Source organism: Sphaerodactylus townsendi, linkage group LG13, assembly GCF_021028975.2.
Source record: "Sphaerodactylus townsendi isolate TG3544 linkage group LG13, MPM_Stown_v2.3, whole genome shotgun sequence".
NCBI lineage: Eukaryota > Metazoa > Chordata > Lepidosauria > Squamata > Sphaerodactylidae > Sphaerodactylus > Sphaerodactylus townsendi.
Window position 1 is genome coordinate 40,843,088 of NC_059437.1, and position 143,681 is coordinate 40,986,768.

Below are 143,681 nucleotides of genomic sequence, written 5' to 3' on the forward strand. Positions count from 1 at the left end.
CATCCTTTTCTTAGACAGCGAAGTTTATGGACTCATTTCTAATGAAAGATCTTGGGCCAATTGTGGATACCATTCAAAACCATGAAAACTGGAGAATCATCAATAAAAAGTGTTTTTAAAAAACTAGGCAACAGTAAAAACACATTGCATTCCATGGGTGTCTTTGCACCTCAAAGAAAGCTCCAGTAAATCCATTTCAGATCTGCAAAGGGTAGATATAGGCTGAGCAGCAGTGGCGTAGGAGGTTAAGAGCTCGTGTATCTAATCTGGAGGAACCGGGTTTGACTCCCAGCTCTGCCGCCTGAGCTGTGGAGGCTTATCTGGGGAATTCAGATTAGCCTGTACACTCCCACACACACCAGCTGGGTGACCTTGGGCTAGTCACAGCTTTTCGGAACTCTCTCAGCCCCACCCACCCCACAGGGTGTTTGTTGTGAGGGGGGGAAGGGCAAGGAGATTGTAAGCCCCTTTGAGTCTCCTGCAGGAGAGAAAGGGGGGATATAAATCCAAACTCTTCTTCTTCTCTTCTTCCTTTTATATAGCACTTCATATTTGGGTATTTCTGGGGCTGTTCCTGTCTGTCGTTAATGGGGGATCTTTTCTGAAACATGTTTATTAGCTGAAAATATCTTGTGAGGTTGTAAAACAAACAAACATCCAAAGAATGGAGAACAAAATGAGCAGGGAAGAATGGGATAAAGCGCAATTAGAAGTCGGCGTCACTAGATGGTGCCACTGAGAAGCACAAGCTTGGTAGGTGAGCAAGCTTGTAAAACCATCAAGTCCTGCAAAACAGCAAGCATCAAGTTTGGGGTTCCCCAAATTCTTGATCAGACTGAATGTTAAGTACAAGGCTGCAAGGGTGGGGGAGGGGAGATGTTTCATGAAATGTTGGAAGAACTCAGATACAGTTTGTACCTTTCAAAAAGTGATGTTGACTTATTGCAGACTTAATTCGAGTGAGCACTGGCAATTGTCTCAGACGCTCCTGGGATGAAAAAGGCAAAAAGGGAATATCTTATAAACAAAAATAGCCAGAATTCTCCGCAGCCGTATCATAGCCCGGTCCAGAACCCAGAAGTTCTCACAATGCAGAGGACAGCTGGAAAATGTGGTAATCCTTGTCTTCACAAAGATGGAACGAGTCAGTGCAGATCAAACTGGGCAGTATCACCTAGTGGTTGGAGGGCATGCAAACTGGGTAGAGTTACCTAGTGGTTGGAGGGCATGCTGATCCATTAGAAAATCTCATGTGCAGATCTGAAGATACACCAGAAGACATAATAGTGCCTGTTTAACATAACTAGTAGACCAATTGATATGTCATTTGTTTTGTCATACAGCTTTGATGCTTTATTTTTCCTTTGAGGTTTGCAATGGAATATCTCCTGAAGCATTATGCTGTTATTGGTGGTGGTGGTGGCGGCGGTGGTGGCAGCGGCGGCAGCGGCGGCGGCAGTAGTAGTAGTAGTGCCAAGATAATATAGTGGAGAAGTCGATGTATGGCTACCAATCTTGATCCTCCTTGATCTGAGATTTCAAATGCCTTAGCAGACCAGGTGCTCAGGAGCAGGAGCAGCAGCAGTAGAAGGCCATTGCTTTCCCATCCTGCATGTGAGCTCCCAAAGGCACCTGGTGGGCCACTGCGAGTAGCAGAGTGCTGGACTAGATGGACTCTGGTCTGATCCAGCAGGCTAGTTCTTATGTTCTTATGGCTAGTGCATCAGATTACAGGACACAGGTTCAAATCCCCACTAAGTCATAAAGTCCATGTTGTGGTCTCCCTCACACTAACTTGATGAATATGATGAAATGGAGAAGATTATATGCTGAAATACTGAGGTCCCTTCCGCACATGCAGAAGAATGCACTTTCAATTGCTGCTGAATTTTACTCTGCGAAATAGCGAAATCCACTTGCAAACAATTGTGAAAGTGAATTGAAAGTGCATTCTTCTGCATGTGCGGAAGGGGACTGAGTTTCCTTGAGGAAGGGTAAGATAAAATGTGGATAGAGATTTCTTTTAGATTTTTTGGTCCTGTCTTTGACCTGTGCTGTGGAACTTGTTCTAATGTGAAGGCTGATCTTGACAGTCTCCATGGATGAGCTGGTTTTGCAAAACCACACACCTTTTACTTGTTGCCTAGAAAATCAGCCTTGGAGTCTATAAAGTCAGGACAAAGACAGTGCCATGTTTTTCCCATGTCATTTTCCTCTCTCAGAACTGATTGAGCTCCTTTAACCTGCAGCCACGTGTATGGAACAGAGCAAAAAGCCCCTGAAAGCAACATTTGCTGTCTTTTAAAAACAAGACAGAGAACTGGTACAAGAAATGTATGCTTACATACATCAACTGTAAGTCAGAGGTAAGCAATGCTTTGCTTCTTGCACAGGTTGCATATTTGCAGTGAGGGAAACACAGTTCAGAAGAGTTATGATGTTCTTGGGAACAAGTTCAAGATGTAGACTTTGCAAAATGATTGCCCAACCTCGTACAAACCAGCCTATTTCTTAGCTATAGTAATGATCCAGATTCCCTCACTGGAAGAAATCTGATGAGTGATGACCACCAGAGAGAGAGAGAGAGAGAGAGAGAGAGAGAGAAAGCACCCAGTTGTGGAATGTCTTTTCCAAACATATTCACATAGCTCCCACCAAAGTTTCCCTTTGGTGCCTGCTGAAAGCTACCCAGTTATCCCTCCCACTTGGCAAAAGATAATTACAGAATTCTTCATAGCTTTTTCCTGCTATTAATGTTGGTGCTATTTGTATTGTTGATCTTCTCTGGTTATTTCATTTTGTTCACAAGCTGCTTTGGAGACTGTGGTAGACAGACAAGACATAAATCTGGAAGGAAGGAAGGAAGGAAGGAAGGAAGGAAGGAAGGAAGGAAGGAAGGAAGGAAGGAAGGAAGGAAGGAAGGAAGGAAGGAAGGAAGGAAGGAAGGAAGGAAGGAAGGAAGGAAGGAAGGAAGGAAGGAAGGAAGGAAGGAAGGAAGGAAGGAAAAGCTGCTTTGGAGACAGACAAGACAGACATTTTTCAGAAAGAAAGAAAGAAAGAAAGAAAGAAAGAAAGAAAGAAAGAAAGAAAGAAAGAAAGAAAGAAAGAAAGAAAGAAAGAAAGAAAGAAAGAAAGAATTTGATCCTGGTTTGGGAGAGGCAGTCTGTGAGTCTCGCCTTCTTTCCTCCACCTGAAGCCTCCAAACATACCTCACGGTTTTACCCCCTTCCCTTCCGCTTCTTCTGCTAATTAATTTTCTGAAGATGCCGGAGTCTGCCTCAAGTGGTCTTCTAGGGTGACCTCACCTTCATTGAAAGTGGCCCTCTTGTGAGCCCAGCCGCGGAATAATGGGCCTGGCATTCTCCAGCCATTTCCGCCTCACAAATAGTTTCCTCCACATGAGGAAAAGAGAATGAAAACATAACCACAGAAGCTCTTCTTGTTCCTGGGGCCGCGCTTTCCTTTCCTTTGTTGCCTGCGGGTCTCCCGGGCCCCTGGTACTTCTGTTCCCCTCATCTAATTAACTGATGTCTGTTCAAAGGAAGCTGGACTAATTTTAGCCCCACTTCCCTTGCCTGACATTAGCACTAGATTTTCAGTTTATACTGAATATAATTTAGGGTGTGGAGCATGTGAGCAGGCAGCAGGAAGAGATGAAAGGATTGGGCATCAGACGTCTTGTTAAGAGGCCCACAGAGCAGGTGGAAATGTTTGAAATATGTAACCCGAACCAGATTTTCAAACATGCAAATGAAGTGATTTGAGGGAATGGATTGGTCAGTGAGCTGCTGATGTCACAGCAGCCCTCAGTTGTTTGCAGAGATCCTTTCTGCTGTCTTTCTGCTGTCACTGATAAAATGTGAATGTCCCCCCTGTAAATGGATATTTCACAAACACAGGCGATTCCCTCTCAGATTCTTTTGGGGACAGTATTGCTCTAACTTGTTCTGGCAGAGCAGTTTAAAAGGAATAAGGTTCACATACATGCTTGTAAACATTTTACTTATTCCACTTAATTCAATTTTGATCCTGTCCTCCCCTGACTAGGGTCAGGCTTAGAGCAGCTAACATCAGGGATATGGACATTCATTCAATAGATACTTACAATAAAACCATTAAAACTACAACTTAATACATGGAGCCAAAAAAGAAACCCCTCCCCCATTTTGTGGGTGAGTGGTAGGAGGCAAAGGAGAGGAGAGGAGATGCAGATCTTCAAGGGGGTCCAGCCAGGGAGAACAACTGATAAATAACCATTGCTGTCTTCAACTGTAGACCTCCCAGAACATCTCTGGCCCCTTCCGCACATGCAGAATAATGCACTTTCAATCCACTTTCACAATTGTTTGCAGGTGGATTTTCTATTCCGCACAGTAAAACCCAGCTGCAAAGTGCGTTAGAAGTGTATTGAAAGTGCATTATTCTGCATGTGCGGAAGGGCCTCTTGTTTTGCAGGCTGTGCTGAACTGCAGCCAAATCCCTCAGGACCCAGGTCTCTTTTGACAGAGAGTTCCACCAAACCGAGGACAGGACTGAAAAAAGTCTTTGCTGAGGACAGCCAGACATATTTTGGGCCAGGGATCACCAGCAGGTTGGTTCTGGAAGAGCGGAGCATTCTTTGGGAGGTATAATGGAAGAGCCAGTCCCACGGATATGATAGGGCTTTCAAGGTCAATTCCAAAACTTTGAACCTGATCCAGAATTCAATCTGGAGCCAGCAGGACTGGCAGAGCACTGCTTGCATATATGCTGTCCAAGTGGTCTCTGTAAGAACCCACCTCACTGCATTCTGAACTGGTTGCAACTTCCAGAGCAGTCTAAAGGGTAGCCCCAGAGGTGGAGTCCAGCAGGTTCTCACCAGTTCCCGAGAGTGGGTTACTAATTATTTGTGTGTGCCGAGAGGGGGTTACTGATTGGGTCTGCTTTTCCATCTCCACGCCCTCGCTTCCCCGAGAGGCATACTGCCTTTGAACGTGAAGGTTCCATATAGCAATTGTGACTAATAATGTAACTCCCTGAACTGGGTTAATCCCTTTCAGGTACTGCAATTCATTGATTCTCAGCCTTTCGTACTTTTTATCTCACCAGTCTCTATCAAAGAACCTGTGTGTTTCACCATTGCTGTGTTCAGATTTGTGAGTTGGGGCATTTTCTATAATGTGATGATGATTTAGAAATGACCTGGTGCAAAAAAATTTTTTGGGGTCATGGTGGGATGGCTGCCCATGGGGGGGCATCCAACTCAGGTTTTGCCCAGGGCTCAGGTTTGCCTAGGTACGCCTCTGCCCCCTTTGCTGAGGGGGGGGGGCCTGGCGAGGGAACCTGTTACTAAAATTTTTGGATCCCACCACTGGGTATCCCTGTTTAGAGTGAGTTACAGTAGTCTAGTCTGGCTGTACATGGATCACTGTGGCTAGGTCAGGGTAGAACACATATGGCATCAGTTGCTTGGCCTGGCAAAGGTATTAAAATGCCTTCCTGGCAATCTACATGATGTGACTCTCCAAGGAATGGGAGGCGTGTTATAATGGGGAGGGGAAATGATACAGGCGCTCCTGCCATGTGCTCTGATTTTGGATTCTTCTCCATCAAAGTCCCTTGAATATATATCTGCTCAGTTGTATTTAATATATCTGCTCATTTGTATTTATTTTTTTAAAATCCCCCCCTTAATAACTTTACACATAAATTACAGCTCCCCCCAAAAAAGGGGGAGATAACTTCATGATGGCCAATCGGTGCTGTTCACAGCTCTGCTCTGGAAAGAGATCAAAGGATGTAATGATTCGCCAGACCTCACTGTGCAAGTCCGCCATCCGTTGCAAACCAGAAGAACGGGTTTTCCCTGAACTTGATCCAGGGAAGAGATAATACCTGTGCCCAAAATGTGGTAGGTGCACCTCCCCAGCAGAATCCCGAGCTAAACATTATATCTGTGTGGCACTGTGTAAATTCCAGTGATAGCTGCCATGGAGGGGAGAAAACAGGAGAAGGGCGGGAAAGTCGCCTGCCAGCCGGGAGATGGGGGGTGGCAGCAAATAGATGAAGCTTTCACACTGCCCATCTTTCAAGGAGCTTGACAGATGTGCTATTTAGTCTTCCCAGCGCCTCTGTGAAGTAGGTTGGGAGGAGACTTTGCAACTAGTTCAAGGTCACCTGGTGAGCATCGTGACCAAGTTGGAGTTTGAATGCAGAGAGAGAAGAGAGAGAGAAGAGGAGTTGGGGTTTATACCCCCACCTTTCTATTCTGTAAGGAGACTCAAGATGGCTTTCAAACTCCTTTCCCTTCCTCTCCCCACAACAGACACCTTGTGAGGAAGGTGGGGCTGAGAGAGTTCTATGACTAGTCCAGGGTCAGCCAGCAGGAATGCAGGAGTGCGGAAACACACCTGGTTCACCAGGTAAGCCTCTGCCACTCAGGCAGAGGAGTGGGGAATCAAACCCAGTTCTCCAGATTAGAATCCACCTGCTCTTAGCCACTATACCACACTGGCTCTCATGCCTACACCATGTAGGCACCCTGGTTCCAATACTCTGGTGCCCATGTGACAATTGTTCCCCCTCTAGAATGAGGAATGAGGCTCTGTACCTTCCCTTTCCCTTTTGATGTCAAGTCCAAGCTCTTGAGAAGCCCTCTGACCAAGGGTGAAGTGCTGTATAGCGTGACTTTAATGACCCAGGCTAGTGATAGAAATGGTGGCGCGACCAGCGAGTTGAACCACCTTCTTACCTTAGGTGAAGGTGGTAAAAATGTAATGTTTTACTCTTTGCTTTTTCTAAAAACAAGTTGTTCTTCATTGCAAGATTGGATAAGGAAACCAAAGGCTGACGAAGCACTCGACTCTTGCGATTTTACTCTCTGATCCTAAAACATTCCTGAGATAAGAGAAAATGTTTTGTGTTTTGTAAAGTCTGGAGTCAGCTGCTGGCATTAAGAGGGATCAACTTCAGGGGAAACCTGGAGATAGGGTAGGAGCGTTGGGGGTGGACACGGGTCAGAAGAGACTGGCTGCCAGTTCCTGAAGAAAGGTTTTGACAAGCTGGAGCGTGTCTAGAAAAGGGCGACCAAAATGATTAAACGTCTGGATTCCATGCCCTATCAAGAGAGACTTAGGGAGCTGGGGATGTTTAGCCTGTAGAAGAGAAGGTTAGGGGGTGACATGATAGCCATGTTTAAATATTTGAAGGGATGTCATGTTGAAGAGGGATCAAGCTTGTTTTCTGCTGCTCCAGAGTCTGGAACAAAGTAATGGATTCAAGGTGCAGGAAAAAATATTCCACCTGAACATTAGGAAGAACTTCCTGACTGTCAGGGCTGGTTGACAGTGGAATACGCTGCCTTGAAGGGTAGTGAAGTCTCCTTCTTTAGAGGTTTTTAAACAGAGGTTGGATGGCGATCTGTCCGCAGTGCTTTGATTGTGTGTTCCTGCATGGTGGGGGGCTTGGACTTGATGGTCCTTGTGGTCCCTTCCATTTTTATGATTCTATAAGGTGCAACTGCTACCAAAGCAGCCAAATATTGTGTAGTGTAGAAAGCAGAGTGAGGCATTCAGATCACCTTCATTTGGCATTCCACCCTGAGGAAGATCAGACTGCCCATCCACTTAAGGTACCATCCAGATTGCTTTCCCCTCCCCACCATAGATGATTTATGACTCTATCAATAAATCTGAAAGATTGCTCTAGAAACAGGAACCAACTAGGCATGGAAGAAAATTCTAGATCTTCATTTTGCAGTTCCATTTTCTGGTGTGAAACACTGCAGTTGTTCTGGAATTCACCCTTCAATATTGTTAAGTGTCCATTTAGTTTAAAGGCCTTGGGTATTTTGTGCATGCATGGTTTTTTTTGCAGAAGCAGTGCATCATGGGGATTGTCATTGTCAATCTGGATCTCATTAGACAACAGCAAAGCAAAATATGCCAAAACAATTTGCTTGGGCCATGATCCTAATCAGGGCCTGGCATCCTTCATTTATTAAATAAAAGAAACTCACAGCTGGATTGTAGCCAAAATGCAGAATTCTGTCTCTGCTGCTCTTGGGTGTTACAAAAATGTCAGGAATTTTAAGGCCAGTTGCATTATTTTTAGTTTTGAAGGCATATTGGGAGCTGACTTCTGTTCTCCACCCAACTTTCTATGCAAGTATCACTTTGGCTGGAGAGCAACTAAAAATGTCCCCTTTCTTCATTACAGTTTATCCGACTACACAGTGCTATGCTGCATGCGGTCATATTAATAAGGAGGGGATCTGTCTTCTATTTTGCAGTCTTACGCTGTCCTCTGTTTCAAGTTTCAATCCACTTTCAGTGCACTTTGCAGCTGTGCGGAAGAGCAAAATCCACTTGCAAACAATGGTGAAAGTGGATTGAAAGTGCGTTATTCTGCATGTGCGGAAGGGGCCTGAGTGTGTCACACCATTCTAGGTGAGAGGGGGGAAAAAAGAATAAAGTCATCTACACTTCAGATCACACAGGAAGTAATGCAAGGAATGGCCCCGCTCTTCCGAATTCATACCTCCTGTCAATTCAAATCAAAACTCAGAACCCAGCAAACTGTGAGTGGCGAGTTCGATACATCTCAAGCTAATCTCTCGTCTTCCAGCCAAACTGCTGGCCCTCTAGTTGAGTTTCAACCCCCCCCCCCTCAGCTTTATTTGCAAAAGCCTCTTCAAAAGGGATGGGCAAATGCTCCTCTTTAGGCAGCAAGTGTGACCCCCCCACCTCCCTCCCATTGCCACTGTTCTGCCCCCTCCAAAAGAATTAGCAGGCAGCCCTGAGGATTTTAACTCTTTCATCTGACTTGGAGGACCTTTTATGGCTCTGTGAATTCCCCCCTGTATACACAAAGAAAAGAAGAGGGAACTCTACGCAGTGATCCTCCCAAAGGCTGGGAACTGGGGCCTTGTGATCTGAAAATTAGCAGTGTTTTCCTTTGCTGCCCCTCTCCCACTCCCAGCCCCCCTCCCCCACCAAGGGCACCAGTTGCGAGTTTTTAATGAGAGAAAGCCCTTACATAGAAAGAACAATGGCACTGAGGGATGAATAATCAGGAGCACTTAGGAAAAGTAGGACAATTTCTTCTTCTTCTTCTTCTTCTTCTTCTCCTCTCTCTCTCTCCACCCCCTCCTCCTTGTTTTTGGTAGGCCTGTTTTCCATGGAGAAGTTTGGACCTTCCTCCTTGGACAACTTAGCTGACTGTTCCTGTAGGCATTTGAAAAAGTCAGAACTAAAGAAAGTTGGGGAGGAGCTGTGACCCGTTGATGGAACAAGTGGTTGTTTTTTTCTTGCACAAAGTGCCTGGTTCAGACTCTGACACCTTCCGTTTAAAGGCCTGAAGATTTTGAGAGGATCTGGAGTTGCCAATCAAATCAGGCAAGCTCCGTGGGCCAGCGATCTGACTCCGCAGCAGCCAGCCTCATGTGAACTTGAATCTTAATTAATGTTATTTGTTTACACAACACTATTGATAGATATTTACCTGACCAGGATGGCCCAGGGTAGCCCAATCTTGTCAGATCTTGGAAGCTAAGGAGGGTCAGACCTGGCTAGTATATGGCTGGGAGGGCATCAAGGAAGACCAGGATGGCACTGGTCAACCATGTCTGTGTTTAGTCTTTTGCTTTGAAAAGCCTAGCCAGCATGGTTAAGAGCAGGTGGATTCTAATCTGGAGAACTGGGTTCGATTCCCCACTCTTCCACCTGAGTGGCAGAGGCTTATCTGGTGAACCAGATGTGTTTCCACACACCTACATTCCTGCTGGTTGACCCTGGGCTAGTCACAGTTCTTCGGAGTTGCCTGTTTTTTCGATTGCCTGTTGTCGAATACCCCTGACAGTCTGGAAGTTTTCCCCTGATGTTTAGGTGGAATCTCTTTTCCTTCACCTCTTGAAGAACTGGTATCTAGTCTCATATATGTGTACTGGGATAAAAATATATTTGCCACTAAGGTATCACAAAGCTCTTGTGTATTTTTTGCTACAATAGACTGATGCAGCTACTCCTCCAGAATCTTATGGGAAGATCTTTACAAGGGAAGCAGAGCTTGATTATTTACTATTTATAGAGATCTCTGGGGGCTGTGCAAAGCAATAATTATAGTCATTATTATTTTAGTGGTTTTTCTTTATACATTTATTGTAAAAAAAATAAGTGCTGTTCTATGCATATTAAACATGCACTTACATTCTCATTTAAGACAGAAATAAAACTAAGGCTGCAATTCAATGCCGGATTATTTGGAAACAAGTTCCATTGGATAGAATACACTTATTCACAAGTAAACAAGTGAAAAATAGAGCAAGGGTTTAAAGGGTTTAAAATGGTGTAAAAGGGTTTATACCGTTTTCACACCGTTTTCACACCGCTGTTTTTGGCCCATGCAGAATCAGCCTATGATTCTATGATGTTTATCTATTGATAGGAATGTATCAGCCAAAGTTGCAGGTTGCCTGTTACTTTTATTACTTTTATTTTGTTTTGCAAGAAATAACCCTCTTGTACTTTCTGCCAGAATATTTAGGCAGCATGACTATCATGCGTTGGGACGGAAGGAAGGAAGGAAGGAAGGAAGGAAGGAAGGAAGGAAGGAAGGAAGGAAGGAAGGAAGGAAGGAAGGAAGGAAGGAAGGAAGGAAGGAAGGAAGGAAGGAAGGAAGGAAGGAAGGAAGGAAGGAAGGAAGGAAGGAAGGAAGGAAGGAAGGAGGGAGGGAGGGAGGGAGGGAGGGAGGAAGGGAGGAAGGGAGGAAGGGAGGAAGGGAGGAAGGAGGGAGGGAGGGAGGGAGGGAGGGAGGGAGGGAGGGAGGAAGGGAGGAAGGGAGGAAGGAAGGGAGGGAGGGAGGAAGGGAGGAAGGAAGGAAGGAAGGAAGGAAGGAAGGAAGGAAGGAAGGAAGGAAGGAAGGAAGGAAGGAAGGAAGGAAGGAAGGAAGGAAGGAAGGAAGGAAGGAAGGAAGGAATTAATTTATTCCCTTATCAATAAGGTCTGGACAGTACAGGGATCCTCCCCTTGCCTCCAGCATAATGCACTAAATCTATTATGGGCAGCAGACATCTCCAAAAAACAAACACACACCAGGAATAAGTGATGGCATGTGAAAATATGAAGTTGGGGAAAGGTTAGGAAGTAACGTAGAAAACAGTCATAATTATGTGCACAAAGGATACCTTTTGATTGCTGCTGTAAAGATACAGATCAGTGCCAAGGATAAAATGAGGTTCAGCCCCATTTAGTCTGAGCATGTGAAAAGGGCCTTATTAGAAGGATTTATGGCCTCCTCTAAGCCCCTCTGACTTTTGTGGGACTGCCAAGTGATTTTTGTTTTGGTGATCTCAGTCCTCCTTCGTGAAAAGGAATGGAAAAAAGAGAGAATGGAATGGGAAGGAATGGGGAAAAGAAAGAAGGGAGAAAGTATCTGAGAGTGTAGGCATATGTGCAGATCATTTTGCTAAATAAAAGCAAGGTTGTTTAATTTCCTTTTTAAATGATCAAGAATCTCTCTGCAGTAGAACCACTTTGGTCAAAAGACAAGGCACTTTTCCGCCCTAGTTTGTTTTACTTAATGGGGCTGTGGAGCTGGCTTTTGGAGGGGTTCTAATCTTGAATAGGTATTGAAACAATAATTCAAAGGGCTTGATTGTATACCATTCCTCAAGACATATGAAGGCATTAGACCTGTTCTCCCTTACTGTTTATATTACACTGTTGGGAACTCCCCCAAAATACGTTCTGATGAAGTGAATTTCTAAAATTGAGAAGTACTATTGCCAGCACAAAGACTGGCATATTAAAGTTATGTTTGTTTTAGTTATCAAATTATGTGTTAAATTGAAAGCAGCAGCATGGAAAATCGAATCAGGAATCTCCTTCCTATTGACAGATGTTCTGATCGGCTGGACGTGTTCAGAGTTAAGGAAAATGTTCTCTGCAGGTGCTCAGAAACGTTCCACGTCTCCTGTTTTAGATATTCACCTGGACACTACAAGCAGTTTCAAAGGCACACTCTGAGCACATTCCAAGTCAGACTATGTCATAAGAGCATAAGAAGAGTCCTGCTGGTTTCAGTCTGGAGATCCATCTAGTCCAGCACCCTGTCTCACCAAGAGGCCAACCAGATACTGGAGCACAGGTGTCCAACTTGCAGCCCTCCAGATGTTATGGACTACAGTTCCCATCATTCCCTGTCTGGCAGGGGATGATGGGAACTGTAGTCCATAACATCTGGAGGGCCACGAGTTTGACACCTATGCTGTGGAGGGTCAACCTCAGAGCATAGAGGCCAAGGCCTCCCCTTGGTGTTGCTGCCTGGCACTCATATTCAGATGTTTGCTGCCACTGAATGTAGGGATTCCCTTTGGTCACCTGGGCTAGTACCTATCCTCCATGAATATGTCTAGCCCCCTTTTAAAAGCCATCTATGCCTACGGCCATCACTGTGGCCCATGTTTTTGGTTTTTAACCTACATGGAATTAACACAAGGTAAATTTTCTATTAGGATGTTGTTGATCTGTAGAGGCAGTGTAAAACAGCACATTTCAGTCTAAATGGGAATACATTTTGAGAGACAGCGTGGTGTAGTGGTTAGGATCAGGTGGATTCTAATCTGGAGAACTGAGTTTGATTCCCCGCTCCTCCACCTGAGTGGCAGAGGCTTATCTGGTAAACCAGATGCATTTCCGCACTCCTCCATTCCTGCTGGGTGACCCTGGGCTAGTCACAGTTCTCTCAGAACTCTCCCAGCCCCACCTACCTCACCAGGTGTCTGTTGTGGGGAGAGGAAGGGAAAGGAGCTTGTAGGCCACCTTGAGTCTCCTTACAGGAGAGAAAGATGGGATATAAATCCAAACTCCTCGTCCTCGTCCTCTTCTTCTTCTTGTCTTGGGTTCAAGTCCAGTAGCAGAACATAACAAGTTTTTAGGTAATGAGTTTTCCAGAGGCAAAGCTCCTTTCATCAAATAGGAGTAGAAATGGAGATCTGTGAGTCTTTGTATCCCAGTCAAAAGGCAGGAGGGGTATTGAAGAGAAGGAACTCATGACGCAAAAGTACAATGCATTCTAAGGTGGTTGTACCCTGGATCTAGTTTCAATTTCTGACATTTACACCACTTGCCCACCAGATGGCAGGGTAAGTACGTTTTACACATTGAAACACATTTTTTTGTCTCCAGGCTTCAGACCAGTCTACTGTATTTCATTTCCCCGACTCCCTTTTGCGCTGGCTCTCTCCAGGCAAATATACAGATGCATTAACTCAGCGAATGGTGTTCAGATTCCCCCAAACCTTCATTTCTAGAGTTTACTGAGGGCTCTAAGACTCCAGATCCATCATTATGCACGGATATATGGTGCATGAAGACATCCCCCAGGGTTTGGGGCAAAGTTTCGAAAAAGGATTTCACTGGGCCCCTTTCTCGAAAAGAGTTGAAATACATGCATGTAGCGGAAGAGGAATTCATTACAGAACTCTATAACTCATTTCCTGACAACTGCTTTTGGATTTGGATCTGGCTCTCAGTGGCTCGACCTTTGACTTGTAATCTCCTGTGAGTGGAGTGGAGACCTGTGCCTTGCTTCTCTCTGGGCCCTTGCCTCTGATAGTAGCAGAAAGCTTACACCAAATCAGGCGCAAGAAAGCAAAGCAGTAGAACTGACCCCGCCACTTCCAAATCCTGTTTTGAATATTCCGCATTTTAAAAAAACCTCCCTGCAAGTAGAAATGAGAGGTGGTAAAATCCATCTCTCTGCTCTGTTCTTGCATGGAGTCTCCCCCAGTCCACCACCCCACCGCCAAATGCTAAGGATCATACAAAACTGGGATCCTTTCCTTGCAGTTTACATAGGGCCTCATCCTGAGACATGCATGTGAACCAGGTTTATGGCTGTACTCCTATCAAGTAGCAATTTGCCCAGAATGAACCCTATTAATCCCCGCAGAAATTCTCCCTGTTGATCCGTTTGTCTCAAAGCTGCCACCTCGATATCTCTGTGTGCAGGCCTGCCTATGTAACACTTTCCAGCATTCTTTACCTGGAAGATTGCGATGAGGGTGATAAATTCATGCTTAATGAATATACTATTTGGCAAGAGTGAAGCCAAGAAAAAGGAAATAGAGATTGTATATGGAGGAAGGGTGGAGGATAGCCATTGGCTAACAACTAAGTTCCCAGATAATTCATGGAAGCATGCCTGATAGGTTGGTCCTGAATTCTAATCCTGTGAATGTATGATTAGACAATGGGAAAGATTCCCCTCCGCTGGGAGGACAATTCCAGCTCATTCACTGGCTCCTTAGTAAGTGACTCCTTGGTTGGTATTATTCACCCCAGGAAGCAAACTAAGGATAAGGGGGAGGGGCAAAATAAATCTGCCTCTTCTTCCTCCTCCCATTGATAAATCCTACACTATTAATAGTAGAGGGGACCTAATTCTGAGTGGGGAATTATGGAGATGAAAATCAAGGGGACTAGAGCAGTTCATAGAAGAAGAAGAGAAGTGTTTGGATTTATACCCCATCTCTGTCTCCTGGAAGGAATCTCAGGGCGGCTTACAAACTCCTTCCTCTCCCTCTCCGCACAACTGACACCTTGAGAGGTAGGTGAGGCTGACAGAGGTCCAGCTCAGAGGTCCACCTGGTGTCTACCCTTTCCTGGTTTAGACGCCTGGATAAGTCTTTCCTCTTCAGCCAGGCATTTGGTTGGTCTCCCTGGATGCTCCCTTTATAATGCTGCTGGTTGTGGGGTAGGGTTGGGATTTTAGCTTTTGTATGTTGTGGTTTTTTAATGGGGATGTTTTCATAGAATCATGGAATCATAGAGTTGGAAGAGACCCCAAGGGCCATCAAGTCCAACCCCCTGTTGGATGGCCATCCATCCTCTTTAAAAGCCTCCAAAGAAGGAGACTCCACCACACTCCGAGGTAGTGCATTCCACTGTCGAACAGCCCTTACTGTCAGGAAGTTTTTCCTGATGTTTAGGTGGAATCTCTTTTCCCTCACCTTGAACCCATTGCTCCTGGTCCTAGTCTCTGGAGCAGCAGAAAACAAGTTTTCTCCCTCACCAACATGACATCCCTTCAAATATCTAAACAATGACTATCATGTCACCTCTTAACCTTCTCTTCACAAACTCAACATATCCTAGGTCTCTCCTCATAGGGCATGGATTCCAGACCTTTTGCCATTTTGGTTGCCCTCCTCTGGACCCAGTTTAATGGGTATTTTTAAATATTATGCTGTAGTGTTCAATGGGAATGTTTTAATGTGCCACCTAGAGAGCTGGTGTATAGACGGATATAATTTAATAAATGAATGAATGAATGAATGAATGAATGAATGAATGAATGAATGAATGAATGAATGAATGAATGAATAGAATAGAATAGAATAGAATAGAATAGAATAGAATAGAATAGAATAGAATAGAATAGAATAGATATTTAATTTATATGCCGTCCTTCCCCGGAGGGCTCAGGGCAGTGCCCAACACAATAAATAATCAATAATATAACAATATGGTAGGACTAAACATAGTAACAATACCATTTACAATAGCCCTAACAACAAATCGATAGTTCAGCAATTCAATGCATACTAACAATTCTATACCAGGTTAATAAACTTATAACAAATTAATAAACTTATAGCAACAGCATAATATTTCATGACAACAGGGACAGAACATCAATATAACAGCAACAGCATAGCAGCACAGCATTCCATAATAGCATAACAATAATAAAACAACAATTGCAATATAGCATAATAATATCACAACAACAATTAGCAGAATGACCTGAATCCCCTAACATCATTTCATAATAAATAAATGATAATAAATAGCAGGACATCCATTTGAACGTTGCTGTCTCCTGTCTCTTAATATGCCAGATTTGCTCGAACAGATTTTGATCTGATCCCGCAGAGCTTTGTATATTCTGAGGAACGTGTGTGGCCTAGTGGTTAGATTTTTTGAGTAGGATCTGGAAGACTTGGGTTCAAATGCTCATTTCTGCCAGGCGACCTCCAAACTCCTCAGAAGGTTGTTTTGGAGGGGAAATGAGGAAGGGGCGGAAGGGGCGTTATGAAATGTCCATTTGCTGTGCCCTGACCTTCTGTCACCTGCCCTTGAACCTGAAAAAGGGATGTGGAAATCGAAACAAATCGGAGGGGGGAAAATGGTCCCACCAAATTTCAGTCATGACTGGGGAGAGCTTTCCTGTAGTTCAGGCTAGCATTTTGAAAACAGCCCCTGGAATCCTTCCGCCTCCCCCCTCTGGAAAGATGATCCTCCTGTATGGAAATCTCTGAGATCTAGAAGTGCCCCACCCTGACTGGATCCTGCCTGTATTGTGTGAATATATGTAGATATGTTTACCCCTTCCGCACCTGCAGAATAATGCACTTTTAATCCACTTTCAGTGCACTTTGCTGCTGGATTTTACTGTCCAGAATAGCAAAATCCATTTGCAAACAGTTGTGAAAGTGGATTGAAAGTGAATTATTTTGCATGTGCAGAAGGGGCTGTCTGGGAATCTGCATGCTTTAATCCATTTCTCTCCCTCTGCATAGCATACAAGAATATCTTGCCCTTTCTTGTGCCATGGGATAAGAAGGGGGGGGGGATAACCCTGGAGGTTCAGAAAACATTATAAGGGTCTGGAGAGGAAGAAGAAGAGAGTTTGGATTTAGATCCCCCCTTTCTCTCCTGCAGGAGACTCAAAGGGGCTTACAATCTCCTTTCCCTTCCCCCCTCACAACAAACACCCTGTGAGGTAGGTGGGGCTGAGAGAACTCCGAGAAGCTGTGACTAGCCCAAGGTCACCCAGCTGGCGTGTGTGGGAGTGTACAGGCTAATCTGAATTCCCCAGATAAGCCTCCACAGCTCAGGCGGCAGAGCGGAAATCAAACCCGGTTCCTCCAGATTAGATACACGAGCTCTTAACCTCCTACGCCCACCCACCCACCAACCATCCGGTCAGGTTTGACATGTCACGAAACTTCAGCTCGCGGAATTATTTGTATTGGGAAAAGTCGCCTAGTCCGACGCAAACTGCGCAGAACTCGTAGCCCCGTGACAGTTATTTCTGTTTCTCATTCAGTGTTTTTACCCAAGACAGCGAGGGATCGTTTCGGGTTGCAGAGAGGATACCTCCTTCCATTAAAAAAAGTTTGGGGGGCGAGCCTGGGAGAGATATGGTTTGTAAAAGGGGGGGACCGAACCGGAGACAAACCAACACCAAAGGCTCCCCCTGGTCGATCAGAGGCAGGCGAGCGCCTTTGCAGCCAACTCACAAAGTTCTGAAAACTTTTACGACCCACCTAAATCAGGCGGGGAGGTCAGCGGCTCCAAAGGTATCTGCCCGTGCTGCGCCCGACGATGTTTCAAGAACATTAAAAAGTCCGAAAGGTCCATTTGTCTTTGTTGGGTTTTTTTTAAAACCAAGTTCACAAACTTGTCGATTCCAAAAAAAGACTCGCAGCTTCAATCCCCCGATCCTTAACGCCATCGCTCGGACGCACCCCGGGCCCGAGGATTTCATTTCAATTTTGAAACTGGAGGTCAGTCAGGTTCCAACTGCGACCTAAGGGATATGGAACCAGAAGACAACTGGAAATCACTTTTCAGGGGTTTCGATATTTCAGGATGCGGTTCCCTTTTCCGCCTTTCCTCGGGAATAAATGGGATGGGGAAGAGAGCGCCCTTCCGGCAAGGTGGATAAAACCCTCTGCGCCTGCGAAGGGAATGATGTTTAATGTATTGTCGAAGGCTTTCACGCCGGAATCACTGGGGTGCTGTGTGGTTTCCGGGCTGTATGGCCGTGTTCTAGCAGCATTCTCTCCTGACGTTTCGCCTGCATCTGTGGCTGGCATCTTCAGAGGATCGTCTGAAGATGCCAGCCACAGATACAGGCGAAACGTCAGAAACCACAATAACCAAGCTGTTATTGCATGGTCCAGAGCCTGAAGGTTAATACTCCATGTTCCATCCTCGAATACAGTTTTGCTAAGGGGGAGGGGGGTCTTCAATGCAATTCTCTCCCCACTCCCTTGGCCAGGAGTCGAGAGAAAGAGGATTTCTGAACATAATAGCCCAGAGGACTGGAATCGCTTTCTCTGAGTGCTCCTTTTTTATGCCCCGATTAAACCTGTAATCGTTTCTTGTTCCCGGTATTAAAAAATAACAAGAGGGTTCTGTGCGTTTAATTAATCAATTAATTAGCGAAATAACAAGGTGTACATGAAGCCCCCCCCCCCCCGCCGCCTCCCTGGCACACCCATATAATTTGGACAGCTCATCCTCGCCGTGTTTTCACACGCCTTTCAAGACTAAGGAATAGGTTATTAAAACCAACAGAATGGAACGGGAACGTCTTTCCGGGGCTCAACCAGCACAGACTGAAGGATGAGCGATTGGGGCGGGGGGGGCAGTTTTCCTCTTGGAATGGGGCACGATTCTGAATGCGGGACATCCCAGCAGATTGGGGGAGGGGTTGATGACGGGAAGAAAGGGAGATGAGGCTGGCCTGCGACACTACTTTTCTACATGCAGGGAGACTTCTCAGTTCTGTTCTTAAGGCTGCTTATTCGTCTCCCTGGTGACAAAAAAAGGACGCAGAAGATACGCTTGCGTGGGTGGGCTCGTCACTGCGTGTGGACGTAGACACACATTGGCAGACGCTCTTCGCCTTGCAGTCGGAAGTGATGCTGTCCAAGAAGGAACAGGTTTACCTCTAGATTCTGTTGCGCAAGGTGCAGCAGCAGGGCATGTAGTTGGATAGGGATGGGAAAGGCTGAGCGATGGAGAGGTGGGTAAGTGTGTGGGGTGGGGGGGCACATGTGTTGTCAAGGCGGGCAGACTCTGCGCCGGAGACCTGTGTGTTTTTCTCTCCTTCGAACAGCTAAACAAAACCAAAGGAGTGACCTTAATTTTTACCCGATCCCTTTCCAGAACCGGCGATTTGGTTAATGGCGATGCTAGCGGCCAGTCCGGTAGCCAAAGATTGCTTCTTTGGTCTCGGGCGGCAGGTGTGGTGATGGGAAAATACGCCAACTTGGCGGGGGGGGGGGGCATTTCCCGGGTGCCTTGAGGCAGGGAATTGTGCCAGGTTACATCCAAGCGCGTTCATGTAGCTGGCTTCCCTTGCTAGTGAAAACTCTCCCGGCCATTTCCTTCATGTCTAAAGCAGGGCTTCCGGGTGGCAATCCTAGACAGGTCTACTCAGAAGCAACTCAGTTTTATTCTACGTGGCTTACTCCCAGGGAAGTGCTTTTAGGACTGTAGCTACACGTGACGAAGTCAAAGGCGCACCTGAGCACCCCTTGGTTTGGCCGAATGCGTTCCATGATCCTGGGGACGGCGACGCCCCCAAACCTCCACAAAGGCCATAAGTGGCAGCTGCAATGAGATAACCTTTTGCCGAGGCCAAAGACATTCCGCTGCAAGAGCTTCGCATTTCTTATCCGAATGGCTTCCTGGATCCCGCCAATCTTGCGCACCAAAGACGCATTTGAGTCAAGAAAGTGGAAAGGTTTACTAGGCAGAATTTGTTTATGGGCTGGTTTGCTGGTGCCTCCTCCAGTTGTCTACCCTTTACCCTCAACAAATTTTATTGACCTAAGAAGGGTGGAACTGCTGAGTCAGCTACCTGAAACCGACTTCCGTGGGGATCGAACTCAGGTGGTGGTCTGTCCTGCAGATTACCACTCGGAGCCAGGGGGTTCGCCATCCTCGTCACCTCGCGCTTAATTCTTGTGAGGGTATGCGGGGGAGAGATCTAGCATGAATGCCGGGATTAAATTAACCTCCACCCATCACTAAGTCCCTTGAGGACCTTCATAGCCCCCAGAGGAGGAGAAAACAAGGAGTAGATCAGATCAGCAAAGAGAAACACGGAACCACGAGTGCATTCACAGCTAGGCTCATTCCGCAAATGCAGAATAATGCACTTTCAAACTGCTTTCAATGCTCTTTGAAGCTGTGCGGAATGGCAAAATCCACTTGCAAACAGTTGTGAAAGTGGTTTGAAAATGGATTATTTTGCTTGTGCGGAAGGGGCCTTAGTTAGGTTTCTTCTCCATCAGGGAGAATAAATATTCATTCATTCATTCATTCATTCATTCATTCATTCATTCATTCATTCATTCATTCATTCATTCATTCATTCATTCATTCTACTTGTTATACCGCCCACCCCCCAAGGGATCTGGGCGTGTGCAGAAGATTTTTTTAAAAATAAACAATTAAAATCAGAATCTAATCATTAAAACACACTACGATACAAGTACAAGTAAATACAGCTTCAACAAAAACAGTAGATGTTTTCGCTTTGGAAAAGGTGAGCTCGTTGAGGCGGGATATGAGGGCGGGGAACGAAGTAGCAAGCGGCTGGAGCCACGCGTGTGTCCTGGGAAGCAATTCTGGGTATTTGGGAGGCAATTCTGGGTGTTTGAGGAGGGGGCGGGGGTGTAGAAGGGCACAGAGGAGGCCCTTCAGAAACAGCGCAGCTCCTCTTCTCCTTCCTTAGGACATCACTCGTCCTGGGAAACGAGAACTAATCCCAGATAAGTCCGTCCAGGTGCTCGGAGCCAGGCCGCGGAGCCAGGCTGCGTCAGTGGATGACCGCCCGTTGCAGAAGACACAATAGAGAATCTGGCAGCACAGATGCCATGGAAGACGTCGGATCCGGGAGGGTGAAAGTCCGGCCCCGGACAGGTTAGTCTTAAGCCTCCCCAAGATTCTCCGAAGTGGAAGGGGCAACGCATTGTTGTTGCCCAGGGAAATCCACCCTCCGCGTCTACTTGCCTGGGGCAACCGAGCCAATAAAGTCACGTCGAAGGAAAGGTGGACCCCTCGCGTCGTTCCCGGGCGAGGGCGGTAGGTGGCGCTGCTGCCCCGCGGAAGGCAGGAGCTCCGCGCCGCCGAGGCCAGCCCTGCCCAAGCTTGCCGAGCCGTAAAACCATTCGGGATATCAACCAGAGGCGCCAGGTGAGTAATAGACAGGATAATCCTGGGCGATTGCTCGCTCTTTGCCTCCCCCAACAAGCGCCGCGAGAGTTACTCATTAACGTTACTAGAAGTGAGTCCTACGCTTAACATGGTGGTGCATCCTTTGGGGGGGGCGGGGTGTGTGAAATAAATTCCAAGAAGCACTTCCGGAAGATTGTCCAGACTACTGAAAAGGGGGGTGGGTCAGAGAGAGTACTATGCTCATAAAATAGGCAGGACTTCAAACCTGTTGCAATTGCGGAGGGCAGATCGGATCAGTCTATTCCCTTGCGCTCTTTCCTCCACACCTCTCGGGGCTTTTACCTGTTCTTAGTTTCCTTGCATCTAACTTCCTGGGTTTTTTTTAGGGGGGGGGGAATCAGTTCTTCATGCGTTTTGCGCCTTCTAGTGGTCAATTTGAGATGACGCCGATGTTATCAAGCGCAAAAATATGCCGATTTAAATTGCAGGGAGAAACACTGAATTTTAAAGCTGTGTGATGTCCAATCCATCATCAGAGGGGGCAAGAGGCGTGCAGAATCGGAAAATAATCCCGACGAAACTGGAAGGTAAATGCGAGGAAAATGAGAAGGTGTAAAAAAAATCAGATTCATTCTTCCATGTTACTTATGTTCACTTCAGAGACTATTTTAATTCAGTGGGCGGTTTCTAGGAATCTGGTCCTGCTCTCCCTTTTCTCAGAGCGGAAGTCCAGCCTCTTGCCCCATTAAGGCAGATAACGCTGGCTTCCCTACCACTTTTGGCCTGGCTGGGCCACTTTTTAGTGTGGGGGATATGACTGAACGCTCCTGCACGGAAAAATCTAGGGTTGCCAAACTCCAGGCAAAGGCTGGAGGTCTCCTGGAAATTATAGTTCCTCTCCAGATGGCACAGATCAAGGCCCCTCAAGGAAGTGGCTTCACGAGGGATGGACTCTGGGGCATCTCATCCCAATTTAGCTATTTCCCTTTGCCAAATCCCAACGTCCGGAGGCGTCACCCCCACCTCCACCCCAGCCTTCAGATACCCCCCCCCCAAAAAAAAAACAATCCCCAGGACATTTCCAAGCCACTGGTACATAGCTTTCACGGGGAAAATAAACCGGAACTTAGAAATCTGTCAGTCCTGGAGCCTGTTAGAAGTCATCCTTTCTTGTGGCTGAGCTACTGCAGCTTTGCACATAGACTTTGCATTTGAGTAAGTGGGACTCACTTTTGAGTAAAGACTCCGAGGGCTCGTCTTTGCAGCGCGTACCTAAGTGAACCGTCTGTAGAACGGTACCTCGCCCCTATTATCGCAATTGTTTCATATGATTTGGTCATACTTCAAAGTACTCTGTTTCCTGGGACCATGTACGATGAGAAGTTACTTCAGGAGGTCTTTCAGGCAGAACAAGGGACGAGGGGCGGGGGCCGCGAGAAAGCCAAGTGCCCGGAAAAATGGGACTTTCTGAGTAAAAACGGCTGTGGAACTGAAATCCGGGGCACGTTTTCTTGGGAACAAGGCCTGTTCAATTCCTTGGGGCTTCCTTTTGAGCAAACATGCATGGGATATGGGACTTTTGAGCATACACAAATGGCAACCTACGCTTACATCCTTGGAGCAAATCGCACTGCAATCTATTGGGACACATAAACGAGGGAAAGATCGGGCTATCGACCGGGGTGTGTTTTGGCACTTTCCAGATTGCTTTCCTGTTCCGTCTCCGACAGGTGAGACAGCCCAGGAAAGCGCCGCCGTCGATCAAATGCTGTTCGATGTTTTTCCTTTCCTTTCTCGAGGCCCGTATCCGCTTCTTGCGGTCCGTTCCTGGCTTAGATTTCAATCCAGTCCTCCTGATCATATTCGGTTCCCACAAGCACCTGGGGTGTGTGTGCGTGTGTGTGTGTGCGCGCGCGTGTGGGCAATTTTTTAAAAATAAGCCAACCACTATAAACGCTATTATAATGATGATCATTTTATTCGATTTCTACGCCGCTCCTCCCCTATTCGAGCTCGCAGAAGGGAAAGGAGAAGAAAGGGAAATGGCGAAATGTAATGCAATTTAAAACCCCAAGTCCTGGCGAGCTCCCTCGGGATAAAGTCACTGGGCCTCCTCACTCTTAACCCATCCTGCAACTCTGCTTAGCAACCCCGAGGTTCCTGGTTCGAATGGATGGATGGAGTCTGGGCGTGTATGTGGGGTCATGTCTTCTCCCAGGGGTCAGACTAGAGGATCTTTCTACGCGCCTTGGCCCCCAGAACATTCTGGCTGTGCCGATACTGGTTGGCCCGAAGGAGAGAAAGTTTGCTGGCGCCTTTTGCCCTAGGACAGTGATGGCGAAACTTTTTGAGACCGAGTGCCCAAACTGCAACCCAAAACCCACTTATTTATCGCAAAGTGCCAACACGGCAATTTAACCTGAATACTGAGGTTTTAGTTAAGAAAAAATGGTTGGCTCTGAGGCGTGCGTTACTCGGGAATAAGCTTGGTGGTAGTCGGTGGCTTTGCTTTGAAGCAACCTTGCAACTCTTCCAACGGGTGAATCACGACCCTAGGAGGGTTTACTCAGAAGCAAGCCACATTGCCAGCAACCAAAATTACTCCCAGGTAAAGGATCACACTTTAGTTCTTTGCATGAAAATCAGTGGGGTTTAACAGTGCTTAACAGGGTTACCTATACTGCTTCCCCAAAACTAGGTCTTAGGTTTTTAACTTGCCCGCTAATAAATGGTGAAGGTTCCCAGCCACTAGATGGTATTGTTATTGTGGGAATTTCCCCCCCCATGATCAGAAACTCTGTTTGTACGTGCCCACAGATAGGGCTCTGAGTGCCACCTCTGGCACCCGTGCCACATGTTGGCCATCACTGCCCTAGGAGGACTACTAGCTCCTGATGATAATGAATCTTTTCAGAAAAGGCCCCTGAGTCCGAGGCACTAAGCGAGGGTCCTTTCCGTGCAGCCAAGTGGACGAAGCCAACGGACCCCTTCGCGTTAAGATCCGGCACCCGGGCTGGGAGAACGCAGCACCGCTCTGATCTGCTCATTCAGCACTTATTTCACACACTGGGGGGCGGGGGGGGGAGAGGGAGAGAGGGGAATGCTCCCTCGGCCTGTAAAAGCTTTAGCTTGACATCTACCAATCCTCAGACTGTTTACTTGGGAGTAAACGCGCATAGGATCACAGCCATTTTCTTCCCGTTAAGGAATGGCACCCAGGACTGGAATCGAAGGGCTCTTCGCAGCGTGTCCTGCAGGACAAACGAGCTGGTATTTGTTTTTCCTCAGGCTGCGCTGGGTGAGATACATCCCATCTCCCCCCTTTCCTCCTGCAGGGGCGGCAGGTGAGCTCAGATGAGCCAAGAGTTGTGTATAAAGTTCTGAACGGTATTTTGAACGGAGTTGTGCGTAAAGTTTTTGAACAGTAGCCTTCACTGTTCCAAAAAAAAAAAAAAGCAAGGAAAGAACTTTCCTGATTCCCTCAATGGGTGGGAGGGGCGTTCATGGAGATGACGCTGGATAGGTTCGACTTTCCCCAGCCGGGCTCTTGTTTATCTCTGGGTGTCACAATTCAGAGACCTGGAAAAGGGCCTGGGTGTAACAACAACAACAACAACAATAAGGCACAAACCAACTGAGGCCGTCCCAGCGATAATCGGCGCCATCCCGAAAACACGAGGGCAGCCCTTGAAATATCTCCAAATCCGACAAAATTAACATCTGGCAGATTCCGAAGGCAGCCCTGCTGGGATCCGCAGGAATATTTGAACACTACGCCCGATATATTACAACTTCCTAGGCCTCTGGGTGAGGCTCGAACTGTAATGAAAAACCAACAAGCAGCTAAAGACCTGGCAGCTGTGACATTAAAAATAAGAATAATATCTGCAGCTGGCTCCGGTTGAATCGCATCGCCTGGACGCATTAAGAGACCTGGAGCGATTTCTCAAGACGGCTCTGGCGCGGTGACAGAGGGTCTTGAAGACTCTTATCTGTCCTTCCATTCGCAAGCTTGACCTTCAAAGGCCTGGCCGGGCAGCTCCAACGCAACCTGTTACTGAATTAGGAAGTCGAAGGAAGTTTGGCAGGCTAAGGTTTTTACATTTGCTCAACAGACACCCCCCCCCCCCCAATAATAAATATTGCAATTTGCAGAAAGGATAAAGTCGAGAGTTGGGGGTCGATTTTAGTACTTATGCATAACTTGGCATTTTTCAAAACAGCCATGTTGCCCGGATTTTTGCAGAGGAAAGCCAAAAAAAGTTGGGGAAGGAGGCGATTTTTCCTTTTTTTAAAAAAAAAAAGTCATCGAAGATACTTCCGTGAGGTTAAGGCTGCCATCCCCTACACGCTTCCTCGGGAGTAAAACCCATTGAATGCAGCATAGCAGTACAAAAAGTAATATTTAATTCAACTGTGTTCACTAGATTTCTGTGTCTGGTTGGCCATCCAGCTTCAAATAATCCATGTACAGCAAATGTGAGATTTTTATCCCTAGTCTTTGGCCATTTGATATCCCAACTTTGTTAATTCAACTATTATTAATTCAATTATTAGTTGGTGTTGTTACCAAACTTGCATGATAACGATAATAGCCATGGATTAAATCAAGTTCGAGCTTCCTTCTCCCTCCACCCCCACGTGCTCTTCAAAGGGAGGCAAAAATATTTATTTCCCTGTTAAAAGATACCAGCGCCCCCCTTTCACCTTCTATTCTAGCAAAGACTGAAATGTTGAGAACAGAAAGGTCCGGAAATATAATCGCCCACTGAATCACAACAGATTTTCCCCTTCCAGGCATATCAGGTGAGGCCCCAATGATATTTCAATAAAAACTTTTTTTTATTGAAATTTCAGTTATTTAAAAGAGTTTAGGGGGTGGGTGAGTGGGAAGTACAGGGGGAAGAAACCCTTAGAACTTTTCAAACAATTCCATAACACAAAATAGACCTTCATCTTTTTCCCCCCATCAGATCCACGGATACCGACTCATCTACCCCAAGCACAAGGGGATACCTTAGCAATAAAAACCCACTGGGAGAAAGGGTAAGTGGAGGAGAGAAATATATTGGCATACAGAGAATCGTGGGAAAGGGAGATCCTAGCTGCATGGATGCATTTTTCACAAACCCACTTGAGAAGTGTATTGGTGTTTAATCAACATATTTATTCAACCATTTCCACTGGGGGGGGCTACCACTTTCGAATGAGGGTGAGTCCCATAACCACCCTATTGTACAGTCCTGTTTTCCCTTCCACCCAGTAAAAATTGCTGTGTGTGTGTGCTGCATGCGTCCCCTCCCCCATAAAATCACAGTGAATTCAAATCAAACCAATATCAATGTAAACACTCCCCCAAGTCCCGTGATGTATTTTTGCTTCCTTTACAAGTTTGAATTCTTTTCGAGGGATCCAGATTTTGAAATGAACGCGACTTACAAACCAGAAAGAAGACAGCTGAAGTCCTTATTTACAGTCCTATATACAGTCTCAATAAATTAATTCTTTTAATTTCTAGTATTCATAGGCTGCCTATTTACAAGTTATCAGTTAATTACATAAATACTTTTATTAACAGTGCCCACTTTTCTTCTTCTTCGTAGCAATACGTTTTAAACTTTGTTATTGCATATAGGGGGGGGGGGAAAGGGAGGGGATTTCCAAAGTTCTAGAAGGAACCAAGGCCCTTTTAAAATAAAACCACCCAACCCCCTGTTCCCCTCCCTCATCTATATTTTAAATTGTTGCTACGGGAAGGAGTGGAGCATTTGAAAAGGGGAGGGAAATTTTCAAAAGAAAAAAAAATCGTTCCTGGGATTTTAAACAAGCATTTTTAAAAAAAAAACTCCAAAAGAAGACGATTTGGAACAGAGCATGCAAAGTCAGCGTCTGTGATTGACAGATGTCAGGAGATCAAAGGGCAACATCCTCCCCTTACAAGGATTGACAAGAAGGGGCGCTTTGGGGGGTGGTGGGGGTGGTTTTGCTTGTTAACCAACTGATATGCAAAGTCCCCTCTGTTATCCCAGCAAGATGCCAGCCAGCCTTTCTTCGGGCCTCCTGTCCTGTTGTTTTCTCCGCTCCTTATGTACACAGGGCAGGAACAACAGAAGAAACCCAGTCCGAGACCTCAGCTCCAGGCCTGAATCGGTGCCCGCCCCGTCGCTCCCCGCAATCCAAGTGGGACACCCCAGTCCGGTTCAGAATAGCAGCTTGTTCACCGCGACTCCCTCACCCCCCTCCCCTCCCCTCAATGTCACGCAGTCCGGAGTCTTGCAAGAGGGCCAAGAAAGAGATCCGGGCTTCAGAAGTGGGGGAGTTGGGGGTGGCGAGGAGGGGAGGGGGGCATCTAGGGCGACCCGCTCCTGGCTCTGTCCTGCTTGGATTCCAACCCGCTGACCAAGCGCTGGATGTTCTGCAGCTCGCTGGTGGCCTCCTTGTCCGAGCAGAGCTTGGGCGACAGCGACACGGAGCCCGAGGAGAGCGTGGACGAGCGGCTGTTGAGTTCCGAGCCGGAATCCAGGGCCCCCGAGGCCGGGCTGGAGGCGAGGGGGCCGCCTTTGCCTTCCCCTGCGACGCCCCCGCCGCCCACCAGGGAGGGCATGGCCGTGGTGAGCAGGCCGCTGCTGTCCGGCAGGGGGACCGGCATGGAGTAGGGGCTGTAGCGGAGCCGGGGGCGCACGGCGCTCAGGAACGGGTGTCGGTGCACCGAGTTGCTGGCTGCCGTCGAGGCCGCGGCGGCGGCCGCCATGTAGGTGTAGGGGTAAGGGAAGAGGCTTCCGAAGGGAGACATGGCCAAGCCCTGCAGGGAGAAAGGAAGCAGCAAAGGAGCGGTGGTCAGTCGGTGGCCGGGGAAAATCGCAGGCTCGGGGCCAGAATGCAGGCGGGGGTAAAGACCCGCCGGGATTAATACTCCCGCCCCCAACAAGGGAGTCTCAATGAAGATATCACGCCTGCGCACAACCCCCCCCCCTTCCAGGCACGCACACCCTTCCCGCAGATTCCCTGCCGCACGTGCGAAGCAGACCCGGCTCTGAATCCGCGAGCCGCGTTTCTCAGCCAGCCCCGTGTCATTCCCTGGCGCCGGGGCTGCAGAGTGGAGCCAAAACACCCGGCCTGCTTGGAGATTCCCGGCTCAGCCATCCATCTCTCGAGGTGCTGAGCACCGGGGGCTGCCATTCCGACCGCTGGACTCAACAGCTCGAGAGGGGAGGGGAAGCCGGGAAGGAGGGACGCTGTCTTTTCCAAAATAAAACAAATATCCCTCCGCGTTTAAAGCAAAGGAGAGGTTGGCTTGGCTCGGGACGAGAGAGGCTGGTAAGTTACAGGCGGTCAGAACGCAAGAGGAAGAGAATCTCAGCTGGAGGGCAGACGCCGGAGATTTTCCTGCTGGGTTTGCCTCTTCCTAAAATGCCCCTTATTTGGACTGTTGCTTGCCTATTAAACTAAACCAGATCTCCTCCGCGTGGAGTTTTATAGCCCAGGCGGACCTGCATTCCCATCTCTGCTCAGCCAAAGAATAATTTCACGCGTGACCTGCAGCTGAGTCTCCGCCTCTCTCAAGTCAGCCTGGAAGGGTTGTTGTAAGGATAGGCTGGCTTGTCTTGAATTCTGAGCAGGAAAATCCAGGATAAAACCGAGCTACAGAACCAACCATTCCCTGCCTAGGTCATTCTCCAGCTTGCACTGAGAAACTACCAAGCAGCAGGGAAAAAACTCATTTGCAGAATTGGGCTCGTTTCGGGCAAGGGAGGGGAGGTGACCTTCCTAAAATCTGGAATTGCGGAAGAGGCTTCACCGGACTGTTGTCAAAAGCTTTCCCGGCTGGAACCTGTTGAGGGTTTTCCAGGCTGTGTGGCCGCGGTCGGGTATTTTTTCCTCCTACCGTTGTACCAAATGACCAGACCGTGGTCACACACCCCGCAAAACCCAGTCTCTCTCTGGCTAGCCCTTCCCATCGCTGGGGGCTTGAATGGGAGAGCGGCATAATTACTCAGTCGTCGTCCCCCCCTTCCGCCCCTTGGCTCCTGTCTCCCGGGAGGAGGGGAGGGGAGGGGAGGGGCGGGTCAGAGGGCCATAAATACCTGCGAGGCCAGGACGTGCTGCTGCAGGTGAAAGGGCAGCGCCGCCGCTGCAGCCGCGGCCGCAGAAGCGCTGGACAGTCCTTGCGCCGCGGCCGCCGAGGCCATCACGGTGCTGTCCAGGCCGGTCACTCCCGCCGAGGCGCCCGAGACGGTGGCCAGCAGGGGGCCCATCCCGGCCATGCTGGAGAAAGCGCCCCCCATGGCGAACTGGCCGGGGTGCAGCAGCAGCGGGTGCCCGTTGGCCAGCGGGTTGAAGAACTGCTGCCCGGCCAGGCCCGGCGGGAAGGCCAGGCTGGACAAGTGTCCCTGGGCCAGGTGGCCGGCCGCGCTGTCCGTCTGCACCGTCAGGGGCGCGAAGGGCTCCTTGGCCAGGCTGCGGCAGTCCTCCCGCGGCGGCGGGGTCTTGACCTCTTCGGCCCCCAGGCTGCGGGTGCTGGACGAAATGGTGGCCGGACTGTGCCTGGAGTCCGGCCGCCCCCTGGAGCCGGACTCTCTGCTCCGGCCGCCGGCAGAGTCCGGAGGGTACAGCGAAGAAGGCTTCGAGGGGCTGTGCTTCTCCCGGGCCTCTCCCGACCCCCCTCCCGGGCCCGTTGCTGACGCGGCCGGGCTGCTGTTGAGGGTGCTGGCCGTGGTGGTGGTGGTGGTGATCTTGCCGGAGTCGCTGGCCTCGAGGGGGTCTTCTTTGCTTTCCGAGTCGCTCTCGCCGTCGCTGGGACACAAATCTGGCGAGCGAAGGGTGGGGGAGATGGGTGAGGAGCAAACTCGGAGGAGTTGGGAGGGGGGAGAAGCCCAGTTGCTCCTTTAGGACGTTCCCCCCCCCCCCGCTTAATCTGGAAGACCTTTAGAGCTGAACAGAACAGGAAATGACTCGTGCTATTGTGCCCCCCCCCCCTCCCTTCGCTGGCACACGCTTCCCAGCAGCCTCTTGCCTGGCCTGGAATACTCAGCGCTGCCAAATTTATGCAGACTTTAAAGGCTTGCTGGGTTTCTCGAGAGGGGGCCATCTGGAACAGCCAGGAGCTCCCACTGGGTCGGTCCTCCCTGCAGAACCTCTGATCTTCCCCCCTGAGAGAGGAAGCCCACCCTTCTGCTGGAAACCGTGCAGAATTTGGTGAGTTCCCCATCTCCAGCAGAGACGGGTCACCTCGCGAGGAGACACCAGACTGCACCCAAGTGCCTCTTTTCTTCCCTGATAAATCTTCAGTGGGGTAAGAGGAAAGGGAACCTTCACTTTCCAGGGTTTATTTATCGGCTGCTCTTGGAACAATTACTCTTCGTCAAGCGCATGGAAGTTTAGATCGAAGTCTGGCTTCTTTCTAACCTCGGATAGACTCTAAATCCATCATGCCCCCCATTTTTTATCCTCCCCCCCTTTCACATTGAAAGCTTTTGAGCAGCTGTGTCTCTCGAGAGACAGTCTCTCTCATACACACATCTAGAAAGCCAAACTCTTCCTTTTTTAAAAAAAAAAAATCCAAGTGAGTATAAAAATCAAATTAAACTCTGATATTCTGCCAGTATCGGGCGGGCTTCGAGTCATGCAGCCAAATGGCTTCGTTTCCACTGCAGCTCATTCATTCAATCGCAGGAGAACAGCAAGAAGCTCAAAAGCCAGGGCAACAAGCTTGGGCAGTCTTTGCTAGAAAGCCTCTGAGAGTGGGTGTCAGAATTTGTAGTAGGGGATTAGAATTTGAATTCACAACACAACAAAGGACTGCTAACATGTAATGCCGTGAAGCAATAACATAGTTGTTCGCACAGTAGCAAGGTAGTATTCTGAGATGCATCATACCACACAGTGGAACATATAAAGAAATTTCCTCCTGTCGTCTTCTTAATTGTGGAGATAAATGCAGGGTCCCAAGAAAGAAAGAAAGAAAGAAAGAAAGAAAGAAAGAAAGAAAGAAAGAAAGAAAGAAAGAAAGAAAGAAAGAAAGAAAGAAAGAAAGTTCTTTGCACTTTCCTAGAGGTATTGAGGGGGGCAGCGGAGAGAGGAGGAAGAAACTCTTCCTGAATTAGAAAAAAAGATCCCAATATGAATATTAATAGCGTGGTTGCAGTGTTGAACTTTTGCCCCGTGGTCTGTCTTTGCTCCTCTGCCTCAGCCAGCGCTGGCTGACTCTCTTCAAACCACAGAAGAAATATAGATTCAAGGCGGAAAGGCGAAAGTGGGATTTAAAATGTTTGGAGCCTTTTCAGCAAGCTCCTTTTGCAAAAATCACCGTTTTCTTTCTCTCTTTTCTTAAACCGTGTTATTATTTCTGTCCAGCCGAGCTCTTTCCAACCCAAAGGATGTGCCAAAAATGTAATAACCCAGAAGTTTAAAGAGAGAGCAGAGAGAGCAAAGGCGGGGAGGGGAGGTCTCCTGGTGCAAAGAAAACCTAGATCCACAGAGGGAGGCTCACCTTTCAGACTGGACGTGCCCACAGCAGAGATGGCAGGAGAGGTGGACTGGGCGAAGCACCTGAAAGCTGTTTGCTCGCTGGAGGACTCGTCTGAGGTCCCGTTTTCCTTTTTCTGCCTCTCATCATACACCCTCATCGACTGAAGAGTAAGCTGTTTTCTGGGTGCGGGGAGAGATTGGTGGGTTCAAAGGCAAAGCACACAAACTCCAAATGTTCATGGACTGCAATTCCCATCAGACTCCAAATGTTCATGGACTACAGTTTCCATCAGCCCCGGCCATGCTGGCAGGAGTTGATGGGAATTGTAGTCCATGAGCATCTGGTGAGCCACAGGTTGCAGACCCCTGCATTAGGGAAAGTTAGCTCCCTTGTACACCACTGGCTCCTAAGACAGCTGCACATGAGCGGTTGAGGATCAATTAGGGAGTTGAGGTATGAGCATCTGGTTTCTAACCCAAGGTGTACGCCAATCAAGTCCCGCAGATCACTTCTGAATAACAGTTACAAAAGGGTAGGCTGAGATCCACAACCTGTTTACTCAAGATTTGGCCCTTAAAAGTCAAGGGATCGCTACTGTCCGCACCAGGCTGCTGAAGACTGTGTTCATATTTTGTTTGTTGGTGCAAAACAGCATGTTTGCTTAAGAAGGTTCCAGTTTACTGTTTCGAGATGGGCTGGGGTGCTTCTCTTGGCCAAAGGAGGGGAGGCTTGTCCATTAAAACCAGCTGCATCAGACTGGTTTCTCAGTGATGGTGTTTAGGAAGAATGGGAAAGGCAAAACCCTCAGAGTGGGGTTGTGTCCATGTGTAGGACCTACCCAAAATCCACAGATAACTGGCTCTTTGTACACAAAAGACACACAATGCTCCCCCCCCCCATTTTCCCCTGATAATGACACCTGAAACAGATGCTCTTCAAATGGGAACAACTAAAAACTTCCCAAAGTTTGGTAAAGTTGGGGAGGTGGGTGATCGAATGTCAAGGATTAAAGGTGACAGTAAAATGCTATGATGCACCTAAAATATCAAGGTCTTCAATGTTGCAGGTGAATCTTGTTAACATCATAAGCTCACCAACAATTGATAGTGCTGTAAACAGTACCAGAGAAATGAGAAACCATCCTTTGAATCCAAGTTTTATTCTTGTTAAATGGGCCGAAGATTTTTGTCTGTTTCTCTCTGCCCCATCTGTTTCCCCTCTCCTACAAAGCACACGAAGTGCCACTTTGACCAAAGAAAAGCAACTTTTTTCAGCAGAAGTCAAGCTCCTGCCTAAAGCTAACCTGTTCACTCTCATTTGGGCAGAAACCCCCTGTAAAAACAATGAGACTTAGGCCCTTTCTGCACATGCAGAATAATGCACTTTCAATCCACTTTCGATGCACTTTGCAGCTGGATTTTACTGTGAGAAATAGCAAAATCCACTTGCAAACAATTGTGAAAGTGGATTGAAAGTGCTTTATTCTGCATTTGCGAAGGGGCCTTACTTCTAAGTAAGACTCGGCTAGAGGTCTCTTGGAAAGGTGCTTAATATTGTCTGGATGATACCCAGCTACCATGTAGCTGAATATTCTGCAAATGGCTCCCAAGAAGTATTCACACGGAAAGGGTGCCTTACATAATCACTTCCCAGTTCCCAGTGAAGAAGTTGCAAACTGTGTATTCTTATCCCCCCTCCCCTCACTCTGCCTGCTTTAAACTTCCCCCTTTCCTCCTGAAGTCACATTTGAAACCCAACACTTCATGTACAGGCGGCTTAAGATCAGGTTAGTACAACATCTGAGGAGGTCCCTTTACTGCCTCTCTTGCCCCATCTCTCCTCTCTCCCCTTTTCTGCTCCACATTTCTCATTGCAACGGGGTGCCAATTGCAAACACATGTCCGAGCCAATATCCTTGTTTGGAGAGAAGGTTTCTCCCTTGGGTGGCATAGAATACCACATTGGGCACTTGCAAACTACTTTTTCTTTTTTTAAAAAAAAAGACAGTTCCTAATTATGCTGGAACACATTTCTCCCCTCCCCCCACCCACACAACTGGCTGTTAACCAAAACACCTCGAAGGAAGACAGAGATTTTCAAACTGACCTCTGGACTGCTCCAACTGAGCGGCAAACCCCAAACAAACTGTGGGAATACAGCAACTCACCTTTTCTCCCTCCGCCCATTCCCTGTGTCACGAAAGCCTTTAGCAAACGGATTGTGATCGATTTTCAGCTGCGTTATCTATTTTTTAAAAAGAAAGAAAAAGAGGGGGCGGTTGTAAATGAGGGAGGATTATTTCTGTTCTAATCGTTCTACTTTAATTATAGTCAGTTCTAATCAATCTAATCAATTCCAGATAGACCATTTCCAAGTTTCTCTCTTTCCAAACCGAGGGCAGGCAATTCCAGCACTAATCAGTTCTAGTCTAAGGTAGATTGTTTCCAAGTCTCTCTCTTTCCAAATCAAGGGTAGGCAATTCCAGCAGGAAGTTTTCCTGAGTATTTCCAAGGAAATTAATGGCAACTATTTGAGAGAGCCCATTCCTTTCCATGAGGGCTTAGGAGAGATCCTGTGCCTCCAATTGAAAGAAAGAAAGAAAGAAAGAAAGAAAGAAAGAAAGAAAGAAAGAAAGAAAGAAAGAAAGAAAGAAAGAAAGAAAGAAAGAAAGAAAGAAAGAACCATGAGGGCTTAGGAGAGATCCCATGCCACCGAAAGAAAGAAAGAAACCCAGCCAACAGAATGCCTTTGCAAACGACAATCAGTGTTGCCTTCTTAGCATTTACAGCCAAACTTCCAGTTACCTCGGGGGCACCCATAAGCAGCCAAATGGACTAGTCAATTACACCACCGGGGCTGTTTGCTTTTGGCTTTCCTAAACCCCCGCCGAGGAATGAATGGAACGCGGCCCTGCCATCCATTAAAAGTTATGCTGCAGTTTAAACTCTTTACCTGCCATAACTAAACCGCAAAGGAATGGTGGTCACCCGCTCGCTATAATAAAATACTTTATGTAATTACCTTCAACAGTGATCGTGTTTGTGTATATATATGTAGGGCCTGGGTCGGTGGAGTGTGTGCCGCGGGGGCGGGGGCTAACTTAGAATATCCGGTGCAAAACATGCAGGCTTTTGAGCACGATCTAGGGGCCTTTTCAGGCTTTGGAGATCACGCTGAAAATATTCGCACCTCTCTGGTTTCCCGATTGACGTTATTGGGGAGGTGATTTGGGCCAAAGTCGAGCACTTGTAAGTTCCATGCAGATCCTTGCGGGGGGGGGGGGGGCAAGGCACCTGCTTAGTTATGAGATCACTGGAACAAGAAAGCTTTAACTCGCGGCCATGGGGGGGGGCGGGGGAGGGTTTTGCTGGTGGCCAGAAGGTGGGAAATGGATCCGCAAATGGAAATGGAAAAAAAAAAGGGGGGGGGGTGGAAGTTGGACCCAAACGTTGGGAATTTTCTAAGCCAATTTCAAAGCGTTATCCCGGGTTTTGGAGCATGCTGCCTTTCCGGATAGAGTCATTTCATTTTTTTAATTATTATTATTGCTTCTTTTCCTTGTTCTCCAGTCCGTCCGCTTTCGAAAGGGCTGGAGGGTCCGAGAAGCCGGAGTCAGCCTTTCGGTTTGCAGCTAGCGCGAGGCGGCCCGATCAGGGTCAAGCCATTACATGCGAATTGCCCGGCAAAGTACTTAATGAATCCGACTGGGGCCGCCTAGGTGAGGGCCAGGAATGCGGGTTCTGACCTTTGCGAGAGATCGCCGGCGATAATGCGGAGGGCGAGGGCCCTTCGCTTGAATTACAGCGCGCCTTGACGCGTAAATTTCACGGCAATCAGACTGGCGCGTTCTCGTTTGGACTGGGCTAGGCTTGGGGGGGGGGCGTGCCAGAGAAGGGGGTAGCAGTCCATGCACGGGAGGCACACCGCCACTACTCTTCTGGAAAGCTGCAGGGTGTTTGCAAATGCACTTCGGAACAAGCTCAGGCTGCAGGCCCCCAACGGGCCTTGATTTGCTGAAGAAGGGGGAAGCCACCAACCCCCACTCCAAAGCAAGCAACATTTACTTTGCTAAGTCAGCTTTTTCCCTTTCCCACCTTCTGGATTCCGAACACAGAAGTACTTAAAAGTCACTACAACGGAGTGTAGTTCACTACAACTACAACGGAGGGTAGTTTTCTAATCAGCCTGGCTGCAACATAACAAATCCAACTAATCGTAATAATAAACAACACCTTTCAGAGTCCACCCTGCAGCTTCCATTTGACCAGCCTTTACAAATCAGGCGAATGGGGGGGGGGGGATTCATGCCCCAAAGTTCTCTTATTTACAGCAACCGAAAGAGCCAGAGACCACCTTTTGGGAGTCTTGAATTCATTTCCATAAATTCCCCCATTGGCCGGGGTCCCACCATAGTGGCAGCCTCCTATAAACATGATTATGAAAATAATTGGGCGTAGGTTGGTGGGGGGGGGGTGTTAAAAAATTCTTTCCCTTCTCACTCTCTTCAGGGTTAGTCCAGCTTTTCTGGTCAAAGGCTATCAGACTGAGCTCTTGGGTGTATCCCCGCTCCCCAAGACCCCATTAAAGAATCCAAAGCCTATTAATAAAAACACTGTGGAATTGAGGGGGTGGGTGGGTTGAAATATAATAAGAAACAGATTTTTGGTTTGGTTGCCAGCGTAGTATCGATGAAAGACAGAAAATCCGCAGGCAGGGGCCCAAGACTGCAAAATCTAACCTATCTTCACCCTCTCATTACACACACACCCCCTTCTCTTAAACACTAGCCATCAGGAGGATTTTAATGTCTCCTTTTCAGATGATTTTGCAAGCAGTCAAGGGAAAAGTGGAAAAGGGGAGGGGGTTGAGGTTGTGGCCCAAATGTTGGGAATTTTCTAAGCCAATTTCATCCGGGGCTCAAGCATACTCCCCCCCTCCCCCTAAAATTATCCTCTGTCTCTTAATCCAATTACCTTATCGTTCTGGTATGCGGTAACCGCGATGAATTCGTTCTCCGGGAAAACGTAAGTGCGGAAGGTGCTATAAGGCAGTTTCAGAATGTCGTTGGCTCGGACGATGTGGAACCGGGGCTGGTACTTGTGCATGGAGTTCAAGATAGTCTGCAAAGGTGGGGGGGGGGAGAGGGGAGAGAGGAGCAGGGAGACCCGGTCAGAAGCAAACCTTTCCTTTTCCACCTCAACTAGAGCTCCCACTGGCAAGCAGGCCGCCCTTCCCAGCTGCCAGCCATCTTACAAAGCCTTTGCTTGGAAATGTTTGGCGCTGAGAGGAAACGGCTCCCCCTCCTCGAAACAACAAAGCGCCTTCCTGCAGCTCCCGAAAATCGGCCCTAAGCTGATCTTGGGATATGTAAATATCGCCAGATCGCTCCACCAGGACCTGGAAGCTGGCAGGCCTCGCAGGAAGAGACTGAAGTTCGGCAAACGCCTGTTGTTAGTCGGCTACACTCTTCCCCTTTTTCTCCCGAAGAAAACAGTATCGATCTGGCTGCCGTGCTTATGACTGGAGTGTTTGCTTTGCAGCTGCATTTGCTGACAGTAAATAGCCGAGGCGAGGGGATCAGTTAATGGAGCCCACTGGCGGCCTGAGCTCTCGATTCCCTTCAAAAGACTTGCCGGGATTTCAGAGCGGTGAGGGGAGGGAATCGACTGAAACCCAAGCAGTCCCACTTCGTGGAGTTCGCCTAAATTCTTCTTTCCTTGCCCCCACCCCTCTGTTTTTCCCTCCTTTTGCCCCTACTCACAAACAACGTCTATTCCGCTGTTGCAGTTGGCTTATGGCCACTGGAGTACAGTAAATAAAAAATTATCCTCTACCCTGCATTTTAAACCGAATGCGAATTCTGCCAGTTTAGAGAGGAAATTGACCTCTAAGACTTCACTTTCCTAAGTTTGCTAAGGCTATTGAGAGTTTTTGAGAGGAACCTTTCTGGCTACCTAGGAAAAGGCATGCTTACACACACACACACACACTCACACACACAATCACACACACACACAAAGAAACTAACAACGCGCCAGCATGCCATTTTAGTCTGTCCTTCCTTTTTTAAAATCAGAAATTTTTGAAGCTAAAAAAACAGGTCAGGGCCCTGGCTAAACTGGATCACAGGCTCTGGCTGCATGCCTCAACTTCAGGGTATACCTGGTTACTTTCCGAAGTCCCTAAGTCTGTATGTTTCCCCCTCCCCTTGCAAAGAAAAGTAAGGAAATAAGGGAGCAAAACAAAGGGAAACCGCCCGACCCGAGTTGGTTTAAAAAAATGCAAAGCACTCACAAATCCGTGTTTGTCCGAAATGTTATTGGTAAGTTTCAGCTTGTGGAACGTGACCACTTTCGACATCCACTGCTCGCCCGTCGCGGGGCTATCCGGATGGATATACATTCTCTTTGGCATTTCGGGGTCGGCTTTCCCGGCCACCATCCACCGGGAATTGTGGAATTTATATCTACAATCGTCCGCCGCCACAATGTCCATCAGCAAAATGTATTTGGCCTTTTTATCCAGCCCTGTGCACCTCACTTTAAATGGTGGGAACATTCGCCTAGCAGACAGACGAGACAGGCGGAGGAGAAGAGAGAACAACCAAGGCGAAGAGTTTAGTGAAATATAGCAACCGTGACCCCGAGCAATTCAGGTGCAAGTTGCTCTGCAGAAATACATTGTTTTCATGCTTTTATTCCCCTCCCCCCACACACGCTTTTAATAAAGGTTATCTTAATAATCTAGATTGGTTAAATCGTCTAGATTTAATCATCTAGAATTCCAGGTTGATTCTCTGGATTGGAAAAAACAGAAGAAAACATGGCCTTGTTGGAATGAAGGCATCAATATCTATGTATGCCTACGTAGACCCCATAGTCTTTCATGCCACAGTACGCCAAATAAGGTCCCTAATCCACAAATATAGGAGGACCCAGGAACCCGCCCCCAGTTCTTGAAGATAATCTCCAAACTGCAAGGGGTCTTTGTCGAAGCAGACTTTTGCGAGAATCCAACCCTAGGGAGTCCAGAAAACATGCCGCGCTCGCACACAACACACTGGAGTTAACAACTAACATACAAATGAGATCACAAAACAGTATACAATAACATCTGGACTCTTGCTGGGAAACCTAAGGCCACAACCCTCCCCCTTTCTTGACACTTTCTCTACTACTACAGCAATCGCATTAAAGAAATAGAAAGTTCTGCTTTGAATTGCAAGCAGGGCTCGAGAAGCATTTCTGGGGGTGGCTATTTGTTCCCAAATGCGGGCACGAGAGGTAGCAATTGCAATTAACTGCCAGTCAGGTCGTTTCTAATTGCAGAGGTGTGCGAGGGGAAAAATATATATATACCTGGTTTCTTAGCCCCATCTCCCGCCATTGCTCTCTGAAAGAACTGCGAACTTCTTTTTATGGCGGGGCAAAAGCGCTCGGTCCTATTGTCAAATTACGATTAATTGCGTTAAATAGTCACACAATATTGGGGCCTACCTATAGACAAGCGAACTCAACCCGTTGCTAAAACGCTGAGATCCAAAAGGCATTTGTGTCGGTGGGTTGGGGAACCTCCCCCCCTCCCCTAGAAAGTAAAAAGCCTGCGGCCCAACAGTACGATTAACTGTCGGCGGAAATAAATTGAACAGATCCGCTCAAAGCAGAAAATCGTCTGCCAGAGTCCTGGTACACCTACCTCTAGATCTCCCACTCATTTCAAAGGGGCTTACTCTCCGGTAAGCCGCCAGAGGATCACAGCCTGTTGCCCTTCAAGCATTTCGAGCAAAATCTCAACCACGCCGAGGCAGATCTGGATTCAGCGCAAAGATAAATGGAACTTGTGCTCCTACGAGGCAGTGTGCCCGCGTGTACAAGCAAATACGGAAATGCCCGTTTACACGCATGGCAAGCAGGCGTCCTTCGGATATGACCAGTGACTTAGTAGCGCCTTTTGCTAGTACCTTCAGTTCTCAAACTATTCCCACCATTTCAAATGAATCAATGTTATGATTATTCCTTTCCACTCCCCCCGCCTTTCTTTTGGTAACTGCGGACTGTTTGGAAATCTGCTCAAGAACAAGCAGCAGCAGGAGGAGGAAGAGAGAGGGGTACAGATTCCCCCTCCCCCCAAGACCCCCCAAGACCTCTCCTTACCTTCCAGATTTGGTGATCACCATCTCGGTGCCTCGTTTGTGGAACTGCTCCCAAAGCTCCTTGGCTTCCAGGTGGACTTTGGGGTCGTCTTCCACCTCTTCCTCCGGCTCGAGGGTTTTCAAAGGCCTCAGGTGGGCCGCCGCTTGGTGTCCCAAGGAAGAGAAGGGGATGCCGGAGTCCCCCGCCCCGACTAGCTGATCCATAATCGGTTTGGCCAAAGCCCCGGGCAGGGAGAGAGCCCCGTTGGGGGGCAAAGCCAGAGCCGGGAAGAAAGGAGGCTGGTGCCCCAGCACGGCGCTCATGGCGAAGTCCGGTGCCCGGTGAGGTAGAAAGGGGTGGTAAGCCATGCTTGTCCCAGGGATCACGGGCTCTCTCATGGAGATGTTCATCCAACTGCCTCCCTTTGGCGAGGTCTCCGAGCGGCCGGGATCTGTCCTGAGTCTCGGAGCGGCCTTTAACAGCTCATCCTGGGGCTACAGTTCACAGCGGAAGGAAGGAAGGAAGGAAGGACGGGGAAAGGGGGTCGTCAGAAAAGGAGAGGAGCCACCGGAGGGGGTGTGAGCTGCAGGGCGACCCACGCGGCCATCAGGCAGCCCACGGCACCGACTCGAAGCTGGGAAGCATCTTCACCCGGAACTGGGGCGCTTCTTCCTCTCGCTTGGGAGCTCCTTCCAGCTTTGGCAGGGACCGTAGAGACGTGGGCAGGAAAGCCCCCCCCCCCAATTCAGCCGCTAGTTCTGCTAAAAGGCGAGGGCGGAGAGAAGGGGCGACAGGAGGCGAAGGTGGTGCAGGTAGATCTGCTTCGGGCAGGCAGGCAGGCAGGCCGGTCTCCTCCGGTGACCTCTCGCGTGGCAGACGTGGGAATAGACGGGGAACGGGGCGAGCTCCCCTCCCCACCCCCTCCCGCGGCTGTCCCACCTTCCTTTGTATTTCCAACACCAAAGAGGAAAGGTGGAGTGAATGTACACACAGCGCGGGAGAGAGGGAGGGAGGGGGGGAAGGAAGGAAGGAAGAGAAAGGGAGGGAGGGAGGGAGGGAAAGAAACTCTTGATTTTTTTTTCAAAAAAAAAGGGAGAAAGAATCCTGTTTTAATCAGGCTTCTCGCGATTCGCAGCGCCCAGAAAAAGTTGCGGAGGGAAAAAAAATGAGGCTTCCGTTTTCCCCTCCCCCTCCCCCGCGCGCCTCTGCCAAAGTTTGATCCCGACCAGCCTCTTCCCTCGTCTTCTCCTCCGGCGTCTTCTTCGCAGTCCTCCTCTCTTCCCACTCTTCGTTTCTTCTTCGATGCCTGGAGTTTTTTTTCTCTCTTGGAAAAAAATGCGGGTTCCCCCCCCCCCTCGCCCCCCGCTTTATGAACGGCGGCGCTGGGTAGCCGGGCGGCCGGGCGCTGCGTTCCGCTCTGGCTCAGCTCCGGCGCGGGAGAGGCAGAGGCGGAGGCGGCGGAGAGGAAGCGAGCGCGGCAGCAGCCGCGGCGGCGCAGGGGCTCCCGGAGCAGGCAGGCAGCGCTGGCGGCCGAGGTTCCCCGGGGTGAGTGTGTGTGTCTGAGCTTGGCTGCCTCGCTGCACCGGATTGTATGGATGTGTTGTGGGGTTGCAGGGCAGCTGCGGCATACTTGATTGGCTCTTTGACGCTTTCGGACCAATTGTGTGGCTCCATAGGCGTGGTTTTGACAGGTCGAGCGGAGGGGGACAGAGGCGAGTTATAAAAAGAAGGTGTCGGAAACTGTAACGCTGCAGCAAAGCATCCCCACCGCTCGGTGCCGTGCGAAGATGTCAACATGATCAGAGGGGGGGGGGAGGGAGGGAGGGCGGAGAGAGGGGGCGAGGAGCAAACACTGGCGAGGCCAGGCGCCAGCCAGAGAGATTGGGCGGGGGGGGGGCAGGTGCAAGGCCCGGAGCTGCCTCTAGGGGGCTTCGGAGAGGCGCGTTCGCCTGCGACTCGGCTCCCGAGCGTCAGCCCAGCCGCCAAGGAAGGGGATGGGGGTGGGGAATCGATCCTCGTTCTCTCTCGCTGACCCGGCTTGGGACATTTTCAATTTGGACTTCTCCGCAGCCGCTCTGAGCCAGGTTTTCATTTCATCGCCTTCTCTCTCCCCGTTCATTGGCAGGGAAAGATAAAAGGACGCGCGGGGGGGGGGAGGGGGAGGCATGTAGGGTGTGTGGGGGGGGGGCTCGATCGGCTCCCAGCTTCCCCTCCGGGTGCACAACGCACTGCCCTTTCACCCACCCACCCACAGAGAGAGAGAGAGAGAGAGAGAGAGAGAGAGAGAGAGAGAGAGATTTCCAAATTTCTCTCTCCTCCAAATCTCAGGCTTGGAGGCCGTTTCTGTCTGCTCGATCTATTCCAAGCAACGTCTCTCCCCCACCCCCCACCATACCCACGCACTCCTCTCTCCTCTTGCTTTATTCGAGGAGGTTGCAGAAGCGGGGAAGCAGGGGCTGGAGGAGCAAGCACAAGCACGCGTTACTACCGGCTTGCGTGAGTATTTGGGGAGGGGGAAAGGGGGCTCCTACTATCGCTGAAATCAACGATGCGCGGTCGGATGTGCTTATAGACGCGGGCTGCAGGGGTTTTGCGGACGGCCATAAAAAGAAATCCCCCCACCTCGGCAGATTCACAAGGGGATTGAAGTGGGTAGCTAGGCAGGTGAAATGTGGAGTCAGATGACTGGATAAAGGTCTATCCGCGGCTACTATCAGTACGCTGCTGCTGAATCGCTGGGGTCAAAGGTGCCCAGGGAAGATACCCAGCGCAGGTTTCTGGAGGCGCCTGCAAAACCACTGTGGGAAACAGGACGCTGGACAGATGGACCTTTGATCTGGTCCGGACCGGCTGGGAGGCTCTTACTTTTGTATGCAGATGATGGGCAGATAGAGAGGCAGTCGCAGGCACCGTCTGCAGCGACTGCGTAATGATCGCGGAATGCGTGACACCTCGGCTGGGCGTTTGCAAATCATCTGCATCCACAATGAAGTGTAGTTAACGCGTTTAGGAGTAGACAGTTGGACGGATTCGCAGGATCGCTGCACGTCTGTCTTGCTCTCCCAGTGTCTCAGCAACCTCTCCCGACCGTTTCAGTCCACCTCCCCCACGCCCCCATCTGCAAAGCTGACTATCTCTCCCACCCCCGCCCTCACCTTCTCACTTGGTTGGAGAAAGGGCGAAGGGCTGGGGTTGTCGCAACTTGCTGCGGGGGGGGGGGGGGGGGAAGGGGAGGGGCGGGAGGATCCGGGCTATCTCTCTCCAAAATCGCCTTTATGGCCCGCCTGGGGCCTGCAGTCTCCTTCCCTCGCCCTCCTGTATTCTTTCTTCTCGGTTTTTTAATCGGCTCTGGGATCAGAGGTGCCTCCTCGCCGTCTGTTTGTTTGTTGAGAGAGCGTTTGAAAAGCAAACTGTGAAATCCCACTGACTGTCTGAAGGGACCTTGTCTGTGTTTTCAGAGGAAGAAGGGGCTTGAGCAAGGGGAGGGGAGAAAAAACTGAAGGGGGAAATGGGGTTTTTTTGGGGGGGGGGAGGAGGAGACATCGCCCCGTGCTCTGGCGCCTAATGAGTTGCACTCATAATTCACACCTCCACTTTCCTGGGGCGAAGACCCAAGCATTGGGGGAACTGTTTTTTGGGGTTGGGGGGGGGGAGGGAGCTCGAGGCTGGAAGATAGAGACGGGGGGGGGAAGGGCCCCGTTGCCCAAAGGGGCAAAAAGTGAGGAGGAAGCATTTGCCTGTAAGTAGACCTAGTCTCCCCTCTTGGCTCTCCGCCCACCCCCCGTTTTCTCCCCTTCTCCGCTGGGTTATCATAAAGAGCTGGATCCGGTCTGATCTGCCTGGAAGTTAGCAGTACATGGGAGGGCGCAAAGCACATGGGCGAACGTCTCATGTTCAGGGGCGTGTGTGTTTGGTGAGCGGTCCGAAATTGTCCGGGATGTTTTGGTATGAGCGAGTGGGGGGGGGCGGAGCAGCTGAGGGGCGCTAGTCTAAAGAGTTTGTGCCAATATACGCATAATAGCCAGAGGGGGTGATTAATACCGAGGAAGTTGGATTTTTGAAAACTACCCAGAGAAAAGCAGAGAGAGAGAGAGAGAGAGCTTGCCCCTTCCGCACATGCAGAATAATGCACATTCAATTCACTTTCACAATTGTTTGAAAGTGGATTGTGCTGTTCCGCACAGTAAAATCCAGTTTCAAAGTGCATTGAAAGTGGATTGAAAGTGCATTTTTCTGCATGTGTGGAAGAGGCCAGAGAGAGAGAGCGCAGACAGTTTAGATTTCTTCAACAGGTTTTGGTGCGCTACTGGCCACCTCATCAGATAGAACCGTAGAATCATAGAGTTGGAAGAGACCCCAAGGGCCATCAAGTCCAACCCCCTGCAAAGCAGGAACACAGAATCAAAGCACTCCTGGCAGATGAGATGGCCATCCAGCCTCTCTTTAAAAACTTCCAAGGAAGGAGGCTCCACCACACACACTCCGAGCTAGATACACGTATTGCCATCCAAACACACACCAAGTCTGAAGGAGAAAGCACTTGGAGCGCTCTCTCTGCCTCCCGCTGGCGTGGTGGGTGGGGTTAGCTGCCAGGCTTTGTAATTTGAAAATAAATGCAATATGTCATCTGCGCAGGGAAGGTTCATCTCTGGCATCTGATGAAGCGGGACAAAGAGAAGCGGTTGGAGCCCCAAGACAGGCCTCAGACGCTCACTTGAGCAGCGGGAGAGGGGTCGGACAAAAAGTCCCCGGGATGAAGCCGTCCCTAGTTTTTAAGGCGACAGAGCATTGCTGCAGGGTATGCCAAGAAAACTGATTTGCGGGTGTGAGCGTCAGCATGTGCAGATGAATGTACGAACCCGAATGCAAAGAAGGATTACATAGACCATTTTTTTCGTGGAGGGGGGGGGGCGAGCTTCCCCCTCCGTTTGCTCCTCTCCCCTTCCTGCCAGAGATAAAGGGGACTGTGTTGGCAAGGGAGCGAGTGTGTAAGAAGAGGGAGGCCGGCTTGGGGCATCGAAATGCAGGCCAGAGAGAAAGGGGGGGGGAGGGGAATATCTAACGTGATTAGCTTCTCCAACATGGCCTTTTTGACGCACATGGTTAAGAGCGCTTGGCGCCAGGCGGGTGAGATCCGTGTATAAACTAGTGTCTAGGATCACTCTGCATTGACCAAAACAAATACTCTTCCCTCTTGAGCTGGTTCCGGGGTGGGGGGAAGGAGAAGAGGCCTGGCTGACAAGGAGGCTTTTTTTCAAAGACTGTAGAGGGAAGGCAAGGGTCAAAGGATAGACTCCCTCGGCGTTAATCCCAAAGATTTGTAAGGAAGAAGGAAGACCGTGCAGTCTTGTGCAGATGTACTGAATGGTGGACCCCACTGAAGACAGTTGTGACTTAACTTCTGAAAAAAACATGTATAGGCATCACTATGCACTGCTATGTGTACTTACCCAGGAGTAAATCCCATTAAACAGTGATTTTTGCCCTATTAGGTGATGGTAGAGGAAAGTACGGTCAAGCAGCAATCACATATTGTTGGGTTTCCAAGGCAAGAGACATTTAGATGTGGTTTGTCATTGATAACCCAGCCTTGTGACAGTCCCCTTCCGCACACGCAGAATAATGCACTTTCAATTCACTTTCAATATACTTTGCAGTTGGATTTTACTGTGCGGAATAGCAAAATCCCCTTTCAAACAATTGTGAAGGTGGATTGAATGTGCATTATTCGGCATATGTGGAAAGGGCCTCAGACTTTCTTGGTGGTCTCCCATCCAAATGCCAACCAGGGTTGATTTGAGATTTGAGAAGTCTGGCTATCCAAGACCCCTTCCACATGTACAGAATAATGCACTTTCAATTCACATTCACAATGTTTTGAACATGGATTTTGCTATTCTGCACAGTAAAATCCAGCTGCGAAGTGCATTGAAAGTGGATTGGAAGTGCATCATTCTGCATGTGAGGAAGGGGCCCAAGTCAGGCCCGTTAGGGGTAGTCTGAACTTACACCCCTTTCATTCTGGTTTCAGAGATGAGGTGATGCTCCCACAGCTTGGTTTAGAAAACAGACCAAGCTGCTGGGGGGGAGGCGCAACAACACCCCGCTCCCTCAACCGGCTCCACTTGTGATCCCAACTTGGCCCAAGCCTGCTAAATCAACAAGGAAGAGCCTGGAGGCATTTTCATGAGAGCTAAAAATGGTACTGCAGGAGTCCAGGAGGCTCTCTGGTTATCCTGAGCTCCAAAAACAAAGCACTCTTTGTCTACCAGAGAAGCAGTGGTGCGCCTTTGGGAGACACTCGGGCAAGATTCGAACATGTGCCTGCTTTGCTTGGCCTGTTCTAGATGTGCGAGCAAACTCCAGGCATTTTCATTTCACGCAATCCCCTGCGTGTTAACTCAGAAGTCTGCATCAGAGTGGTCTCAGGATTCTACTCTCGGATAACTCTGCCCCAGCTTCATCCTTTAACTGTGGCCTGCACCTACAACTCCTACCCACACTGAACCAAGATTATCTCATTGAAATAGAGCAGGTTTATTCCTGAGTAAATTCAGAAGAGTGCTCTGGGAGCGGGGGTCTTCCATTTGAAAAACAACTTTTGGATACTGGTTCTGGTGGGTTTTCTGGGCTGTGTGGCCGAGGTCTGGTGGATTCCCACCAGTACCAGTTGAATCTGGCTGTGAAAGCCTTCGACAAAACTTTTGGATAATTCAAGAGTTCGGGGACTATATTCAGAAGAAGATGGGTTTGGATTTGTTCCCTACTTTTCTCTCCTGTAAGGTGGCTTACAAACACCTTTTCCTTCCTCTAAAAACAAACAAACTGAACACACCTCCCCCTCCCCCCTCCCACACACAGATGTGAAAGGCTCAGTGGACGGTGACCTGGAGTATGACTCATGTCCACCCCATAGAGTTTTCAAGGCTAGAGACGTTTGGGAGTGGTTAGCCAAAGCCTGCCGTAGTGGCCAGGCCCAAACAGGCTTCATGTGGAGGAGTGAGGAATCGAACCCTCTTTTTCAGATCAGAGCCAGCGGCTTCTCACCACTACAGCAGGCCAGCTTTTGAAAAGTAATATTTACATATGTCCAATTTCAAAGGGGCGTAAAAGGGCGGAAGTAACGTGGGAAACGTGTCTCTGGTCATCTGCCGCCTGCAGCCTGGAAAGGGGGCGGGAAGGTTGTAGAACTTTCTGACTGTGACAGATTTCCTGACGGTGCAGTTCATTGAACTTGGCCGCAACCCGCAGAAATCAGGCCGGAAGCAGCCAAATCCAGCCTCCCCAGAAAAGTCAAAACACTGAACCGTTTCCGACCGAAAGCCTTGTCTGAGCCTTCATAACCCGTCTGGCTCCGCTATTTACAAATGTCCTCCCCTTTTCTTCTCCCGTATCCATGAGTAAATATACCTTACCAGGGTAAGGATACAATTCAGTGTATCCGACAAAGTGGCGTGTGGCCCAGTGAAGCTTAATATCCCAACACAAATGCGGGACTTTTGAAGGTGACGCAACACCGGGTTTGTAACTTTTTTCCCCTGGGTTTTGTTTTTTTGTTTGCTTACAGTTTGACAAGAAGCCGCCGGCCTGCACACATTTCCCGAGCTCTCGGGACCGTCTGAATAAACCAGGGGCTGTGCCCGGCTTTGCGCTTCCTTGGGAGTAAATTCCGCCGGACAAAAGAGGGCTGTGAACTCGCCTCGCGCCCCTGCAAGTTCAAACTCCCCAAGGTTTGGTGGATTCAGTGCTGCGCGTTGGAGCCGCTGCCCTAATGGCAGGCAAACTTCCGCCCCGCTCGGAGTGACCTGCCAGACGAAGCCCCTTGGAGACTCGTATTCTGAATGGAGGCCGCAGTAATCTAGGATCAAAAGCAGGAAGGTGCGAAACTCTCTTTGTGTCTCCGCGGCCGCCTCGCCCCCCCACCCTCCCGCGTGTGATAAATCTACACTGGCGCCGACTGCGCGCTGGATGATTAATTTGCAAGCAAACAGAACCAAACTGAAAAAAAAAAAGAAAAAAGGAAAGGCCCCGATGGCCAGCCATCTGAGTTAAATATTGGCCAGCGCTCCCAGCTACTTGCTGGCCCGTCGCAGGCTGTGGGGGGTGGGGGGTGGGGGAGAGGCGCGGAAGATCCACATCAACATATCTAAAGGAGGGAGCCTGTCTGGGGCCGGGCGGGGTAGCCCGAAAGATAAGCCTGGCCTTTCCCTCCCTATCTCTTTGGAGCCTCCAGCCAAGCCGGCTCGGCTCTTCAAAGGCCCACTCCAAAGCGTCTTTCTCAACCGTCTCTGGCTACAGGGGCTAACCTCTGGGGTGGGGACAGCCATAAAACTGATGCCCCCCCTTTGCTACATGCTTGGAAGTGCCACTGGGGGTGGCGATTCGCCAGCGCCAGCTAGATCCTCCGGATTCTGAACGCCTAGCACCTCGGGTTGCCAACAGACCTGGAGGGTTTTTTAAAAAAAGGAGAGGAGTGTGGAATGGCCCCCTGACGGTTTTGGTAACAGGAAGGAAAATGAGTACAGGGTCAATAACACCCCCTTACGCCTCTATGATAGGGACAGGACATTTTGTTCCCTCTAGGCAAGTTTTCCTAAGGGAGATCCTAAAAAGGGGCTGTTGGGGATACCTTTCCTTTTGGCCAAGAGCTTTCTAAGGGCAGTATTCCCTGGTAATGGAATGGGGATACGGGGAAAACGTTTAATAGATCGGGGATCGGCTAAACCGGTGAGTTCCATTGGACTAAGATTATCAATGGGTCATGCTGAGCACCCTGGCGAACACAGTGGTGCTGCTATTTTATGCTGTTTTACGATGATGCACTGTTTTACATCTTGTAACCCGCCTCGGCCAGAAAGGAGGACTATGTATGAATCAAATAAATAAAAGAAGATGGAGCAATTAATTAAGAGGCACGTTAAGAAAGGATTTCACCACCCCCTTGGTCTTCCAGGACATGGCCGGTTGTTGTATTTTGGTTCAGGAAGAAATGTTCCTCTGGATTTGGCTAGTGCCCTTAAGGAAAAAGTTCCCTCTGCATGACGTGGTTTGGCTCACTTGCAGGAGCCACCTGGAGCGCTGAAGCAGAACGATTTCCTGCACTGTGCGACACTGAGGGGTGTAGATTCTGGGATCTGTGTTTTTCCGGAAGGGCCTGCCGATGTTTGCAGGAAAGGAAATATACTTCTTCTGTCCCTACCGTCTGGTTCTGAGAGTTTCGTTGCCTCCGTTCTTGGAGATTTCATTTGTTTCCCATAGGTTGCTTGCTGGACCATGTTCCTACCTTATTCCCGTGGTGAAGTTCACACACTTTTTAAAAGTTCGCAGCTGGAGAAACTGATCTCCGACCTGTGTTAAGACGCAGCTTCACCTTTCACGCTTGTTCGGCGTAGCTGTAGCCGCTACACCTGACATCTTGTGTATGTATGCCTGGATCCATCTGGTCTTGGGTCAGTTCCGTATGCTCCGCCTCTTCTGCCTCGCAGAGATTCTTACCCCAGTATCGAAGCGTTATGGTCTCTTAGTGGAAGGACTTGTGTGTGGGGGCTAGAAAGAGGATAAAACCCACCTGGCGCCTTCCTGGCGGAGGTGAGCGCGGACTCCTGTCTCCTTGCCAACGCACCGTTTGGGCTATGGCGGTGCGCTGGTCGGTTTTGAGCCGTCCTCCTTCTGCCTTTCACAGGCAGCAAGTATCAACAAAGCCTGGGGAGTTGGCGGGAGGGGGGGGCGGGAGGGGGGGCGGGAGGGGGCGGGAGAGGCCAGCTTGACTTTGGCATCCCCGCCGTAAATATCCCAGGAGGCGCGTGTGAGGTCCGGCCAGCGGCAATTACACGCTCCTTCCAAGTTAAACGCTCACCCCCCGTTTGGAGGGCGGGCAGGCGGCGAGGCGCTCCCCAGAAGCAGCCCCTGTTGACACAGCCGCCGCCTCCTTTCTTCGCCGAAGCCTCATTAGGCCGGTTCCTTGGGGGAGTGAGTTAATCAGCTCTCGGACTACATAAACTTTTACACCTCGGGGGAATGAGGTATCCCAAGAGGGCTGTGTTTCCTCTCCCCTACTGTTTCCAAGGCCACTGTTCCAGTAGTCAGCCGGGACCACGTGTATGCAGTGGGGGGAGGAGAATGGCGTAAACCGCTTTGGATTCCCGTTGGAGAGAAAAGCGGGGTACGAATGCACGCATACGGGAAAAAGTTTGCTTGTCCCAGCCAAGTTGTATGTATTGGCGAAGGCTTTCACGGCCAGAATTACTGGGGTGTTGTGCGGTTTCCCGGCTGTATGGCCGTGTTCCGGTAGCATTTTCTCCTGACGTTTCGCTGCATCCTCTGAAGATGCCAGCCACAGATGCAGGGGAAACGTCAGGAGAATATGCTACTGGAATACGGCCATACAGCCCAGAAACCACACAAAACCCAAACAAAGTTATACTTTTGTTATACTTGGCTTATATAGTATAACAAAGCAAAGCATAACTTTGTTATACTTTGCTGTTGGCAACCCGAGGTTCTAGGCTCTCAGAGTTTGTTATACTTTGCTCATACCAGTTATACTTTGCTTATACCAGCAAAGTTTTATTCTTGGTATAAGCTTTGGTGGTGTTGGTCTTAAAGGTGCCTCTGGACTCAAAACTTTCCCCCTCCTGCTTCAGTTCAACAGGTCTGCCCATCTGAATATACATAGGTTGGTCTGAGATACCCTGTCTGGCAGTGCCCCCTCCCCTCCCTCGAAATCCCAGTGGGTTTGCAACCCAGAATGCGGTGCAGTTTTCTCAACAATAAGAAAACCTCAGTCATGCCATAGAGCCAATTTCTGTATGTTCGAACTCAGGCCCGAAGCAGGATCCAGAACACGGAATCACAGCTCTAGGACTTCATTAGGATGGACTTCCATCTTAGCAGTTCCTCTGTGGAAGCAGCTTCCTTGGGAGGTGAGGGGGGTTCTCCTTCTTTTGCGGGGAGGGTTTACTCAGGAGCTAGATGGCCATCGGACAGATGTCCCTTGAGGTTCCTTCCAGATGTCCCTTGAGGTTCCTTCCAGAGCGATGCTTCCACGGAAAGTTGGAGCTGCTCTTATAGGCTACCTGTTGCGTTTCAGCAGCACCTTGGAGTCCAAACAAGATTTTCAGAGTATGAACTTTCCAGAGTCAAAGCTCACTTCCTGGGGTATCTTGTGGGTCTCGAATCTGGCTGTTCTGATCCACACCAACAGGACTACCCTCCAGCTGTGTGATACTGGAAGGCAGGAGGCAGCACATTCCTGATGGACTTTCCATTCAACCTTTTCCTTGAAGACATTCAGTTCCAGTAGCTTTCCCACCCAGTCAGCAATTCCATTGTTGTCCAACTGCTGGTTGAGGGGATGTGAAGGAGATTCCCTCCTCACTCTCATTAGGAGAAATGTTCAACATCTCTCTCTCTCTCTCTCTCTCTCTCTCTCTCTCTCTCTCTCTCTCCCTCTCTCTCTCCCTCCCTCCCTGGCCTCTTTAAATCCAGCATTTTCTTTTCTCTCTCCTCCCCCCTTCTGTGCATAGAAACCATTTCAGGAATGATTCAAGAGAACTATTCTGTTGATTGCTGAACTGGAATAGACCAGATAATGTTAATGGGCTGGCAGACTGGGCCCAGGGCTTGAGTGGGGAAGTAAACTTTCCTGGGATCTAGAGGTGGGCTGCTGGCCAGGCAACGAAGCCATTATTGTGATTATGACACTTTTTAAAAACAGCATACTTCTTCCACGACTTTTGAGATGGCCTGCAGTAGGGGAGGAAGAGCCCTCCTTTATAGGACCCTGTACAATTATGCTTTGCTGAGTCCAGACCCTCCTGCACTCTTGAACCCATCCTACATATGTAGGGGTCCTGTAGATCTCTCCCACCTTCATAGAATCATAGAATTGGAAGAGACCTCAAGGGCCATTGTCCAACCCCCTGCAATGCAGGAACACATCATCTAAGCACTCCGAACAGATGGCCATTGAGCCTCTCTTTAAAAACTCCAAAGAAGACTTTACCACACTCCAAAGTAGTGCATTCCACTGTCTGTCAGAAATCTCTTTTCCTTTCCCTTGAACCCGTGACTCCTGGTCCTAGTCTCTGGAGCAGCAGAAAACAAGCTGGCTCCCTCACCACCATGACATCCCTTCAAATATCTAACCATGACTATCATGTCAACCTTCTTTTCACCAAACTAAACATACTCAGCTACCTAAGTCTCTCCTCGTAGGGCATGGATTCCAGACCTTTTTTAACCATTTTGGTTGCCCTTCTCTGGACCTGTTCCAGCTTGTCAATATCCTTCTTGAATTGTGGTGCCCAGAACTGTACACAATATTCCAGTTGAGGTCTAACCAATGCAGAACAGAGAGGTACAACTCAGTAGTCTGGGAAACTCAAGGTTTTGTGATTGGTGAATTGTGTGTGTGTGTGTGTGTGTGTGTGTGTGTGTGTGTGTGTGTGTGAGAGAGAGAGAGAGAGAGAGAGAGAGAGAGAGAGACCTGTCAAGTCACAGTGATTTTTGGCAACCCCCTGGGGTTATCAAGGCAAGAGACATTTGGGGGTGGTCTGCTGTTTACTGCCTCCAAGTGTGCTGAGAGAACTGTGACTGACCCAAGGCTACCCAGCAGACTTCGGCTCATTCCACACATGCAGAATAATGCACTTTCAAACTGTTTTCAGTACTCTTTGAAGCTGTGTGGAATGGCAAAATCCACTTGCAAACAGTTGTAAAAATGGTTTGAAAACGCATTATTTTGCATGTGCGGAAGGGGCCTTCATGTGTAGGAGTGGGGAATCAAGCCCTTTCCTTCAGATTAGAGTCCACTGCTCTTAACCTCTACACCACGCTGGCTCCTATAGATCAGGGTGTGTGTTTTTTATGTCTGGTCTATGCAGAGTGCACCAAGCACTGACCATCAATGTATGCTGGGGCGACAACTTTGTGGCAAGACTTCTAACCAAAAGGAGATGGGTGAAATGCTTTGAACACTGTTATGAAGAGATATGGATTTCTAGCTGACTTGAATGCCAATTGAGTATCATTACTCTTTGAGTAACTGCAGCCCGTGACCTCAGATCACAAGGCAAGGTTACAAGGTCAAAGGGAGATCAACTGGAAGTAAACTTGTAGGTCTCACTCATTATAAGACTGAAGAAATGCAGGTTTGAAATGTGTTGAACCACTTCCAGGATGCGTTTGCCTCTGTGTTTTTGCATGTGCTTGGAAGAGGCGGTAGGAGAAATTGTCTGGAGGTGAATCTTGGCACCTAATAGCAGCCTCACTGCCTCCAAAAGCCATTTGATATCTCTACCCTTCTTACACAAAACAATTGTAAAATGCTGCTACTATCTGGCTTTTGTGTAGCGTCTGTTGAAGCCAATATAGAGGCATAATTTTCTTGCAGTGCTGGCAGCCAAGCCAATGTTTCCCCAATGCAGAGACCTGCGTGGAAAAGGTCAGTGGCACCCATTCCTTGCCCCAGGGCCAGCACTGGAGAACTTCCTATGGACATTTGGCCCCAGGCACCAATCCTTTGGTTAAACTGGACCAGGGCAGGAATCACTACAATGTGTTCTCATAAGATTAGACAAAAAGCTATTGCAGCTAAATAAAGCCTCCAAGCTCAGGAGCAGTATATCTAGTATTGAGAATGTGCAAAAGATTGTTGAATCCTGTTCCCTTCTGGGTGTCCAAAAGACCTGTAGTCTCTTGCCTTTGGTTAGAACATTGGCCCCTTCCGCACATGCAGAATAATGCACTTTCAATCCACTTTCACAATTGTTTGCAAGTGGATTTTGCTATTTTGCACATCTTCAAAGTGGATTGAAGGTGCATTATTCTGCATGTGTGCAAGGGGCCATTGTTAGGACAGGAAAGTATTTTTTGAGTCTGATGATTCAGCATGGTCCTTCTCCAAAAGGTTCCTAGAATCAAATTCTCTGGACTCTCGATCAACTCCCTTTTGTTCCCGGCTTTCGATCCCTTTATTGGCCAAGAAGAAAAGGCTCCCCCCTTTTCTAAACTTACACATCCTTTGAGACAATTGAGTGCCCTGATCAAGACTGTTGTCTGTCTCACCCATTACAATTTTTTAGAAGTTCTCTTACTTGAGGGCTGCAATATTTTTAGTCTATAGAGCAGCCTTTGGTGCCAGACTGTTCAGAAATCCTAAGCGTAAAGCATCACATGCAAAAGCACCCATGGTTGTGTAGCCCATGACTGTGCACTCCTCAGTTGTCCCTTGCCCTCTGCCCACAAACACTGTCTTTGCAAATACCACCCCCCACCCCCAGTAAAAGTGAATGAAAAGACCTTCTCCCTTTTCCTTCCAATGCTGGTTATTCAGATTCGGGCGGGTGAATTCAGTTTGATTTACTGCTCTCCCCAAGCTGTGTCTCTGCGATGGTTGATTTCAGGAGGGGATCTTTTAATCAGGCACCCAGGGGCTCCTGCTGAAATCAATGGCACAGGCGCATAAGGCAGCATTCACCTTCGCTCAGGATTTAGTCACCCTGTGTTCAGGAGTGTTGCTTGCAAATAAAGGAGGATAGGATTGCAGCCCCCAAAGCTGAACTTTGCCTGGACGGAGGCCTTTGACATAGCAAAACCCAAGAACAGTGGCCTGTGTCTGTGTAAAAGAAACCTCGGAATGAGAATTATAAATTAGAGGAAGTATTTAGGACTGGAGATACATTAGTTTCAATCTAGTAGTTCTGGCAAGTAGGATGTAATTGGGACTGGATTTAAAGCTGTCCACCTTCGCCTTCTTGAAAGCAATATTATTCGCCTTCTTGAAAGCAAGACCTCAATAACTCAGAGTTTAGGATCGGTGCTTTCATTGACACATTCTAATGAAGGACCCTTGGATAAAATCCAACAAGGATGGTCAAATTAAAATTAAAAATAGCACAACTTCTCCTCCATGTTGGAAAGTTTTTACCAGCTATTGATGAAGCTTCTGTTGGAGTTCTGAATCTGGTGTCGTTGTGTGGTTGATGATAACAGTGGTTTAAAATCTAACCTGAATTACCAAAAGGTTGATTTTTAAAGTGAAATAAGGATTCTGATTTTTTTTAATGGGCTTTTTTTTGGGGGGGGGGTGTCATTTCCTTCCCTCCCTTTTAGAGTACAGATGAGGATTTCGAGCCAAGGATGGAATTCTGCTCTACCTCTTCCACTCTGCATTTCCCAGTTCAAAGACCCTTCTGCACCTGCAGAACAATGCACTTTCAATCCACTTCCACAATTGTTTGCAAGTGGATTTTGCTATTCCGCACAGTAAACTCCAGCTGCAAAGTGCATTGGAAGTGGATTGAAAGTGCATTATTCTGTATATGCAGATGGGGCCTAAAGTGCATGTCACATGCACAAATCCCCCACTTTTAGAGTAGTGGGATAACAATCGACAGATAACAATCGAACCTTGCTGTTGCAGCAGGGAAAAGGGGGCTCCCCTCACCTTATATACAGCATAATCTAGGATATATACAGGAACCGACCATTGAATAAGACTGAGATTCTCGTCTTCCCTTCCCGTGATTTAAAACGGGATTCCTTCTTAAAACGGGCGGGCGTTTCCCTTCCCACACCAACGGCCTTGGGCCCCTCCACGAAGCGGACTTCCAGCCTCAGGCCCTTGACTTAATGCAGCCTCCCCAGAGCTTTCTCTGCAATAAACTGTTTAGGATCTGGAGGTCCGGGAAGAAGGGACGCCTGGCTGGCTGCTGCTGCTGCGACAGCTGCCTTTTTTCTGCAGACGTGTTTTGCTGCAGACCCGGTACGACAAGGCAGACCAGATCCGCCTGGCAGAGAAGCCGAGCGGGCCCTGCTCTCACCCTCCGCGGGTAACCTGAGCAAACAACTTCGCAGGCTCTCGCCCTCCCCTGAGGATGACGAGGCGAGGTCTGAGCCGCGATTCCTAAACTCGGGGCGCCGGAGTAATCGCGCCTCCCTCCCCCTCCCAGCCCGCAGAGTTCTGCCACCCGGGTCGGAAACCCAGAGTCCGGTTGCGCCTCTGGAGCGGCACGAAACAGTCTTTGGGGGATCCAGGTGACCAGATTTTCATGGTCGCTCTTGTTTCGAAGCATTCCGGTTCAGGAGGCCATTGCTCAGCCCCTCCTATAGGGGGAAAGCGCACGCACCTCTCCTGCAGTGTGGGGGAGTGTGGTAGCTGGAGGTTATGGCATATTAGGGTGGGCGAAGAGAGAAAGGGGGTTGCTGTCTGGGGTTGGGGGTGTCGCTGTCTGCTGTCTTAATTTAAGCTTATTATCCGTTACCTTATTGGGTTTCAGTGAAAGAGACTGGAAGCATAGTAGGGAGCAAAGAAAGAAAGAAAGAAAGAAAGAAAGAAAGAAAGAAAGAAAGAAAGAAAGAAAGAAAGAAAGAAAGAAAGAAAGAAAGAAAGAAAGAAAGAAAGAACCCAATGTTTTCAAAGACAACTTGTTTCCTTTATCTAAGACACCAGACTTAATTATGGCAGGTATACACATTACTGCAAGATGGGAAGGGATCCAGTAACTTTGGAGCCAACTCCCTATAACAGTCCTGCAGAATTGTCATCAGCAGCCGATGGAGAACCGCCCAACAGAACCTCCTTAATTATAGCTCAGCAACCACCTAGGAATATTTCACCCAGGGTGAATCCCATTTCTAAACCAAGCCTTTCTCTTCTCTTCTCTGCTCTGCTCTGCTCTGCTCTGCTCTGCTCTGCTCTGCTCTTCTCTTCCCCCAACCCCAAATAAAATGGTAGAAAGCTGCCTGTTTGCCCATCTTTGAAATCTAGGAAGCCCTAACGTTCAAGAAGAACTGGAGTTTTATCTTTCTGTCTTAAACACCTACTTCTTTAAAAGTGTGTGTGTATAAAGATCTGAGATTTACAGTGCAGTCGGCAGAGAAGACGCGGCACTGGGGCTGTCTTTAATTAACCGTATAACTTTCAGAGATACAAAGTTAACATTGTGTATATTGCGTGTGAGCGACTGCGAGCTATCCCTACGCCCATGCGTGTCTGCCCACCAGCGCCAGCACCGACGCACGCAATTAGGCTGCATTTGTACATCTTCCTTTACATGCTGTGTTAATCCGTGTTAAAGAAGATGATAACTGATCGCTATCAGCAGATGGTACAATCGAGAAGTTGTCCATTTTTCCCGGGGGCCCCCCCATTCCACCCCACTCAGGGCCGAAGCATTACCCCCCCCCCCCGTCTGGCACAGACTTGTAAGGCACCCCGCCCTATTCCCTCCCCTGCATAATAACTTCATGAGTCATGGCTGAATTGGGGGTGGGGGTGGAAAGAGAGGGGAGGTGAATCTATTTCTGAAATTACGCAAATAAATAAGATCACGGTTGTACGTTTTGTAACCTGGGCGCCCTCTGCCCAGGTGAGGTACGCCCCTTCCCCACTTGCTGCCCTTGAGCCGCGCCCGCCCGCCCTCTCCAAATTTCTGATTGAAGACGTGGCTTGGGCCATTTGCCTGCCTTTCAAATATGCAATTATTTAAAAAAAAAAAAACCCCAACCGCGTTTTCAGTCTTAATTATATGAGGGGGGGGGGGGAGGGAAGAGAGAGAGAACCGAGCAGAAGGAAGACACGGAACCGAGATGTTGGGAAGGAACCAAAGCTCAAAATATTAGAGTAAGAAAAGCCTGTTCGAGTCAAAGGCATCCGTTTTTTTCCGCGTGTTTACAGGTCAGAAAGCAATTCCATTCGTGGGGTTCTGTCCAAACAGCCTCATTATAATATTCCATTTCCAGGAACCCTGAAGATAAAGAGTTCCTTGAGGGGAGGGAAGTCCCCCAAAGAGCAGGTATTTCGAAACAAGGTGTTTTGCGGGCGTGTGTAATACTTATTTACATTTTGCCCAGGTTGCGCGTGTGGAGTGGGTGGCTAATCTGACTTTCCCCTTTGACTGTGTTCTGTCCTTGTTGAACCACCTTTGACCGGAGTCCTTTCGGAGGGAGTTTCCGCCTCCCTCTCCCCGCTGAAGGCTACGACCCCTTGGACAACGTCAGGGAAATCTGCGGGTGAGGGGGCCTAATTCCCGACTCAGCAGGCAGCAGCCAAACCAGCAGCGCCAAACGCGCAGGAGGGAAGGGCTCGAAGGCTACAGAGGGCGATTCCGACTCTTTCAGCTGGAAGCTGGGAGAGGTGAACCTACTAGTAGGTGAACAGAGGCACCAACCAACCGCGGGCGGAAAAGCCAAACGGAGTCGGCAATGAATAGAGAGTTAGTTGCTGTGGGAGAAATCTAACTTCTGCGTTGGCCTGCGAAGAGTAGCAGACCTGCAGCCAGATCTTCGGAGGGGATTCTACGCCATGAGGCCCCCCCCCCACTTCAGTGGGGTTCATTCCCCCCCAAAAAGCCTGAAGACAGGACTACTGCTCCAATACTTTTCTTCGTCCTGGATTAACAGCAAATCCCAGCATGTTTGAGACCGAGGAAAAGGAAGAAAGAAGGAAAAGGAGGAAACGCGCATTTACACACAAACACATGCACAAAGGAAATCACAGGGAAGTGCTTGTCTGTCTGTTTTTCTGCCCACTTGCCTGTGGATTTATATCTTTAAAAGCACGCGTCTACTTTTCTATCTTTATGTATTTGTGGCAATCCGATAAATAAAGGAAATGTACTTCTGTCTGTTTGGTATATAGGATTGTAGGAAGCTCTGTTGTTTCACTGGAAAAATGCAAAAGCAATAAGAGGATTGTGCAAATAAAAACATAACTATTTGGGGGGTGGACAGGAATCTACGTGGCTGTGCAGAGACAGACAATAGCAAATCATCCCTGTTAGACTCTCGCCTTAGAACCCCAGGAGGGGCCTCCATAAGTCGGCTGGGGGCACAAAAAACAGTTGGTCCTGGTACCTCCGGAGCGAGACAGAGCACGCCATACTATTGGTCAGTGGACTGTTGCCCAAAAGCCAAATATAGGACGACCTTGCTCTGAGTAAATGGCACTGGACTCAGTGTGCAAACTTCAGCCAGAGAGGGAATTTTTCCCATGCAAATTCTGTTCCTGCGAAACCAGAACTTCCACCATCTTGACTTGTGGATTGCTTCCACTGACTCATGAGTTGCAGTTTGGGTCATTCAAGGCTCCTTTGCCTTGAACTGAGAAAACAAGTAAGCAAGCGTTACTTTTCTGCGTCGCTTCGTATCTCCATCTAGAACTCAGTTCGGTGGTGTTACTTGCCTTGAGGTTTTCACACCACTTAGAACAAGCTAAAAGTAAATCCACTGCAGATCACAGCCTAACACTTCTCTCTCTCTCTCTCTCTCTCTCTAGCTAAACGCCTTTTGGTGGAAACAGAAACAAATCCTCTTAATTTCAGTAGCGTTTATGCTTCGGGTCAGCGTCCCGAGAATCTCTGCCATAGGCCCCTAGAAGAGACGGAGTAGGTTATGCGTTGCTCACACTGTAAGCATTAAAGAAACTAGTAATCAACTTTCCAGAATGCAGGCACTTTAAAAAAAAAGAGAAGAAATCCAAGAAGCAATGGCGCCTTTATTATTATTATTTTCCCCTCAGCCGGGGCTGAGTTTATCCCAGAAAGTCAGAGGTGGAAAGAATAAACACAAAATCCCCGCCGAGTTGAAAGTCTCCTTTAATTCAATTTACCAAACGCCTTTCTAATTCCGCCATGTCTCGGGGAGAGGCTGAGATGTGGTTTGCAGCCGGGCCCCGCACTTGCGTCTAGTTGCTGAGCCTGGGAAAGCCAGGGTCGAAGCTCCCGCTTAATGGCCCCCTCCCCTGCCGCCCGCCGCCCCCTCCCCTTTCTCCCCCCCTCCCCTCAGGAGCCCGAGCAAGCCCCAGACCATTAGACCGCCTGCCGTAATTACCGTCAGGCCAGGGTTCAGCGCAACAGGCAGACCCGGTTCGGATTTTTATTTTTTTGGCAGGAGGGGTGTTGTGAACATTTATTAAACCCAGATGAATTTTAGGGTTTGGGGGCCATAAGGAAAAGATTTACTATTAGGCCAATTGGAACCGAGAGACACTCATCTTTGCTTCGCAGGTGTAAATAATGCAGGCTGCGAGGAACGGGGCCATTGACTTGACCCTCGGTTTGAAAGCGCCCTCCCTCCTTTCCTTGGCTGCTCTGATCTGAAGTGGGGGTGTGGGGGGGGGGGGTTTCAGCCTTCGGGACACGGATTGGAGGTCTCCCAGAAGATCCCCGGACCCGGTATAAAATATATGCCGGTTCCACACTCCAGGACTAAAGTTCTGAATCCACACCCAGTCTATCGATTTCGTCGCAGTCTTCCATCGGCCGATGGGGTCTTATCTACTGGGCCCCAAAGACGTGAGGGAATTCAAGGGACTTATTTCCCAGAAATTATGCATAGGTTGGAAGGCTGGAGGGATAGATCAGGACGGTAGATCAGAAATGCCAAAGGGCTTCCAGTTGGTTCCGCACAACAGTCCTGCGGAGTAGATGAGGCCCAAACGTGTTTTTTTCCGGGCTGAAGTGACCCCCCAGATTCCCCACAGCCTGCGTTTTCCTCTGTGTTTTCTCTCCCCACCGGCTACGAGTTCGAATTCTTTCGCTGGATCCTACTTATTCTCAGATAATTCCTGTTCATAGGTGGCACCAGCAGATGATATCAACATTCAGCTTTAACCTCTTGTAAAATGCCCACTAAAAGGTTGCAAATCCGCAAATGGTCAGTCGGAAGAAAGTTCTGGAGAAACTTTATTCTCTTCGCTATTGCATTAGATTTACTGTTCGCACGGAAATGTGAATCTCCCGTGTTTCCGTGCAGCCCAAGGCGACTTGCAATCCATATAACTAAAACGCAACACGACCCACAGAATAGCCATTAAACAAACAAGAATCTCAAAAGGTCCCAAACGCAAATTAGAAGTCAATCAATACACCAATGAAGTCCTTACAATACTTTCACCTCGGAGGAGAGCGGGTTTTTACCTTTCTCTGGATGCCAATTCCAAAAGGGGGGGGGGGCACCAGATGAAAAAGGGCGGGGGAGCTTCTCCGATGGATACCCAGCGGGCACCCTCGGGTGGCAACCGGAAGAACGTTTTTGGAGCCACAAGGACTGGTGGGGAAATATGTAGCTTCGCGAGTTTCAGTCCCCGAAGGGCTTTAAAGGTGACCCACCCGACTTTGCAGCGGGTTTAAGAGTAGGCAGCAGTGATAGTAGCCAGTAGGGGTTGGAAGTGGTCGTGGGAAAAGGTGTGAAGCCACTGCCTTCTTTAACCCCCTTCTATCTTTCACGTTCAGCCGCCCCTCGAACCGTTGTATAAAAGCATTGCTCAATTTTCATGCTAGGATCTGGAGCGATTTGCGTCGGGGAAGCGGTGCAACTCCGGAGCTGCTCGGTGCAACTCCGGACTGGCCGAGAAACTGAAATAGCATTTACAAGAGATATTTCCCCCCACCCAGTCCTGCTGTGTTTCAAGTGATGGGAGTGAAGTTAGAAGGGGGGGGGGGAAGTGGGAGAAATGGGGGGGGGCGGCAGCGGAAGAGCAGTTGATGAGTGAAGACAGGGTAGTGTCCTGGCCTCGATTCACCAGGCATCTTCGCTGCAAGGAAAACAGCAAAATAAAAATCAGTGGAGGCATCCCCGTTTAAACCCGGAGCCCTTCCAGGATAGGGCGGGATGTAAATAAATAAATAAAACCCGTATGGTTTGTCTTAAGCAGGTGACAGGTTGGGATGGAGTTGCGGCAAGATAAAATGATCTTGGAGAAGGGCAGGATATAACACCTTTATTACAATTACCTTCAAAAGGCTAAAAAGGAAAAGCTGAATCGTTCATTGCAGCCTCTCAGGTCCGGCACCCTAAAGCATCAGAGGCAACAGGCCTGGGGTGTGTGGGTGTGTGTGTGTGTGTTAGGGTCGCCTGTGTAACACAACAAAGAGCCGGAGGCATGTAAAATCGTGTACCAATAACACAGTTACTAGCATAGTACAACCTAGCATTTTGAGATATATAAGACTGCACAGTGGAACATATCAAGCGATTTCTTCCTTTCTAATTGTTCTTTTAGTGAAGGAAAATATAATGTCCCAGATGACATACAGACAGACAGACAGACAGACAGACAGATAGATAGGGAAGGAAGGAAGGAAGGAAGGAAGGAAGGAAGGAAGGAAGGAAGGAAGGAAGGAAGGAAGGAAGGAAGGAAGGAAGGAAGGAAGGAAGGAAGGAAGGAAGGAAGGAAGGAAATTCTTCACTGCCTGGTAGTTAAAAAACGTGGTCAAGTTTCGGTGGTGGGCAAGATCCAGCGAAAATTATAGGCCTTTTCTCCGCCTGGCTGATTTCCACGGGAGGGAGCCAAACACGCCCTTAACGTTTCCATCACAAAACAGTGACATTTTAGAGAGCCCAATTTGGGCTGGATCATGCCTGCCTGGTGAGATGCCTGTCGAAATAGGCTGGTCCAGCTGCCTGCCCATCTCCAGCTAAGCAGCAGCATCTTCGGGGCACCATTTCCTCCACCAACAGCATGGGACTTTGTGGCTTCTTGGCTTGCTTGGAGTCCCGGCAGTTTGACTGAGCTACCTGGAGGAGCTACAGACACTTTCACTATTAACAGACGGCTCAGGTAAAGCCTCCGGAGCGGCTGCTTGAGGTTGAGCTTGGAGGCTGCGCCAGGCGAGACTAGCCTTTGGAGCCCTTTGCAGAGAAATCTGCAGATCTTTGCACCCACTGGGGTAGTGGCCCCTCACCCTACTGAGAAAGGGCCCGGGTGAGCCACCGCTCTGATTTTGCAAGGACAGGTGATTATCCTCCAAGCGAAAGCAGATCACAGGTTATTAAGGTGCGCTGAGCAACCACCGCAAATACAAATGCTCCTTCCCCCTTTCCATTTAAGTCAGAGTACATTCAAGGCCTTTCACCCAAACCTCCGCTTCCAGCTTTCACTCCTGGCGTCTACTTAGTTGCCAGAACTGGGTCCAACCTAGTCCAGTCAGCAGGCGGGTTCCTATTGACTTCAGGGCAAGGCGGTTCAAGCGCTCCGCACCCCCAACCCCCAATATTGGCTTGGTGTTTCCGACGCTTATTGAAGCAGGTTTGTTCAGAAGTCAGTCGCCGCTGAGACGAATTGGCTGTTTCTTCTCCCCCCCCGCCACCCCGCCTCCTCCTTTCAATGCACAGCCAAACGGTTTTTTTTTTAAATCACATGCTTCCCACAAGGAACTCAGGTCAGCAGCCAGGTTTCTCCCTGCCTCCATTTGTCCTCACAAGGTTGTTGTAGGCTAGATTGTGAAACTGTGACTTGCCAAAGCTTCATGAAGGATTTGCGCTGCTTCATCCCAATGCGTAACACGACGTCTGGCTGTTCCAGCGCTGCAAATCTCCAGGGTGGCTTGGGCCGAAGGAAGGAAGGAAGGAAGGAAGGAAGGAAGGAAGGAAGGAAGGAAGGAAGGAAGGAAGGAAGGAAGGAAGGAAGGAAGGAAGGAAGGAAGGAAGGAAGGAAGGGGAGTCAGGCTGTCTTTTTCGCAACAGCTACGTCTGTATGCGATGGTTTCCAAGGGCGAAGCGCGTGCCCGCGCGCGCCCATCTGCTCCCCTAGAACTGCTAACATCGCCTGTGTTTTGTTTAAAGCACATTACACGGGGGTGGGAGCATTGCTTCCCCGGCTTGCAGCGGCAGCGGGACGGAACTGAGAGATTAGCTAGCCGGAGACAGCACGTTACAAACATTGGAACAAGACCTGAAACGCTACAAAGCCTCGGAAAATGCGGGAGAGCCACATAAAAGCGGAGCTAAGTAGGAAGTGGTGTAAAAAGCCTTGTCGTAGAGTCGGCCTGGTCGCCCAGATGTTCTGCATCAAAAAAAAGTCTACCCCCGTCTTTAATGAGTGAAGGGGAGAGAGCAGTGAACGCTGCGTGAACCGGGGAGGCGGTGGGTACAGATGTTGCGAGCCAAGGCGCAGGCGCAGGAGCCCCAAGTCTTCGTTGCTTTCTCTCTCTCCTCATCTCACCTGCTTCTGCTCAACCTTCTCCTAACCCACCGCCGCCTAACCCACCACCGCTTGAGGGCGCCCCAGTGGCCGGCAGCTATCCTCACTTTTTAGCGTTTCCCAGACGAAAATCAAACTTTTGGGGACAATTTGTGCAGGGTCTTATTGCCACGAAGAAGAGGAGGAGGAGGAGGAGGAGGAAGAATTTGAATTTATACCCCACCTTTCTCTCCTCTAAGGAAACTCAAGGTGGCTTGAAAGCTCCTTTTCCTTCCTCTCCCCACTACAGACACCTTGTGAGGTAAGTGGGGCGGAGAGAGTTCTGAGAGGACTGTGACTAGCCCAGGTCACCCAGCAGGAATGTAGGAGTGCAGAAACACATCTGGCTCACCAGATAAGCCTCTGCCACTCAGGTGGAGGAGTGGGGAATCAAATCCGGTTCTCCAGATTAGAATTAGAATTAGGAGCAGAAGGACAAAGGGCATGTTCTTTAAAAACGTGACGCAAAAGCGTGGGTGTGGAGACAGAAATGAGCCCAGGTCTCCACTCCAATGATGCTGGAGGCGGGAAGGGGCCTCAAGTCACAGCTGACCTAGGGCGACCCCATAGGGTTTTAAGGCAAGAGACGTTTGGAGGTGCGTCTCCATTGCCTAGTTCCGCCTGAGCGTGGAGAGTTCAGAGAGAGCTGTGACTGGCCTTAGGATACCCAGCAGGGTTCATGTGGGAGAGTGGGGAAGCGAACCTGGATCTCCAGATTACAGAAAACCCCTCTTAACCATCCGATCACCCTGCCTCTCTTCAGTGTCGCAAAAGCTGAAATCAGGTTCTTTTTAAAATTCACAAACCAAACAGTGCTTCAGTAGAAGAGGATTGTGTATTTCCATCCCAATATCTCAGAAGGTCAGTCTCAGGAGCCTTTATCTATCCTTCGAGGATAATTCCCATGTGCTTTATCCTTTGAGCACTTGTGTGTGCGCCATGTAACCCCAGTTGACTTATGGCGAGCCATTCAAGGCAAGTGAAAAGCGGAGGTGGTTTGTCATTGGCTTTCTCTGCGAAGTCTTCCTTAAGGGTCTTCTTTTCAGCTACCAGCCCTGCTTAGCTTCTGAGATCTGGCGTGATCAGGCTATACCTTCCTCCACCTTTCAGCACTTACTTGATACTAATTCTGTTGCATTCAACTGGATTGACTTCCAAATTACGGTACTGATTCGCTTCTCATACCTCAAAGTTCTGCACAGAAGTACAGGGATTAAACTCTCTGCAACTGAAAGGAACGGGTCTTCCAAGAGCTGGCATTGTAGCTGGAAGCAACAATATCCATTGTTGTTCAGTGCCCTGCTCGTTGTTGGAATAATATCTCCTGGTAGTGGAGATTATTCCTGTTCACATTGAGCAGAGTGTACAGCAGAAGCCTTACCTCATGTGCCTGCGTGTGATGGATCCCATGTGCTTGCAAGCTAGCACAAAAGAAAGTCGGAGTCAATTGTAGTTTCTAATCTAATAAAAGGAGTATTTATTAGTGAACTCCATTCTGGATAGAAAGGTAGGTGGATAGGTTCACTAATCTATCCTAATCTAGCTGGATGGTGATGGATGCATGGAGCACCCACCCTCCCTCTAGTCATGGTGAAAGTAAGATGGAGAAGTCTCGAGAAGAAGGCGGAAGGAAGGAAGACCCTGAGAGTATCAGTCTAATATCAAAGGGATAGAACCAGCATGACAGAGTAAAGGTGTCAATCCCTAGGTCCCTATCTAGCCACTGGCTATCTAGTAAAACCCCCTCTGTAGGCTGAGGCAGGAAACAGCTAGAGTCCTTCTCTTTCAACAATTGTTTTGTATCATAAAGCATGGTGTAGTGGTTAAGAGCAGATGGATTCTAATCTGGAGAACCGGGTTTGATTCCCCACTCTTCCTCCTGAGTGGCAGAGGCTTATCTGGTGAACCAGATGTGTTTCTGCACCTCTCCATTCCTGCTGGGTGACCTTGGGCTAGTCACAGTTCTCTCGGAACTCTCTCAACCCCACCTACCTCACAGGGTGTCTGTTGTGGGGAGAGGAAGGGAAGGGAGCTTGTAAGTCACCTTGAGTCTCCTTTCAGGAGATAATATGGTATGCTTCATGAAAAGCCTCTGGCCCCTTCCGCACACACAAAATAATGCGTTTTCAAACCACTTTCACAACTGTTTGCAAGTGGATTTTGCCATTCTGCACAGCTTCAAAGAGCACTGAAAGCAGTTTGAAAGTGCATTATTTTGCATGTGCGGAATGAGCCTCTGCCAGTCAGGTGGGGGAGTGGGGAATCAAACCGGGCTCTCCAGATTAGAATCCTGCTCTCAACCACTACACCACTGGCTCTCAAACTTATGGAACGCTCGTGTCATCCTTAGCATAAGGGAGCTTGTTATGTGCATCATTAAGCATTATATTACTTCAAAGTCTACTCTCAACTAGTCTTTCTAGCTTGGACGAGGTTCAGTCCAGAATAGTAGCCCTGTTCTGTCACACCAAAACAGAGTCGGTCTCCTGTGTGTGAGTATGTAAAGTGCCATCAAGTCGCAGTCGGTTTATAGCAACCCAGCAGGATTTTCAAGGCACTTTTAGAAGTGGTTTGCCATTCCCTTCCTACCCATAATGACCCTGGTGTTCCTTGGTGGTCTCCCATCCAAGGACTAACCACCAAATACTCTGCTTAGTTTCTGAGAGTTGAGGAGACCAGGTTTTAGAAATATGCCCAATCCCAAACATAATGCCCCCAAAGAGACTTGTCACGCCCGAAAACTGGCAATACTAAAGGTAGGCAGGTCTTCGTAAACACGCTTTAATGACTGATATAAGAATGCCTGATGGTTTCTTTGGTCTGCACCATCCAGTTATTATTTATCTGTGCGAATCACAGCAAAACCCACAGACAGGTTCTCATTGCTGGAATTTGCAAGTTTCCACGTGGTGCTGGACTGGACCTGCGAGGCTCAATCAAACGGTGCGGGAATAACATCCTCGTTCGGAATTCTCGGGTATTTAAAACAGTTGAGAATAAAGGAGGACATATTTCTAGGCATAAGCAAGTGCACCTGAAGAAGAAGAAGAAGAGTCTGAATTTCTACCCCCCGCCCCCCCCAGGAGACTCAAAGGGGCATTCAATCTCCTCCCTCCCCCCAACAACAAACACCCTGTAAGGTGGTTGGGGCTGAAAGAGCTCCGAAAAGCTGTGATTAGCCCAAGGTCACCCAGCTGGGGTGTGTCGGAGTGCACAGGCTAATGTAGCTCCTCAGATAAACCTCCGCAGCTCTAGTGGCAGAGCGGGAAACAAACCCTTTCTCCAGATTAAAGTGCACCTGCTCTTAACCACTATGTCACTGTTGCTCCAGGGGACTGGGGACTGGGGGTGGGGGTGGGGGTGGGACCAGCCAGGCACCCACGAACTTTTCTGCCACCCACTGGGTGCCTGCCCTTCTTCGTCTGTGTGGAAGATCCGCAACGCTAGTAAGGAGAGAAACAGCAGGATTTTCATTCTAAGGCAGGGTTCTAAGGAAGACTGCCCTTGGGAAAAGCGAGCCAAGACTCTTCCAAGTCAGGGTGACTTTTGCCAGTGAGGTATATAATGAATGGCTTCCGCCCACACGGTAGGTATTCTGCAAGCGATCCCGTGGTGGCAGCAGCTGCTTAGCCCTCCAGGAAGACAACCAGACCTTCCGGAGAATAGCCCCCTCACTATTCCGCAGCAACAGTCCCTCGTAGCAGCTTCTACTTCTCCGCCCCACCCTCCCACCGGTCGCGATTGGAAACGCCAGGCGGAGGAGAAAGGGGACCCCTCACAACCTGCGCCTGGTCATTTGTTTAATGCTCTTTTAGTCAAATTGACCGGCCGGAGCTGAATTCACCAGCGAGCTGTGCATTCCCAGATTCGATGTGGATGCAATTTTCTCATCTCCTGCCTGGGAGAGATTTTTCATTAGATTTCAATTTGGGCAGCAGATACAGTTAAAAGAGAAAGAAAACATTTGCGTTTCTTTCTTTCTTTCTTTCTTTCTTTCTTTCTTTCTTTCTTTCTTTCTTTCTTTCTTTCTTTCTTTCTTTCTTTCTTTCTTTCTTTCTTTCTTTCTTTCTTTCTTTCTTTCTTTCTCCCTTCCTCACGCACACACGATTTCCTTCAACCCCCTCCCTCCCCAACTTCATTTTGCTTGATCGATGAAAGAGGTCATTTGGTCCGTAATTAGGTCAATAAAATCAATGTTAATTCCTCTGATGGCCCTGAAAGCTAATAAAATTTTCCAGGTTTGCTGGCTTAAAAAGACTCTTTCTCTCTCTCTCTCTCCCTCCCGCCTCGGCCCGTCCAACTCGCCTTGGAACTAATGCAAAAATAACGCTCCGCAGAGGCTGAGCTGTGATTTCTCTTGCAACATTGCTCTGTCTGGCTGGAGAATGGGAAACTGGGGAGATGAACCGCAGCAACCCAAGAGATGTGGAAGGCTTTCCAGGCTGTGGGTTTTCCGAGCTGTGTGGTCTGGTAGTTTTTGCACCTAAGTTTCTCCGGCATCTGGGGGCCCCTTCCGCAAATGCAGAATAATGCATTTTCAATCCACTTTCACCATTGCTTGCAAGTGGATTTTGCTATTCCGCACAGTAAAATCCAGCTGCAAAGTGCATTGAAAGTGGATTGAAAGTGCATTATTCTGCATGTGCGGAAGGTGCCTATGGTTGGGCCAAACGTTGGGAGAAAAAAAACTACCAGACCACGGCCACACAGCCCGGAAAACCCACAACAGCCAGGTCATTGCGGCTGCGAAATCCTTAGAACATGTAGAGGCGGAAGAATCCAACCACGGCGTTTGGAAAGCGACGGAAACCGGGGCTGGACAAACTTGCCCCCATGGAGTCGTTTGTTGCCTTTACTTAAACCAGCGCTCACACAAACACACAAGCAATTGGCAACAATGTCAAGACGCTCAAGGGCTCCTTCCCCCGGCTTCGTCCGCCTTTATAGTCCCCGGTCTCTTTCTAAATTTCTTCCCCTCGCTTAAATCCTGCCTTTTAGGAGATTGTGGGGAGGGGGGGAGAGTTACAAAAACCGCATTAACTTTTTAAAAGGAAAGGTCTGGGAAGGGGAAAGATGTACAGGGGGTTTGGCGCAGCTGAGGGGTTAGAGGGAAAAAAAAACAGCTCCTAATAAGATCAATAAGGGGGAAAGGGGCTGCCAAGGGGAGCAAGAGAATCTTCACAAAGGTCTAGTAGGCTAAAGACCTTTGACATACATTGCGGATTAATTGGGCCCTCGGCCGAGGAGAAAAGGAGGGCTTCCAGTTAATTAGTCCCGAAACGAATCAAGCTAAACATTCGGCAGAATGGGCTCCAGCGCCAGGTTTGTTAGGCAGGATTTAAGGATCAGCTTTTGTGCGGGACAAATTGGAGGCGAGTAGCGTGGTGCTGGCCGACACTGTGGGTTTTGTGAACTGGCGACAGCTCTCCTCCCTGGGAAAGGCGGAGGAGGGGGGACCCCAGGCCGGAGCGGACCTTGGCGCTGCCACCACCCCGCCTCATTAGCTCATGTCTGATTCCTTTGGGAAGAGCCCTTAATCGAGAGTGGCACACACAAGCAGGCGCGCATACAAGTGCGCACGTACGCGCCACAAAACGCACGGCTTGGGGGCTCGGTGGCGGGGGCTGCCCTGGACAGGACTTGGTCTTTCAAGGTCAGGACCGGCCAAGCTCAGACTGGCCAAAGTCTTGCTGGAACGGGTCCAGAGGAGGGCAACCAAAATGGTGAAAGGTCTGGAATCCATGCCCTACGAGGAGAGACCTAGGGAGCTGGGGATGTTTAGTTTGGTGAAGAGAAGGTTAAGAGGTGACATGATAGCCATGTTTAGATATTTGAAGGGATGTCACGTTGGTGAGGGAGCAAGCTGGTTTTCTGTTGCTGCAGAGAATAGGACCAGGAGTCATGGGTTCAAGGTGCAGGAAAAGAGATTCCACCTAAACATTAGGAAAAAATTCCTGACAGTAAGGGCTGTTCGACAGTAGAATGCACTACCTCGGAGTATGGTGAAGTCTCCATCCTTTGGAGATTTTTAGAGAGGCTGGACGGCCATCTGTCAGGAGTGCTTTCATTATGCCTTCCTGCATTGTAGGAGGTTGGACTTGATGGCCCTTGGGATCTCATTCCGCACATGCAGAATAATGCACTTTCAAACTGCTTTCAGTGCTCTTTGAAGCTGTGCGGAATGGCAAAATCCACTTGCAAACAGTTGTGAAAGTGGTTTGAAAATGCATTATTTTGCGTGTGCGGAATGAGCCTATGATTCTACCGGATCCATTTAGCTGGAGATGTGGGCGATTGAACCTGTGATCTTCTACATGGCAAACAAATGCTCTCCCACTGAGTCCCAGCCAAACACTGAAGACCAAACACACACACACACACACACGTGCGCGCGCGCGCGCATGCACAGGCACAGGCACAGGCACACACCACGTATGTTTTGCTCAGGAGTCAGTTCCATTTATTTGTATTCAAGGCACTTGACTGCAGCCTCGAATGAATTAGTAAGAAAACACACCAGGGGATAAGAAGAGCTTTCCTGGTCCATGTAGCTTCGCACCCTGTTTTTCCTAATCTTCTGGGAAACACAAGCAGGATATGGCATCTTCCTCCGCTGTTGCCGGGGTGCATCTGATAGTTCGAGTCGGGCTGACTCCGAAAGTAACAGAGAGCTGTGGTGGCTAGAAGCGCTGACAGACCTCTTCTGCACACATTTGGCTAATACCCTTTTGAAATCCTCCCTGGCTGCTAGTTCCACCACAGTTTTCTATGGCCCCTTCCGCACACACAAAATAATGCATTTTCAAACCACTTTCACAACTGTTTGCAAGTGGATTTTGCTATTCCGCACAGCTTCAAAGAGCACTGAAAGCAGTTTGAAAGTGCATTATTCTGCATGTGCAGAATGAGCCTATGAGTCAATTTTCATTTTCAAAAACCGGGGGGGTGGGGGGGCTACGCTTACTTTTGAAAAAAAATTTTTTAACAGTCGGGCTTTTCAGGATGGGAGATCCAAGACGAATTACATAGCACAAATCAACCAATAGGAGAATTAAGAGTTTAGATTTATACTCCACTTTCTTGAAGGAGTCCCAAAGAGACTTTAAAACTTCCTCTTTTCCTCTCCCCACAACAACACCTTGTGAGGCTGGTGAGGCTGAGAGAGTTTTCAGAGAATTGTGACTAACCCAAGATTAATGGAGGCTTAATGTAGAGGTTTAATGTAGAGGAATCAAACTCGGTTCTCCAGATTAAAGTCCACAGCCCGTAACCAGTACCCGGCACTGACTAGGGGACATTTACTGAACAGTATGATAGGGTTTGGATTACAGAAATCTGAAAACAAAGCAGAAATCTAAAACAGAGCTGAAACAAAGCAGGAGCATATGTCAGATGGTGTGGAATACTACCTAATTTGCTGCATGCTTAGTAACTGGATCATAGAATCATAGGCTGATTCTGCATGGGCCAAAAAAAGCAGTGTGAAAACGGTATGAAAACAGTATAAACCCTTTTACACCGTTTTAAACCCTTTTACACCATTTTCACACTGTTTTCACACTGCTGTTTTTGACCCATGCGGAATCAGCCATAGAGTTGGAAGTAACCACAAGGACCATCCAGTCCAACCCCCTGCAATGCAGGAACACACAATCAAAGCGCTCCGGACACATGTTCACCTAGTCTCTGTTTAAAAACCTCCAAAGAAGGGACTGTAGTACAGTGCCTATCTCTTTACCAATGCAACTTTCTAAACTCAAATCCCACTTTGTTGAGTGAGTGCGCAAAAGAAGGAAAGTCTTCGCTGACTTCTTTGCTGACTTAGAGCAAGGGGATACAACTTAATTGTCAAACTTAATAGTTCAGGTCCACCTTAAAGCGACCATCAAGTTAGTTTTGGCGTTCTTCAGACCGGTCTCTGTCCTCCTCAGCAGTACTCCATGCTGTATCAGTATGTCTATAGCGTGATCAGTCATGAGTCATAGGAGCTCAAAATTCGTAAGATTCCAATTTAATTTCTGACACGAACTTGCTGGGTGGCCTCAGGATCAGCCTTTCCTTTGCTGGATGGGGAGTAACAATAATGTTCTGTTCTGCATGCCCTGTTGGATTACCATATCCTGATTTGGATGGCTCAGGTCAGACTGATCTGGTCAGATCTCAGAAGCCAAGCCGGTCCACTCCTGACTTTGTATTATTTGGAGATCACCCAGGAATGCCAGAGTCATTGTACGGAGGAAGGCAATGACTAACCACCTCTCAAATTGCCTTGAAAACCCAGTTCTTATATGTGTGCCAATTTGCCATCAAGTCTTATGTTCTTATGTTCTCAAGTCACAGCCAACTTATGGCAACCCCACAGGATTTTCAAGGCAAGGGATGTTCAGAGGTTGGTGGCACCACATTGGTTCCCCTATGTTAGGAGCCTTCCACTCAAATCTTGGGAATTATCATCATCAACAACAAAAAGATGGGATGGCCAATGAGCAATACATCAGCATTTGGACTAAGCAAATCTGAGGAGGTTTTCAAGGCAAAAGATGTTTAGAGGTGGTTTGCCATTGCCTGCCTCCCCATGAACGGAGAGAGTTCTGAGGAAACTGTGACGGGTCCCAGCAAGCTTCATGTGGAAGAGTGGGGAATCCAATCCATTCTCCAAATAAGAGTCTGCCTGCTCTTAACCGCACACACACTGTCTCTCCTACTCCTCTGCATAGCGACCCTGGTATTCCTTGATGGTCTTCCATCCCAGTTCTAACCAAGACCGACTCTCCTTAGATTCTGAGATCTGATTAGATCCGGCTGACCTGGCCCATCCAAGTCCCACCCTGTTAATGGGCAAAATTAGGAAGATGCATTGATACAGACCTAGAGATAGCAATTTACACCACTATATTGCTATCCAACACTGCAGGTGTACACCATTTAACTACTGTGTTTAAAAACTCATGCTTGCTTGCAGTCCTGAGTTTGCTGCCTTTCAGATTTCCTTAGTCCAAATGCTATTGAATTGCTCATTGGGCATCCCATCTTTTTGTTGTTGATGATGATGATGATCATTTCCAGGATTTGAGTGGAAGGCTCCTAAGAAGATAGAGGTAAGGTATGGATATCTGCTAGGGCAGTGATGGCGAACCTATGGCACGGGTGCCAGAGGTGGCACTCAGAGCCCTCCCTGTGGGCACGCGCAAACAGAGTCACCTCCCCCCCACACACATCTAGGCTGGCCTGGGCCACCGAGCTCGATTATTAGCATTAAACCTAAGATCTAGTTTTGGGGAAGCAGTGTAGGTAACCCTGTTAAGTGCTGTTAAACCCCACTGATTTTCATGCGAAGAACTAAAGCACAATCCTTTACCTGGGAGTAAGCTTGGTTGCTGGCAATGGGGCTTGCTTCTGAGTAAACCCTCCTAGGGTCATGATTCATCTGTTGGAAGAGTTGCACTGTTGCTTCAAAGCAAAGCCACTGACTACCACCAAGCTTACTCCTGAGTAATGCATGCCTCGGAGCCAACCGTTTTTCTAAACTGAAAGCTCAGTATTCAGGTTAAATTGCCGTGTTGGCACTTTGTGATAAATAAATGGGTTTGGGGTTGCAATTTGGGCACTTGGTCTCGAAAAGGTTCGCCATCCCTGTGCTAGGGCGAAGTCCCTTCAGTCAAATAAACTGATATTGCAAGATGCGAGTTCAGGACATCAGGCGACTCAACCAGCCCCATCCAAAGGCTCCTTCACCGCTGTACATTCGGTGATCTACGTCGTAGCAAACCGCCAAGCCCTGGTTTGCTGTTTCCCTTTGACAAGAGGGAGATAGCAGGTGCATGGAGGGACTCAGATATGTCATATCCAAAAGGACGGGACGTCATCCGGGGCAAGGGCAGTCCGCCTAGACATCTCCAGACCGAGATGTCCCCGTCCTTGTGCCAAGAAAGAATTCAAAAAGAGACTCCAGCACGAAGCTGCTGAGTTTGGAGCTGATCTGCAAATTTTTACCCTGTCCTGCGGGGAGTGGCAATTTTACTGTGGAAAGTAATTATCTCTCCTCGCCACGGTTTATTCATCTTGCTCTGCTGATTCCTGGCTGGGTGGGTGTGATCCACGCCCACTGCGGTTGGTTTTTTCACTCTTTGCCCGGATCGCTTTATCATCGGGCATCTGCAAAGCCATGAGAAAGGGTTTGTCCCGCTTGGCTGCTTTCCCTCCCGATGTAACCCTTGCGAGCTACAGTCCTTTTGCCCCTGAACTGTCGTCTGCAAGAAATACTAGCGGGGGTGGGGGGAGGGAGGGAGATATGTGTTTTCGCACTCCTATATTCCAGCTGGGTGACCTTGAGCTAGTCACAGTTCTTCAGAACTCCCTCAGCCCCACCTACCTCACAAGGTGTCTGTTGTAGGGAGAGGAAGGGGAAGGAGCTTGTAAGCCACCTTGAGTCTCCTTACAGGAGAGAAAGTGGAGTAAAAATCCAAACTTCCTTTTCTTTCTTTCTTTCTTTCTTTCTTTCTTTCTTTCTTTCTTTCTTTCTTTCTTTCTTTCTTTCTTTCTTTCTTTCTTTCTTTCTTTCTTTCTTTCTTTCTTTCTTTCTTTCTTTCTTTCTTTCTTTCTTTCTTCCTAATGCGTAGGATTTCAGCCTTAACTGTGCTCTAAAAATTAAATTAGGCTAGTAGAACCTTCCAATCCAAGAACACTGATTCCAGGCAGCATAAACTTTCTTGAGTCAGAGCTTAATTCCATGGAGTGAATACAGCCAAAGCAGCTATACAGAAAAGGAGGTGGGGTTGGATGAGACACGAGAAGAGGCCCGTGCAAAAATACCAGTAGGTAAAAGACTAATCAGCCCATTCAGAGTGGGTGAGAACCACTCCCAGATTTAATATGGGCTGGGCAGGATTAACCAAAATCGAATTATGTAAAACGTCAAGCAGAGTCAATAGGGTGGCAACAAAAACCTATAAAGATAGTGAAATAATTAACATCTGCAAAGTGTGGATCCTGCTGAGGCATTGGCACCTCCAGTGCGTGCGGAAACCAAGGTCTTTATTCAAGCCTGGGAGGGGAAGGAATAATGATAAACCTCTTGATGAATTTAGTTTTGCACTTTCGCTTTAGACTCTCCCTTTGAAGCTCTTTCCACGGTCTAAAAAAGAGGAGGATACACACCCAAGTCAGGTGGCCAAAAGTAGTCTGGGTGGCTTAAGTCCTCTGATTTTGCACACTGACCTTGATTGCGGTTGTCATTATACGGGGAGGGAAAAGGCTGGGGTTCAAAAGTTCTACACAAAGGAACAAGAACAGCCTTTCCTCGGAACTAAAGCTTTATCTACTTCGACTTCTTTCCCGCAAGGCAGCATTGCAACACTCTTCCTATCATGTTTGTGTGTATCAGTCAGTTGGCCCCGGGTAGACTGCTCTTCAACATGGAGGCTCCATTCTTCATCAACCCTTCTGATAGCTGCTGAACCTGTGCGCCATTTGCCTGTCACTATATTTCATCACAGCTAGATCTCATAGCAATGAATGGCGTTAAGCGAGTTGGGCATTGTGTGAAGAACTTTGGCCTCTTTCGAATCTGGTGCCCAGCAACTTCAACTTTGACCTCGATTTCGGATAGTACTGGACACAAGCATCCTAGCCATCTTTCTTCCTAAACAAACAAAGCCCCCAATTCTTAAGCCTTTTCTCTTAATATGACTTCACACATTCTGCAGCTGAGCCCCAGCCCCCAACAGTCTAACCATCTGTTCTGCCAAAGGAGTAGGCACTGGCAGGGATTGTCTCGAAGCTGTTTCTTGGCCTCTGGTCCTGTGCTGTGGAGAAGGGCAGCAGAACTAGACTCTCCAGGGAACCCCCAGTGCATGCAGAGGAACAGCAGGGTCTATGTTGTTTGCTCTCTGGCACTGCATTCGTAGAACCCCTGAGTCAGGAGGCCAAAGCTATGTTTAATTTGGTAATCATTGTGGAACACAGTGGATTCCATGATATCCACCGTTCCTATCCAATGGTTTCTTTGGAGGGCTGGATTTCTTCTGCTGGTCCCTTTAGTATCGCCCAGGGTAATAGTGACATTTATTTGTTTGTTTGTTTGTTTGTTTGTTTGTTCAATTTCTTAACCGCCCTCCCCCAAAGGGCTCAGGGCGGTGCACAACATAATTATAAAACATTAAAACTATTATACTGGTTCTGGTGGGTTTTCTGGGCTGTGTGGCCGTGATCTGGTGGATCTTGTTCCTAACATTTCGCCTGCATCCCTGTGGCATCTTCAGAGATATATCACAAAGAAAAGTCTGTTTCACACTGTGAAACACATTGATACACCTCTGTGATACACCACTGTGAAACAGACTTTTCTCTGTGATACACCTCTGAAGATGCCAGCCACAGATGCTGGCGAAACGTTAGGAACAAGATCCACCAGACCACGGCCACACAGCCCGGAAAACCAGTTGAATCTGGCCGTGAAAGCCTTCAACAAAACTATTATAATTTAAAACCATTTAAAACACTGACAGAATTTCTAGAGAACTTCTATCCAAAACAAGCATTTGATTTCTCGTGGTGTAGTGGTTAAGAGCACGTGCACTCTAATCTGGAGAACTGGGTTTGATTCCCCGCTCTGCCACTTGAGCTGTGGAGGCTTATCTGGTGAACTAGATTAGCTTGTGCACTCCAACACATGCCAGCTGGGTGACCTTGAGCTAGTCACAGTTCTTTGGAGCTCTCTCAGTCCCACGGTCCCACCCACCTCACAGGGTGTTTGTTGTGAGGGGGGAAGGGAAAAGAGTTTGTAAGCTCCTTTGAGTCTCCTTACAGGAGAGAAAGGGGATATGAATCCATCTCCTCTTCCTTCTCCTTCTTCTCCAAATCGGAAGTTAAACAGAAGGAAAGGATGGGAGGGTGACTTGGCAAAGAGTCCAATAGCATCCTTTCTCCCCCCTCTGCCCTTTTAAAAATGTTGCTTAATGGTTCCCAGCCTAACACGAAGCTCCAGAGCAATAGCCAGAGCAGCAGAAATTTAAGGGGCGCTCAGACACCTTGAAGGCTTTAAAATAAAAAAAAAAAGATACTACAAAAGCATTCCTGGAATAATTGCTCCAGGCATATGTTGCATCTTGGGAAGACTGTTAGTCCAAAACTCTTTTCTGATCTTTATGAGCCTACGTGGTGTGGTAGATAATGGTTGCAGTTTGAGATTTTGATCTGGGAGAAACCGGTTCAGACTCCAGTCTGCCATGGAAGCTTGATGTGTGATCTTGGGACAGGCTCAGGCTAACCCATCTCACAGGGTTGTTGTGAGGAGAACATAAGACTGGTGAGGTACACTGCCCTCAGCTGCTTGGAGGAAGAACTGCATAAAAACATAGTAAATATTGGTAAATGGAATCGCTGGAGCCTGAGGAAGAGGGCCAGATGGAGGGTGTAGTCCAGATGTTCATGGACTACAATTCCCATCAGCCCCTGTCAGCATGGTCCATTGGACTGGCAATCTGCCTGTGCACTGGCAAAGGAGTCAAATGCACCAGCACAACCTTGTGCCAGTGTAACCCCTATGTTAAGAATCGGATGACGCCGAAAGGGGTGGAGACTGAAAGAAACAGAAGGTTGCAGAACTCATGAAGTTGGAGGAAGCGAGGCTGGGATCTTGTCTGATTATTATAAGCTCTTAACACCTTTTTAAAGGAAACCTCAATGTTGTTGGGAACTAGTGGGAAGGGAGATGTTTATTTCTGCTATATTGTAAACGTTAGAATTTATTGTTTCAGGGTTTTGTGTGTGTAATTGGTGAGAGTTCTTTTGGGGACCTTCATCCTCTCAGTTCCAGTACACCAAGTATTCTGGAGTCTTCATGAGCCACCCTCTTGCAGGAAGAAATGGACTTGGCATTATCAGACTGTAATTAGAGAGTCTTGAAATGAAACTTATTCTGGACCTTGAATTGTTATGTTAAGAATACTTGATTACTGTTATATGTTAAGAAAAAGTAAACAATTTTGTTTAAAATTCAGTTGTTGCGAAACTTCTTCCAAGTCCTGCCCCACTGAACCCACAAGCTGAAGTTACACCAGTTCCTATGGCCAATCACTCCCCCAATATGAATTGGGCTGCCCGTCTATATACCCTGGTCATACTCAATGCCTTCCACGTGAGACCCTGTTTCACCCTTTGAAATAGGACCTGTTCAGCTAGATTGGTGTGGGAGCCTTGTGTATCCAACCTAGTGTTCCTCATGAGCAGGTGTATGCTGGGTGGTTGTCACCTTTCCATCACCCCACCTGTGCTAAGGGATGGAATTATATCCTTACAAGATATCAGCAATCTCCTTTTGCCTGTTGAATATTCTAAATAGCTGGCTGAGCAATACAGGACAGAATGTCATTTCTTTATTTAATGCCTCTAATATTTATTGCTTCTCCCCCCCCTTGTCTATCTTTCCATACTTTTGCTGATTCTCAGAATCTGCCTTCAATTTTGCTGAAATTAAATTCTAAGAACACTCCACCCCCATACCTGGCACCCTGAAATCCAATTTCTTGAATTAAAGCTATAAAATCATTTGCTACCCACAGGCAAACTTAAATTCACACCCTTTTATGCCTACATCCTCACTATTAAAACTATCTAGGTGAGGGAGTTTTGCCAGGTGATGCTGTTCAAACCCCAGAACCAGTGCGATCTAAAAAGCTGCCTTTGCTAAGAGATTTCACTTCAACCCCACCCTCTCTGTCTCTCCCACAGAGCCTATCAAAGCAATGCAAAACACACCACAGTCTCCAAGGAAACTATCTGGTGGATCACAATACAGGATTCCAGAGATGGTCCCTCCTTTTTCACCTGGCTCAGGGCCCTGTCTTTCCTTTCTTCTCACCCGCCCTTCATGTTGCTGATCCTGTTGGTCACTTGGATTTAAAAAAAAAACACTTTTCAAGAGAGCAACCTTCCATCAAGTAGAAATCTTCATTTGCTTTTGCCAAGGAGAATGTAAAGCAACTGCGAAACAAGTCCAAACAGTTTTGATCAAAGATGAGTATGACAGCAAAATACTAGAGTTTAGAGAGTCCCGTTGTTCCCAGATGTAGAAATCACTGCCATCCAATGATGTTGGCTGTAAGTCTCCCCAGTCTGGATATTCTAAGAGTTCTGCAAGATTTTTTTTTGCTGATATCATTCATGGTATCAGCAGCCATTTGCATAATTGCTTTTCTTTAGAAGTGTGCTAACACATGAGCCAGAAAAAGCAAGTTTGCCGAAGGTGCAGATAATAGCAGGCTTTTAACACAATACTTCAAAACTACAGATCAGAGTAGCATGTCATGCAATGAAGCAGTAATCAAGAAACACCAAGTCAGCTGTTCAAAAGTTTGCAATTGATGTGCTGTCATCTTTTCTTTTCCTTTTTGCCATCAAGTCACATTTGCCTTATGGTGGCCCCTGGTGAAGTTTTCAAGGCAAAAGATGTTCAGAGGTGGTTTGCCACTACCTGCCTCTGGGCCACGATCCTGGTATTCCATGGAGGTCTCCCATACAAATGCTGGCCAGAGTCAGGGCTGAGAGTGTGTGACCGGACCAAAGTCACCCCACAAGTTTCCCTGGAAGAGTGGGGATTCAAACTTGAGTTTTCAGGTTTTAGCCAAATGTAAGGGAACAGAAGTTAAATATTCAGATTTTCAGAACTTGGTTGAGTATCTACAATGAAGAAGAGGAAGAGGAGGAGGAGTTTGGATTTATACCCCACCTTTCCTGTAAGGAGACTCAAAGTGGCTTACAAGCTCCTTTCCCTTCTTCTCCCCACAACAGACACCTTCTGAGGCAGGTGGGGCTGAGAGAGTTCTGACTGTGACTAGCCCAAGGTCACCCAGCAGGAATGTAGGAGTGCGGAAACACATCTGGTCCATCAGATAAGCCTCTGACCACTCAGGTGGAGAAGTGGGGAATCAAACCTGGTTCTCCAGAGTAGAATCCACCTGCTCTTAACCACTACACCATACTGGCAAAGAAACATCAGTGACAGCCATACCCAGATTCGACAAAGCTGATGAATACATGAAGAGACCTGATGAATCAGCACAAATCAGACTATTGGTCCATCTGCGCCCATATCCCCTGCTCTAGGTGGCAGTGGCTCTCTAGGCAGAGATCTTCCCCATCACCTGACCCTTCTAATTGGAGATGCCACGGGTTCAGGCTGGGGCCTTCTGCATGCAAAGCAGATGCTCTATCACTAAGCCTAATCTCCACCACAAATAAAATAGGCCTTACCACACCCATTTAATCATCCTGTTATATATAAGGCTGTGGTGGTGACGACTCACTTCCAGCCAGAGGCGTAGCACCACCAGGGCAGGGTGGGATGCGACAGTCCGGGTGGAGCTGCCGAGGAGGTGTGGCCAGGCCATGGACGGGGTCTGGCGGGGGCAGGGCATGGGCATTCCGGGGCTGGGGTGGGCGGCACTGCGGCACTGCGGCAGGGACACAGGGTGAGCACACGCCCTGGGTGGTGTTTCCCCTTGCTCCGCCTCTGCTTCCAGCCAATTGCCACATACATACAGCTTGGGGGTGGGGCTTACACAGAATGGGTTAAAAACAATACGGACAAAACAGTGGAATGTGATGGTTACTCACACCCTCCCATGCTCATCCTTCTCTCCCACTGCAGTATAATTACAGTCACTGTACAGTTTGCAGCTGCCAGAGGAGGAGCAGGTGCAAGTGTTGGCCACAATTGCACTGTTAACTGTTGCGTGCCAATGTAGGCATCTGGGAAGAGGAGGAGGAGGAGGAGGCAGATGGTGACACAAGGCCAAGGAGGGAGGAGAGGCAGGAGGGGTTGCTCCCCTCACTGGCTGCCTTTAGCTCTTGCATGCTGATGTAGGTGCCTGGGAAGAGGATGAGAATGAAGGGGGAGCTGGTGATGTGGGGCCAAGGGGGGAAGAAAGGCAGGAATGGTTGGCCCCCTTGGAGGGTACCATTGACCCACCAACAGTATTCTAGAGCCGGTTGTATTTGTTCATACAATGGGCTTTACTGCTAGTATATAACATAAACGTTTTTCTAATTCTTTCAGAGGATGAGCATGTTTCTATTGCCAAACAAGGCATGGTTTTTCTACATGGACATAAACAAGTATCTCACGAGATAAATCTCAGCGCTATGGGTAATGCATCCATTTAGAGCCTTCCAGCTTAGAAGAAACTGAAGAGTTCTAGCAATGGGCGCACAACATTCTTTTTACAATTAGTGGTATTTCTGTCAATTAAAAATGTAATGAAATATGTTTTATTATTTTGAGCTGTTTTTGTCGAACTTTGTCCTCCATTTTGGATTCTGGGCGGGCAACAAAGGACTGCAAGACAGCTATCCAAAATTGGCCCCTTTCCCAGGTTTGGCTCACTGGGAAATTCAGTTTGGCTCACTGGGAAATTCATCCTCACTGGGAATTTCAGTTGTTTTCACCTGTGCAGGTGTGTGTGGTGTAGCACCTATTTGGATCGGAGCTATAAACAAAAATATAAACACAGCCCAGTCCCGTTTCTTCCACAAAATTATGGGCTTACCAAATTGTGCTTCATATGCAGCCCTATGTTTAGAACTCGGGCAAATATCATATGCCACGATGGCCTGGCTGAGAACTGTCAGATACTGGCTACGTATCCACTATTTGCAGGATCACTCCAGTTTGTTACACCTCATGCTTTCCGACTATGCAAATTCTAGGTGGCTGAAACTAGTTGAGGGAAAAATCAACACTCTTGGCTTTTCATTAGAGTCGTTAGTCCCTCTTTCCTATCAGAACATATAGCTGCTTGAAAAAACTAAGCTATTAGAACAAGAGTATCGATATGATAACAGCTATGCAGGGAACGGTTCCCCTGACCCTGCTTATTCCAATTGAACAAGGACACATGGCCAATTATTTACAGTGGATCACCAACCCTAAATTAAGAAGAGCTTTAACACTGGCCAGATTCAATCTAATGCCTTCTATGCTGCTCTCTATGGCAGATATCAACAAATTGATAAACAGAGGAGGCTATGTCCATGCAATATGGGTCAGGAGACACTCGATCATACCCTCTTTCATTGTGTATATTTGCAAAAAAATCAGAATGTCACAATCTGCACTTATCCCATTTCTGTATAACAATCTAACTGATGCTCTTAAGATACCTATGCTTTTGAACAACATGGATCCCACAGTGTGTGAGAATGTAGCAAAATTTCTGCTAACAATAATAGACATAAGTCTAGATGAATACCAACCAATGTCTATGTATTATGACCACATATAGCCAGCAGTAATTTTGCTAGCTTCTGTCAGTATCCGATGACGTTTAAGTGAGTTAACTTAGCTGAAGGAATGTCCTATAGTTACAGAAGGACCATGTATATATTTTAGTATTTAGTATTTTAGTACCAGTGTCTATAATTGTGAGCAATAATGGGCAAATTTTGTATGCTGATTTTGTATGTTTATTTTATGCCAATAAAGGCTTGTGAATACTGAAGGTGTGTGTGGTGGACACCCTAAGGAAGATTTAACGATTCAGTGACTTTTGTTTGGGAGCTGATGGCCCCGTTTTCTGCTCGGTTTCAGTTTCAAAACTTTCTGATTCCCTTCTTTTCTCCCTGTTTCTTTGAGGGCAGTGGGGAGGAATATTTGAAAGCACAAGCATTTAGGTTGGGTTTTCATGTGCTATATGTGACTACTAGAGGATGGAGACAAAGAAAGCTACATCCACTTGTCTTGCCTGCTGTGGCAACTTGACTTTTTTCAATTTCCAGAAGTCAGCAAACGGAAAATCTAATTTTCACTCAAACTTCTTTTCTTTTTGGGATTGCTCTGAGACAATCATGTTTATGTAACTTTAGCCATGATCAATGAATTAATAGAAAAGCAGGGTGTATGTCTGATAAGACATAAGATGAGAACAATGAGAAAATGGATCCAGTGGGATGCAGTCGCTTAACTAAGTAGACCCAGATTCAAATCTCTACCTGGCCAACAACCCACTGGGTGACCAGATACACTCTCAGTCGCCCTAACCTAGTTTGATGTGGTTTGACATGAAGGTAAACTGGTGGAAAGGAGAGCAATCCATGCTGCTCTGAAATCATCAGAGGAAGAGTAGGATGGGCTACTTATATAATTCATTAACATGCAAATTAACAACAACAAACCCTCAACCAATGTCCCAACACTGTCTTGACCATGAACACGGTCTGCACACCCATTGGTTGGGGGTTCATCATGGAACTAAAAAATCATGGCAGGGGAATGCCGCCTTGTGATCCGCTGCCCTGCTGCCCCCAAACAACCTCTCCATTGCTTTGCCTGCCCTCTAACCTCCCCCCCAACCAAGCCTCCATAGCAGGGAAGCAGCACCTTGTGGGTCACTGCCCCACCACACTCCCAACAGCCACCTTGTTGCCCCACCTCTCCCACCAACTGAGACAACCCCTTTCTCCCGCACTCCCTCCCAACAGCCTTCTACACTTAACTGTTTTCCTGGCATTGGGGCCCCCATCTCCCTTCCCAAGACCTGCTGGCCTTGGAAAGCAAGGTGGGGGGAGAAGTAGGCTGGTTATACATTCAGGATTGCCCTTCTCACTCCACCTCTCAAACCTGGGGGCCTTGGAAAGTGGGGGTGAGGGGAAGACAGCACGATCCTGCCTGTGGGATGGAGCTAGCTCTGTCCCACATGCAGGATCACCCTCCCCACCCCACTTCCAAAAGCCTGGAGGCCTTGGCAAACAAGGTGTGGGGGGAAAGACAGTATGGGGGTGCTTATGAAGATGGGGGAGCTCTCTCCATCTTCACAGGCACCCTGGTGGCTCCCCCCATTTCCTAAGTCAGGATCCCAACTTTGCAATGGGTGGCAGTAGGGTACCTGTGAAGATGGGGAGAGTTTCTCCCATCTCCTTAGGCACCCTCCCCCTGTTTGCAAATCTGGATCCCGGCTTTGCAAAGAGGGGGGAGCCAGCAGGGCCAAGTGGGGAGGAAAGGAAGGAGGAGCTGCCCCCTAGAGACATTGTTCCCACCAACAGCTTTCTAGTTTTCAAACCACTTTGAATTAGTTCGTGCAACGAGTTTTACTGCTAGTGTGTTAAATAAGCAAGGCTGAGACTGGGTAGATGCAGATGAAGATAGGGCTCCTGTAGCCCGACTGGTTATGCAGCAGAGTTTACTTCAGCAACTACAGATTTGCAGTTCAGCTTGGTTTAAATTTAACCCAACTTTCTTCCAACTTACTTCACCTTGAACCGGAATTTCTTCATTTTTCTCACCCTTTCAGGATGACTGGTACCAGCTCAGATTCTGTCTTCTACACAAGGACTACAATTTCAGGAAACCATTATATATAATTGCTCTAGACTGAAAGGGGCAAGAGGTGAGATTAACCTGGATTACGTGTTGCAGATTTGGGCTAAAAATATCCCATGTGATACATTAGCTAGAATGTCACCCTAAATTGAACCCCCACCCCAGTTCATTAATAAATCTCACTCTGGGGCCTTGGGCCATTCTCACTCTTAGCCTAATCTACCTCACAGGGCTGATGAGAGGACATAACAAAGAACCCTATGGTGTAGTGGTCAAGAGCAGGTGGATTCTAATCTGGAGAACCGGGTTTGATTCCCCACTCCTCCATCTGAGTGGCAGAGGCTTATCTGGTGAACCAGATGTGTTCCTGCACCCCTACATTTCTGCTGGGTGACCTTGGGCTAGTCACAGTTCTTTGGAACCCTTTCAGCCCCACCTGCCTCACAAGGCATCTGTTATGGGGAGAGGAAGGGAAAGGAGCTTGTAAACTGCACTGAATCTCCTTACAGGAGAGAAAGGTGGGGTATAAATCCAAACTCTTCTCCTTCTTATCCTGCTCTGAACTGTTTTGAAAAAGGATGCAGATAAAAGTCTGCATAGAATATAGATAAAGGCGGGGTTTTAGTCTGATAATAACACAGCAAAACTAAGGCTCATTCCGCACATGCAGAATAATGCTCTTTCAAACTGCTTTCAGTGCTCTTTGAAGCTGTGCAGAATAGCAAAATCCACTTTCAAGAAGTTGTGAAAGTGGTTTGAAAATGCTTTATTTTGCCTGTGCAGAAGGGGCCTACGTAACAGTCTGCTTTTCCTGAAGTTTGTATCAGCGCCATAGCATTGCTTCCGTTGGCAGAATAAAAGTTTTTTTCTTTATGTCTGTTTAAAAAATTAGAATCCCTGTCCACAATATGCCCTTCATAATGATGCAACACACCCTTTGCAGCTGATTTTATTTTCTTGCAGCAATTCAGCATCATCAGAGAGAAGCACAACTGCAGATGGAAAACTCTTTCTTTGCTCCCAGAACTGGACCACCTCCCTCTGATGCTGCACTTCTTTCACGAGTTGAGACCAGCTACTAGAGGAGCACAGCGGAAGAAATACATTTGTGAGAAACAGGATACAAAACATGAAACACAGTGCAATCTTAGAGAAAGACACTCCACTGAAATGAATGGACTTAGGTCAGTGGTGGGATTCAGCAGGTTCACACCTCTTTGGCAGAACCGGTTGTTAAAATGGTAAACAATGCAGTCCAATTTCACTGCACTTTGCAGCTGTGCAGAATAGCAAAATCCACTTGCAAACAATTGTGGCAGTGGACTGAAAATGCATTCTTCTGCATGTGCGGAAGGGGGCTTAGACTGGAGTAACTCTCTTTAGAATTGCTGGATAAATATGCAGCTCTTTGTAGGATGCTGGGAAGTATACAAATGGGGAGTCAAAGTAGCATCTGCACAACCTGGTCACACCACAAAATCTCTCCCATTTGGAATTCAGTGAAATCTGCCCCCCCCCCCCCGCTCCGCCCTGCCCCTTTGGCAAAATTCTGGGTAAGAATCTTTGAAACTAATCGCTAAAAGACAATTCAAGTAGAATAGGAATGATGTGTATTGGATTGATTGATGTGATCGTATATCAGAATTCCCTGTTTCTATTGAGTCTTTAGTCAGACCTAGAGTGAACAAGTTATTTTTAAATAAAAGATTCAGTTAATACATTGACTCTTCATTGGCTGGGTGATACAGTTTTGTGTTGAACCTAGAACAAGCAAATAAACAAACCTCAATATCTCCCTTGGAAATTCAGGGCTGTGCCCTGCAAAAAAAGAGGATGTTTTAATGGAAAACTCAGCACTGCCATTTAGTGGTTACTGCATTGTTTTGATGAAATCAAAATAGTCTTTAATCTCTGGGTAGCTGTTTAAAGTAATGCCTCTTCACATGTGAGTCCAAGCAGCAGTGGCATATTTGCCTAGGGACAGGGGGTACCCTCTGTCCCTGGGCACCAGTGATTCTCCACTCCTCCACATGAAGCCTGCTTGGTGACATTGGGCTAGTCACAGTTCTGGCAGAACTCTCTCAGCCCAACATAGAATGTGGTCCTTCTGCATGGAGCCATGTACCCCACTGCTAAGCTACACATGCATGTGTCAAATGCCGTCAAGTCGCAGCTGACATATGGCAACCCAGTAGGGTTTTTCAAAGCAAGAGACTAACAGAAGTATTTTGTCATTGCCTTGCTGTGCATAGTGACCCTGATATTCCTTGGGGGTCTCCCATAGTGATATTCCTTGATCCCATCCAAGTGCAAGACAGAACCGACTCTGCTTAGCTTCTGAGATTTTAGGGCAAACTACACATAGCTACTTTGATCTTTTTGTGACCTGCTTGCTCAACAATCAAATGACTCCATAATGCATGAATGGTACATATGAAAAAGTACTGGGATCATGTGGATATGAGCCACCTTAGAGCAGCAGTGGCGTAGTGGCTAAGAGCAGTGGCTAAGAGCAGGTGCACTCTGATCTGGAGGAACCGGGTTTGATTCCCAGCTCTGCCGCTTGAGTTGTGGAGGCTTATCTGAAGAATTCAGATTAGCCTGTACACTCCCACACACGCCAGCTGAGTGACCATGGGCTAGACACAGCTTTTCAGAGCTCTCTCAGCCCCACCCACCTCACAGGGTGTTTGTTGTGAGGGGGGAAGGGCAAGGAGATTGTAAGCCCCTTTGAGTCTCCTGCAGGAGAGAAAGGGGGGATATAAATCCAAACTCTTCTTCTTCTTCTTCTTATGCTGAAAATACACTTTCACATATATGATGATGATGATGTTATCCATTCAGTCGTTCTCGACCCTTGGTGACCCAATATGCAAGGTCTTTCTCCATTTTTTGATTAAGTACTGCTTCCTTCAGCTGGTTGATGTTCATGCCTGTATCAGCTTTTATGGTATCTAGCCATTGTATTCTTTGGCATCCAGGTCTTCTCCTGCCACTGACAAGTCCAAGCATTATAGATTTTTCTAGTGAATTTGATCGCATCACATGACCAAAGTATGTAAGTCTGAGCCTGGTTATTTTCCCTTCTAGTGATGTGTCTGGTTTTATGCAGCTCAAGACTTCTGCGTTTGTCACCCTAGCTGTCCATGGTATGCATAGTAGCTTCGAACGCATCTATTCTTCTGTCGGCTTTCTTTGTAGTCCAGCTTTCACACCCATACATGGCTTTTCACACGTATACCTCTTTCTGGGCAATGATGGCTTAATATAATTGTGTGAACAGGATTCTGCCTTACATAAGATTAGCCATGCTGAATCAAACCATGCTGGCAGGGGCTGATGGGAATTGTAGTCCATGAACATCTGGAGAGCCACAGGTTGCAGACCCCTGCAATAGACCACCAAGTTCATGGCTAAGGGAGGGAGCATCTGCTTGGCATGCAGAAGATCCCAGGTTCAATCCCAACATCTGTTGGAATATTCAGCCTTGTTTGCATGCAGTGGCAGGAGAAGCAGCAGGGAATTCTGGGAAGCTGCACGAACATTCTAAAGGTGATAGTTAAAAACCATTGGTAGTGTTCTGTTCCCTCACTGCCTCACTGACTGAGTGACTGACTGACTGACTGGCTGAGTGAAAAGATGTTCTCTGTGCTTTGTAAACCAAATGCAACGTAAAAATGCTCTGACAAAGATATTGTATCGCAACCAAACTGTAATAAACTATGAGCCGTGCATGTAACTATATATGTGTGTTACTTTGTTGATGTGTATATACTGTAAATGTTTTGTCTCTCAGTTAAAGTAAATTTTGAATTGTGTCCAAGTTCCAGGTTAGAGGGACTGAAATCCATTCTAGTTTGGGTACTGTTTGGGTACTACTAGTGGCCACTTCTAAGCATCAAATCGGCCATTTAGACTACCAGTAAAGTCAAACCACCAGTCTAGGGGTTTAGCTATGTGAGTGTAATGTGCCCAAGTTCCTGTATATATTACCTGTGTTTTGTAGCACAACCAGCAATCTGATAGGTTTCCCAGGGTGGCTAAATACTGAAGAGGAGGTTTCAGAGGATGTTCCAAAGGTTGCATTGGGTGGATGGAGAGGCTATACAGAATTAATACCAGTGGGCATATTATGGCCCTCATCTTGGGCTCTGGCTGCAATAACAGGGACTCTTGGGTTGCTGTATAAGCCAAAACCCTTATGTTCATGAACTTCTGAGGTAAAATGGCTGGTCTTTTGAGAGTTAACTAATCTAATTTAATGTGCTGCACAATCCACATTTCTGCTCGTTACTTTGATTGACAGGGTTATATATTCTAAATATACCTGTTGCCCTTCATTTAATAGATAGCAGGCAATCTGAAAGGTCTCAACCTGAGACCTGAAGAGCCACATAGAATTGATAATATTCATGTTGGTTGACCAACAGTTTGTCTCATTACCAAGCAGATACCACAGGGAAGCCCACAAACAGAGCTCACGGGGCTCTGCCCTTACCTACTTATGATTCCACAGCATCTGACAACAAAAAGTATTTAGCCTGTGAACCTGGAGATCCCATCTGGTTATTGTGGCTATTAGCCAACGACAGACCTTCAAACAAAACATCTGGCCAACTCCCTTTTAAACCCACCTAAACCACTGCTGGAGAGTCCAGCAAGTGAAGTATTATATCACACAAGCCATGTGCAATGTAATACTTCCTACATTAAATCAACTATGGGTCTGTATTGATTTGGTCATCCTGAACATCAAGGGGTTTGTTTTGTTATGTTCCCTTACTTAGGTACCTTCATATAACATCTGTCTATATTGGGTCGCAGCTTTCAACTTTCCCAGAATCATAATTAGAATCTCAACAGCATCCTGAAGTGAATGGCGTCAGTCTGCCCTCGTTCCTGAGAGGAAGTGGGTGGAAGATAGAGTTACCAACTGCCTGGAGGGGAAAAAATTATGTTCTTTAATAGATGTTTAATAGGATGTTATTTACCAGATTACATTATTTGCCAAAGGAAAGAGGCAGCTGCCCATTTCCACACAATCAGTCTTTCTTAAACAGACCTGGAGCCATTTCCCTCCAAATCTGTTGGCAACTCTAAATGAGTCAGATTTGTCTTATGTGACTGCTGACAAAAAGAGGTGTTCTGACCTTCCTTTGCAAAAGCAGCATCTAAATGCTTAAAGTAAGCTAAAAGAAAACCAGGGCAGGATCCAGCCAAAGACTTAGGAGCAAGTTCCATTAAACTCAACCGATTTATTTCTTGGTGAATATGGGAGAGTCAAACTGCCTGTCCTTGGTTTCTAGGGGAGAATTAACTGAGATCAGGACAAGTTTTCTCTCCTTTAAATAAATAAGGTAGCACAGTTTTTAATGAATGTTTATTCAGAACTAATTATGGGCTTATTTCTGAGAAAGTGGGCAGAGGACCCAATCTTGGGCATGTTTGAGGGGAAAGAGAAGAGGAGATTGAGGGGGGAAATGATTACTCTCTCGAAATACTTGAATGGCTGTCTCTTAGAGGAGGACAGGGAGCTGCTCCTGTTGGCAGTAGAGAATAGGACTTGCAGTAATAGGTTTAAATTACAGGGAGAAAGGTTCTGACTGGATATTAGGAAAAACTTCTCACAGTAAGGGTTGTGCAGCAGTGAGATCAGAGAGGGAGGTGTTGAGCTCTCCCTCACTGGTGGTCTTTAAGAAGCTGTTGGACAAACACTTCTCTAGATGCTCTAGTCTAGGCTGACTGAGTAGGAGGTTGGACTTGATGGTCGGAAGGTGCCCCTTCCAGCTCTATAATTTTCTTTGGGCACTTTCATACATGCAGAATAACGCACTTCCAATCCACTTTCACAATTGTTTGCAAGTGGATTTTCTATTTCACACTGTAAAATCCATCTGCAAAGTGCACTGAAAGTGGATTGAAAGGGCCTTATTCTGCCTGTGCAAAAGTGCCCTGATAGCCCCCTAGTTCTATAGTTATTGCTAAGTGAGTGGGTATAGGCCTGCAGTTTTAAAAATCCTTTTTCTTTTCTTTTTCTTTTTTGGCTGGATCATGTCCCTACTACTAAGCCAAAGACTGAAGTACTCCCAGCTGGTGATAAACTGGCAAAACTAGATAAACAGTGTATATAAACCTCTAAAGAAGAGCAATTACTGCCAGAAGTTCCAGTTCCTATAAAACCTAAGCCAGGTATGATCAAAAGGCTGTTTCATTGTTTATAAAGTGCCACAAGACTGATTGTGAGGGTGCCAACTCGCTTGGGGGAAAATATCATATCTCTTTATAAAGGCTTGATGTGTAGAAAAGGGTAGTTGAAGCTTTTCAGGGCATGGAGAAAAATGATATCATCTGGTAAATTGCATCCCAGGAAGCTTCTGTTAAAGGGACACGACTTCCTCCCCCCCTCCCCTCCCCTCCCCCGCCCACCAGCAATGATTGCAACAAACATTCTGCTAGTAAAGCTTAAAGCTGTTGGTTGTGGTGGGTTTTCCAGGCTGTGTGGCTGTGGTCTGGTGGATCTTGTTCCTAACGTTTCGCCTGCATCTGTGGCTGGCATCTTCAGAGGTATATCACAGAGGGAAGTCTGTTATACACTGTGCCCAGAGTTCTCTTATAACAGATTCTCTCTGTGATACACCTCTGAAGTTGCCAGCCACAGATGCAGGCGAAACATTAGGAACAAGATCTACCAGACCATGGCCACACAGCCTGGAAAACCCACAACCACCAGTTGAATCCGGCCATGAAAGCCTTCAACAATACACTCAAAGCGGTTGTTGGAGGCAATTTATATTTTATCCCAGCTTCCTTCCAAACAGCTCTATGTGGCATGATACACTCCCTATTTTATTCTTACAACAAGCTAGTGGAGTAGGTCTGGCTGAAACAGTGCCCCCTTGGCCCGCTTCCCCAGTAAGTTTCATGTTCTAGGCCCGTGGTGGCGAACCTTTGGCACTCCAGATGTTATGGACGACAATTCCCATCAGCCCCTGCCAGCATGGCCAATTGGCCATGCTGGCAGGGGCTGATGGGAATTGTAGTCCATAACCTGGAGTGCCAAAGGTTCGCCACCACTGCTCTAGGCAGAAAGCTAAACTCAAGCCTTGCTGCTTCCACTTTATTCTATTTATTTTATTTTATTAAATTTAATATCCCACCCTCCCCAGCCAAGGCCAGGCCCAGGGCAGTTTACATACCTAATTCCAAAACATTGATCATAAATCAGTTTCCAAATTGACATATAGTTAAAACATTAAAAGCATCCAAAAGATGGAATCTCAAGGGACTCTCAGATGGCCCATATTGTAATTATCAATCCCATCCCATTATATGCTCAATCCTTGCTATCAGGGTGGGGAAGTAGGGGGGAAACAAAAACTCAAAAGACCAGCAAGATGTAACAGACCCATAGCAGCCTCAACCAAAGGCCCAACAGAACATTTTAGTCTTGCAGGCCCTATGAAATTGATTGAGATCCCACAGGACCCTAACATCAGATGGTAAAGAGTTCCACTAGGTACGAATCAGGGCTAAAAAAAGCCAACCAAATGTCCTTGAGACCAGGGATCACCAAAAGGTTAGTTTGAAAGAATTCAGTCTCAACTCCCAATTACCAGTCAACCTTAATGATCTCAGCTCAATCCTGTACTTGGAAGGAAGTAACTGAATTCAATGGGGCTTACTTCCAAATTGACATCCTCAGAATCACATTCCTATGATGTGAGCGTTTTCTCATGGGATTCAATGGGATTTACTCTCAAGTGGGCCTTTCTAGGGATCCTTATGAGGAAAGAGTTGTTTCACTTCCTGTATGACTCTGCCCCTTTCCTTTTGCAAGACCCCTCCATACACCAACATCAAAAGAAGGGATTCAAACTCCAGCCTTCACCATCCAGTGAATCAGAAAATCTTGGCTGCAATCCTACAAACCTAGGAGTTGCATGGGAGTAAGTCCAATGGAATAAAATAGGATGTACTTTGCAACAGGCATGGTTGATGATGGTAGTAGAAGTAGAAGAAGGAGTAGTAGTAGTAGTTTGGATTTATACCCCCTTTCTCTCCTGTAAGGAGACTCAAAGGGACTGACGATCTCCTTTCCCTCCCCCCCACAACAAACACCCTGCGAGGTAGGTGGGACTGAGAGAGCTCAGAAGAACTGTGACTAGCCAAGGTCACCCAGTTGGCATGTGTTGGAGTGCACAGGCTAATCTGAATTCCCTAGATAAATCTCCACAGCTCAAGCCCAGGAATCAAACCCGGTTCCTCCAGATTAGAGTGCACCTGCTCTTAACCACTACTCAACTGATTGTCTCCTAAAGCCCTCATAGATGATCTTGTGGTTTTGGATGTTCTGGCAGCAGATCAAGAATTAACAAGGTTTCCACCTGCCTGGAGCACAAAAAATGTCCTGTCTCTTTAACGGAAGCTTAATGGAATGTTATTGACAATATGATGCTATTTAGCTTCACACCATGAAAAGCTTCCGCTGCCGATTTCAATGCACTAAAGCCTACCTTAAAGGGACAGGACCTTAATTTTACTCCAGGCCTGTTGGTAAGCTTACTCGCCCTTGCTCCTGTGCCTTTCTTTCTGACCATTCTAACCCAGAAGGCACACATTTGTGGATTGATTTTTCCTTTTTTAAAGTGATGCTATGACGTTAATGGTTTTAGAGTATCGCTTTAATGGTGCTTTTGGGGTGTGATTTATGCGGTGATGCTTATGAAGAGCATACAACAGATAAATGAAAAGAAGACAGGGCCAGGGGGAACGGGGAAGGGCTGAAAAGGCAAAACACTGGGGGGGAGAGGAAGGGAGAGGGGGGGAGGGGGGAGAGGGGGAGAGGGGGTGGGTGGGGCGTAGATGACTAAATGAGTAAATGCCCCAGCCAGCATTCAGTGCAGGGCCGCAAAGATGCCTCTCTCGCTGATAGGGTTATTTAACATGCCCAATCCAGTTATCTGGTTCAACATTAATGTGTCCATTAAATCACAACTGAGTAGCATCAAGCTGCTCTCTGAGCGCTTCTCCCCTCGGGAAAATGGTTGCTAAACAGGATCAAACATCTGACGCTGACAAGTCGGGCGATAAGCTGAAATTCATTAGGATTCGTTGCGGCTGCGCATTGGTTGCTGTTCTGCTTCGGAGGGGATCGCTCCTGCGCCGGTGTTGTGGACGTCTCGGCTTCGACCTTCGAGTGATTCCTTTCCTTTCGGGACTCGGAAGCTGACAGCCAACTTTGAGACTTCTGGGTTTAGTTTCTGATCACTGATGCCTGCCACAAATGACGGACGAAAGGACTTGCGGAGGAGTCTTATATTATTATGGAGGCCTGGCGACAGCCAGCCAAGTGATTTGTGTTGTTATGAGAGTCAGCGTGATGTAGTGGTTAAGAGCAGGTGCACTCTAATCTGGAGAACCGCATTTGATTCCTCGCTCTGCCACTTGAGCTGTGGAGGTTTATCTGGTGAACTAGATTAGGGTATAAATCCAAACTCCTCCTCCTCCTCCTCTGTAAATCTCTTGTCTAGAAAACCGTGAGGGTGCAACTGGACTGCACTTCACACCTCCCCCCCCCCCCACTCGACTGCACGTCACAGCCGCTCAGGTGCTTTCCTAACCGGTCATTTGACAATCCTGTAAGACCTGCCCATATGGATGCTGAGCCTGGTGCTTTTTAATGAAATACCTCCCCACCCCCACTTTATGACGGGAAGATACTCAGTTCGCATCTAAGCAGCCTGACCCTACTCATAAGACAGATATTCTAGGCTCCTTTGGAAATGCTTTTCCCGAGATTATGTTTAGTCATCTAGAAGTGTGAGCTAGATAGGGTTAAGGGGGGGGGGGGGAGCTCCCAGAATGGCCCCAGGAATAGCTAACAATTGAAGCGGGGGGAGAGGAATTAATCGTAGGTAAAGGACGTTAGACGGCTTCATAGAAGACGGGCCTGCTAGCGATAGCTGAATATAACACCTTCATTTAGACAGGGGAGCTCTCTGAATTCCAGATACTGGGGATATACAGAGGTCCCTTCCGCACATGCAAAATAATGCATCGCCTACAGAATAATGCTTGCAAGTGGATTTTGCTATTCCGCACAGTAAAATCCAACTGCAAAATGCATTGAAAGTGGATTGAAAGTGCATCATTCTGCATGTGCAGAAGGGGCCAGAGGGAGATGGGTCTGTCCTGTTTGAAGCAGCCGGTTGGCCATGAAGGGTTTGGTCCTGATCCAATAGATTCCCCCTCGGGAAAACTTCCTTGCAGTCAAACATGCCTAGGATCAGACTGCGCGCCTGCTTCCATCGCTTATCTGATGCGTTTTCCCCATCGGTTCCGGATTGCCCAAGACGTTTCACGTCCAGTTATCTCTCTTTCTCCCCTCTTCCGCCTGCCTTCTGCTGAGAAACGCGCTGTTTAAAAAAAAGCAGAGGCGACCCGGGCGAAATGGATTTATGTGTGTACTCAAAAGAGACAGGAAGGAGGTTTATTTGCTCGGCTTTAACAAACAGCTGACGGGCGTTGACTTTAAGGTAGGCCATTAAAATGAAAAGGGGAAGAAAAAAAAGCCCTCCAACGGGGAAGAAGCGTCTTTCTCAAGACTAAGAGCCCGCTGGGTTTGTTTCCTCCGAGTAATAAATGAGAGCCCTTCAGGTGAGGAGGTTTCTGGGAGGGTGGAATGTCAGGAGAGATTTACACCTGTCCCTTATAGCTGGAGCTGACAACCCGCATCGCCTACAGAAATGACCACTGGAGACAGGCAGTCTGGGCGAATCCGGCAGGCTGGGGATGCCGGGCGGCTCCGGAGCGAAGGGAGATGGCCCAGCTGATACGGGGCTTCCCTCCTACCCGAAGCGACCCTTTGAAACCAGCCTGGCTCGGCTTGTCGCCCTGATCCTCAACCCAGATGCCCTTCGTGGCGCAGGAGCACACCTGGAGAACCTGCTCCTAGGTTGGCCTCTTACCAACCTCCTCCCCGCCATTCCTAGCCCTCCTCAGAGGACAGCCTTCCCCGCCCTCCCTTTCCGCACCCTGCTGACAGATGTTGTCCAGATGCCCCAGGAATCCAGCCTTCCTCATCTGCAATCGGAGGAACACATTCCTATCTCCTAAGGGTCTGTTGCCACCCCCTCCAGCCTGCTGAAATCCGCCTTTGTGTGGAGGCTTCGGCTCAGATGGCCTTTGGAGACAAGGGACACTCGGCTCCCCCACTGGAAAGTCTGCAGGACTCTCTCCTGACGTTGGCACCCAAGAGAGCCCTTGAGAGTCTGCAAGTGCCAGAGAGCCTTGATGGGACGTGCTGCCGGCATCTGTGAGAATAAGCTGTCATGTAGCTCAAATAACCATTGTGCTGGAGAAAAGGGGGAGGCGGCAACCGGAGGAACCCTTTCTTAAGAGAGCTAGCGTGGTGTAGGGGTGAAGACCGCTGGTTCTAATCAGGAGAACCCAGTTCGATTCCCCATTCCTCCACATGAGCGGAGGACTCTAGTCTGGGGAGCCAGGTTTGTTTTCCCTGCTCCTACATATGAAGTCTGCTTGATAATTTTGGGCCAGACCAGTCACAGTTCTCTCAGAACTCCCTCAGCCCCACCTACCTCACAAGGTGCCTCACAAGGGAGAGGAAGGGAAGTAGTTTGCAAGTGGCTTTGAGACTTCTTAACATTGAGAAAAGTGGGGGTATTTCTTCTTAATAAAATGGTATTTCCTTCTGAGTCGACCTGCTTACCTCAGTTACTGTTAGGCTTCAAATCACAAAATGGCTTTAAAAATCCCACGCACAGTCTGTATTATGGAAATAATAAAATGGATGCCTTTTACAATGTTGTTGGACGATTTTTTAGGCCATGTGGTCTGGAAGTTCTTAAATGATTTGCACATGCCTATTATTTTATCTACTTAAGGCAGAAAATTATTCATATGGCATTGAGTGGAGCCCACTTATATTACTGACTGAGAAAGAAGGTGACTAGAAATACACAACGCTGTGGTATCCCAAAGATTGTGTAACCCATCTTTATTGCCTTGGAGCACTTCTGCACCATGAAGAGCAGAAAGGCAGCTCCACAGATTCAGCAACCATTCCTGCTTCAATGTGTGTGCAATGCATGCTGGGAAATGCTTCTGGTGACAGTCTTCTTCCGCAAAATGAAGAATGTGTGCTTTCTTTGACAATGTTGATAAGTCAAAGTCACTGGAGAATGTTATCATTTATCTACAACCAATTCACAGGCGTCAAACTTGCGGCCCTTCAGATGTTATGGACTACAGTTCCCATCATCCCCTGCCAACTTTCCCTCAGGAAACAGGGGGTTCAGCAAAACACAAACAGGGTAAGAATTGTATCAGAAGCACCTCAGACAGCTTCTATTTTTTTAAAAAAATCACCACAGTAGATTCTGCACAGTGTATTTCTAATGAGTTGCAGTTGTTATAAATGATCTCGTTTTCCCTGAGCAACATCTCATTTGTAAGGAGTTGGGAATTCTGCGCCAAGGGAAAAAGTAAATGAGGTTGGTTCTCAAGGGACCTCCACATACTGCTTGAAAATGTCAGCATGTGTACCACATCCCTGACACAAAGGAATGCCCCCCTCTTAATGCTCATTGAACTATTCATACACGGAAGTTACCTTTTGCAAGCCTATCTAGGATTTCCAACTCTGCGGCCCCTTCCGCACATGCAGAATAATACACTTTCAATCCACTTTCACAGTGGTTTGGAAGTGGATTTTGCTATTCTGCGCAGTAAAATCCAGCTGCAAAGTGCATTGAAAGTGGATTGAAAGTGCATTATTCTGCATATGCAGAAGAGGCCTAAGTTGGGAAATTCCTAGAGATTTAGGGGTGTTATCTGGGGAAGGGAGAAGTTGGGGAGGAGAGGGAGCTCACTGGAGATTTCCACTGAGTCCACCCTCTGAAACTGCCATTTTCTTCAGTCCTACAGAACTGATTTCTGTAATCTGGAGATCAGTCATACTTCGGGGACAAGTCCAGACCCCACTTCTAGGCTGGTAATTGAACTGCTACCCCATGGTAGGATGAAGTATCACATACGCAGAATGGGTGCTGCAGACAAACATCTCTCCAATCTAATAGCTGGAGATACATGTACAGATATTTAGCAAAAAGATCCCAGACAAACATACTGGTCACCAAATATTCAGCAACAGAGACAGTGTGTAAATGCATACACACACAGAATGTATATGCACTATCCCGTGGGGGCGAACCTTTGGCACTCCAGGTGTTATGGACTTCAATTCCCATCAGCCCCTGCCAGCATGGCCAATTGGCCTAGAATTTTAGCCTAGAATTTTAGTCCATAACATCTGGAGTGCCAAAGGTTCGCCACCACTGCATGCAGTATCCATCCAGATTGTTGCTTGGCATTATTGGCAGCTATCCAACTCTGGTCATGCATAAGCATAGCTCCAGCAGCTGTATGCGCATGGATTTGTTATCTGCTGGATTTCAGCCAACAGATAGCACCCATTTGAAGAGGCAGTCTTCTTGTTCTGGGGTGCTTCTGCATGGGGAAGGAAAATGGCTCAGCGCTTTCAACGCAGAAGGTAATCATTGGTGTGGATGATGATGCCGTTCTGTGCCTCGGAATTGGTAGCACTTTATAAAACAAATCCTATATTTATAAATGATTTATGATTTAATTGTCTATGTAAACAGTTGCCTGCCAGATGGAGCCGTTACACAGCAAGGATGGGCGGGGCAGCAGAACTCTTGTCAGACTATGTGAGAATGAACATGTGCAAACATTGCATTTTACTGCATCATTAGGAGGGAATACAATAGAGCCAGCTGGTGTAGTGGTTAAGAGCGGCAGACCCTAATCTGGTGAACTGGATTTGTTTCCTGCAGAAGGCAACTAACCATGGAACATGGCTTACAAGGAATTGTTGGTATATGATTGTATTTACTACATGAGTGCAATATTGTTGGGACCCAGAGCAGAGAATCGCTTTTGTGATCTTTGCAATCGATTATTATTCAGTTTGTTCACCGCCCTTCCCTGGAAGGCCCGGGGTAGCTTACAACAATCAATAAAACGGTGCATAAAACAGCAATAAATGATTAAAAACCACAAATACAAAAATATCATTTAAGTCGAAAATACGTCAGAAAGACCTCTCATTGGCTCTCATGCTAGTTAACACATGGGTCCAGTTTTAATCATTTTAATATAAACAGGTCTCCAACAGAGGAGGGAAACCAAAGGGGGGGGGGGCGAGTCTGTTTTGATGTCATATCATCACTGCCTCAGCCATAGGCCTGGAGGAACAGGCTCTGTCTTGCAGACCTTGTGGAATTGTGTTAAATCCTGCAGGGCCCTGGTTTCCCCAGACCAGGGGTCTACAACCTGTGGCTATGGAGCCGCATGCGGCTCTTTCAGCCTTATAATGTGGCTCCACATGGCCTGGAGGTCGAAGGGTAGCATGGGCATGTCCTTCCAGGAAAGGTGAGTTTAGGGGCAAAACTGGAGGCTCCAGCTTGGTAGATCTTCGGGGCCATGGAAAATGGGTCAAAAAGGCTCTTTGGGTGGTAAAGGTTGCTGACCCCTGGTATAAGGCAAAAGCAGGAGCTCAGGCTTGTTTTAGTGTTACGTTGGCCCCTTCCGCACATGCAGAATAATGCATTTTCAAACCACTTTCACAACTGTTTGCAAGTGGATTTTGCTATTCGCACAGCTTCAAAGGGCATTGAAAGCAGTTTGAAAGTGCATTATTCTGCATGTGTGGAATGAGCCGTTGAGTTGTAGGGCGCAGTCCGAGAATAGGCTATGGTGAGTTTTAAGTTTCCAGTTTTTGTTACAATTTTGGGAACAATTTATGACTGAAAAAAATTAAATAAAAATAATAAGTTAGGGTTAGGGTTCAGACAACAGCAGGGGCTCGGGCTTGCCTTAGCATTACATTGAGTTCTAGAGCACAGTCTGAGAAAAGGGCTATGGTCAGTTTTAGGTTTCACATTTTTATAACAATTTTGGGATCAATTTCTGACTGAAAAAATTAAATAAATATAATAAGTTAGGTTTAGGTTTAAGGCAATAGCAGGGGCTCGGGCTTGCCTTAGTGTTATGTTGAGTTCTAGGGCACAGTCTGAGAAAAGGGCTATGGTCAGTTTTAGGTTTCACATTTTTATAATAATTTTGGGAACAATTTCTGACTGAAAAAATTAAATTAATATAATATGTTAGGGTTAGGTTTAGGGCAGGGATCTGCAACCCGCGGCTCCAGAGCCACATGCGGCTCTTTCATCCTTATACTGCGGCTCTGCGTGGCCTGGAGGTCGGAAGGTAGCATGGGCATGTCCCTCCAGGAAAGGTGAGTGGAGGAGCCAAACTGGAGGTGGCTCTGTGCAGAGCGGCCTCTCCGGCTCGATAGATCTTCAGGGCCATGGAAAACGGGTCCAAATGGCTCATTGGGTGGTAAAGTTTGCTGACTCCTGCCCCAGAGAGAGCATTCCACCAGGCAGGGCCCAGGGCCAAAAAAGCTCTGGCCCTGGTTGAGGCCAGTCAGACTTCCCCTGGGTCTGTTGCTAGGAGAAGAAGGGAAGGGGTTTGCAAGCTGCTTTAAGACTCATTACGGTTGAGAAAAGCAGGGGTTAAATCCAAACTCTTCTTCTAAACAGCCCTGATCAAGTTCACGAAGTGAAAACAGAAATCTTTCTTTGAGGAACCTGTAATGTAGACTTACCTTATCTGAGAAGATCAGACAAAAGGAAATATTTCTGTATTCAGTCAATAATTGACATGGCGGATTTCACTGCCAGTGGGCACAGTGGTGGCCATCACTATAGATGGCTTTAAATGGTGGCTGAACAGTTTCATGGTGGACAAGTCCATCAGTGACTTCTAGGCTTAGTGAATGAAGGGAACCTCCACATTCAGGCCCCTTCCGCACATGCAGAATAATGCACTTTCAATCCACTTTCACAATTGTTTGCAAAAAGGATTTTACTATTACGCACGGTAAAATCCAGCTGTAAAGTGCATTGGAAGTGGATTGAAAATGCATTATTCTGCCCGTGCGGAAGGGGCATCAGAGGCAATACACTTCTGAACATTAGTGCTAGGAGGCAGTAACGGGGCTTGGCCTCTATGCCCGGTTTGTTGGCCCTCCAGGGCAACATTCTTGGCACTATGTGAAACAGTATGCTGGACTAGATGAGCCACTTGCCTGATCCAGTAGGGCTAGTCTAGATGAACCACTTGTTTGATCCAGATTCTTGTGGTTTCCCCATATGTATGAACAGACCAGTTTCTTTCCCACCTTGGATACAGAGACTTCTGGTCCAATTACACCATTACATTGGCCTAATTTGTATGCATTACAGACATGAATAGTTATTCAGAAGGAAAAAGGGAAGTGGACGAGTACATATTGTTACCGGTTTGTAACAGCTCTTGGAATAGAGTGCAGGAAGAGCCTCTTATGCCTTTAATCTTAAGGCATTCCTGGGATACAATATTTAATTGGCAGTATTGGGAGGAAGGAAAAAAATGTTGCCATTTGAGACACTAAAGAAAAGAGAAATCGTAGCTGATGCTATATGTAAATTATTGGACTCACTGGTGATTATCCGTTAAGATGGTTTTCTGTAAGGGAGAACTGGGTAGCAAATTTCAGGTAATTGCTTTGCCCAAGAGCAGGGGTCCCCAAACTTTTTAAACAGGGGGCCAGTTCATTGTCCCTCAGACTGTTGGAGGGCCGGACTAAAAAAAACTATGAACAAATTCCTATGCACAAATGATTGTAAAATGTTTGATTTCACCTTTCAGCCTTTCTGTCATGGTCTATTTTTAGAACAGTGACCAAAGTATGTCAAGTACAGGGTGGGCTCCAAATATTGTTGTGGAGGCTGTGGAATACCTTCCCCTGTAAAAAAAAACAAACCATCTAACCCAGAATCAGGTATCTTCCTGGGTTCTTTCCTCCCTAGCAGCCAGCGAGCGATTCGCCAGCCTGGCTGATGCCAATGGGAGTGAGGCGGAACAGAAAGCCTGAGAGCAACACATGGAGTAGCAGAGAGGGAAGGGCGGAGCAGGTGTTGCCACATGTAAGGTTTCCAACTCTGGGTCAGAAAATGCATGGATATTTTGGGGTGCCATCATGTAACTGCAATCAACGGCCGTTGGGGCCAGTTCCTCCTCTCCCTCGAGCCCCCACTGCACATGAATGGAGCCATCACTGCCATGCCAGGCGGGCTGGATAAATGCCTTCAGGGGGCCACATTTGGCCCCCGGGCCGTAGTTTGGGGACCCCTGCCCAAGAGCAACTGCTGGCCAGAGTGAGCCACACTGAGACCTTTTCTGCACATGCAGAATAATGCGCTTTCAATCCACTTTCACAATTGTGTGCAAGTGGATTTTGCTATTCCGCACAGTAAAATCCAGCTGCAAAGTGCATTGAAAGTGGATTGAAAGTGCCTTATTCTGCATGTGCGGAAGGTGCCTGAGCTAGAGAGGTCTGACTTCATCTAAGGAAGCTCCAGTCCAGTGGTGGTGAACCTATGGCACTCCAGATGTTGGCCATGCTGGCAGGGGCTGATGGGAATTGTAGTCCACGAACATCTGGAGTGTCATAGGTTCGCCACCTAGTCTATTCTATGCAAATTCCTCAGTCAGGATCACATGCATGCCTGAAATGTATGCTTTTGAGAGTCATCTGATATCAGGGAAAGGATTTCTAGGAATGAGGGTATGATTTCTAACTCTGCTTTTAACTCCTGAAACAAGAGGTGCAAAACATTGATGAGCTGCAGAGCAAGTGATAAGAATCTCTTGAGAATGTTTTTTTTATGGCCTGACAGGTTTGTCAGCAATTGCAATCTTGTTTGAATGGAATGGGCCTCCCATAAGGCTGTGGGAAAATGTGTGTGAGAAATAATTCAAATTAACATGGTCATAAATGAAGATTGAACGGTAAGACTTTAAAAAACCCACAGTATTATTTCCTACCATTTGGCTCACTGTTTATGCAGTTAATTTTTATTGAGTAACCACTTTAGATATGCATGTATCTCCTTCTTATATGGTCAGTTACAGATAGAGCTGAGAGTTAAGGCACAGGATTAATTCCAGCATGAATGTTTCATATGTTGATTCTCTGGGTGAGTTAAAAAGAATTAGAGAGGTGTGACCCGCATCATAAAACTTCAAAGTATGTCTGAAACGTAAGCAATTACAAATAGTGGTTGAGACAAGAATCGGAGGATCAAACAAATAAGCAAGGCGATAAGTTTGAATCAAAATTAACCGATAATCGGTGCAAGACTACAAATTCGGTAAAACTACAAACCGGTAAAACTACACTACAAGACTACAAACCGGTAAAACATGCTAAGAGCTGACAAAGAAAACTTCTATAAAGTGGGTTCTGCAGAACTGTTAGCAATAGTAGGGAGTAAGGAAACCTAAGCCCCTGTTTAAGTCAGGATGAAATGTAGTGCTCAGTTTCTGGATGAGTTCTGATTTAGTACTTTCACGTTATATATTCCTTTTGCAGTTTCTAAAAATAGAACAATGCCTTTGGGCCACTAGTTGTAGGTCCAGGGAGATTAAAATGTTCTCCCACTGATTTCTGGATGTTGTAGTTTGTTGTGTCCAATGTGTGCTTGATTTGAATTGACTCATACAATGAGGCAAATTGATGAGTTCGAGCAGTGGTGGGATCCAAAAATTTTAGTAACAGGTTCCCATGGTGGTGGGATTCAAACTGTGGCGTAGCGCCAATGGGACTGGGCGGGGCATGATTGGGGCATGGCCAGGCATTCCGGGGGCGGGGCTGTGGCAAGGACGCAGCCGCTGCGCCGGTCCTTGGGCGGGAAACGAATGCACGCAGGCGCAGGCTACCACGCACACCGGTGCACCTCCTGCTAGACTGCTTCAAGTTCTGTGCTCTACTGCTGAAAGGAGGGGCGTAAACTAAGGCAAAAATCACGTGGCAAAATCACCAATTAGTAACCCCCTCTCGGCACATACAAATAATTAGTAACCTACTCTCGGGAACCTGTGAGAACTTGCTGGATCCCACCTCTGAGTTTGAGCATCCACCAACTAGCATAGAGAAGAACTGCAAACAGAAGTCCACGATCCTGCATTCTGTACATCCAAACTCCAGCCTTTCCCTGTGTCTGCAGCAAACACATGAAACAATCTTATCTTGAATCAGACCACCAATCTGTTTAGCATAGTAGTCACAGTTTTTAATAAGTCAAGGGAAATTTAATAACATCTTTCGTTTGAAATCATTTGGAGAGGCCACACTTGAATTGGCCATGCTGGCAGGGGCTGATGGGAATTGTAGTTCCTGAACATCTGGAGAGCCGCAGGTTCCCTACCCCTGGTCCAGAACAAACTTGGATGTGACAATTTCTAGAACATCATGATCAGAGTCAAATCAGGTTAACAGAAGAAAAAGAACAGTTTGGATGTATATCCCCCCTTTCTCTCCTGTAAGAAGACTCAAGGTGGCTTACAAGCTCCTTCCCCTTCCTCTCCTCACGACAGACACCCTGTGAGGTAGGTGGGGCTGAGAGAGTTCCTAGAGAACTGTGACTAGCCCAAGGTCACCCAGCAGGAATGTAGGAGTGTGGAAACACATCTGGTTCACCGGATAAGCCTCTGCCACTCAGGTGGAGTGGGGAATCAAACCCGGTTCTCCAAATTAGAATCCACCTGCTCTTAACCACTTCACCACGCTGGCTCACATGTGTAAGGGAAGGCAGGGATTTCCATACCTTCCTGTCCACATCCAGCCCCATTTCTCCTCATGCCCTCCATTCCACAAACACACCCCACAACTGGAAGACTTTGGTAGACTTAAACATATGTTAGTAGATATATCAACATAACATTATAGCAATATACTATTTTTTAAAAAATCTAACAAAAAACATCATGTGCCAAAATTGGAGAGGGAGGATCACAAGCAGAAGGCCATGGGGTGGGGAAAAATGCCCTGTGTGAATTCTCCACTGCTGCAGTGAATGGTTTGCACATAGTGTACACAGAGACATGGGGAACACATCAGAGGTGGTGTGGGATCCAGCAGGTTCTCACAGGTTCCTGAGAGTAGGTTACTAATTATTTGTGTGTGCCAAGAGGGGGTTACTAATTGGTGATTTTGCCACATGATTTTTGCCTTAGTTACGCCCCTCCTCTCAGCAGTAGTGCACAGAACTTGAAGCAGTCTAGCAGGAGGTGCACCGGTGTGCGTGGCAGCCTGCGCCTGCGTGCATCCATTTCCCACCCAAGGACTGGCGCAGCGGCTGCGTCCTTGCCACAGCCCCGCCCCGGAATGTCCGGCTACACCCCCGTCATGCCCCGCCCAGTCCCATTGGCGCTACGCCACAGTTTGAATCCCACCACCATGGGAACCTGCTACTAAAATTTTTGGATTCCACCACTGGAACACATATTTGAATGCAATGGCAATACAACTCACTGCACTTACACATCAGATAAACAGTTGTGTCCAAATCTTTTCTCTAACAATTGTGCAGGGATTTGGTCATAGAAAGAACCATTTGAATAATACTAATGTGCAGCTTGAAAAGGTGCAATCTATAAACAGTTCCCAAGTTCCTTCCATTTCATTTTTGTGAACAAGGCATAGAATGAGCAGGCATCTTCTGAACCAGATTGCCTTTGTGGCTCCATATGCCACCCCTTCACTAAAGGTACCTCTCTTGCAGCAGGAGAAAAAATAAAACCAAAGTGTGTACAAGATAAAGCTCTGGAGCACAGTGACACCGAAATCCAGCTGTGAAGGTTGATGTTTTTGTCCTCACAGCAACTGAAAGTTAGCCTGCCTCTGAACTTAGAGGTTCCATTTAATCATAATAATTAATAGCATTGGTGGCTATATCCTCTGTAAATGTCTAATCCGCCCTAAATTAGTGTAATTGTTCATTGCCAGCATTCCAATCAATTCATGCTTTAAATACGAGACTTTTATTTGACAATGTTTGATGAGTAAATTGGCTGAGGTTTTTTACATGCCAAAGGACAACACTACCTAGAAGAATTAATGATTTGCTTCTCCCCATCCCTTTGTATAATGTGTCTTTGAGATCATTTTATTTTATTTACTTCTTCTAGGGGTCCAAAACAGATTGTTTGCCTTTCCTCCATTTTGGCCTCACAAAAGCTCTGTGAGGTAGGTTAGGCTGAAAATGTGTGACTGCCCCAAGGACACCCAGGGAGTTTTCATGACACAGAGGAATTTGAACCTGGATCTCCCCGATTCTGGTCCAGTAGTACACCACAGTGGCTGCTCCACAATAATAAACTAAATAATCATGGAATCAGTGGTGGGATTCAAACATTTTAACAACAGGTTCCAATGGTGGTGGGATTCAAATAATGACTGCTAAAAAGTATTTTTAAAAATATTTTTCATATCACTTTTTTATTTTAAGTATTAAAAATATTAACACTTAATAAAAATATTTTAAGTATTAAAAAAGTGAAAAAGGAAATTTTAACAACAGGTTCTACAGAACCTTCGGAACCCCCTGAATCCCACCTCTGCATGGAATACTGTTTCCTTGCTTTCACTTCAGTGCCTCCCATACTTCCTTGACTTTACACCTATGCCTGTGTTGCAGGTGGCCACTCTTGTTTGTGCCCATGGCAATCACATGCTTTGAGCCTGCCAAATAGCTGCTGAAGTGTCTACTTCAGGGGTCCCAAAATGTTTTGAGCCTGTAGGTACATTCACAGCATATTGGGCACACAACAAAATGGTGCTGCAAAATGGCTGCTGTAGAAGGTGGAGCCAGCTGCAAAACGATTGCCACAGCTTAACCAATTGTAGCAGCTGCTACATTTGAAAAAATGTATAGCCAATCAAATCTCTAATGGTTAATCACATGCCTTACAGGGCAAAAGTCATACCTGGCTTTGTCCCTTCCTAAAAACACTTGGCAGCCCCAGAAAAAGTACTGGTAGGCACTCTGGCTCCCACAAGTACCAGATTGGGGAGTGCCTGGTCTGCCAAGATACACCGTCAGGCCCCAGCTTGCTGTCTGAGATATTTATATCATTGAGGAGGCGTACCTACGGGATTTTTGGACCCCCCAACACTTCCTATCTTGCCTCTGTGTTTGAGCCAGCCACCCTAGGGATCTGCAGTGAGAACAGCTGACACTCCTGTCAGACTTCAGTTCCCTCAGGTCTTTGAAGGAAGTCATTGTGACATCCCAAGAGTGAGACTTTTATGACTTCACCACACCACACAACCACAGATGTGCCATTTTCCCTTCCTCATCTCCCTAGGGTTACCACCAAGAGTGTCATTCTAAGATAAAATTTGGCTGGCGCAGGACAATCACCTCAAGCCTGAGGGTGACAGTTGATGTGTCAGGTAAACTTGACAGAGATAAGAAGAGGGTTGTTTTTTTTAAAAAAAATTAGAGTTTATTTGTACTAACAAACTGAGGTAATTATAGCAGGTAACACAGAGATAAGATTCTCAAGTTTAAAATAAATAAATAAATCCTACCCGGCACTCCTGAATAACTTGTTTCACACTAGTTAAATACGAGAAATAAACATAACAAACCCTGCAGTCACTCAGTAAAATCTTGGCCACTTAGTTCCAGCCCAGTATGAAATGACGATGAAAAATCCATTCCCCAACAAGGTCCTTACTCTTATTCGGACAACTCTTTCAACTAGCCCTCCATTCCAGCTCCCAGCAATCAAAAATCAGCTGTCGGTCATCATCAACTGGCTCTGTTTCTTAGCACTCAGCTCTTATGGTGATTGAAGCTCTGCTTTCATTTGGGGCCTGTGTTGCTGGCCAGTGGTTTTTGACTGGGTTCGCAGAGAGCCAGGATGGTGTGCTGATGAAGAGCAGTGAATTCTAATCTGGACAACTGGGTTTGTTTCCCTACTCCTCCATATGAGAGATGGACTTTAATCTGGTGAGACAGGTTTGTTTTCCCCACTCTTAAACAAGAAGCCAGCTGGGTGACCTTGGGCCAGTCACAGTTTTCTTTGAACTCTCTCAGACTCACCTACCTCACAAGGTATCTGTTGTAGGGAGAGGAAGGGAAGGAGTTTGTAAGCTGCTTTGAGACATCTTATAGTTGAAAAAAACACCTCTTCTTCTTCTTCTTCTTCTTCTTCTTCTTCTTCTTCTTCTTCTTCTTCTTCTTCTTCTTCTTCTTCTTCTTCTTCTTCTTCTTCTTCTTCTTCTTCTTCTTCTTCTTCTTCTTCTTCTTCTTCTTCTTCTTCTTCTATCATAGATTTATGCTATATGAAAAATGACAAATCTCACAAAGAAATCTATTCTGCCTGGCAACTTAATTAATGACTTACCATTATAGTCTAGATAAAAGAGTTTAAATCTGATCAGTTACACTGTAATATGACTATGGTGAAAATTCTGAATATCATGGATTGCATGGCCTGTTAAACACACACACACACACACACACACACACACACACGCACACATACACACACACACACACGTATGTATGTGTATGTATATGTGTGTGTGTTTCTTGTTTTATTATTTTATTCTTCAATAAAGCCATATTTTAATTCTACAACTGCTCATTTGAGAGTTTACACCCAGGACTATCCTGGTATACATAGGTTATCATTGTCAGTTACCCTCTCTCATTCTCTGTCTCCAGCTAATTCCCCTAAACCAAAATGGAAACTGTCTACCTAGGGTAACAAGAGGGGACCCTTCCTCCCATTTTCATCAGTGAAAAAGGTGGTTGGATCCACCCCACTAACTGGAATATTTGAATTCTATACGTTTGCATTTATTTGTAACACCCCATATTTGTAACACCCCATAAAGCCGTGGAGTCCCTCTTTCAGAAGGAAAACTCCATGGAGCAAATTGCTTGTTTGTATCTTTCAAGGCAAGTGTTAGTTTTCCTGAGGGCATGGATGTGAATGAGATACACATGTGTTATTGAGGTCTCCCCCTCTCCCAACCCCTGCCCAATTTCTCTAACCTGAAAGTTCCTGAGAAAATGAATGACAGCTAAATTGCCCAGAAGGCCTGCTCCCCACCCCCACCCCCACCCCCACCCCATACTCTTTCATTGCAAGTTTGCTCCATGAACAGGTGGTTTTCACACATAGCAAATATTTCTCCGGCCTGAGTGTTAACAGGGGGAATCAAACCATTCCCTTTGAGCCTGGAATTTTGATGAGGGGTGTCAGGACTTCCAGCTTTGGAAAGGGGCATTAGGCATCGCTCAGCAGGAACATCCATCATTTCTCAGTCAAGAGAGTTGCCTATAAAGTATGTCTTATGCCTGTTATTACTCAGCCAATTCAAAGGTGTCTGCTGTTCTAATAGGCCCTTAGCAATCATGCATACGTCTCCCCATCTATCATGTTGCCATGACGTCCCCCACCCTTGACAGGAGACAAACTTGGATTGATGTGAATAAATAAGGAGTGGCAAAGACAGGCGGAATCACAAGACGCACTCCCAATTTATGGCCACTTCACACACAAAACATATACACTCATACAATCAGATGTATTAGGAAAATTGTTTCTGGGTCTAACCTTTGCAAGCTGCGTGGCCAAAGTCAGAGACGTATCTAGGGGAAATGTAGCCTGGTGCAAAATCTGAGTTTTCCGCCCTGCCTTCCCCCCTCCCCCCGATGAGGAGCCGCCCTCCCCCAACACAACCAAACAAATTTTTTTTGCACCAGGTCATCTCTTCCAGGAGGAAGGAGGAGGGGGTGTGCGAGGCAATTTTCTGTCCCCCCCTTGTGACTAAATGGCTGCAGCCCAGGGATATTTGACCCCATATGTTCCCCTGGGCGATACACCCCTGACCAAAGTTCACAAGATTGGATAATTCAATAATTCACTATATGACAAAAGCCCAGAGAAATCTAGAGTCCAGACTTCACTCTGATATTTTTATTGTGTATGCAGAAGAATGCTGCTTCTGTTGCAAGGGGTAAGTGTAAGTTCCACTACAAAATGTTGTGGTTTCCTCTAGAAATGTTTATATAATGTTTACATAAGTTGAGTCTTAAGAATCAGCCAGTGATGCTGCTTAATACAGGAATTTTCACATTTTGTCCTTCCTAAGTACAGTGATCGGAAATGGTGTAATGCAGTGGTGGCGAACCTTTTTGAGACCGAGTGCCCAAATTGCAACCCAAACCCCACTTATTTATCAGAAAGTGCCAACCCGGCAATTTAACCTGAATGCTGAGGTTTTCGTTCAGAAAAAAACTGGTTGGCTCCCTCTTCTTCCGCCCCACCCGCTTGAGCAGGGGCCAGCCTGCTCTAGCCCTCAGCAAGTCCTGTACGCACTGGTCTGTGCCTCTCTAGCATCTCTGCCTCCTCTGCCCCCCCCCGCCCCAGGCAGCAGCCACCCGGAGCACAGGCACCAGGCCCTCCAACCGAGTCCTCCCTGCTCACTGCAGTGTGCACACATTGTGCTCAGTGGCCCAGGCCAGCCTAGATGTGTGTATGGGGGTGATTTTCCACCCCCACCCCCACATGATGAATGCTGTGTGTGCGTGCCCACAGAGAGGGCTCCGAGTGCCACCTCTGGCACCCGTGCCATAGGTTCGCCATCACTGGTGTAATGGTTAAGCTGCCGGACATGGGAAATGCAGGTTTTGACACCCACTCATTCCATAGAGCCTTCTGGTTGACCTTGGGACAATCACTCACTGTCAGCCCTGTTATTGGATGGGAGCCTTCCCGGGAATACCACAGTTGTGACGTGGAGGTGTAACCCCCCATGCTCAGAATGGGTTGACCCAGAAAGGGGTGGAGACTCAAAGCAGCAGGAGGCTGCAGAGCTCATGTAGTTTGGAGGAGGCAAGGCTACCAGACTCGGACCTTGATTTGTATAAGCCCTTAACACCTTGTTAAGGTAACTGCAATGTTGTTGGGAACTAGTGGGAAGGTAGTTGTTTATTTTTGCTACGTTGTAAATGTATTATTGTTTCAGGGTTTTTTGTGTTTGTAATGGGTGAGAGTTCTCCTGGAAACCTTCATCATGTTGAATCCTGTTCACCAAGCCCTTGAAGTCTTCAGGAGCCAACCCACTTGCAGGAAGAAATAGACTTGGCATTACAAGACTGTAACTAGAAGGACTTGAAATGAAACCTGAACAGGACCTTGAAGTGTGATGTTAAATGTTGATGTTTGATGTTATATGTTAAGAAAGTAAACCATTTTGTTTTTAAATTTTGTTGTTGCAAACTCATTCCAAGTTCTGCCCCACAGAACCCACAAATAGAGGTTACAGAGGCAGACAATGGCAAACCACCTCCGAATGTCTCTTGGCTTCAGAGGTCGTGGCAGGGGTGTGGCATGGCGGAGTCGTGGCGGGGACATTCTGGGGCAAGGCGGGGGCGTTCCGGGGCGGGATGGGGCAGAGGACGCACCGGAGCACCGGACGCTTCCCCCCCTTGCTACATCTCTGATCTCATGTTCTTTTTCAGTTACCCTGCTGTCACCAGGTATTGCTAGGCTGATTCTGGTCACTTTCTTGTCCTTATTATCACTTTGATATCTGGTGTATTATGCGGCAACACTTTGGATTTGAAAGTCCCACAAGATCTTGACCTTCTCATTTTTGTGACTTTCTCTGGACAATGGGTTGCAAAGATTCTGTGAGTTCTTGCATTGCCAACTAGCAACTGTAGTTAATTAAACAATAGTGTAATGGTTAAGACGAGTAGATTCTAATCTGAAAAACTGGATTGATTCTACACTCCTTCACATGAGCAATGGACTCTTATCTGGTGAAGTGGATTTATTTTCCTGGTTCTCGACATGAAACCTGTGGGATGACCTTGGGCTAGTCCCAGATCTCCCAGAACTCTCTCAGCCCCACCTACCTCACAAGGTGTCTGATATGGGGAGAGGAAGGGAAGGAGTTTGTGTGCTGCTTTCAGACTCCTTACTGGAGAGAAAAACATGGTATGAATCCATACTCTTCTTCTTGTTTGAGCATGAGTTTGGAGCATGTATTGAATGCCATGTGCAAAAGCAGCACATTGACCTGACATATAGCTAACTGAAATGATCCATGACCTGCGCAGGATAATCCAGAGACATAAATGCAGTCCAAGAAGGGGAACTAGAGTAAATTATAAGCATGGATCAACATGCTGCCCAGCAGGCCATGAAGTTGAGTGCTGCCAGCCAAGAGCCATCCTGGTGTAATGGGTAGTATGTTGGACTAGGATCTGGGAGACCCAGATTTGGATCACTTCTCTGCTCTTGAAGCTTTCTCAGAGACCAGGAGCCAGGCACATATTCTTACCCTCTTAACCTACCTCATAGGGACTTTGGGAGGATAAAGTGAAAGGCGCAAAGAGAACAAGGTAAGCCACTCTCTGGAGAGAAAAGCGAAGGCTAAATTAATAAATAATGCACAGATGAAAAACCATGTACAATATTGTTGATTTAAAATTTTGTACATGTTGAGAGCCAGAGTGGTGTAGTGGTTAAGAGCAGGTGGACTCTAATCTGGAGAACCGGGCTTGATTCCCCACTCCTCCACCTGAGTAGCAGAGGCTTATCTGGTGAACCAGATGTGTTTCTCCACTATCATCTATCTATCTATCTATCTATCTATCTATCTATCTATCTATCTATCTATCTATCTATCTATCTATCTATCTATCTATCTATCTATCTATCTATCTATCTATCTATCTATCTATCTATCTATCTATCCTATCTATCTATCTATCTATCTATCTATCTATCTATCTATCTATCTATCTATCTATCTATCTATCTATCTATCTATCTATCTATCTATCTATCTATCTATCTATCTATCTATCTATCTATCTATCTATCTATCTATCTATCTATCTGCCTATCTGCCTATCTGCCTATCTGCCTGCCTGCCTGCCTGCCTGCCTGCCTGCCTGCCTGCCTGCCTGCCTGCCTGTCGTCTATCACCTACCGACCGACCGACCGACCGACCGACCGACCGACCGACCGACCGACCGACCGACCTATATCATCATCACCTTCCTTCCTTCCTTCCTTCCTTCCTTCCTTCCTTCCTTCCTTCCTTCCTTCCTTCCTTCCTTCCTTCCTTCCTTCCTTCCTTCCTTCCTTCCTTCCTTCCTTCCTTCCTTCCTTCCTTCCTTCCTTCCTTCCTTCCTTCCTTCCTTCCTTCCTTCCTTCCTCCCTTCCTTCCTCCCTCCCTCCCTCCCTCCCTCCCTCCCTCCCTCCCTCCCTCCCTCCCTCTTCAATGCAATCATTTGGGGTGCTGGATTTTAGGGGAAAATCAGCACTGCAAGCAAGGTAAAGCAAAACTGATGGATTTTGAACATAGAATAATGATGGATTTCCACCAGCTGAGCTAGTGCACTCACCTGTCTTAGCTACCTACATGCCTTCATGTGCCAGACTACCAATGACTTATGGGCCAGCTGCTTTCTTCCTAGTACTTTGTATTCCCATCTGCAAAATAGACACAATTATATTATCCAAGGCTTTGAACTCCTGAGATGAAAGTTCCAGCATGAGCAGAAACCATTATTATTTCACTTTTATGTATACGTAATGCAGAAGGATGGAGGCACACTTCAAAGGAAGAGCAATACCAGTACGCAATCAATTAATCTCGTGTTTAATTGAGGAATAATTTATTTCATAATTGTCTGGATATTGCCCGAAGATGAGCTTCTATGAGACTTTCGTGCTTTTAAGCTTGTTGGAGGCTTCTTTCCAAAACCACAAAGACCAGCTGCAGTCTAAATGTGTGTGTGTGTGTGTGTTGGGTGTGTGTGCATGTGATGATGAATATATTATAAAATACTCCACATCTGACAAAAATGTGGCATGGTGGAATGGTTTCAGTTAGAGCTGAAAAGAAGCTAATAATCCAACATTAATAATTCCAACATTACACATTTGGATTTTTGAAGATGAAATTGAATGTTTCCCCTTATTTGTTTTATTTATTCATTTTACAAAATTTATATCCCACCTTTCTGCTCTCACATGGGCCCCCAAGACTGCTAACGAGTTAAACGAGTACACAATAAAGTCATTTTGTAAATCAGTGCAAACCTCCCCAAAAACATCATTCAGATGATTACAAGCAGAGCTAAAACATACAAAAATGTTGGGCAGGAATGAAGGATCACTGATGGAATGCCAAGTGAAACAAAATGTCTTCACCTGCTGGTAAAAGATGGGAACAGAAAGAGACAGCCGGAGCTCCATGGGGAGAGTTCCAGAGTTTTGGAGTCACTTTGGAGAAGGCCCTTCCGCACATGCAGAATAATGCACTTTCAGTGCTCTTTGCAGCTGGATTTTACTGTGCGGAATAGCAAAATCCACTTGCAAACAATTGTGAAAGTGGATTGAAAGTGCCTTATTCTGCATGTGTAGAAGGGGCCTTAGTGAGCCAGTCCACCATATTGCCCATTCACCTCTTCATGTTTGCCTGTGTAACCTCCATTCTGGGAGTTTGCTTGCTGCCTTTTTTGGGCTGTGTGGTGGCGGTGGTGTTTAAAAAAACTATCAACAGTTCATTGAAACTACTAGCAAGGGCAATACTGGACAATGAAAGCCTAAAATCTTGCAGAAGGCTTAGGAGGGGAGGGAGGGAGGAAAGAAGGAAATGACAGTTTTGAGGTGCGGGACAGCAATGAGGAGGGTAGGCAAGCCTTGTTGATTTCACCAGGTTCACCGCTCCAGTCTATTGCTCTTGTAATTGTCATCAATTGTGATTATTTTTTAAAAAATCCAGCAGGGGAATCAGACCATCCTGAAATGATGGCTGGTACAGTGGGAGGTAGTGTGGTGTGGTCAGGGCAACATAAGAAGGAATGAGAAAACACAATGAAATGCTAGTGCATATGGATCTCCTTTGCTTTCCCTGTGAAGGGAGGGAAAAAGTCGCATTTAAAGAGCTTTCAGAAACCATGGGGATCGTATGATCTAAGAGAGGGGTAACTGCCGGAGAGGGGAAACATGTGCTTACATCAGAATCAAACCTGAAAAGAATGTGCACTCCAAGCGAAGGAGACCATGCATGCATAGATGTCCTTCAATGTTTGGGTTTGTTATCTGATTAACGAGACATTAGCTGTCATCAGCCCCTTCCGCACAGCAAATGTATAATAGATTGCAGCTGCGATGAAGGAACTAGTTTTCCTGTTTTTGCGTTCACGTGTGTTCCATGCAGGCAGCGATTAGAGCCCATGGAAACAATTCAAGTTTCTGTCATGCCTTCTCACAGAGATGCTTCTCTCTCTTTTAAGTTACTTGAAAATGCGCAGCTATGCAGGCATGCACAAATGAACCCCCACCCCCCAGCCATACTGATGTCCCATGGTACGACCAGCTGCACCTGCATAGCAATGGAGGGCAGCTTCTCCCTGAATGTGGAGAACTGGGTGCCTCCTGCCTGGTCATTCACTCAGGAATGGTTCCAACCTGGGATTTTTGAAAAGGATCTCTTGTTTAATGATTTTCAAAAAACCTGGGTTGGGGGAAATAACTTGGATGTGAAGTCCTCCCAAAAAACAGGTTACATAGCATCCTACACCTGTGTTTCTTGGTCCGTGTGGAAGAGGGTTAGGCCATCCATTCACAAACATTCAAGACTACCACAAGTGCAAACTGGCTGTTGGGTGACTTTGGCAGAGATTCCTGAGCTGTTGACTGGCTGACACCTGATGGTTGCCCAGGCAAAATCTAAGTCTGTCCCGGAAACTTTCATAATGTATCGAAGGCTTTCACAGCCAGAATCACTGGAATGTTGTGGAGTTTTGCCTGCATCTGTGGCTGGCATCTTTAGAGGATCCTCTGAAGATGCCAGCCACAGACGCAGGCGAAACGTCTGGAGAAAATGCTACTGGAACACAGCCGTACAGCCTGGAAACCCCACAACACTCCAGTTTTCATGATGTTGCCATTTTGGGGGAAACCAGGGGGCTGCCTGGGGTGACAGAGACAATCTGCTTCCTGGAACAACATCATAGCCCTGAAAATTGTTTGATCTGCAAATTCCGAGCCACTTGCAACAAATAATAGCAGCACATGCATCTAAAGGTTTTATAGTTTTAAATCAGACGGCGCACATTATCTTGCAACTATAATCCGGGATGGCAGGCTGAATTCACGCTTTTTGCTTTTCTGACAGGTAAATGGATTGCTAATCATCTGCAGAAGATCTTTAGATCTGAATGTTCATATTTGATTTTTTTTCTTTTTTGCAAATTGCTTTTCAATATGTTTATCAAATCAGAGACTTTTTAGGGGATAAGCGTGTCTAAATAAGGAAGAATTTTCTTTTACCATATTGTATATTGAATTGTGGAAGTGTCTTGCAGGCCCACTCATGTGTTCCTAACCTGCCACATGTTATATAAGTGGCCCTCAAAGTGTTTGCAAAGTGAGGACCAAATCTAGGGGGTGATGGGGGACAGATGCCCCAGGTGATGAGCAGAGAGGGGGTGGCGGCAGGAGGTTGGGGTGGTTCAATTGCCTGGAAGAGATGACTTGTTCTGCTGTGGGCAGGCCTCAATTGCTCAGTAAAGATGGCTCTTCTACAGGCCCCTTCCGCATACACAGAATAATGCCCACCCTCCAGTGGTGGGATTCAGCAGGTTCGCACCACTTCAGCAGAACCAGTTTTAAAATGTAAGCAACCAGTTGTTAAATTATTTGAATCCCACCACCGGAACCGGTTACATTATTTGAATCCCACCACTGCCCCCCCCCCCATCCTATGCCTGTCCATCTGTTCAAATTGGAGGGGGTATTTGAGCCAGAATAATTTAAGTCCCAGTCCCTCAGTCCCAGTGGAGTACATTAGACATTTCAAGCACCCATAGTCATTTTATTCCCCCTCTGCCTGTTTTTCAGAGTCAGCGGCAACAGACACCTTGTGAGGTAGGTGGGGCTGAGAGAGTTCCAAAGAACTGTGACTAACCAAAGGTCACCTATCAGGAATGGTGCAAAAACACATCTGGTTCACCTGATAAGCCTCTGCCACTCAGGTGGAGGAGTAGGGAATCAAACCCAGTCTTCTAGAATTGAATCCACCTGCTCTTAACCACTACAGCACAATGGCTCTCAATAGACAGGCTATTATGAACCTGGTCTCCAATTTTTGGTCATGGTAGAGTACCAAGACTAGTTAAAAATGCCGCCCATCTTCTGCTTTGCTTTGGTTGCTCCTTGACTTCTTAGCCCCTTCTCTCCATGATACTCTGTCCAATTTACCATGTCACCAATCTAAGGTTTCCCTCTGCAAGCCTCTTCTGCCTCTTCCATCAGGCTGGTGCGCTGGTCTGCATTGTTCCATGACTGATTCTCCATTTCTATTGTTTTAGTCATTCACAAACATTTAGTGATATTACAGCAACATGGGTAAGGCCTCCAGAAGGAAGAGAGGTTTACAGGGGTGAGTTAGGGGGTCCATTTTTTAGTCTTATCATTAAGGCAAAGGCTTCACAGCTTTGAAACCCAGAGCTATGTGCCAGGGTCCACACTCAGAAATTGTGAATAAACAAAAAAAATGTGAAAATCCGATGAGTCCTGTTGAATCTACCCTAATATCATGTCTGCATATGCTGTCAGAAATCTTGACCACTGAATGAGAAGGTATCAGCTCCCCTGTGCCCAGCAGCTGAAATTTAGAGGGACTTTGCTTTTGAACATGGAGGCTCGTCAAACTCGCGGCCCTCCAGATGTTATGGACTACAGTTCCCATCATCCCTTGCCAGCAGGGGATGATGGGAACTGTAGTCCATAACATCTGGAGGGCCGCAAGTTTGACACCGATGCACAGTATTCCATTGTGCCTTCAAACCACTTACTTTAAACCTTTAACAACAGGTCATGTGGTACTGGGAAGATTTTTGAGCAGTATTCAGCCCCCACACTTACTTAAGAAACGGACTACATAAATGTCTGCAATGCCTTTTTAATGAGGTCATGGATTAAACAAATAGTTGGTATCGGTATCCTCCCTCCAGATCTCTGATGTTCCGCTGGTTGCTATCTGACCATGCTAATCCCCATGTTATGATATACACCCCATGCACTTTCTTTCGGTAGGGATTACTCGCAGGTAGGGGGTTAATGCCTTTGCTTTTCTTGAAAGTGTCCTGCAGATTATCTGCTTATTGAAAGGATCCTCCGCCCCCCCCCAAACAATGGAGCATCACTCCCTGATGGTTTTCTTGCCCAGCAGTGAAATTATGTGTCCTCCAAGCTCTCTAATGTATATCAACGCTTCTTCCCCTTTCTCCTTTCACTTACTTCATGTGGTTCCTCTGAAAAGGTGATTTCAGAAGATCCAACTTGTCATGCCCCCCTCCCCCCCCCCCGCCGCACCCCACAACTGTAATATCAAATGACAGCATGCATGAATGACAGCATGCTATATATCTCAGATCAAGAACCAGGTGTAGAATTTTCAGCTGACATCTGAACACAGGTCATGTCTGATTTTACACATGTAAAAGAATAAGGAGATAGAATGAATTACATCAAAAAGGATATCGAAGAGATAGAAAAAGTGCAGAGAAGGGCAACGAGGATGATTGAAGGATTGGAGCACCATGCAAAGACTGTATTTCTAAGTCAGTGTGTGGGGGGGGGTATTAGTTGGAACCTTGAACTGTAATCTGTGAAAGCCAGGTCTGAAACCCCACTCGGCTACAAAATTTGGCTGGGTGACCTTGAACCAATGTACACTGGATTCAAACTCAGAGGGGTGTTGTGAGGATGAAACAGAGGAGGAGGAGGAGGAGGAGGAGGAGGAGAAATGAAGAAGAAGAAGAGAAGGAGGAGGAGGGGGGTTACTGCAGCATAAGCAAGCATAGGGTTAGAATGTCATAGGCAGAATAATGCACATTCAATCCACTTTCAATGCACTTTGAAACCAGATTTTACTGTTCAGAATAGCAAAATCCATTGGCAAATAATCGTGAAAGTGGATTGAAAGTGCATTATTCTGTATGTGCGGAAGGGGCCAAAGTGGCTGGAAAGAGAAGTGCTCTTGAGGAATGGTCCTATGTGTCTCCTTTTCTTTTTTACAGGGTTCTTCCCTTCTCTGTTTTATCTTAACATATATGTGAGGCTAAGACAAAGGTTGGTTCATTCTGGATGAGGGCGGCAGGACTTGAAGAGGGGAGGGGTGAAACATGGGAGGAGCTGCCCTCTTCCTCTTTACAGAAGAGCATCTCTGGATGTTGCTGCTAAAAATGGAGAAACCAGAACAGCTTCCTTTAATACAGAAAATATAACTGCGAATTAAAAACTAATAAGATACCCTGCTTGAAAAGATGGAGAAAGGCTCCTTCCGCAGATGTGGAATAATGCATTTTCAAGCAGCAGCAGCAGAAGGCCATTGCTATCGCATCCTGCCTGTGAGCTCCCAAAGGCACCTGGTGGGCCACTGCGAGTAGCAGAGAGCTGGACTAGATGGGCTCTGGTCTGATCCAGCAGGCTCTTTCTTATGTTCTTATGTTCTTAATCCACTTTCAATGCACTTTGCAGCTGGATTTTAGAGTAGAATAGTCACTTGCAAACTATTGTGAAAGTGGATCGAAAGTGTATTATTCTGCATATGCAGAAATGTCCCCAGCAATTCGGGACTGCCCGTCTGTGTCTGTTTCTCCTCCTCTACCCAGTCAAGAATGAAAACTTCTGAAAATTCCCAGAATCCCATTGCTTGACACCCCACTCTCCCCACCCCACCCCACCCGTGGTGGCCTTCAAAGTCTTTCTCCTGCTCTCTCCTCTTTCCCACTCCTTCCCTGGCGTTCTGCGTGGAAGGAATTCTTCTCTTTCGGCTCAGCCTTCAAGCAAATTTCACTTCGATTCTTTTAATTCGTGGAGCGCTCTGTAATATAAGCAATGATTCAGGTCATTTGGAAATAAAACAGGCTTCCCCGCCCCAGCGCTGTCCCCAGCCATCCTACTGGCCAGGGGTCCCCGGAGATCTGATTAAATTGCTGGCCTCCTTTCGCTGGAGTGTCGCCCTTGGCCTTTTCTGGGCGTCCTTGGGATGGCTGTAAATTTCAGCCGAAGGCAGCAGCAGGACCAGGCCCCTGCTTCGCCCAAGCCCCGGTGGGTGCTGCTGGGGCAGTATTTTACAGATCGGCCGTCGAGGCCGGAGACAGCCGATCGATCACCGGAGTCCTTCAAGGCAGTCCATGAATCACGCTGCCGATCCCGAACCGGTTGCGCCGAGAGCAGCGGGGTTTCGATCCTGGCCCCTTGGCTGGCTTGGCGCAGGTTTGATGGTGCCTGAAAGAACGGGAGTTCGGAAGACACGGGCTCTGCGCGCAACACCTACTTCGGCATCTCCGGGAGCAGGAGTTGGGGGAAGATGCCGCTCTGCGCCTTAAAGCTTCTAGAAGTCCAGAGGGAGAAGACGGGCTATGGTGGACCAGTGGTCCGGCTGGGTAAAAGGCAGCTCCACAGGTTCATTTATTGGGGGTTGATTGTTTCAGATTAAAAGTTGTGAAAGATGCCAGCACGCCATGGTGGAGCTGCCGCAGAAACGCAGAAGGTCTCGCACAGAATTGCCGGTGTCTCCGATTAAGGGCATGTCTTGAGAGCTTGAAGAGCTGCACCCACCTCTGGCGATGGCTTTAAAGCCGGGAGAGTAAAGCCCACTGCACCCCTTGGGCCCCTTCCGCACGCGCAGAATGATGCACTTTCAAATTTCAATCCACTTTGCAGCTGGATCTTACTGTGCAGAAGAGCAAAATTCCACTTGCAAACAATTGTGAAAGTGGATTGAAAGTGCTTTATTCGGCATATGCGGAAGGGGTCCTGGGATTTCCCTCAGAGGAGTCTTGATTAGGCTCTCCCCCTAAGGTGCGCCTAGACGCCTGCTTTCTTTCACTATTTGACTTTGATGCCACGGACTAACTGGCTCCCCCCCCCCCACCTCAAAATTGATTGTGAAAGATGTTGGGAGCTGAGCCAGCGGGCCGAGTCTCCGGCTTTCAGCCCCAAAGGAAGGGGGCATTTTGTCCCCCCATGCGTAGGGCAGGCAACGCCAGGAAATATAGCTTGGAAATTGGAAAAGGAAGTAAATCCATCAAAGCCAGTCCTTTGGGGGGGGGCACAATTAGGCGTGGGGGGGGGGGCGGTGAGGTCGCAGCAACACAAAGGCACCCGGATTGGAAATCAGCACCGCTGCTGAGTGACGATCCGCAGGCAAGCTTGGGGGGGGGGGGAGGGGAGGGGGCTGGGGGAGGGGAGATCAGCAAATGTGATTTGTAGGAGACGGCACAAGAGGATCGATGGAAATTCATTTGGGCTTCGGGAGGGATTCGCTGGCCTTCCTCCACTGCTGGCCTTCCTCCACTCGAGCAACCTAAGCCCACCTCTCTAAGGACTTTGCGCCCACCCTCACCCCCACCCCCTGAAGCCTGTCTTTTGTCTTTCTCCGCTCCTTCGGAGCCACTTGTGCAAACGGAGAAGCCCTCTGTACGCCAGCGCCAGCGCCAGCGGGCTCGGACTGGTCATATTCTGCACATGCCCAGAGGCACGCTCTTCTTTTATTAGCGGGCCATTTGCAGGGTGGCCACGGAAAGGGAGTTTGGGGCTCCTGCCTGCCAGGCCTGGAGCCTTGTGCTCGGGATCCCTGCGCTGAGAAGGAGGGCAGAACCCCGGGCCAGGCACGTCCTGTTGGATTTCTGCCTGGAGCCAGTCACCTGGAGCCGAGCAACGAGCCCTTGGGAACGAGCGCTTTCCCCTTGCTTGAACGTATTGTCGGATTTCTCCAGTCATAGAACGCTGGGCTGTATCGTGGGAGGTTCAGGGTCAGAATCAACAGGCTGTTTTGGGTTTCCTGGGCACGGGCGTGGGTTGGGGGGCATCTTCAGACCACGACCATAGATGCGGGCGAAAGAAGACTAGCAGCAAAACTGCCAGACCAGGGCCAAGCAGCCGGGGGAAACCCACAACAGCCAAAAATAGTTGGCCTTTAATGCCCCCCACCCTCCGCCACACAATACAACGATATTTCTTTTAAGCTCTTTGGGCCCGATCCGGCCAAAGCGGTTTCAATAAGAGGTCCCGAAATCCAACTTTTCTCCTCCTGTTGGAGTAGGTAGTGCTTTTAAGGCTGACAGATCTGTCTGTCTATTGTCCCGTGAGGAAGAGTTACCCCTTTTGGCCAAAATGGAATTTCCTTCTGGGTAAATAGCCCTGGCCCTGATAGCCCAAGCTAGCCCGATTTTGATAGGTCTCAGAAGCAAAGTAGGGCCACCCTGGGCTAGTATTTGGATGGGACTCCCCCAGCAGTGCCAGAGGCGGGCAATGTGTCTGACGGGTGCGGGGGGACCCTACTGGGTTGCCTTAAATTCCCTTACTAGCACAGGTGTCAAACTTGCAGCCCTCCAGATGTTATGGACTACAGTTCCCATCATCCCCTGCCAGCACGACGCTGGCAGGGGATGATGGGAACAGTAGTCCATAACATCTGGAGGGCCGCAAGTTTGACACCTGTGCTAGTAAGGGAATCCTACTGGGTTGCCTTGAATCAGCTGCGCCTTCAGGGCTAAATGGATACATAAATAATTTAAAAATACCTCTGAGATTGTGACTGGCCACGTCGATTTCCTCCCTTAGCTCGCCTGCCTCCAGGCAACACGTGTTTTGTCCTTACAACAGCCCTGCGAGGTCGGATGGAAGGACAGAGACCGCTCCCAGGTCCTCTAGTCCGCTAGACCAGGTCCTCTAGTCCGCTAGACCTGGGGGTGCCGAACTCAGTTCTGCTCTCCTTGGTAGTGTTGGAAGATCCACACCTGGTGCGTGTGTATCCCTTGAAAAGTAGCAGAGTGGCACAGAGGCTAAACACAGGGAAGCTTACCTGGGTACAAACACGTGGTTGAGCTTGCTAGAGAGAACTTCAGGCACAAAAGAAAATCAGAGTCATTTGTAGTTTCTTATCTAATAAAAAGAGTATTTATTAGTGAACTCCATTCTGGATAGAAAGGTGTAGAGATAGGTTCACTATCTATTCTAATCTAGCTGGATGGAGGCGGATGCGTAGGAGACACATCCTCTCCCTAGGCATGGTGAAAGTAAGAGTAATGGAGAGTGTCTGAGAAGAAGGCGGAAGCAAGGGAGGAAGTCCCTAAGAGTATCAGTCTACATCAAAGGGATAGACTCAGCATGATAGAGTAAAGGTGACAAATTCCTAAGTCCCTATCTAGCCACTAGCTCGCTAGTAAAAAACCCCTCTGTAGGATGAGGCAGGAAACAGCGTATAGTCCCTTTCTTCCAACAGGTAGGACCCTCTGACCACCCAGCAAGCCAAGCTGGGATCTATTGGGAGCGTCACCTCTGCAAGGAAGCCACGCCAACCAATGGAAATGCCCTCTTTTGCGCTGACTAAATTCACGGGACTTCCGCACCAAAGTAAGCGATGGGAACCCCCCTTTTTATTCCCGAAATCCAAGCACATATTCCTGAACTTGCCGTTCCCAGTCTCTCGCGAGTTCAATGCCACCCAGCCCCTTTTCACCCCCTTTTCACTCCCTGCAGCAAAGAAGGTTCTTTCTCCCTACCCGGCTGCGGGTGAATTGGGCTTCTTATTCCTGAGAGTCCAGGACCGGCCAATGGAAATCATTCCATTTAAATTACCCCCGAATTCAGCACCCAAATGTCGCCAGCTTGTATAAGGGGATCTGTCCAGGGCAAGTACCACCCTTGCTGCGGGCTTTGCTCAATGCAAAATTCTAATCTAACGATGGGACTTACTATTAATTCTATAGTCAGGGACCCGATTCCAAATTTATTAGATTCAAAGGAGACAGAAACTCGACTTAAATGTGGTATTAAACTGGGGGCGGGGCTTTCCAATGTCCCCTTCCACCCGGAAACCGAAACAAAACCTTCCCTGCCCCGAGGAACTTACAATCACACTACCGACATTATTTGTCGGTGACGTGAAATAATTTGTAAGTCACTTTCCTTTTTCAAATTCATCTCCAACGCAGCTCACAGAAGTGGGTATTATGTAGCGTTATAATAATTTTTAAAGGAAACATCAATAATATCTCAATAAAGGAGAGGTTGGAGGGATGGCATTGGGGAGGGAACAAGAAGGCGGGACAAATCCCTTTCAGAAACGTCACCCAATTTCTTTTAAAAAATGGCTTTCTGATATTGATCTATTAATCAGCTAATTATTTGCATATTTCTACATATATAGTTTTTTTACATTAAAAAAAATCTATTTGTTTTTAGATTATTTCTGTATGATCGCGGTGGGTGTTCCCAACTGCTTGGAGAAAAAAAACAAATGTCCCTTCCATGTACTGAAGGTTGTAATGAACCTTTTGGCAGGTGACTTCTGATCTAGAGAACCGGGTTTGATTCTCCATTTACACACATTTGGAGAGAACGTAGCACCTCACGGGAAAGCGCAGGCAGGCATTCAGTCCTGTTCCCATTTCGCCAGGATGAAGCCCCATTTAATATAAAGGCAGGGCGAGCTAAGGAAGCAAATCGACGTGGCCAGTCGCAATCTCAGAACGTCTTGGGTTCAATCGCCAGCATCTCCAGGTAAAAGGTAATAAGTGGTTGGAAAGGTTTCTGCCTGAAAACGTGGAGAGCCGCTCCCGGCGGAGCAGACGATTGTGACCTTGGCCGACTAAGTGTCCGATTCATTAGAAGTCATCTTCCCGTGTGATTGTCGCACGATTGTTCCTTGCGGCTGGAATGGGTTTATTGTGAGTAAATGGAAAGCGGGGGGGGGGGGGGGCTGCTTTGCGAACTACCTGCTGAGACATCCTCCTGTTCCAATCAGACCCTGCGCTCCCCCCGACCGACCGACCTTTCGAGGTTGTTGTAAGAATGGCAACAGATAACGTCTGTGAATCGCACGTTAACCAATACGAAAGTGAACTAAGGTCCCACCGAACCACAATTACGACTTCAATTCGGGCTGCCCGGAAGATCCCGCGGATCTCCCCAGATCGCCGAATCGGGGCCTTCCCTCTCCAGGGCTGAGTTTCCCCCACCGCTCTGATCTGGCGACCTCGGAGATTTGCTTTAGGGCTCGCCTGCCCCCAGATATGTGGTCGCGGACCTCGGTTGGGAGTCGAGCTCTGGGTCGCTTTCAGCACGTCAGTTTCCCCTGAACAGTGTGTGTGTTATATAGTGTGTATCTATCTTGTATGTGTTAGAATCCTTGACCAGGGATTCTTGCTTCAAAGTGAATTAGAACAGATTAGAATCCACCTGAACAGGCGTCCCGGAGCCAGACTGCGGAGGTCGCCGGGAAGGCAGCCCCAGCCTTTGATCTGAGCGGGCAGAACCCTAAACTGCGGCCGGCCGCTCACCTGAGTCACCCACAAAAGAAGGGAAACCGATGACGGACGGGATCCCGCTCTTTAGAGCCGCGTGGGGCGCAAGCTGCCTTCCCGGGAGCGAGCTCCATTTGAGTTAGTCTTGTGGAGGCCCGCGGGGTGTGTGTGTGTGTATGTGTGTGTGTTTGTGTTGGGGAATGTAGTAGTGTAATCTTTTTTTGAACTAGAACCGCCCAAAACACCGCTGGAAAAAGGTGGGGGAGCAGAGGAAAACCTGAGGATCAGTACCTTTAAGGGGAATTTTGGGTAGTGCACTCCTAAGCATCTTTATGCATTGGGGAAGTGTGCTCCTAAATTTCTTTCTCCTGAAGTAAGTCCTATGGGACTGATCCTCTAACAGGACAATCCTAAGAACTCTTCCCTGTGGGTAAGCTCCGTTGAAGCCGACTAAGGAGGCCTGCTTAGGATCCGAAGAAGAGGAGTTTGGATTTATATCCCGCCTTTCTCTCCTGTAAGGAGACTCAAGGTGGCTTACAAACTCCTTTCCCTTCTTCTCCCCACAACAGACACCTTGTGAGGTAAGTGGGGCTGAGAGAGTTCTGAGAGAACTGTGACTAGCCCAAGGTCACCCAGCAGGAATGTAGGAGTGTGGAAACACATCTGGTTCACCAGATAAGCCTCTGCCACTCAGGTGGAGGAGTGGGGAATCAAACCCGGTTCTCCAGATTAGAATCCACCTGCTCTTAACCACTACACCACGCTGGCTCTCAAGAAGAGCTGCCTTCAATTTAGATGCTCTATCACAGTGGTGGCGAACCTTTGGCACTCCAGATGTTATGGACTACAATTCCCATCAGCCCCTGCCAGCATAGACAATTGGCCATGCTGGCAGGGGCTGGTGGGAATTGTAGTCCATAACATCTGGAGTGCCAAAGGTTCGCCACCATGGCTCTATCATCACAGGCCTGAGGGGTGAAGTGTGGGCGTATTTCGCCAGCCATGATGTTACACCCCTCTTTCCCAAGGACAGCAAACCTGAAGGATGCTCATCAGTTCCGGTCACTTTGGCGCCACCCTATGTGTGCTTCTCAAACAAGGATGTTGGGGCCATAACTTTCCTCCGCCACTCAGTGAAGGAGGAGGGCACAAAATATGACTCCAAATAGTCACTCACAAATCCAGCGCACAACCAGGTCCTTACACTGAGGAAGAAGGAACTGAGGGGAGGGCACTGTGCATTTGGGCAGGTGACCCTTGGAGGGAAAAGGTCACAAGGCGCCTTTGATGGCAAGAGTGCGCCCGATTGGTCCATTGCTAGCCTGCACAGGTGCAGTCCAAATGTGTGGTCTGCAATCAAGATTGAAGGAGAATTCAATGTGTTGAGGATAGTTGTCTTACAAAGCAAGCCATGCAAGGTTACTCAGAAGTAAATTCCTTTATTTTAAATGAGGCTTAATCCTGGGTAAATGGGAACAGGACTGAATGCCTGCCTGCATGTTTTCCTTCGCTTTCCCTTGAGGTGCTGTGTTCTCCCTAAATGTGTGTACTGGAAACAAGTTTCCTAGAGGTTTCCTAAAGGTGACTTGGTAGTGAGGGAAATGAAGACCTTTCCCACCCTGCTGCAGGCATACAGAGACTTCTCTTTCGCCTCCGCTGCTCCCCTCTCCCCCTTTCCCTCCATCAGGGCAAAGGATCGTTCCAGTTCATGTCGCCTCAACGCTTTTGTTGCTACCAGAGAGTCTGGAGGGGAAATCCTTTAGAAGCTTGATTTCTGTCAAGATTATTTCTCATTAGTGAGGTCTGAACAGCTAAGCAAATATTTTTAATTTGGTTCAGTGAGGAGGCAAAAGCCCGAAGAATCTCCTTTTCCACCCTTTGTCTCATTAGAAAGCACTCTTGTCCCACTAATCCTGTCTCAAAACTGTGGGGTTTTGCAGTGTTTTCATTAATGCTGATAAAAAAATAAAGGGAGTGAATGACTGCTGACAGGAGCATATCTACGGGAAAAGGTGCTGGGGCTCTCAAACGATGCCCCCCACCTCTTGCTATCTGGATGTTATGTCCCCATTGATACACCCAAAGACTGCATTAGCCTTTTTTGTCACTGCATCACACTGACTGCTCATATTTAACTTACTGTCCACTCATACTCCATGCTCTTGTTCTCTCACACACTGCTCAGTTGTGTATCTTCCATCCAGAGAGAAAAAAGAAGAGTGTGAATGTATATCCCCCTTTCTCTCCTGTAGGAGACTCAATGGGGCTTACAATCCCTTTACCAGGTTTTCTGGGTTGCAAGGCCATGATCTGGTAGTTGTTGCTCTTAACTTTTCCCCCACATCTATGGCTGGCATCTTCAGAGATCTGTCTTGTGGTGACATATTTCTGAAGATGCCAGCCATAGATGTGAGCGAAACGTGAGGAGCAAAATCTACCAGACCACGGCCACGCAGCCTGGAAAACCCACAATAGCCAGGAGGTCCGATACATTCATGGAAGAGATGTCTGTCGGGCTACAGCCAACCTCCATGTTCAGAAGTTACCAAGACTAGTTGCTGCAATTCAACTGGGGCTGAAAACCTTTGGCATAGATCCCTCAGAGTATTTCTACGTATGGAAGAATAAACACGCAAGCTTCTCACATTCTCCCTCCTCCCCCCCCCACCTCCTGTGAAATCCTGCTCCTGATCTGGGTTGTCCTCCAAGAGTAAAGGTCTGGAATCTATGCCCTATGAGGAGAGACCTAGGGAGCTGGGAATGTTTAGTTTGGTGAAGAGAAGATTAAGAGGTGGCATGATAGCCCTGTTTAGATAGCAGCAGCAAAGACAAGGGCTGATTCCGCATGGGCCCAAAACAGCAGTGTGAAAACGGTGTGAAAACAGTGTAAAAGAGTTTAAAACGGTGTAAAAGGGTTTATAATGTTTTCACACCATTTTCATACCGCTGTTTTTGGCCCATGCAGAATCAGCCTTGGACTAAGAGTCATGGTTCAAGGTGAAAGAAAAGAGATTCCACCTAAACATCAGGAAAAACTTCTTAAGAGCTGTTCGACCATGGAACTCACTGCCTCAGAGAGTGGTGGAGTCTCCTTCTTTGGAGGTTTTTCAAGAGAGGCTGGATGGCCATCTGTCAGCAGTGCTTTGATTATGAGTTCCTGCATTGCAGGGGGTTGGACTTGATGGCCTTTGGGGTCACTCCCAACTCTATGATTCTATGATCCTAATAAATTTTTGGAGTACATTCAGGCTGCCACAAGAGGGAAGAAAGTTGCCACCCATGAGTGTGCTCTGGGCGAACTGGAGTCTTTGCTTTCTTGCCCTGCTTGTGGCTTCATTGGGGCACCAACAGAAACATGGTACAGGATTATCTGGACCACTGACCTGATTTAGCAGGGACATTCTTATACAGTTCATAGTTACACTTTTTATATGTTCACAGACACAAAGAAAGACGGAGAAATAAGTTTTCTGAAGCGCTCCAAACATTCCAGCCATCCTGCATTCATTCAGGCCCCTTTCTGTGAAAACGATCTCTCTTTTGCTGGCATCCCACTTTTTGATCTAATTTGTTGCTCCATCCAATGGGTTTTAAAAGGGAAAAACAGGGCGTTCGGTGACATCAATCAAGGCTTAGTCTGGGGAGGCAGAAGGATAGAATATCAGAGAGGTGACCAAGCATGCCACATGATTCAAATCAACTCAGCATTGATTAATTGGGTTCAGTTGGAGTTTCTGGATCATAACAACTGTTGTTCTCCTTCACGTCACATCAACAGGCCCTTGAAAGGAAGAGTATCCATTTCCATCCTGCCCCATCGAGCTGTGTGGTTGCATCGAGACAATCGTTTGTGTATTAAACCTTTAAAGGCTGGGTGAATTTTAGACAAACTCAATTTGCTCAAGAGAGCCCAAGGGGTGATTAGACAACGCCGGTTCTTTCCCTTCATCACAGATTCTTTCGCACTGTCTCTCCTTTCCTCTTTACACACACAGACACAGACAGACACACACACACACTCTTCAAAGCAGTGTTTTGACATGTGGAAAATATGGGTATGGGTATGTTTTGGAAAAGCCCCCTAAAGATGAATAGGGGGAAATGGTAACAGAGACGTAGAGGCATTTGGGAAGTTCAACTGAGCACGAAACACAATAGCAATGCCACAGTTCTGTTTCATTATTTTTTTTAAACGAAGGCTTTATTTCTCTGTTTGAAGATCAAGCCGGAACTGCCAAGGTAATGGAAGGAAAGTGTGCGCATAAGTGCTCGCATGTGAGTGAGCTTGAGAAAGACAGACAGACAGAGAAGGAGGAAGAGAAGGATCATGTTTCTTTGCAGTTTTATTTGATTTTGTAAAAAGTGAAATACCCATTTTATGGCAGCAGGGAAGAGATGTGGGCATTGGGCAAATTGCCCCAGGCTTCACATGTCAACTATGCTTCAGTGCTTAACATAATCTTAGCCTGTCCTTCCAAAGCAGTAACAATGGTCTGCAAATGTGTAATGAGCAATGGACAGTAATCTGGTGAACTGCGTTTGTTTCCCCACTCCACCACACAAAGCCAGTTGGGTGACCTTGGGCTAGTGGTAACTGTCTCCAAACTCTCTCAGCCCCATTTATCTCGCAAGGTGTCTGTTGTGGGGAGGGAATGAAAAAGTGGTTGCAAGCCAATTTGAACCTCCTTAAAAGATAGTGAAAATTGGGGTATAAAAACCAACTCTTCTTCTTCTTAATCCCAAGACAAGGGCCCTTTCCGCACGGGCCATAAACGGCGCCCTGGGGACGGCAAAAACGCCGTCCCCGGGGAGCCGTTCGCACAGGCGGCGCTGCCAAAACGCAGCAGCGCTGACCTGGCTCCCCTCCCCCACCCCCAGAGCGGCGTCAGGCCACCTCCAAAAACCTCCCTCCTGGAAAAACAGCGCATTCCCGGCGGCGCGGTGCGAACGGCACCGCCGGGAACACACTGTTTCCCCCGTCCCTCTCCCACTCACCTCGTTGCCTCCGTTGCCCTGCTGGCCTCCTAAGGCCCTCCCTTGCTGTCCTCCGACCCCTGGAGGTCGGAGGGCAGCATGGGCGGGTCTTAGGAGGCCAGCAGGGCGACGGAGGCGATGAGGTGAGTGGGAGAGGGACGGGGAAGAGGCGGCTCCGTGTGGAGCCGCCTCTCTTGCGCCGGCCTCTGCGGGAGCCGCTTGCACGGTCTCGTGCGAACGGCCCCCACCCCTCCACCGGCAGAATTCCTGCCGGTGGGGAAGCGCCCTTTGGCCCATGCAGAAAGGGCCAAGGAGTCGGTCTGGGCTTGCCCAATGTTCCGTTTACTGGATCATTCACCAGTGGAAGGATTTGCTGTTTTCGTCTTGATTTGGTAAATCAACATAAAGACCATTACCTGTTTCGTCCTCTTGGCCAAGGAAAAGTTTCACTGACATCTTGGCTTCAGGGTTGAGCGATGGTGTTCTTGTTCCCACCATTGGCTACAAGGAATGTCCACTGGCTAGAGGCATGGCAAGGGGGAAAAGTGCACTGGTGCACTGGTGCATCCTCTATCCCCAGAACGCCCCCACCAAACCCCTGCTAACACCCCCAGAATGCCCCCAGAATGCCCCCAGAATGCCCTTGCCACACCCCAATAGGAGTGCGTGCCCGGTGTGTCACACCCCCCTGTTCCCTTGGAGTTACACCTCTGCTACTGGCTACATACAAGTCCCTGCTTGGTAACTTTTGCTTCTCAAGATCCCACTGACATGAAACTGGGCTTGACAAAAATATTGGTAAATTTCAGGTTTGGGTTTTATTAACCTGGATTTTTTTTGGGTAAAGTTGAACAATGCTGATATTCAGCATTATTATGATTATTACTAAAAATATTTGGGTTAAAAAACTCAAAATTTTTCAGTTCTCTCCCCCCTCCATTTCCCAAGCCCTCCGGGGCTCAAGAAATGGGGTGGAGGAGAACTGCCCCCAATGGAGCTTCTCACGTCCTGCAGAGTTTGAGAAGCGCTGGCACGGGATACATCCTGCATGTGGGGCTGATCTACATCAGCCCCACATGTAGGATCTGATAGACCAGTGGTGGCGAATCTTTGGCACTCCAGATGTCATGGACAACAATTCCCATCAGCCCCTGCCAGCATGGCCAATTGGCCATACTGGCAGGGGCTGATGGGAATTGTAGTCCTTAACATCTGGAGTGCCAAAGGTTCACCACCACGGTGATAGACTCTTCTCCTGCTAGCACCAGGGACAGACCTCTCTCCCCTTCTCCTCCTCCACTGGCTCCCAATCCCAAGTGGTGGAGGAGATGAGAGAGATTAAAAAACTCAAAAGTTATTTGGCTTTTTTGACCCTAGGTGTATTCAAAAAGCCAAATATACCTGGGTTTTTTAAATCAGTGAAAGACCTCCCCCCCCCAAAAGCCCAGTATGGCTTTTCTCGGGTTTTTCTGTGATTTGACTTTACTGAATCACTATGCCTACTTGAAACGCAACATCTACTGAAATGGCAGGATCTCATTTGCCGAAGGGGCACTACGCTTTGAAGTCAATCCAATATATTATTGAGATGAGTGAACATATCACTAAATCAAGTGCTTCATAATCAGACTGGGCATGAAGGTTAAGGGAAGATTGATTGAAAGGCACAAGTGATCAGGAAGTTCACCAGAGTGAGACCCAATAAATGGGAACAGATTCCATTTCACCCCTTTGATCTGTCCTGGCCAAACTGCTACCAGAACGCAGAGCAAGTTTTCGAGCTCTCCAGAACTCTTCATCAGGGCGGACATGACAACATTTAAGAAAGATAGAGGGGCAAGAAGCAGATTTTTCAAGACCTGATGTTACAACTTGCTCTTGTAAATCTTATCTGTGGGATGCACGCAGGCAAATAGTTCCTGTTACAGCTCATTTGGGAAGGATGGGGGCATAGTTTAGATCAGTGGTGGCGAACCTATGGCACTCCAGATGTTCATGAACTACAATTCCCATCAGCCCCTGCCAGCATGGCAGGGGCTGATGGGAATTGTAGTTCATGAACATCTGGAGTGCCATAGGTTCGCCACCACTGGTTTAGATGGATCTTATCAAAATCTTGGAAGATACATAAATGGGAGACCGTCAAGTTATGAGGAAGGCAATGGCAAATCACCGGTACTTCTCACTTGCCTTGAAAGCCCTTCCTGGGGTTACCACAAGTTGGTTGTAACATGACAAGTTGACAACACTTATGTAGTTGGGCATTTCCTTGGAGGACCTGCTAATGTTAACATAGCAGGAGGTCTATGGGGCTATCAAGAAGAGACTTTTTGATAGAGAGTTTCAACAGATGCTAGAGGAAGCTAATAAAACCTGTTCCCCGATCTCTCTGGGAATACCTGTGGATAGATTAATTGTAGCCCGGTACCTTTATCTCCTGGTTGAGGCCCGGTGGTGTAGAGCAATCACCTTAGCTAGGTGTAATGCCCTGCCTTCTTCCTTTAGCCTTGGACGCCACCTTGGAATCCCACATAAAGAAAGGAAATGCCCGTGTGGCATGGGTTCTGTGGAAACAGTATCTCATATGCTGTTGAATTGTCCTTTTTATGAGATAGGTAGGAAGAAGCACATAATCCCCTTCCAGCATGGAAGTGAAGGCATTACAGATAAACAGAAGGTTATATATCTTTTAAACAGCCACAACTATGAGCTGTTGGAAGAGGTGGCTAAATTTTTTAATGGTGGCCGTTTCCGCACGGGCAAAATATGACGTCGTCGCAACGGAAAAAGAAGCGTCAGAGCGAGAGCGTTCGCAAGCACTTAGCGGAGTCGCGCAGTCAGCGCCGTCGTCGGCAGCTAAACCGGCGCGAAGACGGTGTATTCAGAAAACGCTTAAAACCACTCTTTTTCCCCATGTGACGCATCGACGCCGCACTCGTGCGAACAGCCGCCACGGAGCTGTCGTCACAAATGGCGTCGGGCCTGCACGGCTTCGCAAGTGCGCAGGCGCAACGTCGCGAGACGCCGCTTCCGCAGCGCTTCCGTGCGAACCGTCACATTTCTGCGGGGCTGCGGACGCCCGCAGCTCCGCCTGTCTGTGTGAACGCTTTTTTTGGGATGCGTCGCAATTTGCGACGTCATCGCGTCGCTGCTTTTGGCCGTGCGGAAACGGCCGGTGTTATTTTAACTCAACAGAAGTTATAAAGGCTGTTATTATCTTGCAATGTTAATCTTAAACTATTTATATGCCATTAAAGGTATTCAAAATCGAACACTTATGTACAGCACATTCTCTGGGAAAAGTTTGGATTTTAGACCCCACTTTTCTCAACCATAAGGAGTCTCTTAGCAGTCAGTGTTTTAAGCAGTGTTGGGGAGGGGGAAAGTCTCGCTGGGCTGGTTGAGAATATGCATATATGAAGCCCTGTTGATTGATTTGTACCAGGGGTCCCAACCTTTTAGATCTTGAAGGCACCTTTGGAATTATGACATAGTGGGATAGGTGCAGCCCCAAAATGGCTGCCGTAGGAGGTGAAGCAAGTCACAAAATGTGTGCCACAGCTTACCTTCAGTCACACAGTGAAGATCCTTATGCTGTGGTGGCAGCTGCTGTCAAACCAACATTTAAAAAATCGCACAGCCAATCAAATTTCCAGTGGCCAATCAAAAGACTTGCTAGGCGAAAGCCGCACCTGGTCCTGCCCCCTTTTTCAAAAAATGTTGTGGGCTGCAGAAATGGTGTCGGCAGGTATCATGGTATGCCTATGTGTGCCCTGTTGGCAGAGGTGTAGCAAGGGGGGAAAGTGCCCAGTGCACTGGTGGGTCCTCCGCCCCGTCTCGCCCGGAACGCCCCCGCCCCAGAACACCCTCATTACGCCCCCGGAATACCCTTGCCACACCCCCACAGGGGGGCGCGCCTGGTGCGTCCCCCCAGTCCCCTTGGAGCTACGCCTCTGCCCGTTGGAGACCATTGCTCTATACTGTACTGTGATATTTGAATATGCAAAAATAATTCAATGGACAGGCTCCAAGTTATTGCAAAGAGCTGAACGACTGACAAAAAAAATTGTGCTCCATGTTCATGACCAGGGAACTAGAGTAGAAGCTGAACCACGGAGTTTGCCGGCGTTCCTAATCAGAAGCAGAATGGACCTCCCCAGAAAAATAATGTCCCTACTTCCTGATGAAAATGAATGTACAGAGTGTTATGGGCTGTTATGGTACAGTTTTGACGACATCTTCCTAAGAAGTCCAAAGCTGCTTCTTTGTTTCTTTCTCCCTCTCTCTCTTTCACTCTGTCTCATCCCTCCCAAAGTCCTCGAGTTGATTTGAAAGGGTTTCTAATAAAATAGAGATGTAACCCTATCTGCAATAAGTGCAGCAAATGTACAATGGATAACATGTAATTAACAACAGAAATGTTTCTCTCTTATTAAATCGAGGGCCCCCTTTAGCCTTTCACCTCTATATAAGTGTCTCTGGTTTTATGATGGCAACGGACAAAATTATGGTGTGGGCCTACTTGTGCGTGTGTGTGTTTGTGCGTGTCTGTCTGGGAAAAAAAAGTTCCCATAACTTTTGGCTGAGATTGGTTTCATGGTTGTGCGCACGTGTGTGTTTTTATTTGCCTCTTGCAGTTTATATGGAAGTTGTCCCCGAGATGAACTCAATCACTCCCTGAAAGTGATCCTGCCTCTTTGAGGCAAGATCCTGGCTATATATGCGTAACTATATCTGTTTACATATAAACAGGCGGCAAATGGAGAGAAGGAGTGTGTGAGCAGTGGTGTATGTGTATGAGAGAGGGGGGCTATACGGCTCTCTCAAACATAGGGAAATATGCCAACATTTACCTCTGTGTGCAGCAAAAAAAATCAAAAACTTGTGAATATACCATAGGGAATATACTCTCGCTAGAAATGCATCAAGCTCTGGTTCTCACTGTGGCCCCTTCCGCACATGCAGTTTAATGCACTTTCAAGCCACTTGCACAATGGTTTGCAAGTGGATTTTGCTATTCCACACAGTAAAATGCAGCTGCAAAGTGCATTGAAAATGGATTGAAAGTGCATTATTCTGCATGCACGGGCCTGTGTTGACATCAATAGGGATAATTAAGAGACTGTAAATTACCTGCACCAGCAGAAGCATAAGAATTTGGATTTATACTCTGCTTATCTCCACCTTAAGGAGTCTCAAAGCGGCCTACAAACTGCTTTTCCTTCCTTTCTCCACAACACACACCTTGTCAGGTAGGTGAACCTGAGAGAGTTCTGAGAGAACAATGACTAGCCCAAGATCACATCCCAAAACTCTTCCCCACTACACCACTCAGATGCTCTCTGTGGTGCAGTGGTCAGAGTATCAAACTAAGAATTGGGAGACACAGGTTTGTATTCTGTCTCTGCCAAGGAAACTTCCTGGGCGATCCTGGGCCAGCTGCCCACACTCAGCCTGACCTACATCACAGGGTTGTTGTGAGGATAAAGTAGAGGACAGAAGAACAATGCACACAACTTGGGATCCCCAGTGATGAGAAAAGCAAGTGTACAAATGACGTAAATAAATAAATAAATAAATAGAGAGGTTTTATTTTGTGCCTTGCTGATTTGCTGTACACTTTTGTGCATATTTTGGAGGGGTACAGTGAGTCTTCCATTTTGGCATGTCAACAAACAGGAAACAGGAATATGCCTAAAAATTAGTTTCGTGCAGAGTCAGTCAAACCCCTGTGACTCAAATCCCAGATGCTAATTGCAATTGCACATATTTTTTATTTTGCATATATCTTATCCTGTTTTTGAAAGTCATGAGAAGAGGCCAAGACCCTCTCAAAAGATAAGGATGTCCAGGGCTTCAAAGAAGAAGTTCAACAACCAGACAGGTTCATATGGAAGGTTCTTTAGTTTTCCCAGACACAACATGGTCCCATGGAGGCTGCTGCCATGTTTTCCTGGTACCCTTCTTCTTACCCCAAACATATTTTCCCCCAAGCTAGGAGCTAGTCTTTGCTTTCTTCCACCTCATTGGAAGAGAAGGTGGATGCTTCAGAAAAGGCATCAACTTTGTGTCTTCAGGGAGTGCTTGTGTACAAACAATTATCTTATCAAAGGAGGGCACTTACCCACACTGTAATTTGTAATTATCCTCAGATCCTAAGGCAGACCTTTTGAGGTCAGGTTGACACTCCCTTCCATAACAGCCATTTTATGGGGGTGGTCACTCAGGCCCCTTCTGCACATGCAGAATAACGCACTTTCCATTCACTTTCAGTGCACTTTGCAGCTGGATTTTACTGTGCAGAATAGCAAAATCCACTTGCAAACAATTGTGAAAGTGTATTGTCGAAGGCTTTCACGGCCGGAATCACTTGGGTGCTGTGTGGTTTCCGGGCTGTATGGCCGTGTTCTAGCAGCATTCTCTCCTGACGTTTCGCCTGCATCTGTGGCTGGCATCTTCAGAGGATCTGATGTTGGGAAAGCAAGTGGAGTATATATATCTGTTAGAGTGTCCAGGGTGGGTGAAGACACATTGTCTGTGAGTAACAAAGAAGGCAACCAGGTCAATAGTTGAGGGCATCTGAATATAAGTATGAGTAACATTGAAGTCTATAGCATGGGAGTAACAATGGAGATAGCAAGGTCACTGGGTGGGAGCATCTGAATAGAAGTATCCTGGCCTTTGTTTCCTTTGTCTATAGTCATCCTGTGTTTGTGTGGAGCTGGTTAGACACTGTCTTGACTCTAGTATTTTTCAACACTGGCAGCCAAGTTCTGTTCATTTTCATAGTTTCTTCCTTTCTGTTAAAATTGTCCATGTGCTTATGGATTTCAATGGCTTCTCTGTGTAGTCTGATGTAGTCTCCTTGCCATTCTCCCCCCTTTTCCAACATATATATACTCCACTTGCTTTCCCAACATCAGATCCTCTGAAGATGCCAGCCACAGATGCAGGCGAAACGTCAGGAGAGAATGCTGCTAGAACACGGCCATACAGCCCGGAAACCACACAGCACCCAATTGTGAAAGTGGCTTGAAAGTGAATTATTCTGCATGTGTGGAAGAGGCCTCAGTGTTCTAAAATTCCAAAAATGCCCGCAGGCTCAATAAAAGTGGGGACCTCTGGCAAAGAACTTCTAAGTTCAAAGCCAGCATTTAGAATTGTGTCTAGAAACTGTACAGGCCTTTAGGCACTTGTGAAATATGGCTGACCCTGTCTTCCAGTCAATGACCTGCCTGACATATTTGGAATCATTTGAAGTTTTCTGAATGGTGTTCAGTGACCGCCCTTCACATGTAACTCTTTACTGTAATCTGACTTGGACGTTGCTGGGGCATGGATAACTGTGGCAAGAGGGTGGGCTGTTGTTCAAGGAGCGTAAGTCCAAAGCTTCTTTGAACACACAGAACTAGCTGTGTGTTGTTTTTCTTGTTATTTTGGGATACTGGCCAATCAGTTTACATAGCAATGTGTACAGTTTCTGCTCATTTATTTCATGGGATCCAGATGTCTTTGAGAAAGTCTGGATCTGGAGACATTTATGAAAAAAATATTCAACATTCACTGAATATTTCCATTTTGCTACTCAGTTTTTGAAGGTGGGATTTGAGATGCAATTTGAATGGTGGAAGTTTTAACTCGGAATTGAATGGTGTAATCTTTGGTCTGGTTTTGACTGGGATGACTTCTCAAGCTATCAGCAGTCATTGTCAAGTGTTAAATGCCTCCTTGCCATTCTCCCCCCTTTTCCAACACACAAACCTTACTCTTTCAAAGGGAGATCTGCAAATGTAATGGGAAGTTTCTTTTTTAGAAGAAGAGAAGAGTTTGGATTTATGCCCCCCTTTCTCTCCTGTAGGAGACTCAAAGGGGCTTTCAATTTCCTTTCCTTCCCCCCCCCCCCACAACAAACACCCTGTGAGGTAGGTGGGGCTGAGAGCTCCAAAGAACTGTGACTAGCCCAAGGTCACCCAGCTGGCAGGTGTTGGAGTGCACAAGCTAATCTGGTTCACCAGATAAGCCTCCACAGTTCAAGAGGCAGAGTGGGGAATTAAACCCTGTTCTCCAGATTAAAGTGCACCTGCTCTTAACCACTACATCACGCTGGCTCTCTTTTAAATTGAGACTAGACCTTTTATCAATACCATGTTTCATTTCATTTCATTTCATTCCTTCATACCTACCTACCTACCTACCTACCTACCTACCTACCTACCTACCTACCTACCTACCTACCTACCTACCTACCTGCCTGCCTGCCTGCCTGCCTGCCTACCTGCCTGCCTGCCTGCCTGCCTGCCTACCTGCCTGCCTACCTACCTATCTATCTATCTATCTATCTATCTATCTATCTATCTATCTATCTATCTATCTATCTATCTATCTATCTATCTATCTATCTATCTATCTATCTATCTATCTATCTATCTATCTATCTATCTATCTATCTATCTATCTATCTATCTATCTATCTATCTATCTATCTATCTATCTATCTATCTATCTATCTATCTATCTATCTATCTATCTATCTATCATCTCCAGCATGATTGCCTGCTGATAGGAGTAGTTGTTTCTTGGGCCTCCAAACGCAAAAGGGGAAGGGTGGCTCAGCCATAGCTCAACGGTTTAACATCTTGGCATACACAAGATCCCAGGTTCAATCCCTGGCATTTCCCGTTAAAAGGATCAGGAAGAGATGACACGAAAGACCTCTGAGGCCCTGGAATCCTGCTGCCAGTCCGAATAGATAAGTGGAACCCTGATGAACTATTGGTCTGAGGTGGGATAAGGCAGAATCGTATGTTCAACAAGGAAAGTATAACTCCCTCCATTCTCAGCAATGCAGCCAGCTCTGAGCATGGGTCAGCAAATGCAAGTCCATTTAAAAATGCTGCTTATTTTTTAAAGTGTGAACACATCACCTTCACGAGCATGTGTTTTCTGCCAAAAAACTGCACTGTGAGCTGAGCAATACAGATTTTTGAGCACTTTAATTTCTGGAACTGCAGAACGCCTGAACTTCAGACAGCCCATTGGACTGGCTGTCGGAGCTTGTAAGCCTCGTTTGGCTTTCTCCTAGGCAAGAGACACCTTTAGCTCCCATTCAGGTGACGGGTTGCTGAATCGTTTCCCGTGGTGCTTGCTGGACTCTGTAGCCTCGCGACAACGTGTAACCATGTCGTCATTGTGAACCTGGCTTCTTCTGGACCGTGTGAAGCACTTTACGTTTGTCCTTGATGGATTTTTGTTCCCTGCTGTTTGTCCAGCTTGCTAATTTACTGAGATCACTTAAAACTGTTCGCCTACCCACTCCAAAGCAGTTATTTATGTGCTTAAAAGGAAAGGATAAATACATGATTGCAGGGTCGGTATTGATGTTGGCTAAGAGGACTGCAAGTTTGTTTTCCCCAGAGTTGTGTTCAGCCTTCTGGTATTCATCCCAGGCCTCCCCTCACCTCATTTTCATCACCATTGACTGATGAAGAAATGGTTAAGACACAAGACAGAATTCTGGTTTCCATGTGGCCAAAAGAAATGACTAGACTCTGAGGAACTAGGTGATGGCATTATAATAAAAATAGCAGCAAACAAAGAGCAAATGAAACTCTGTAAACAGACCAGTCTGAATCATGTTTGCAAGAGATCCAGTTCTAATAAGAAGACGGAATCTTTCTTTCTTTCTTTCCCCTTCTTTAGTCCTCTGTTCTTGGAGATACACACTGCACAGTATGGATAATACTGTACAAGTCTTGGGACCAGGTACAAGCATTTGCAAACTCCTTAATATTTTGGTACTCCAGCATACTTGAATGTTACTCTGCCTGCTTGTGCTTTGGTTTCACTTATTAAACTTTGGCTCATTCCGCACATGCAGAATAATGCACTTTCAAACTGCTTTCAGTGCTCTTTGAAGCTGTGCGGAATAGCAAAATCCACTTGCAAACAGTTGTGAAAGTGGTTTGAAAACGCATTATTTTGCGTGTGCGGAAGGGGCCTTTGTCTCCTTATTCTGCTAAACTCCCATCTCTACCTTCACATTGGAGCCCCATCATTTTATCACAATGATCCTTAAAACAGCTTTTATGTATGCTCCCTTCTAGCCTCATATTAAAACTTAAGTCAATAGTCTGCTAGTACAGGAAGACCAAACTTCATGATACATTTGGCCATGAGTTGGGTAAAGCTTCTCTCAAACCAACTCATTTTCCCTGTAGATGAGGAGTACTTACTTAACCAAGTGCTTAAGGGCCTGCTTTGGATTGGAATCACAAAACAGAGGAGGAAGGGCACCAGTTTTGCTCCCCCCCCATAATTTTCCTGAGCTGTGAGGTAGGTGGGGCTGAGAGAGCTCTGAAGAACTGTGACTAGCCCAAGGTCACCCAGCTGGCATGTGTTGGAGTGCACAAGCTAATCTAGTTCACCAGATAAGCCTCCACAGCTCAAGTGGCAAAGTAGGGAATCAAACCCGGTTCCCCCGGATTAGAGTGCACCTGCTCTTAACCACTACACCACGCTGGCTCTCTGGGAGAGGGTTTATTTGCCCTAATGCACAGCTGCATGTTCGGCATTTGCAGCCGAACAATGGGCAAATAATGCCCTCTGGAGTCATGGCTCAGAAAATTGGCTCAGGGAAGAAGTCTGGAATCCCTCCCTCCAGTACCCTGGTCCTGATCTGGATTTGGCTCTGAGCTTGGTAGGTAGGTAGGTTCCTTGCAGCTGCAGTGTGGCTGGGGGAAAGCAAGTCAGGTCAGGGAAACCCCAACTTGCCTCATAGGAAAACATATCATCTAGTTTGGCCTGGAGAGGCGGTGGCAGACAGGTTTCTCTCCTATTCCTGGCTATATTATATGGCTTTGACTCCAGGCCGGGAAGTGAGATCATTTGCACAAGACACACATCCAGCTGACACAGGTACAGACTTGACAGAGTAACTTTCTGTCTCGCCTCAAGTGGATCCAGAGGAGGCATCAAAAGCAAAACTCAGTGATGGGACAGTATGATAAGGCTAATGAATTTCAGATGTTTACATGCTAATTCAGGCAGTGGGTAGGTGTCACTGGCTCCTGCTGAGCAATGTTTGGGCAGAGACTGGCACAGTTACAGAGCCAAGCTCTTGCAGTATATATGCCTTATCAAGCCTCCGAAGAAATACATGCAGGAGGCACTGCCACAAGCAGATGTTTTTATCATTCATTCATTCATTCATTCATTCATTCATTCATTCATTCATTCATTCAGTCAGTCAGTCAGTCAGTCAGTCAGTCAGTCAGTCAGTCAGTCATAGGGCTCAGGGCAGCTAACAACAAGCAAATAATAGCAACAAAATGCTAATCAAATATCAAACCAACAAATATCTAACAACAAAATAACCACACCCATAAGCATGGTCCCAATGATCAAATATCAAAACATCTCCAATTGTGGCACAGCAACATTTCATAACATAGTTGCAAAAAGTCATAACAGCAGCATCATAAACATAATCATATAACAATGAAATCACATCTAACAGCAAAAAATATCAGCAATCATATAATAACAGATTATGGCATCATCACATAATATAACGATGATACAATATCTTAACAGCAAAAAAAAAATCAACAGGTATAACATCGTAATTACAAAATTATGTATGGCTCAGCCATGGAAAATGGGTTGCTCTACAGCTGCCTAAAGAAGTCAGATGTTTTTCTGTCTCTATGTTACTGGAAATAACCCTTTTGGCACACTAGACAAATGATGGAAGTCTGAGAAACGCTACCCACATCATGCCCCCACCCCTCAATCCCGTCTTTAACATATCTATTTCCATTGCAAATCCCCAAATATTTTAATTGAAAATTTTGCTCCCCCCCCCTTCCACAACCCAAACCATGCAAATAAATAACCTCCTCGCTTTGCCATGGGCTGACGGGTCTGAGCTCCTCCAGAGACATCAGTGGGAAGAACTTCTGCACCCCCAGTGAACTTTCGAACTTTACCCTTCAACTCCAGCAGATCCGTTATTCACGACATTCTTTCGACAAGTGGTTGCACATATGAAAAACAGATAAAAAGCGTCTGCTCTGTCTCACAGGCCATTTTCATCCGGCAGAGAGCCGCTTCCACGGTACAGCAAAGTCTTCGTCATCAGTTGTTGGATTGTTCTTCTCCCGAATCCATCCGCTGACATAGACTGTCTTTGGCTGGTGGATAAGTGCCATTCATAACGATCTGCCATCTGCTTGGCTACGTGATCAAGTCTCAGCAGTAAATTATCTGGAACTCAGATGCTATTCTTCAGAAAATGCTCCTTCCTCATGTTAATTCTGTCCGTCTCAGGCAGTTTCCTTCCACCTCTCCTCCAAAGAGCTGACAGCAAATATATTTTCCTTTGCAGTCCTCCTTTCACACTGAGGCTCAAGGCAGATTACAGAATTAGAAAAAAAAATGCAATTGAAAATAGTACTGGTGACCAGACATGCTATAAAAAGTGTAGAAACTAGATTACAAAAATTAAAAAAACAGTGCAGTAAAAACAATGTCATATTGTAAACAGTGCAATAAATTACAACACTTTATAAAAGAATCACTCGGAAGCAGTGGTGGGATCCAAAAATTTTAGTAACAGGTTCCCATGGTGGTGGGATTCAAACAGTGGCGTAGCGCCAATGGGGCTGGGCGGGGCACGACGGGGGCGTGGCCGGGCATTCTGGGGGCGAGGCATTAATAATTTCTCTGTTACTGTATCAATCAATCAATGTTTATTAGCCACAGGCCATACACAGGCCATACTGTAAAAAACTCTTACTGTAAAAAAAAGTTTCTAATTTCCAGCTGTCATCTTTCTGTCCATAATTTAAACTCATTATAGCAAGTCCTATCGTCTACTGCCAACAGAAACAACTACTTCTCCTCTAATTGACTGCCTGTCAAATACTTAATACTTTCAAATACTTAATTTTGTTTCTAGAAATCAAAAGAAGGATACTTTCCTTAAACAAGGAACTTTACCATATTACTAAAACATGTTTTAAAAACAGCACAACAGGGAGAATTATCCCATTTTCTACCTTCGCTAACCAGCCACATAGGAAACAACAGGACTTTATGATTTTTGGACCTAATGGAATTTCTAAGGGAAAAGCAGGCCCGATTAGTAACCCCCTCTCGGCACACACAAATAATTAGTAACCCCCTCTCGGGAACGGGTGAGAACCTGCTGGATCCCACCTCTGCTCGGAAGATTCTTTCTTTAACTGCTCTGCAGACCACTAACATTGTGAGAGCCTTCCTGACCTTCCCACCAACCCTATACAAGATCAGTTTATAGGCCAAAAACAGTGGTTAAGAGTGACAGACTATAATCTGGAGAACCAGGTTTGTTTCCCTGCTCCTCCACATGGAGCCTGCTGGGAGACCTTGGACCACTCACAGTTCTCTCAATAGTCTTTCTGCCCTACCTTCCTCACAAGGTGTCTGTTGTGAGGAGTGAAAGGGAAGGCAATTGTAAGCCACTTCTCCTTGAAGGTAGAAAAAAAAGTAGGGCATAAAAACCAACTCTTATTTGTCTTCAGCTCTTCTGTTCTAGATTTTTATTTTTATCTGTGACTGCTATCATTTCAGAAATGGGAAAATGTTGGCCAGATCTTTGGATTAAATACTAATTATTCTGAAATGTCGAGCATCTCGGTCACAGCTGCCACTAAAAGACATCTGGCAAAGATGTTTGCCTTGAAATGGACATCCGCTGCTCTAAGATACTGGGACATAAAATTACACTGGACCCTGCCTGTCTGTTTAGGAATAAATGCACTCTGCTTGTCGAACAAATTGAAAGAGGATTACATACTTGGTGTAACGAAATCTGAATTGGGAAAACAGAAGCTGTCATAAAGCCAGCCTGATTTTGATTAAAAAGTCCTGTTTTACACACTAACAGCCTCTGCTTCATCCTGCCAAATGGATGCATGGCAAAAATTACTTGGACAGAATCATTAAAGAAAGTCAAGTTAGCCCTCCCACCCAAAAAAACTGATTAGAAAAACACACCATGCTGCGGTCGCCTTATTATACCTTCTCTGCAGCTTTCCACTCACACTATAAACTTGTTTCTTTTAGTAGCAGAAAAACATTCCAAAAGACCAACAGTGGATCTTTCCAGATCATGAGCAAATCCCAAAGATTCCCTTGGACATATCATTCCCCCATTCGCCTCCAGCTGAAGCCTAAAATATCCCTTGCAATACCATTCCTTGGGGATCCTTGCTCACCAATAGCAGTATCTCAGGACGCATTTTGGATTGCAGTAGTGGGGGTAGAGAGGTAAGAAAACTATTTTCCATGGATGGAAAATAAAGTGGACTCAAAGCAGTGGTGGAATTCAGCAGGTTCGCACCGCTTCGGCAGAACCGGTTGTTAAAATGGTGCTTGTAAACAACCAGTTTAAATTATTTGAATCCCACCACTGACTCAAATTATTTGAATCCCACCACTGACACTGGTGCTTGGAGGGGGGAAATAACATTGATCAGTTCAGAGAACTGCTTTCCAGCAGAAAGGAGGCGTCAAGAATCATTGTA

General features: G+C 47.3%; 1 protein-coding gene and 1 long non-coding RNA gene across 3 annotated transcripts; one reads left to right on the forward strand and one right to left on the reverse strand.

Moving 5' to 3' along the window:
* Window positions 1-27,170: 27,170 nt before the first annotated feature.
* On the reverse strand, window positions 27,171-39,973 carry TBX3 (T-box transcription factor 3). Its single transcript, XM_048514386.1, has 7 exons — window positions 39,582-39,973; window positions 37,723-37,990; window positions 36,402-36,548; window positions 33,596-33,672; window positions 31,450-31,607; window positions 29,045-29,766; window positions 27,171-27,762 (listed from the first exon to the last, which is right to left on the reverse strand). The coding sequence occupies exons 1-7, from the start codon at window positions 39,968-39,970 to the stop codon at window positions 27,310-27,312; spliced, it is 2,214 nt and encodes a 737-aa protein (XP_048370343.1). The 5' UTR covers window positions 39,971-39,973; the 3' UTR covers window positions 27,171-27,309.
* A 1,687-nt stretch (window positions 39,974-41,660) lies between these two features.
* Window positions 41,661-85,407, forward strand: LOC125442750. Of its 2 annotated transcripts, XR_007246031.1 has the most exons (6): window positions 41,661-42,056; window positions 47,128-47,438; window positions 78,256-78,624; window positions 80,582-80,671; window positions 83,811-83,906; window positions 84,803-85,407. It is a non-coding gene; the product is annotated as an uncharacterized LOC125442750 (long non-coding RNA). The 2 variants fall into 2 exon arrangements; XR_007246032.1 differs by lacking the exons at window positions 78,256-78,624; window positions 80,582-80,671 and having other exon boundaries at window positions 41,678-42,056.
* Window positions 85,408-143,681: the final 58,274 nt, after the last annotated feature.

Bases quoted from the DNA above. Each gene is read 5' to 3' on its own strand.
- TBX3 (XM_048514386.1), bottom strand. From the start codon at position 39,970: ATGAACATCTCCATGAGAGAGCCCGTGATCCCTGGGACAAGCATGGCT. The intron at 33,673-36,401 runs GTAATTGGATTA...TTTAAAAAATAG, and splicing joins CCGCATACCAGAACGATAAG to ATAACGCAGCTGAAAATCGA. The intron at 29,767-31,449 runs GTGAGCCTCCCT...TTCGCTCGCCAG, and splicing joins GGGCACGTCCAGTCTGAAAG to ATTTGTGTCCCAGCGACGGC.